Raw genomic sequence first — 144,179 nt, 5'->3', positions numbered from 1 at the left:
GTTGCTAAGCTTGATATGTTGAAGTAAAATTAGTAAATAAACTACCATGTCTGCCTGGGGTGTTGTTGGTTGTTCAGCCTGGAGAACAGAAGGCTCTGGGGAGACCTTAGAGTAGCCTTCCAGTACTTAAAGGAGGCTTACAGGAGAGATGGGGAGGGACTCTTTGTCAGGGACTGTAGTGATAAGAGGAGGGGTAATGGTTTTAAACTGAAAGAGGGTAGGTTTAGATTAGGTATTGGGAAGAAATTCTTTCCTGTGAGGGTGGTGAGACACTGGAACAGGTTGCCCAGGGAAGCTGTGGATGCCCCATTCCTGGAAGTGTTCAAGGCCAGGCTGGATGGGGCTTTGAGCAGCCTGCTCTAGTGGGAGGTGTCCCTGCCCATGGCAGGGGGCTTGGAACTCGATGATCTTTAAGGTCCCTTCCAACCTAAAACATTCTGTGTTTCAAAGAGGTTAATAAAATAAAGCCACCTAACACACGTTGTTTTGGCTTGTCTGCTGCCAGCCCACAAGAGCCTCCACCTCGCTGGTCCCATGGAAGGAAACGTGGCGCAGATGGAAAGCGGAGAAAACAGAATGAATCCAATTCATCTGTCTTTGATGAAAACAAGTACAGACCATCTGACAACAGGCTGGACAGGTAGGCAGCACTTGCAATAGGGACAACTCTCTGCTCTTTTGTTCATCAGGAGCTGTTGAATTGACTATTGTACTCATTTTTTCAAGCCCTGCCTATTTTATAAATCACTTGTCTACCATAAATGCTGATCTTAAAGGAGGGAAAGGAATTTAGTGCAGTGTTCTTATCTTGGAGTCACTTCTTAAGAATAACGATTTTTCGTTCTTATGTCTTTAGTTACATTCTTCATCATTTTCTGTCCTATTTTATGCTTGCTTACTGCCATTTATCATGAAGCAATAACTGCACCAAGGCAGCTATGTTTATTTGTGGGTATAGGCTGTATATACATTGTGGTGAAACTAAACAGGATGACAAATTAAAAATTCAAGTCTTAAAAGTCATCTGGCTTCATATTTTTGAAGGCAGTACAGGCAGTCTTGAAAAGTTGTATCTAAACACGTCAGCACATGTGTGGTGGGGTCTGCTTCTGGGGTCACTCACTCTGTTCATACTGCTGCTCGCTGCCTTCCTTACCATTGCCCAGCATAGGTAAACTTCAATGTAGTCAAAGTATCTTATTTGATATCCCTGCCTACAGCTGAGCTATTCATGCCACGGTCCCTTTTATCAGCGTATGGGAGTTGTCGCCTGTAACCCAGTTGATTGAATCTAGATTTCTAATCTAGAAGGAGGTGGGTTGTGCCTGTAACTACCCATTTTTCTTTGCTGATAATAATCAGGGAAGACATTGGTCAGTGGCTCAAATTAACTTCATTTACTCTGGATATTGTAATTTCAGGAAGCATGTTTGAATAGGAGTACAAAGATGAAACTTTACAGCTTGCTTCATCAGTTCCATCCCAAATAAGCAATGCTTTTGTGTGTCTTCCGGTATTGAATTGAACAGGTGTTCTTTCTGATTTAGTTTGGATTCAGCTCTGAACTTGTTCTTTTCCTGCACTAAATGTGCTCTTTGTTTATGCCAATTCAACATTGTCAAAATAAAACTTTACAATGTGAAAAGGATCAGGGTGGAAGCTGGATCATGCAACAGATTCAGTCATAGAGCTGGGAGCAGTCATAGCCTTGCTTTTCTGCACCTCTGGCAGAGTTTGAGCGCCATTTGCAGTCCTAGCACAGCACCAGATCTTCTCGCCAACTGTGAAATGGCACATGGGGATGAATGAAGAGACGGCTAAGGTTATTATGCCTGGCACCAGTACTGTCACAGAGCAAATTAATCAAGAGAAAAAGCTGTAGGCTGTTCCATGTTGTCCCTAATTCTCTGTATATAAAGCACAGGTACAGAATCAAACAAGTACAAAAAGGTATGACGCAGTGTTGAGGAAAAAGCTCAGATGGTGAGACTAACCAGCTGGAATTGAGCTGTTCTCTACCATGGGAGAGCAATAATTGAATGCAGCCTGCATTTTCAGCAAAGCTAAAAATGAATATAAGCAAATGCTAAAAATCCTTGGAGGCTGAAAAGATACTTGCAGAGCAACCTGTACTGTTTGCTATGGGTCTTTAAATTTTCTGAGTTGGTGACTGGGTTTCATCTAAAAAGAACTTTTAGTTTGCACTACTTCAAAGTTTTTGTTAAATTCAAACTAGTTTCTGAGCTAGGAGCAGGGAGGGAGTTGGAACTGATTTTAGCGCAGATGGATCTAATTCTGTGACTTCAAGGGACTTATTTGCGCAGAATCCTGGTAAGTCTCCAGAGCGTTTCCAGTTCTATTGAGAAAGCTCTGGTCCGTAGGATACGGCTTTGAGTTTGTACTTTAGGAAAATTGGTCATCAGGAGGACAGAAACTGGAAAACTTATTCAGTAATCTGAATGTAGGCAACTATTGTTGGCTGGGAAGGGATATGAGCTTATTCGTCTGCAACAGTCTAAATCTGTTAAATACCAGTTTGCAAAGTCATAGCAAATCTCAGTTTACCGCCTAAAACTTCACTGCTTTTTGTGCCTTTGCCTTCTCTACTAGGTATATTTTCACATGGAGAAACTCCTGGTGCTATTGTGCAATTTTAATTAATTAGCTGCATAATTTAATTCCGTGTTCTAACTTTTGTCTCTTATATAGCTAATGAGTCTACAATCATGAAAAAAATAAATATTTGTTAACTCACTTAGTGGAGTGAAAATAAGTAAGTAAATGAGTAAAGTTGGTATTTCATATATCTTTTTCTGAAGGATACTAGCTTAAAGTTACTGAAAGTGTAGCCTAGGCTACATGCTGCCGTGGTATGTTTCTATAGATATCTACATAAAGTTTTCAAGAAAACAAAAACAATTCCCAAACCACACAACCTCAAGCTGGAACTCTCAACTGATGCTTAATTTACAATTCTGACACTTTATTAGAACAATGCAAGATTTTCACAGCCATTGTGAGTACTCTAAATTAATATATTAAGTAGCTATCAAGCTGTGAATGGAGAAATGCTAGGGATGGGAAATACAATAAAATAAATTTTTAATGTAGAGTATTTTTATTTCTTTTTTTTTTTTTTTTTCCCCTCTTTCCAGTTTTACAACACCAAAAGGCCCAGGACCCCTTTCCCGGTGTTCAGACTGGGGAACCGCAGTGGAAGAAGATGAAATGAGGACCAGCGTTAACAAAGAAATTGCAAGGTACCCATGGGTGTTTAAGATGAAGTGGGAAAAGGAGGGGAAACGGTAGCTGTCTTGTAAAATCTGTATTGACTTTTAACTTCACCATTGTAGTAAAATCTGACTGGCCTTAGCTGCTTGTCTGCTGCTTTTAGGTCAGTTTTTAGCTTAAGTCCTACAGGAGTGATGTAGCATGCTCTCTGTAGAGTTGATGTGTATCCCTAAATATCTCCCTTTTGGAAGAATCCTTTCCTGAATCTCTTAGATTGAGTTCCTTTGAATGTCCTTTCATTAATTACTGGTTTTGCATATCATTGCTATAAAAAGATTTTAGGGAAAAGACTTGGGAAAAGAAAGTCCTCAGATTTTTATTTTTGTTTCCCCAGGGGAAAACTGAAACATCTGTTCCGTAGTGGAAGGGTGTTTATGGTGTGTGGGTTGACTTCTTCAAGACTGCTTCTTAGCTGAGAAGTAAAATCAACTCTGAGCTGTGACAGTGCAGCCTTACATGTTTGTATATTATTAATACTGATTTGAACTCCAACAGATACAGAAGAAGACTCCTGATCAATGAATTTACAAGAGAAAGGAAGTCATCCTCTGGAAGGTAGGTTAAATTTCTAGCTTAGCTGCGTAAAATCCTAACAATAGGTCTGAGTTTTTACATGTACCATGTTGCTTCTGGAAATGCTCATTTTGAAATAGTTCATCTTAAGTCTGCTCCAACTTCATAGTCCAGTAACATCCCAAGCATTCATTTGGAAAGTTTTAACATGTTTCTTTATAATCTTTTACACGTGGATTTGTTTTTGAGTATTGCTTGCTTTCTAGCAGTCCTAAATCTGCAATATTTTTTCTTTAGTTCTGATTCAAAGGAGTCCACTGTGACAGTAGAACTTGAAACAGATGAAGTGGTTTTGATGAGAAGACAAAAACAGATAAACTACGGAAAAAACACAATTGCATATGATAGGTACATTAAAGAAGTTCCTAGGTAAGCTGCTTTTGCTTCTGGAAAACTAAATGTTCAGTTGTAAGTCATATCTGTTCTTTATAAGCATAATAACATACTAAACTTGGTACCTGAGGTGTTCAAATAGAAGGTATATACAAACTTTCTAAGACCTTTTTTTTTTTTAACAGATAAGTGATACAACAATCAGATGTGGATTATTTTTTTTTACTAGTTGGTACATGAGGAATAGCCCTTCAAATTTTCGTGCTGCAGAAATGAAAGTGAAAGTTCTTTTGGTTATGCTTCTTTCCTAGAAGAAATGAAACTCCTTTTTGCAGTCAATTTTCTCATTAGTAAATGAAAAGACAAAACGGACTGTAGTTGCTTTTAGGTTTGAAATATGTTATATGCAGAAATTTCATGCTGAAGTTTTCAGACCTAAGACTGATAATCCTTTTTTTGTTTCATTTGACTTCAAGACAGAAAAACTAAAATGTTCATACGGAGATGACAGCTTTTCACTTGAGTGCTGGAATTGTGCAGTAGTCTTTTCTCATAAATAATATAATCACTTAGGCTCATTACAACCCAGCAAATTCTGCATAGCAGGCAATCAGTCTTAACAAAGCTATATGATATGTCTGTGTGAAAAGTATTAATGAATTTTTAATGTCTGAACAGATGCCATCGTGTACCAGGAGTTCATCCCAGAACTCCAAATAAATTTAAGAAGTACAGCCGTAGGTCATGGGACCAGCAAATTAAACTATGGAAAGTTGCATTGCACTCCTGGGATCCACCCGCTGAAGAAGGATGTGAACTGCAAGAAATGTATGTATGCAGTACTCAAGATACCTTTATAGAAATTAATATATAAAATCTCATGGTAAAATAACCAACAAACAATCAACCAACCAACCAACCAAAAAAAAAAAGCAAAACACAAAGCCCCCACCCAAACCAGCATATCCCTTTTTGAGACGAGTCGGTGATTGCTGAATGTTGTCATTAGTTACTTGTGCACACTTAGTGCTATTAAGTTCCTTCTCGGTCAAAATACGTAATAGCTCTCTGGACCTTGTTGGGATGACTAGACTTACCCGCTGTCCTTGCAAGGGCATGCATAGATATCCCTCACTTCTTTAATGTATGTCCACTGGGTGAAATCAGAGCTCATTCTGCAGCGCTCTGTAAAAGAAAATATCACACCATCGAGGCAAGCTGACTGTTTCAGAGCAGTCTGCAGATTAATCTGTGGTATCAGTAGTGCTGGAGAGTTCTCACTAATTGACAGATCTCATGAATGTTGAGCTTGGACCAATACAATGTACAAGAAGCTGCCTTACAGCCTTCTCACTTGCTAGTTCAAGAGCAGTGGTAAACATTCTTGTTTCTTGAGCAGAGAGGAGGACAGAAGTATTTGTAAAGTCATCTAAAGGTGCCATTAAATTAAAAACATGGTCACAAGCGTTCACAGTCCAAACTACTGTGGTATTCTGCTCTAGAAGATGTAGAATACTATAACTAGTTACTTTCCTCTATAGAAAGCAATAAAGCTAATCAGGGAACATCCAAACTGAAGCTGTGGGACTACAGAATGAAAGGTACATGGATGTAACTAACTCCTCAGGAAAGTTTTGTGGTAATAAACTACTGTTTTTCCCTAACAGTGGTGCTGATTTTAAAACCAGAATGAAGCAATGGGATCTAAAAATCAAGGTTTACTTTTAGCTTCCTTTTACTTGTAATCATGAGAGGAGTTGGTATTTCAGCCTGAAGCCTACTGTGTACGTTGGTGTTGAAATACTAGTCTAGCTTCAAATGCTGGACTCTAGTTCTATGTATAATGGATATTAAATCTTACCTTGCAAAGCAAATTGATGAAATCTTTTTCTGGGGAAAAAAACTTAATTCCTTGCTCTTCCATAACACTTGTCCTCATTTGTATAGAGGTGTTGTTTGACTGTTGGGTATTTGACTTTGACAAGCTGCCATATTCAGTCTCAAGACCTCAATTTTGTCCTTGGCCAGTTGACCTGCTCTTCTGTTTGGTCTCTGCAGTTTGCTACCACAGTCCCTATAATCTCCGTAGGTCTCTTTGCTCTTGATCATTTTCAGAACGACGCCTACCTACAAAATGCAACTTGCTACTAAAAAACTGCATTTGTTTTAAACTGTACACTTGTTAATTATTTTACAGTAGCCCTGTTGACCTTGGTGAGATGGAAACAGAATCTGTTGGAAGTAATTCTACTGAATCTCAAACGAGCTGTCAAGATAACGATGTAAGCGTCTCTCTCACTTGCATAAATGTTTGTTAATAATTAGTCTGTTACTTGGAATTAGATCCAGAGCAGCTTGAATACACGAGAAATTCCATAATCTGCTGTGTTTAGGGACTGTTTATAGAACTGAGCAATCTTTAAATTCAGACATTTTCCCAGCTATAGCCAATATTTGTTTCTAGTCTGAGTTCAGAGAGTTAGAACTTAAGTGACCATCTCTTTTCATAGCCTGCAAAAGAAAATTTATCTGTTCAAAGCATGTCAGTTATAAACTGTGTGGTACAGTGGAAATACTACTTTAGAATGCAATATCTAATGTTAAAATAGGATGTAATTTTCTTGGCTCACTCAGATTTTTTTCAAGTAGGCTCTTTTTATATCCAGAAAGTTTTTAGTACAGCTGAGCAGTAACCTTTGCTAAAGATCTAGTAATGTTTTTCTTACTGGATTTGTTTCTCTGATTAATATTGAATCTGTATAATGTTTTAATGTATGCATATATAGATCCTTAAAACATTTGCAAGAAATCTTAGAATGTAGTTGAATGGGCAGAAGCCTTCCTTTAAATCTCTTCAATTTTAAGACTAACCTTAGGATTTTGTATGGCCTTTAAAGTGTTCGTAAGCCTCTGTTATAGGGTTGTATAAATGAATTACAGAAGTGAAATGAATTATTGCATAAACAAACCTGTATTTAACTACTAATTATTAACTGACTTTGAATTCCAGGATACCTGTTCTGGCACTCCCACCAAAGTTAGACATGTTGACTATCAAGCAGAAGGTGAATTCAACTTGGAAGTGTGTTTGAGTGAACCACTTAAAGATTTCGATACTGTGAGTTAAATAGTTTAGTGCAAACTGTTTTAGAGGAAGTTTCTTTTAAATTTGAGAGTTTAACTTGATTCATAAACTGTTAACAGTAAGAAAGCTTGAGCAAAGTTGAAGACTGTTCTCTAAGTTGTGGTTGGTCTATATATTCTCTGGACCAAAACTGTGTAAAAATACAATTAAGTTGTGTGACTTCTTTTAACTTTTAATTTATGTATATCAGATTTTTTTTATAAAACCTTTCAATAGAAAACAGTAGCTAAAGGCAATGCTATCCTTAAGTAATTATAAATTGTTCAGCAAGATCTTACTGATTCTGGGCCCTCCCTCCCCCCCATAATTTCAGGTAACCACCCACAGATCAAGAGCAAAGTAGGGACATGTTTTGGAGCCTTTGTATATTACCTTGCTTTTCCATCTGGCTTTACTACAAGGATCTGACTTGAAGTAATATAGTTGGTAGTACAACCATACTGCTGATTAATACTAGTAAACTCATCTACTGCAGTTCTTTACTGTAAAATTAAATTGCCTTACCTTTTGGTTTTAGAAAAAAAAAAAAAAGGCAAATTGGTTTTTTTATTTGCAAAAGTGTTTCTGAAACAATTGGAAATTAAATATTCTCAAGAAATTGGAGGTCAGTATGGTAAGTCCAAGGCAATAATGCTTTAAGAAGCAATAGCCTGAATCTGAAATTTGTGAATAGTAATGAGTCATTTGTTAATAAAGTCAAGAAAACAATGTGTAGGTAAAGTGCTGCTTTTTTTTTTAATTTGTTGATTTTAAATATAAAAATGTTGTAAATGATAACACTGTACAGACTTTCTGCTGAAAGCAGTTAATGTTTCTATTGCTTTTGTATGGGATGTTGCTGGAAAATAAATGGAATTGCATTTACTTATGACTCTTCAATTTCATTTCCTACTAGTGATGTTCCGTGGATAACAAAATGCAGGAAAATACTGAAAGCTATGTATCTGAGACTGGTATTGATACCAGGCCAGGATATGTGTGTGTTAGCATAATCCTCTGAATTTGAGGGAGACCTTAAAAACTATTTTTATGTGTGCAGGCCACTGGAGTGAATTTAAGACTTTGTTATAATGGGTAAGCTTGTTGTTGACCTTTTGCAGACTCCTTAGAAGCAGTTCAGATTAATAGATATCCACCAGCTGTTAACCAAGTTCTGTTCTCTAGAACAACTGCTAGAAGAGCTAGGTGGACACTTAAATCTTGTTTATTGTAGAGGACCTTTTGTTTAGTCATCTCACCTGGTTTTATCTGTAAAACACTGTCAGGTTCAGTGGAGACACTTAAACTTTTCAACTCTCAAGTGAGCATCCCAGCTGTAAGCAATATTTCTAACTATCTCATTTGTTAGGCACTCTTAAAATCCAGTACCTTGATCTGATGGGGAAACTTCCATGAGGAAGCTGTGGCATGGGGTTAAGAATGGAGCTATGTTCTGGTGTTGAGATACTCTCCCTAGAATGTCTTTTTCCAGAAGAGGCATCAAAGTGATAGTTCTTCTTGCTTACTACCTGGAGTAAGCCCTCTCTGCCCTCCGCAAATTATTTTCCGTATGGCACATTTTCTGGCCACATTGGCCCTGGTTGTTCTTACGCATTTTTGTTGTCAAATACTGAATTGTAGCTTGAGCCACAATTTTCTTTGGAACTGTTTTCCTATATCCCCTTCAATAAAAGTGGTCTTAAGGTCAAGCCACACTCTTTCATGTCTAACTAGAATCATTGGATACCTTTACTTAAGGCTTCTACATAATGCCTAAAGGGGGTTTAAACTAGACTTCTCAGGCAGCACAGTAACTGTTCTGAGTATCTCAGTTTTTAACTTGGATGATAGGCCCGACAGACAATTGCATATATAGCTACTTGGGAACGCTATTTCAAGTTCTGGCTACTTACTATTAGGTTTTGTAATGGTTAATGCATCTAATTTGAGTCAGCCACTTAAAGCTGAGTGCAGTTCTGTCTCTGTGATGCTTTACCCTTAGCAACTGATGGTACTGAACTATTTTCATAAAAGTGGGGTTTTTTGAGAATACGTGTGTTACTTCTGAATGTTTTAAAAGTTAGCAATGAGTAACATGAAAGCAAGAACAAAACCATTCGTGTCTTAGATAACCTACAAATAGTTCACACAGCTGAACATCAGTGTAGAATAAAGTATTAATGTTAAACAATGTGGTGTTTTTACCCAGTGTGAAATGAGTAAGCCAAGATTTCTGTAGAAAACTAGGTATTGCAGACCTGGAAACCAGTATTCTGTGTGAGCTTGATGCTGTCTTCATAACCTTGAAGTGCAGGTTAGTAGCTGACATTTAGATGCGTCACAGTTTGCATGTCGCAGTGCTTGTGCTGCTTATGTACTTGCTGCAGCCAGTAGTAATACTCAAGCTGCCTAGTTTGGTGTTGTATTGGAATGGCTATGCAGTGAATTAGCTGGTCAATGAATTGGCTTCTGTTCATGCTGTTCTTAACCTCAGGATGTATCTACATTTTGCACAAATAAAGTGGCAGAACTCTACAAGGGTACACCCAGGCTGTTCAGGATATCTTAAATGAACTTAAGTTTTGAGGTACTAACAGATACATGTCATCTGATCTCCTGAGTAACACGGGCCATAAAGTACTGCTTTAACTAATCCTGGAGAGAATCACTAACTTTAATACTTTATGTGGAGAACCAGAATGAGGCAATATTGGAGTCCCTGTGCTAGAAGAGAAACGATTAGGTGAGATTTTTAGGGCAGGCAGGGAGTGGTGGTTTGTTAATCTGTACCTAAGTATCAGAACAGGCAGTAGAATGATTTTTTTTCCTGCTTTCTGAGCATTGCACTTGCACACACAACTGCTTGCCCCGCTGAGTGTTGCTTTTCACTGTGCTGCACTCCGCCAGTTCCATCCTTCTGCTTTTCAGAGATTATGTCACTGTTCTTTTTCTGTGCTAATTTATCCCTTGTTTTCCTCTAACGTGCTTCAGCTAACTTACAGATAACTTAATTCTGCTGGCGTCATTAAAAGCAAACCTTAGGTGCTGTTCAGCCTGCATGCTCGCCCAGGAACGAGGTACATGTTGGTAAAACATTTCAGCCTAGAAATGTAGCTCGTCCATGATCAGTAGCTGTTTGTGGAAGAGCTTAATTTAAAGAGCTTAGTTTTATGGATTTCATTTAAAGAGAGCTCTCGTGTTTCCTGAGTTTGGATGTTTCTTCAAAGCTCCTGAACACTGAATTGGAAGCAACATTATTTTTTTTTTGCAATAGAATAAAGCCCTCCAGTGGTTAAATGTGGGATAACATCATGCATTTAGGTTAATGTCTGGTAATGTCATGGAAAAATAACATCCATATGTTCGGTTGTGCATAGCTGCCTACAGTGGAGTTTGCTTCTGATGGAGAATTGGCAAGTACCGCTGTCAAACTGTAGACTTATTAGGTTAAATTCCTTTAAAAATAAAAATGAACAGGTTGTTATGTAGGCAGCAGAACCTGTCAACCCTTCTTTTTATAGATGTGTGCCTTCTGTTTTATGTTTCCTCTTACTCTCTTCACACCAAGTCTTGTCCTCTTTCAGCATCCTTCATACCATGCCTGACTAACTGACACTAGCCTTAGCTATGGCTAATTTAAAGCTCCATCTGTTTTGACTGGGTAGTAGTTGGTATACATGTTCTGATAGTGTGGCAAGCAGAATGTTTAAGAGCTAAGCTTTCCCAACTTTTCCTTCAGTCAGGCATTAACTGGTCTTCCTTCGTTACTTAGCTGTTGTCACTTAAAGTTTAAATGACCATATGTACCTTTTTGCTAAATACCTGGAAAGCTAGCTCAAAAATTGGAGGGGGCAGGACAGATGTTTTGAAAAAGACTTGACAGTACAACGATTTAAGCCTCTTTAAGGAAGCCAAGCTACAACCATCTTTGTTTCATCAATCCGTTTTTCAGTCAAAAATACCATTCAAACAACATTTTCTTTATGCATATATTTATTAAAGTTACTTTCAGGATTATCTCCTTTGTCGTGTTGCTAATGCAGATAAACCCCCTGGTATAGAGGGAAGGTATACGAAAGGCAGCTACATATGCTTGAGTATGGATCTGCTGGGGGTTCAAGCATTTCTTTATCAAAACTGGTAAAAGAGCCCTTTTGAAATTATTTTGAACTTACTGGAAGTTCTTACTCTTCTGTATTTTCTTGTTTATGGTTTCTCAAAATGTGTTTAAGAATAACCTTTTTAGTGCTTCCTGACAAATAGGGATAATTTTGGCAAAATAATAGATATAAATAGTTAAGAGATTGAAGTTACTTTGGGAACTGTCAAAAATCCATTTTATTTTCAAAGAAAACAGTGTAGTTAGGATGTAATCTACATACTTAAATTAGTTAGGAGTGCAAGCAGTATTGCCGAGCAGAATTTATCCCATACATGTAGTATTTAATTTTGTGGCATCTGGGTAGTACCTAAATACAAAACATGTAAGGAATCCCAATCTAGCATCTCTGACTTCTGGGCCCCACTGTATTTTTGGATTACTGGTGCTATTTGTTCTTTGAGCTTGCCACTTACTTCTCTTGGATTGTGTTTAAGCAAACAAATTTATCCAAATAGTGCTGATTCATACACTTGCAAGATAACTTAGTTTTAACTGGAAGGTTGGAACTTACTTTGTGGGTTAAACTGGGGTTCAGCTGTCTATGCTGGGAGCTTTCTATCCAAGTTTCTATTGAGAAAGTTCCTGGGAGGTACTGGAATGGCTCTAATTATTAGCAAAAACAACGTTTTCTTCTGTGTTTCTTTAGAAAGGGGCTGTCCCATTTCTTCTGAAAAACACGTCGTTTTCAGAAATATGAGTGCAATATAGAGAGGAAGATTTGCACCCGGTCTTTCAATCAGCTTTCATGTGCTAGAATCAAAGTCACTTTGCAATACTGCAGAGGGCAGTAAAAGTGCATGTTTAATTACATGCACACAAAAGAGATCTCAGAGCTGCTTTACATTTGTTGTAAATGCCAGGAATCTAATTATACTTACTGATTCTGACCTTAGGAGCAACCCATAGTTCCAATAAAACCCCTTCAAGTCTGCCATCTTTCACTGTTCTTTCCATTTCCAGTTTCACTTGATCTTAAGCCCATTATTACAGGGAATAGAAGATAATAGTAACTTAACAGCAGACAGAGAAAAAATGGACTTCGGGGGGAAAGAAGTTCTCCTGACAGATAGTACTAGCCTACTTGCAGTTAAAATCCTTAGCGCTACACAGTGGAAGTATCTGAAAGTGCTTATTTAAATTGCTTAATGAAGACACCTTTTTTTTTACTTTTGCAAGGAATAGAGAGAACTAATTTTTTTTTTCCTGAGAGTTTGAGATTTCCAAGGGAAAACTGATTTCAGGATTTTATCCACAGTTAACTATTTTCAGAATACTCTTGAGCACTGAATCCATATTCTTTGACGTTTGCTAGAATGTGTTTGTCTCTTATACCTACTAAATCGTCAGTGCTCTAAAAGCACTGTCATCTGAATTAAAATTATATGTTGTAGTTAAGAGCGTTGGATGTGAAATCGAAGCAGGGAATTAGCAGCAGCTGAAAAGAGTGTGTTGGTAAGGGGATCACATACGATGCACAGAGGAAAGAACCCTGGAAAAAGTAACTGAGAGTCAGTCCGATCTAGAGACTGCTTGTAGTCCAGGGAGATGAATATTGTAGGCAAGGACATGGCAAAGCTAGAATTAATAGATGTATAAGGAATAAAATGGCATTCTGGTGGTACTGGGCACTTGAGCACTTATCTGGAGTGAAAAAAGAAGACATTTTAAGCCATCCAGGCTTATCTGGAAGCAGACTTTATGTCTCAATACGCTGCTAGAATTTCTGGAACAGCATACTCCAAAGATAAGACTAGTAAGAAAATGTACAGTACTGACTAATAAAGAATGGTCTCAAGATGCTTAAAAGCATTTGATATTAAGTCTAGCAAACTGTCAATTTACCAAAATAATCAACTACAATTTTTCTGACATTTGACCATAAAACTCCTTAGGCTAGACCAAGTATGGCATGACGTGTAAAGCACAGAGGTGAGGCTTTACCTGACTTCTCATCTATTTTTAATGACATGTTGACCGTTCTTTAAAATATATAATATTTTAAAAATCTACTGAAATGATGGCATAAGTGCTTGCCATATTAGTGGATGCCATTATTTCTCTGAATAATAATTATACCACAGATTAAGCGAGACCTAATGCAGTTTTATTATTGGGAACTAAATAAAGGATGGCTGGATGGAATTACAGGTTTTGCAAATCATAATCTGGGCTGGTTGAAGTAGTTGTATTCAAGCTGGTGTATTCAAGTATTATTCATACAATTCAAGTATTGGTGAGCTCTTCAGAAAGTGTCTAGAACTGGGTGGGGACAAGCTTCTAATGATGTGAAAAATTTCTATATATCAAACTTTTGTTTTTATTGAAAAAAGCAAAGATGTGACTCTGGGGAACTCGGCTTCAGAGCCTTGCTATGCCTGCTGTGGAGAAGGCAGTTAGACCAAGAGCTTGCATCCCTGCAGGCTCTTAACTGCTCTTCAGTGAGGGACCAGGCAATCTTTGTGGTCAGAAAACAGACCCAAAGAACTTCCCTGTAAAAATGTCAGCAAAGTCAATGCTTTTACATGAGGAAATAAATTAATTTTGGATCATTCTAAGATATTCCCTCCAAAAACTCCCAAACAAATCTAACGTGAATTTTCAAGCTACAGTTCTTAGGGGTGAAGTGGATTTGGGTAGCATGGAGTAAGATATACTTTGCCTTCCAGTACTGATCTGGTTTCACTAGAACCACAAGTAGAATTTAGGCACTTTGCTGGAATTTAGCATAAAGATATTTTATTTTTTTTTTACATTAGTGCAGTATTTTAAAAAGTTATGAAAACCCAATGTATGTGTCAACACAGAGTCCTGAAAATGTGACTTCTTTCACTGAAGAATGCAGTTATTCTTGCTTTCATTGCCTCTCTTGGTTTGGTTTTGATGCATTCATAAAGAAAAACAAACAAACTTTGTAAAGATGTGTTCTACAAATTAAAATGGGTATTGATGGGGGCGAAAAACCACATTCTTGCGGGTTGAATAAGTATGTCCAACTATTAACAGCAAAGTAGACCCCCTGTGTGAACTTTGTTGTAAATCAACTAATGCTATCTTAAAGCATAGTTTGCTTTCAGAGTCTCATTGCCGCAAGTTCTACTCCTCACAAGGATGCAAATGAAAAAGGGATGATCCCTTTAAGAGCTCAATAGGTTAAGTTGGGAAATTCATATCTCGCACACCAGGCAAAAATATGCTAGCAACTGCTGGGAAAATGACAACTGCAGTGTCTGATCGCTTGTCAAATCAATGAGGCTTTTCTCTCCTTTTGGTGAGAATTTATTTGCAGGGGTTGGTGAGCTGAGAAAATAAGATTCCTGACCTAATGGTCACCCCCATTGGTATCTCATTGTGGAAAATACTCTCTGCTGCAGTCCATTCAAGTGATTGGCAATGACAGCTTGGATGGATATTGTCAGTTGACAGGGCTTTGCACTCTCTCTGTTTTAAAAATGATGCGAAAGATCCCTTCCCCAGTGTGTGGTGCCACAAGTTGAGTTTATGAATGAATGGATGAATGCATACTTCTCTCCTGTCATGCGCAACAAAAAAAAAATATATTCCAATCCTATCCCCCAAATGATATGCTAAGTAAATTCACATACATGCATTTAACACTCAAACGGTGCCTGAAGGCAAGCTGAGCAAGTCCTTCCAAACACTGTGGCTGTATTTTTTTTGTAGTCATTAGGAATTTCATGGAAAATGTAAAACTGCCCATTTGATATGGAAAATCTCCATGAAAAATGTGAAATTCCAGTGTTTCCAGCAAGGTTTTGCTGACAGCTCATGCATGGAGAATAGCCTGAAAGACATGCATGCAATTAAGGGATCCATATAGCCGAGCTGGGGAGAACAACGCAGGCAGTGGGGGATGTGGCCTTTGCTGGGGCCAGCTGGTGTCTGCTCCTGGACTCTCTGAGGGCACTAGACCATTGAGAGAAGTGGGGCGAAAGGGGAGGAAGAAAAAAAAGAAAACACAGAAGCTTCAGAGAAAATGAGCCAAGTCTATCGGAGAAAATCCTGAAGCTCCTAGGTAACACTTTCCCTCCCCTCGCCTCCCCCCTTTCTGGATGCTATTAGATGTAGTTCCCAGTGTGACAGAAGTTTCTTGTTTTCGCAGACCTGAGAGCAACGATGCAAATGCACGCGTGCAGAGGTGCCGGGGAGCCAGGTGCGGGGCTAAGAAGATGAGAAAGAATGCTTTGGGAGGGAGGGCATTTAAATTTTACTCTGTAATCACATCGGGCACGTCACACCACCGCTTGTTAGAGGCGCTAGTTGTTGAGGAGATACTTTTGCGCTGCCTCCTTATTTCCGTGCTATATTTCAGAATGGTTTAGCCCCATCAGGAAAGGCTCAACTGGCGTATTTCTTCTAGAAGAGTAATTTCTGCACATCAGCTTGAAAAGCCTTCAGGGGTAAAACTGAAAAGAGAACTGAAAAACCTCCCCTGCCTCCCCCCACCCTCCGTTTCCCTTGCAATAAACCAGCGTAATGCTGCAGGTAGCCCATTCCTTGCCTCACCTGTGGTCTTTGATCTGAGAAACGGCAGTCCACTGGCACCAGCCTGGCCCTGTAGCACTCTCGTGTTTGTCACCTTGGCTACTGATTCGACCAACCTTAGAGAGAAAGGGTTGAATAGTTTGTGAGCCAGGGGTTGCAGGTTCATGGAAGTGAAAACCGAAGCAAAGATGTGTTGCAGACATGTTGAAGTTAGCAGTGATCTGTACTCATGGGCGAGTGGTTCAGCGTAGCGCCAGGCACAGAACCGCTTGGATCTGAAGCGATACCCGGCTGTACTGCCACAATTCCTCGTCTGCTGCATCGCCCTTGGCTGGGGCATCTCTTTCTGCTGCAGAAACCACGATTAAGTATCAGGCGCAATGTAAGGGAGCCTACAGGCACGTAAAGGAATGAACCAGGTCGCAGGTTGCCCAATTCCCAGGCATAACGCTCTGATTCATCTTTCTCATTTAGGGGCTATTGCGGCGTTTTCTCACAAAGCAGGTAGGGCTCATTCATACATAGGGCTCATACATTTGCACTGTTTAGGAAATACATCTTGTATGCAAAGTTTGGGAGAGAAGGTGGGAAACAGATGGGGTCACAGGAAAGGGGGAAAATGAAGCATCGGTTGGTGTAGTGTATGAATGTAGAACAGAGATCCGCTCCGCAGACGGGAGAGATGGCTTGAGGAGAGGCTGGCTGTGCAAATATGATTTCTATGCTGCTTCTGAACCATAGTTAATAAAGGACAGTAAAACCATGCAGCCTCTGAAATATCATAGCAAAATAGTCTCAGTTGCCCTCTCACAGCTGCACCATCAAAGGAATTACATTTAAATGTTTTGTTTGGACTCTTCCCCCTTCCCCCCTCCCTTCCCAAATCCCTGAGCACTCGCTCCCACGCACAGGGAATATATAAACCATGCAGCAAGAGTGTAAGGGTCCTGTCGCATGAGCTTTGCAATTGCCAAGAAAGAAGGTAAGAAGCTTTCGTTGTGCTCCAAGTCACTTTCATTGCAGTGCGAACAAAACTGTTTACTCATTGACTTGACTTAACCAGCTTTTTCCCGGAAAGTCTTGGGCATCCAGTGAAGCAGCGGTGCTTTGTTTGCAGAGGGCTGTTTGCTTTACCGGGCTGCCGGCAGCACAGGGGGAATGGAACCAGAGGGGACCCCTTGTTAGACCCCACTGGCTAAGGTTGCAATACAACATATATCCTTGTCCGTTTTTCGCGGAGACATTGACTTCCGCCTCTTCCGGTTTTTGGCTCCGTTGCTGTTTGTGTTCTTTTAAAGAGAGTATCTTCTGTGGCCTGAGCGTGACAACCAGTGATGTGAGAACGCAGAGTGCAGAAAGGGAGAGCACTTTAAAACATTAGGACGGAAATTACAAGAGCTACCAGGTATTTCACGGGTATTTAAGGTGAAGATGCTGGTTGCTGGAGAGGTCCTTGGGACAGAAAGTAAATTCAGACTTCTCCTTTGCACAGCAGTATCTCAATTAATGTGCTTGCCCTCTGTTGCTGCTCGTTTGCAAGTGATATGATGTGGCATGTCTGCTAAGTTAGTATATCGTCTAGTATATTAGTATATTGCCTAGCAGGGTATAGCGTGCCTGTGCTAACATCAAATTCCTCACATTTTGAAAGGTGATCATTTTTCGATCGCCGTGGATGTGTAAGACTGTGGTTAACTGTGGAACTGGCTCAAACGTAGGTAGGTATTGTCAAGGATTTGAATGCATTCACATATAAAGCCCGTGGAGTAAGGTGGTGGCTTATACATGAATCAGCCGGGCCGTTATCGGGGTTTGGCTGTGGATTAGTGCATCTCACCAGCTGAATGTTTTCTATTGATAAACAACCCGGTGCTACTTTGTATTTTTTCTCATTTTGCTTGCAGAAGACAAACCAGCTTCAAAAGGCAAAAGTCACTTATGCCTAAAGAAAACCACGTAGTTCTGTAATACTAATATTTCTTAAGTACCTGATTTCGGGAAAAGGCTGGGCCAAATAACGAGAGCAGGCCTGCTTCCCTTCATCATTTTAACGTACATGACTGGAGTAGCTCCACACAGGGCTAGTCTGGAGTAAAGGTTCTTTCTCTCTATAGACAAAAATAATTGTTCTCAGAATAAGTCACTTATATTCTGGGACAGAGCCTAGATTCTTCTACCAAAAAAAAGGCTTTTTTTTTTTTTTTTTGCTGTTACTGCAATAGCAGCAGCCACAAATAGATCTATCCAGAACCAGTTGCACCAGCCAAGCCTTCTTGCCTTAATTAGTGGGCAGAATGTGGGTGAAATGATAAGGAGCGCGTGGTAAATTGAAAATAAAAATGACGCATTGTTCTATAATTCAGAGGCTTCACTTTCTGTGTATGTGCCCTTCATGCTGTTGTCTTTTCAGGGGAAAAATATTCTCACTCTCTTAAAATGCTGGTGGTCACTCAACCATGGTGAATTTACTTGAATCTTAAGATTTATGATCACAATCCTGTTATCTGCAGTGTCAGGATGATTATCCCAGCAGTCCTATGGGATCAACCTAAAAATTGTTGGACAGGAAAATTATTTGTCAGGAATTACAGCAAGAAGATGATTTGTTCTGAATTTGAAACAGACATAGTTATTTGCAGCTGCTCTGGCTGTTCCTCCCATCTTTCCCATGCTGTCCAAACAAGATGAGATACAGGTTCTTGTTTCTTCTGTCAGCACGTGTAGGCTGACTGGAAGAAACTGTTTATATTCTCACTGATTTTCTTTCTTTATTTTACAGCTGTCAGTATGCAATAACTGCACCATATGTTAAATACAATCAAAACATATTTTATCTTCTGTGTCCAAAGATTTAATCTCTTGTATTGGGGCGGGTATATTTAATGGAGCAGACATAAAATACCGAGAGGTCTCTTGTGTGTAGAAATCTGAAGAAAAGTGTCTCTTCACCATCAAAAGCTTAACCACTGCCTGAGTTCTAATCTCTTTAACCAAACAAAAGACAAGCCCAGTGACAACTGTGCTACCCATTTCAGAATAATTTCCTAAAGCCTCTGTCAACTTTCTGCAACACTTTCTGAGCAAATAGAAACTGGCCTTCAGACCAATGGAGTATGAAAAATCATGATGTTTCCCTGGCAAGAGAAGGATCGCTTTTATACTTTTAAAAATAATTTCATTAAGATTCCTTCTCTAAGCACCTTCACCCCTCAACTATGCCTAGATCTCATACTAGAAAATAACTTCAGCACTTGTACCAGTTTGATGAGGTAGCTAGTTCAATGGACTTTGAGGGCTGAAAGCTACTCATATAGAAATGCTTTATAGATAATTTGTCTAATACAAGATCTGCTGCAGAAAAAGTAAACCTCCCAGTGACTTCAAATGCCGCCCAGATTAGGTGTTTGGGAAAACCACAAACACCACCTGTGATAGAGAAGTAACTCAAGTTGTATTGTATCAGGTTTTCTGCCTCCATCTGATTTCTTATTCTAGGCGACAGCAGTGTGTTAATTGTGCTGGCCTTCTTTTCTTGTGCACTTGCTGAATATGGTTTCTGAACGCAGGGCCTTCACCAGGCACCCAGCTGGCCCACCTGGGTGGTCAGATTTGAATTCTTGCATCTACAGTTGTAATTGGATTGTCTTTAGCTTCTTCCATGAACAGCCAGGGGCAAGATTAGGGTGTCTGTGAGGCATCTCAAAAGACTTTTGGGAAGCTCTGTGAGATCCCTGGGAACTTGCTCCTCCATCCTTTGCAGTTTTATTGCATTGTCAAAGAAATGCAGCAGAGCAGAATCATTTTCTGTTGATGGTGCACAACCACTTGGGACTGTTGTGCTGAAGGTCACAGCCACCTGAAAATTGTTTACATAAATCATAACCCAACAGAGTTTAAAATCTGTTAGTTGTTCTTGCATTCTTACACTCTTTACTGACCCTTCTAATCTGGCTATCATTTATAACCACATCTGTTTTGTGGAGTGGGGTGGAAGAGGTGGGTCAAATTCAACAGCTGAAACAAGGTCTAGGAAATGCCCTACATCATTTAAGATTGGAAGAGACCTCAAGACGATGCCCTTGCCCAAGGTAGGATCAGCTTCACCCATCACGTTGCCAGAACTCTTCCTAACCCCAGAAGCATCGCTGAGGTTCTGAAACCCCTCCAGGGAATCATTTCCTGTGCTTCAGTGTCTTTACTATTAAGAAAACTCTTCGTAAAGATGCTCTTCTTTCTTGTGGCACTTTAAACCAATTACTTCTTCAGTCCACCATGGGCATGGAACACTGGGAAACACTGTAAGCTCCTTACTGCGTGGGAGTTGTACCGAGACCAAAAACTCATCTAACAGATGTACCAAACAGAAGATTTTGCACCTTAAGTCTGCAAACTATTTATTAATAACCTATTTCTGCCATTTTGCCCCTTGGAATCTCTGTGCAATAAATATTATACAAGGAAATGTTTTTCTTTTCTTGCCAGAGCAATGGTTTAAGTTCTTGCAAGTGTAGCAGTTCCAAAGTACTAAGATTGGCAATGCTGCTATGATTTAATGTCCTTTTGTGATGCACCAGCCTCTCCCTGGTGCATCTCATCTCTTTTGTGGGACAGCTTCCCCCATCCTGACCAAACGGGAAAGTGTTAAATGGTACTCAAACCAGCCTCGTGCCTGGAGGAAGCACATGTGGCCTCTCATCTCCAGCTTGTATGAGAAATTTTCAAGCCTAGATCTGATGCAGTTTTGTGGTGAAGACTGGTGCTGGTTTGTTAATGGCAAGTGATTTTGGGGCTGTCATGCTAAGGTCCTGGCCCTTGTAAGAGGAAAATACTCAAAAAACAGACGGAGATGAAGTCATGTATGAGCAGTGTAACAATTCGCTGCTGCTGGGAGGACCTTGTTTTCTCCTACTCTTCCCCCTCTCCTTTTATCTCCAGCCAACCACATGGTCCTGCTACTTATTTTGTACCATCTCTTGTAGTTGTCCAGCTCCTTTATAAGCCAAATAATTGGTAGGTCAGTCAGTTCATTTAGTTCACTGAAGGTCACAAAAAGAGCCACAGCCAGTGCAAACATTTAGAAGGACCAGGAAGCTTAGAGAGCAGACTGGAGATGCACCAAAGATCTCCAGGTTGGGCGGAGCTGTGCCCGAAGGCAGAAGTTCTGTTATGGCAAAAGCAAATTTAACAGCTTGTCACGGTGAGGGAAAATCTTGCTCTTCTTCTGCTTCCAGCTGTGCTTTCCCTTCCTCCCCCTTGGGCCAGCTCTGGCACACGTTGAATCAACTTGTTAAGCAGGCAGAAAACCACACGGGGAGTAAAAAAGAGTTTGCATCTCGAAGGGATCTGAATCAATGCAGCAGAGGGTCAGCATTGGGGTGGGGGAAAGAAAGGGGGAGGTTGTACCCTCAGTCTGTGCGAGTTGAAGGTTCTGCAGCATGGACAAACTGCAAGAGTCAATCCCTAGGGGGAGGGGAAGAGTGAAATCGAGGGTAGCCATCGTCGCTTCCCTCTGACCAAAGATGTAAGGAGCTGGTTCAGAACATGATGATAGCAAGTAGTCAGTATCCTGTCTCTGTTGGATGCTTGAAAAGAAGGTAGGGACAGGAATATGTTCTGAGATTTCTCTGGTATGCTCTCCTGGCTTCCAGCTCTCTGTGGCTTAAAGGCTTCCTGAGCTAGAGATAATGCTTTTGTGTTTCATGGCCCTGGGCATATTTTCCTCCTGCAAATGTATTTAATCGTCTCTTTGAATCCATGAAAACTTTGGCATAATAACTTCAGATCCTTGGATGAAAAGAACCATAGTAATATAAAAACAGATCTAGCAGAAAACACTGGTAATTCTCCAGTATGCTGAAAATCTTGTGTAAACAACAGTTTCAAGTGTTTTTCCTGAAATATGTACCTATATCTCGAAACAAAACCAAAAAAGGTAAAAAGATTCAAATATTGGTAACATCTGTATATCTTTTGCAAAACCATTCCTTCTTTTATCTCTTCTTCCCCTTAAATAATGAGAATCTTGTTATATTTACACCGCCCCTACCTATGCGTGCCCTTATTAACAGTGACTCCATTTCTCTTCCTGCCTTGAATGCTCGCAGTGATGGGAATTTAGGAGTCGTGGCTGCTGCTAGAGGTCTATGCACCCTGGTGTGGCGCTGCTCAGAGCATGTCTCGCTGACGTAGCTTTGAAGTGCCAGAACCAGCCAGAGGCCACCTACACCCAGACTCCCAGTGCCTACCAACGCAAGGGAAAGCCAGCTGATACTATCAGCAAACATTTTAGCAACTTCCCTGGCCCAGATGGGGGCCCTGGAGCCATGATATCTCCGTGTGGCCCACTCAGCAGGTAGGTAGCTGCTGAGGAGCTTTTCACTGTAGGCTTCCACTTTCCCATTTGCACCTTGATGGAAAATCTTCTGTGTTACTCTGTGGAATTGCACTGCAGGGACTGGCACCAGTTTGCAGACGCTTGGCTCTCTTAATTTTCTTTTTGCCTTTTGTCTTCGGGAAGAGTAAACACCTGGGTAACAGCCAGGTGAATTTACCAGCTGTGTGACAGCCCCGGTCTTTGGAACACGGGGGAAGCTGGCTCTAGATATGCAATTTCTGCCTGATTTTCCTTGAATAAAACAGAATAAATTAAGTCAGCAGGGACATAAGAAAACTATCAGGTCAAACTTCCTTCTCACTCAAAAGTCAGATAGCTTCAACATTAGATCAGGCTGCTCAGGGACTTGTCTGGTTTAGTTTTGAGTATCTCCATGGATGGAGATACCACCATCTCTCTGGTTTTGTGTTTAGCCACTCTTGTCATTAAGGTTTTTTTTTTCTTACTATCCATTGGAATTTAATTGATGCAGCTTGGATCTGTTGCCTGTCATCCTCTCAGTAGGCACCTGTGAGAGCACTCTGGCTTCATGCTTTCTATAATCCTCATTAGATATTGACGACAGGTGATTTAGTCCTTTCCAACCACTGAGAAGAGGGCAGAGCTGTAGAGCAGAAATGCTCCAGTCCCATCCCTCCTCTCTTTCCTTTTTGGGATTGTTTTCATTGAGTAGTGACTTTGCTTGGGATTTTGACGTGCTGTTCCTTGCACTTTTTCCTTTCTTTGACTCCCACTGCCATCACTATTTTTTCAGGTGAGCTATACTCTACCCGGCTTCTTATTTAGCCGCCATTACCATGGTATGGAAACACTGTTAGGACTTTATTACTATCTGCAGGGACACTGGCCATGGAGTGTCCTGAAGACCTGAAACAGAGCCCCTGGGTTGAGTAAGAGGTATGATCCACAATGCGCTCCAGTGCAAGAGAGAGGCTTATGGCAGCTGGGTGTATATTGAAGGCTCCCAGCCATTTTTTTCGATTGTTCCAGATCTCCATCGAATAGCTGAGCTTGAGGCCAGGATCGAGGACACGGATAGATCATAGAATCATAGAATGGTTAGAGTTGGAAGGGACCTTAAAGATCATCGAGTTCCAACCCCCCTGCCATGGGCAGGGACACCTCCACTAGAGCAGGTTGCTCAAAGCCCCATCCAGTCTAGCCTTAAACACTTCCAGGGATGGGTCATCCACAGTTCCTCTGGGCAACTTTGCTGGAGTGGCACAAGAAGCTTCTGCTCCCTGCTTGTCTGCCTGTTGTGTGGAAGGTCATAGCACTTCCAGCAAAGTCTGTGTGCTGACTTTCCAACCAGCCTCCTGCACAACCTGCTCCCTCAGTTCCCACCCCATCCTTGGCAGGTTGTGTGAAGGCTCTGGGCTGTGACCTGAGCAGCCCGGGATGCATTTTCCCCCCTGCCTGCTCTCTGGCAGCTGTGCTGCCTGCCAGGAGCTGCTGGGGCGGGCAGCGGGGAGCAGCAGCACTTCTCAGATCTTCTGGAGCTTGTCCGCTGAAGCGGGTTTATCCCAATGCCTCGAAGAATCCTCTCCAAAGCACCGAGATGGAGACAGATCGCTCCCCTTCTGCAAGAGTGGAAGGCATTCGTTTCAAGTCATGACTTGGTCCCTGCAGGTGAACGAACAGCAGAGCTGTGCTGAACGAGAACTCCCTGGTGTGATTTGCATTGCTCTTTTCTATATGTTCCGTAAAACCAGAGCAAACCTGTCCACGGGTGCTCCTTACTTGGGTTTAGTTTCTCACCAGATTAAAGCAAACCGATAGGAGTCTGGTTTTAATATGGTGCAGGAGCGTCCATCCCTCCGCTTGCTCTGGGGTTTGTGTTAGTTTAATGAATTGGTTAAATTAACATCTAGTTGAATGGGCGCAGCTCTTTCATGTAGATGAGGCCTGGGGCTAGTAGATAAACAAGAGGTGAGAGGACCTTTAAATTCTTCACAGCCCAACAGAAACCTGTATGAATGAACTGAGATCTATTTTTGTCTTTATTCTCCTACCTTTTAAAAGAAACCATAAAATGGCTGGAAAAACTCTTAGCAGAAAGACAGGGCCAGGGAGTGGGTGGAGAAGAACGCCAGGAGGTTACGGGGGCAACTTTTGGAGCTCGTACCTGGGAGTGGCTCCTCCTGAAGCCGGGGGAGCTGCCAGGAAGATGCACATGTGCAGCACATGAATGGGTGAAAAGAGGAAACACAGGGGAAAGCTGCAGGGCTAAATCCCAATCCCATTTAAAGTCCGTGGCAAAGCTCCACCACCTGAGGTTGGCCCTTGGCCCTGAATTCATTTGTTCCGAGGGCTTGCTTGTGCAATTGTTAATCTGTGCTGATGAGCAATAATTGCTACAGGAAGGGAAAAGTGAAGAGGAGGCAGCGGCGGCAGCACAGGAGCCGTGGAATCTGTCCTGACCCTGCCTGGACTTGGCATTTCACTGCCTGCTTTCACCCTCTGCGTTGCTGGAGGGGAGCATCCTCCTTGTGCCAATGCCACATCAAAGTGCAGTGTGTGGTGCAGGATTTCAGCATCCCAGGGTAGCAGACAGCAAGAGCCTGAGCTGCCTGTGAAATGAACTGGGATGTGGGACTGCAGCTGGACAAAGGCTCACGTTTCTTTTGAAGGTGTTCGGAGAAACGTAAAATGTAATCAGTCATACGGAGTGATTCAGGAAAGGCTTACTGTACAGAGAAAATGCACGTGACAGTCATACATGGGTTTTACATACCGGTGCTTCCCCCAGGAGGTGGTTAACATCAGCCCCAATTACAGATGGGGAAGCTGAAGCACAGAGGAGAGAGGACTTGCCCGATGTCACGCAGGGGGTTAGAGGCATGGCAGGGACTGCTTCCCTTGCTGCACTTCAGCCTTGTACTTTATCCTTAAGACAAAAATGACCACCTGCTTTAGGCAGCAAATATTTAATTCATAGAGATGCTTTTTTTTAATACCACAATTAATTCTGAAAAAGAATTTTAACTTGCACCTTAGACGAAGGGTGTTTTTCTCTGCCAGGTGTAATCAACGTGGCTCTGGTGTGGCTGGAGCACTGTTTTTTTCCCCTTGCTGTTCATATTGCAATGGGGCATCTCTAATGACTCTTCCTAACACATCTGTTTTCATGAATCCAATCATCTGGGAAACATTTCAGATAACATTTCTTTTAAAGATAGTTGAAGAAACTGAAGATGAAGCATCAGGTGTCCATAACCCTGTTAAATAATATCAGGATATAAGGGTTTTTTTTAGAGCTCTCTTGAGGTCTAGCCAGTACTGCAATTGAAACTCTTCTTAAGAAAAGGAAATCAAGCAAGGCTTGAATACTCTGGGGAGGTTAATACTGTCTCATTTTGCTGCTCTCAGTGGCTTGTATCCTTAATTTAAGGGAGATATAAATCTCATGTTTGTAAATGAACAAACATCTGTGGTTGTATTACGCTCATCCTCCTTGGTTTCTCGCCTGTTGATCGGAAGCACCTAACACTTGCAGCTATTAGGGGACAATCCACGAGACAAATTCAGCCTGGCTCTTCAGTTTGCAAGTCACCATCCATGCCAAGGCATGGTGACGTCCGTGGCAGCTGAGCCGACTATCTGGTGGGTCCACAGACAGGAGATGCTGTCTCACACACTTACCTTCTCCAGCCTTGTGAGCTCCTCTCCTTTCACGCAATCCCTATATAAATTATTCCTATCAATAAATAATCATTCAGTATTAAAACAGGGCTTGAAAGACAGGCGTTTTGCTCTTCAGTGAGTATTTTCCCAATTTTATTGTCGAATGCCAGCAATTTTTTGTCAGTGGAGTCAAAATATTCAAAGCCTCTCAATGTCTCCATTGTTTGACATAAGACTATCCTTCCTTTCCTGTTACATCTCCTGAGCTCTTAGTCAGCCATCCAAGAAAGTGTTGAATCTGTTGGTCTTCTGGCTGACGTATCCAAACTACAAACAACTTTTTTTTCAGTTTTCCCTCTTTCTTGTGTCACGTGAATTATAACTGAAATAGGATACAAGCAAGGCATTTAAAAAAATGATACCAAAGACCAGTGGCTGCAGAAATGCCCCTTTCCCTGTTCAGTCCACAGATCCCGTGACTTAACTGTAGGTTGCCTTTCTGCAGCACCTCCTTCCCATGATCCACAATGCCCTGTAGAAATGTTTATTTCAGAGCTTCCCCAACCACATGTAGTCCCTATGGCTGGGCGATATGAAGCCTGAATTAGCTAATTAAAGTTAAGGCACAGACTGGTGGCAGTGGTGGCTACCCCTGACAGTAGCTTACCAAGATACGTGCTAAATCCCTCGGAGTCTATAAATGAAAATAAAGTGTCTTTCTCTTGGGCTTGTGTGACAATGGCTATGTGAAACCCTGTGTTCTGTGTCACTCAGGAGGTGAAGCTGGGTGATTTTGGTAGCCCCAGGTCTCTGAAAGGCAGTGGAAGTCTTAAATGCACAGTCCTATTTCTCCCATCCTAGCATTTCATCCCCATAGGTATAAATTATGCCACTGATTTCCACCCCACGTTTCTTCCCTTTCCCATAGTAACATTTATATTACATAAATTGCAAGGGAAAATGTGGAAGCTTTGCTCAAGGACCTGAAAATTTAGTGTTAATGATTATTTCTCCCTCCAGCTAGCCAGACGGAACATCTGGAATTGGGTTGGGAACATTACCAAAATGCAAAGGCAAGTAAGCAGGCTGTCCCTTACTGGTCCTTCCCCTTTTGTCTGAAAAATATCCCATCCAGTGTTTGCTGCAAGTAGGAGGTAGTTACTTTTGGTCTCTAATGTGATTCCTCATTCAGCTTTTATTTCCAAACTGGAACAAAAATATCAGCATTGCTTCAGTTTGCACCAATAGAGAGCAGCAAAAAGACTGGGCAGATCTGCAATTGTTTTTTCAAAGTGTGTTTTCAAACTTCTGGTTCTTCAGAGTAAACACCCAGAAAAAGTTTTTTCTCACATTCTCTCTCCCTCTCATTTCAAGCACTGAAAACATAATTAATATATAACTAATAACATTAAAAAAATATAATTAAACACTAACTCCTTATTAAACCTACAACCTTCTGGTCGCCCACTAAAGCAAATGTACCTTCATAGAATGCATCACACAGATTGGCAATTAATACTAAACGGCTATCCAGAAGTGTACCAGAGTTTAAAAATGTAAGTTTTTACTTATGAATTACTTAAAATCTTTACAGTCTTTTATTTACTTTTTTTTTGCTTCTTGCAGGCTTATACACAGAATAAACATTTGCTAGATCAGGAGATTAGCAGGAACATTGAGTGAGGGTTCAGCACTTCACCAGTGAGTCTCCAGGTTAAGTCCAGCCCAGGTGATTGAAGTCCTACTGGCCACTTTAAAGTACCGAATACCCTCACCACTCATTATTTGCAGTAGGGATCACATGTCACCTCACAGAGCTGGGATCTGTCATTTTTGCCTGCTTCTGATAAAGCTTAGTGATTTCAGTCTGTTATGTGAGGAGGCAAAACCCCAGCTACTTAGTGCCAGTTCGACCCTTAGGGCTGGCTGCCTTGGGAAAGGGCACGAGAAGATGGAAACCAAGTTAGATTCCTACCACCTTAATAACGAACAACTGTGTGGGGTATCTGCTCTACTCTGATGTGGGGTAACTGTCCTGTAACACTTCAGACTCTCAGGCTTGTTTTTTTATAGCTTCCATCAGTGAGGATGCTGTAGTTGGTTTATTTGGCAATATTATTAAGGATTTAGAGAAGCGGAGAGAAGATCTGTTTATGATATTTCTGGGTAAAACAAAAGGATAGGGCAGTAGGGATATTTGTGGGGGTAGAAAAATGAGGCTGAATGGGCTCCCAACAGCCATGGACTGTGTGGCAAGGAAGAAGGTGACAGTTGTTTGGAAAACTGCCTGCTGGAGAAACAGTGTGGTGCTGGGTGCAGCTGCTGGGCATCCTTGCAGGGGCTGCCAGCCTTTAAAAAATGGGAAAATGGTGGCAGTTCCCCTTTTACCAAATGCTTCATCTTCTCTGGAAAGAGAATTGTGATTTATGAGTATCCAGGAAAAGACCAAGGAGCCCTGTCACTGCTGTCCATCCTGGTGACTCCAATGGAGGACAGCCACGCCATCTCTATCTGAGCAGCACACAGTGTCTTCCAAACATCCCTTCCCTCTGGCACTATCAGACCCGCTAGAGCAAAACTCCCACTCAACATCCTCGCTGCTCCCCTCTCATCCTGGTTCCTGCAGGTCAGCTTTCACTGAATTTCACTGAATTTTTAGAGTTGGAAGGGACCATAAAGATCATCTAGTCCAACTCCCCTGCCGAAGCAGGATTGCCCAGAGCTTCTCAGGGCAACATCTTTTTTGTTTTCCTGCATGAATCTAGCAGTATTAAGGATGCAGCCAAAGGTGGTTGCAGAGAAATGCTAATTAATGAACGCTTCCTTGCAATACTGTTTCCTCACTGTTTGACTGCCTTTCACTCCCACCTCCTCCTGCTTTTGTGCAGCAGGAACTGTTTTTCACTGAAGGCACTGACCAAAAATAAGCACTTTTCTCAGGCACCTTGTTTTAAAACTTGTTCTCCCAGCATGACTCGGGTTCTTGCTCTTAAGAGTACGTAACCTAGCAGGGTAGGGTTGACCCACTCAGTTGTTGAGGTATTCCTTCTATTATATTGAACAGAACAATCCTGCAGCAGTTTCGTCAATTCTGCAGCAATTTCAATAATTCCTAGTTATAAGCAAAAATAAAAACCAAACAAAGCAAAAAACCCTAACCCTAGAGCTCAGGATGCCAAGGTGTGCTTAGCTTCCATTTGTTCTCCAATATGTTGTTTCCTTCTTTGTGCACCTCTTTCAAACCTCATCAAAGGGCCGACTGCCTCTCTGTGCAGTCAAATATTTCAGTGGACAGCGTTGTCTTCGGTCAGATGGTGGCTCCTCTTTGAGGTCCTCTGCAATAGTTGGAAAATGCAAATCGAAATGTGAGGACCTGTGGTATCTTGCTTTGCATTGAAGTCTGGGTGGTTTTGCAACTTTTATTTCTTTGCACACTTTATCTTTCCTTACTTAGTTACAGCTGAGGGGCAAAAACCATGCAATGCCCAGCTACATGCAAAGGAAGCTCCTGTGACTAGAGACAGATAAAGATTATGACTCGTCTCTAGATGGATCCATCTCTGGATGGATGAAGATCCTCCCTCACACAGGATGAGATGCGTTAGTGTACTACTGTCTCTCTGTCATTTAGTAACTCCATTATAAAATAAGTTTTCTTTACTTTTCCATTCATCCCAGACTATTTTTCTGGTATCGGTCATTCCCTGTGGTCTTCTAACTTCCCTGTCCTCACTGCCTAAACAAACAAAAGAGATGCAGTCTTCTAGTGTTTTTCTGTGTTTCAGAGCCAGGTTTAAACTCGTAACAGAGTTTATAGTATAAGTCTTTGACCCCTGGTAAGTCCAAAGAGGTGGAAATGTTCCTTTCCTTGGTGACATCTATGTTGTTAAATAAAACAGGAGCAGGTGTTGTTTTCTGGCCCAAAGAAAAGTGGCACAGCCCAGCTACATATACACTACACGGGGCTGTGGTCTTTGCTGGGCCCGTGTGGTGGACTCGTAGGCCTAAGACGTCGTTCTTTGAGGTTCAAAGTGTCGAAAGCAACACAACAGCTGTTCTGCATCCTACCAAGATGGTGTCTTCATAGTATGAACGTGAGGGTGTGTGTGTTTGGTGAGCCCTGGCATGCAGCATGAGGAGAGGCCAGACATCCTTGAGGATGCAAAGCCTGCTGAGATAATGCTGGAGGACCATGGAGGGAGCCAGAGCTGGCTCTGTACTGTCCATACTGCCTTTTAGGAATGCCTGCTGTTCCCCAAGACATGACAGGCATTCCCTGGGAAGGTACTTAGGGACACAGGACACAGCTATATGAGGAAAGGTACTGATAATTTAGGAGGGTGCACAATTAATAGTCCAGAGCCTGAGTTTCATTCAGCTCTGGAATTAAGCAGACACGATGTATCTTCAGAATATATATCTTTACATCAGTCAGGCAGACTGTATCCCTTCACATGTTCATGTGGGCTGATGCACCCGTTATTTTCTGTGTTGTGGCTCTGGGTTGTTTTCATCACATGCAACATTGTGATGTTGTGCCATTTTTGTTAATGGCACAGAATGACCCGGAGCACGCAGCAAAACCGCTCCCCTCAGGTACTGTGAATTTCTGTGGTCAGCTTGTGTTGAAAGAAAGGTTAGATGGCGGGGGGGAGGGCATTTTTGCAGGGTTGCTAAATATCTCCAGCTGCTCTAAAAATCGCTGGAGTTGGGTCTGAAGAAATTATTGTTAAGCATTCTGCTGTGCAAGGGAAGAAAAAGGGAGGGGATGGGAAAAGTGAGATAAGGTTTGTCATTTAAACCTAAACACAGAATAGCCTCACCTTATATCTTTAAATCTGCATCAATTATAATGCCTTGTTCACTTGCAAATTTCACTTTAAGATAAAGAATCGTGCCTGGTTTGTTTGCCATTCCTGCAGCCAAAGACAAGCTTCACTTACTCCTCTTTTATTTTCAATGACTAAGACTGAAAGAGCTAAATTACATTTCCTCCCCCCTATGGAAACCTGATGAACCAGTGTGAACCTGCACCTGAGAACCCCCGGGAACGCCGAGGATTTGGCCACACAGATCGGACAGTTGGATGCTTAATTGCGTTCTGGGCACAAAGCCTGCTTGAATGTGCGTCTTTTATTAAGTGCGTGGGAGGCCAGCACAAAAATTAGACCCCATTAAGGTGCCAGAAGAAGGAGAGCGGTGCAAAGGCTTTGCAGTGCCTGACTCCACTGCGCTGGAGAGTGTCAAGCTGCCCATGTCAGAAGCCCTCTGAAAAATGTACCCTGAGCGTCAGCCTGGAACCCATAAGCGACACAAAGATCTGCTGGGGGTGCTAGTAGAGACTTGAATGAATAGTTATTTAAAGAGCTGATGAATAAGGTCAGCGCCGGGAGCAAAAGCAGAACCAGAGCTAAGGGAAAGAGAACCTGAGAGGACGCAAAGGGACCAGCGGAGCTTGGGCAGAGCTTGGGCAGAGCTGAGGTGTGCTGGGAGCACGCAAGCCCTGCAAGGGAGATACTCTTGATAAAAGGGTTCAGATAGAGATGGGGGGTGAAAACAGGATTTCGGTCAAGACGGGAAAGTGGTGTAATGGGATGAGTCCGGGAAGTGAGAATTTTGCTAGATAAAAAGGTAATGATTTTTCATTTTGTTAAAAGATTAAATTAGCGGTGTGGCATTCACTCCAGATCTGTGACTGAGCTTTCCCAGGCTTTGCAAAGTAGATGATTTGGAGCCTTTTTCTGGATGGGGGCCTCCTTACTATTCTATGCATCTTTGCATGAATTGCTATGGATGATGAAATCACCCTTACAGCAGGAGTAAGATCTAGGCCTGCCTTGGAAGTACAGCAGCTGCCTATGTTTTCCCCTCTTCTGTCATCCTGGTCACCTACTGAAGACGCATTGTAGTCCTGGCACACAAATGCTTGCAGCTTGCCTCAGTGTGTTATAAACACGACATTTTAATATTTTGAGTATCAAGACCTTTTCAATCATCTCCTCATTAAATTTTGTAGTTGCAACCCAACGGAAGCACAATAAGCCGGTATAGTTAGTGTCCAACATATCTTATGGTGTTCACTTAGGATTTGTAACTTGGGTCTGTCCTTGGACTCTAAATCAGAACGTGAGTGAAATGCCTTGAATGATCCCATTAATATAAATAGCACTAAAGTTAAAAGCAAGGCTCCGTGAAAGGACTTTTGATACACTGGCTACTGTCGCCCTCGAGTCAGCAGGTGGCATTATAGAACAATCAGAAATCACCAAACCTTCGCCGCCTCCCGCTCGCAGCCCTAGACCTGAGCCTACAGGGGAATGAGCATGAAACCCGCCTGTTCAAAACACATGAAAACGCACAATGAGCAGTTGCCAATTAGGGCCGGGGCTATTGTCTGCTAAAGGTCAAGTGTTGGCCCTGCTAAAATCTTTCAACACCGGCTCCAGCGAGATTGGAATTTAATATATTTTATACAGCTGAAAAGTTGCTTGGCCCTACGCAGGGCAGAGCCAGCCTTTCCTCTCCCCTTCCCCCGTATCCCCCAGGCCGGCAATACGTGCTGGGAAACCTCGGGGAGGGAGGAACCCGGCTTTTTAATCTGCTACCACCTCCCTCCCTGTAGGTATTGTGGAAGAATTGAGTTGTTGGCAGGGCTGTAGACAAGGAGGTGGTTTGGCAACATGGGCAAGGGGAGGGTGTTGGGACTGGGTTTGTTTTACCGTCTCCCAAGAGATTTTCTTTATAAGTCTGGTGGTACATGTTTTTACAGCTTACTACTTTTAGTATCTGTCACTTGAAAAGAATAGATGGTCTAGATACAGAGGAAAAAAACATGTGCAAGCAGCAACACGTAACCAACAAAAAGCAAACTTTCCCATGAAATACTCTAGTGATACAGATGTGGCAGGGTGCTTAACGAATTGCAGGTTAGGGAAATACTCAAGACCTTCTGGCTAGCTTCTGGATCCAGAGGCTGCAGATGAGAGCCATCAAGCTTCCTCGGGTCTGATGCCAAATGATCCATCAGTCTAATGACCATGCCAAGACACTGTACCTTCCAGCAGCTGCAGCTGGCAAGGATCTCTTCCCAGACTCTGAACCAGAAATTAGAAGTCCATGTTTGTCTATAGCTCCCATGCTGTAATTGCTGCTGCACAGCAGAGTATTGCCTGGTGGGGCTCTCGGTGATGCAAGGGGTCTGACTTGCACAAAGGCAGAGGTGAATCCCCTCCCTCAGTTCCCAGTGTACAATGAGCTTCTGATGTTGCCCCTTTTTCCCCTCCATTTGGGGGCTGTTGTTTATTAAATCGCACGGTGGCTTTGCTTTCCAGGCCACAGTGATTAGTGACTGTGGTGTCCCTAAGGGCTCTGGGCTCCAGTGTCCCCTTGGGAGTGCAGGTTTGACTTCTAAACCCCTGCACAAGGGCTGACCTTTGTTTCCACCAGCGGCACAATTAGGATGATCTCAGGGTGGTCCTGAAGAGGACCTCAATCTCCCTTTAATTGCTGGTGACAACAACCACGGGCTGGCACTGGGCATTGCCCACATACTTGTGTAGTCACCGGTGCGCTGCCTGACTTTGCGAGGATGTTTTCCCATGGGCATTGGCATGGAGCTGGGCCACAGCCCAAGTCACTGGTTAAACCCACTTTTTTAAGGTGCTAATCTCCGAGTTTGAACTATCTGTACTCCGTGTGTGTGTGTGTGGTCCTGAAAACTTACCAGCCTACTTGCAAAAAAAAAAAAAATTTATAATATTTGCCCATTTGTTGCCATGGTGACGAAGGAGTGTGGGACAAAAGAAAGATATTCCGGTTGCCCCGGGCCTGTGAACAAGCAGAATCAGAGAGAGTTGGTGAGAATGTGCTGTTAATTGTAACCAGAAACACAGTAGTCAGCCACCATCACTGCAAAGTGTTCTTCAAACCCCCTTTCATGTCCTGCCATTGCAAAATGACATCTTCTAAAGATGACAAAGAACACCGACAGCTGGACCTCCATTGTACCAGGCTGGACTTGGCCCATAAATTAAGCAAACTGAAAATCTAGCCTTGCTCCCTCAAGGTATTCGTTTTCCTAACTTTATCGATAACTTGGCATGAGCAGATCTTGAATGAAATGTTATCTCGGGGCTGCCAGGACTTGCAGGGAGGCTGGAGGGGGAAGGCAGTGCTGCTGACTCCCAGAGATAACAGGTGGAATGCAACAGTCACCGCTTTTGTCTGTGGTAACTTTTAGTTAAAGCTCTCAAACGCTGCCGGACCCTTTGCCATCCCAGCCTGCAGACCTTCTTGCCAGCCTGGACAAATGCAGGCAAAAGAAATCCAAGGCATTTCACAACTTCCCGGTTCTGAGAGCACTGAAAAAAAAATGGATAAAACCCTTATAAAAACCCTTTCCCTGTGCATTTGTGGTGATAAGGAGGCACGTTGCTGCTTCCTGGGTACAGAGCATGGGCTCAGAAATTAATTGTAATTGTTGGTTCTCATTCTGTACATGCACAACATTTGGCATGAAAAGCGTCTGCATCTTCTGTAAATCCCTCTTCAATTATGTGGAAGTGACGGGTTTAATTTAAACCATGGCCGCTCCTAGCTAGCTTAAAAATAAAATAACATAAAAATAGAACCACCCAAATCAGTCATAGTATCTTGGCCCTCTTTATGTTACGTACACATTTTTAAATTTGCTGCTATATGGATGGAAATGTGAAGCCTGCTGTCGCCTGTAAGGTTCCAAGAGGCTGTTGGATCCATGTACCCGGCTCTTCTGAACAAATATTTTCCGTGTCTCAACCTATATTCTTCTATTTGCAAGAACCCAGAAGACGATGCAACCTTCAGATCACATCCATAACCACAAAGAAGCTAAGCACACTCGGTTCATGGCCATAAGGATGCCTAAGCACAGGGGTTTTTTTGAGGCAGTATTATATAGCTCTTGCTCGGTAAAATGGATTTTTTTCAAGAAGTGAAGGGGCAGTGGGATAAAAATGTGCCCAAATTAAATGTGGTCTGATTGATGTAGTCTTAAACACAAATCTGGTCAATATAAAGATCACAGGATCTGGCTTATAGTCGTCAGAGATGGAAAAATACTTATCAGATAAAGCTCTGCCAGGGCAGAATATAGTCCCTCCTAACAGAGAACTGGCTCTCGTCTTTCATTGCTCTTTCTTCCATTAACTTGATCTTTGATCTCAGTTCCTGTTAGAAATAACTGTAAACAATGATGATGTTCTAGGCCATTAACCAGATGTACAACATAGCAAGAACCCTGCCACTAACAGACCATCTGAAAAAAAAAAGACACATACAAGAATAATGCTAAAGAATAATAATAATACTTTTTCAGGAAAGAAGGCATGGCATTTTCATTTCCTGCAGGATCTGTCTGTCACATCTGAAGCAAATGTGGTTCACAACAACCCTTTCAGACTCATCAGGCCCAAGCATCCAAAGCCAAGTGAACATTTTAGTTTATCAAATACAGGTGTTCAGTTCACCTATATTAGTAATTTGGTACCCATTCCACCAGCAAGTTCTTGACAGGAAAAGACTTGAATAACAGATATTACAGAAATTGACCTTATAACAGGGTGTTGTCACGATTTTAGTTTAGCCTCAGTCTATGCAAAGTTTGAATCCTTAAAGCTTTCAGCCCCACGCAAGTGACAAGCTGGGTAGGTCCTGGACCATGGCTAGCGCTGTGGAAGGAAGGACAATGTTCTCAGACAGGACTGCCCTGGAAATCCTTCCCAGAAAAGATCAGGCTGAGCCCAGGCTGATGGTGTTCAGATAAAACTGCAAAGTGCATCTTTTAATTCATAAAGTCTTCCGCTGATCTAACTGATAAATAAACCCACAGAGGTAGTATTCTTCACTGAGGAAGAAACATCAAGGAAAAAGCCAACAGATTTACTTTAAGCTTTTATAGCCCAGTAGTTTTGTACAGCATGATAGGCAATATACAAGGGAAAGATGCGTGGAACAATCAGGTTAGGGACTTAAACTGTATGTATTATGTATCCATTATTTATAGGCTTTTCCTAAAGCATTATTTAGTCCCATTCACAATCCCGGGTATTTAAAAGTTGAATGTAAAGCCTATCACTGGAAAAAATTATGCAGAGAAGGAGATCTGCTTTAAATTGTACTCCTAAGTACTGCTAGAGAGCTTTTATGAAGAACAGACTGTAGCACTTCCTATTGTTTTATATTTTGTCCTTTTTTAGAGACTTAAGAGTGATGTCATAACAGAGGGAAACTTGTCATGGACACACATTAAAACCTGAACACAAGGAGAAGACCTTTGATAACAGATTTGGATGGATAGATGGGTAATTCAATAAGGGGAGAAAATGCTGAATTAAAGACATTTTTAGAGTCACTTATATGCATGTCTCAGAAATTCTACCTCTGTTCAGAGGCACACGCTGAACTGCAATCAAATTACTATGTCCAGCTCTGCAATTTCAATCATTCATCCCATTTATAGGGGTCTTTTTGTCTTGAATTAGGCAAAATGTGAGCCCAACAGGAAATTAAGCAACCAAGCAAAATCAGGAAATTCACTCAAGTGGCTTAGCCAGTGGAATGCCACTGCTATCTTCAAGCTAAAACTCCAAAGAGAAGAGGTTGAACTGCAGTCAGATTTGTTTTCAAAGTGGCTAATGTGCTTTTAATTTGTACAAGGTTGGTAACCAGGAAAAAAAAAACCAGGCAAAGCCTTACATTGCTGTTGTGAAGTTCGCTTTTAATTTTTTTTCACAGAAGGCTTTAGCATACAGACGTACATATATATAATGTTTAAAAATGCACCACTTGTAAAAAAATCGGAACAGCTATCTTGATGACAAAGTTAGAGATGCTCGCTATAAATTAAGTACCCGCTGGCTTTAGAACATTAAAAATGAACTGAAACAGGAAACATACGCTCAAAGATCGCACTTCTTCCTCAAAAAACATATTTGATGCTAGCTCTTGGGGCAGGGGGGAGGGAAATTCATTTAGCTGTTTACAGTGGCCTCTCTGCATTTGTCATCTGCAGATCTGTATGCGCAATATTTTAACTGATTATTTGGGGGGCAAGCTGCAATTTTTGGTTCACAGAAAACACCACCCTCCCCCCAAAAAAAACACTCAAAGCAATTTCTTGCTTGCAGATTACCATTATTATTTATCTACTCAAAGTACCTAGGAACTCTAGTGATGGTCCAGGTCCCTGCTATGCTGGGCACTGCACCAACACCGAATAAATATACAAGTCCTTGCCTGAAGAATTGCCAAAGGAAGGATAAGGCAAGAGGAGAGCAGCAGGGAGCCACCAGAGTTACAGGAAAAGAGTGTGCATGGTGATCCACCTGGTTAGCAGCACCTTCAGCACACCACTGGCAGGCTTTGTCAAGGTTCTGTAGATCTCGGAGCAAAGTCAGAGCTTGCGAGGGGATATGAGAAGAGAGAACGATATAACCTTGCAGATACCTAGAGGGAGTTTCTCCAAAGCCTGAAGACTGGCACAGGAGAAAGCCAAGAGGTGTCCATTGGTAGTTTATAAGAAGACAGAGGTTCAATGGCTGATCTCTATTATCGATTCTGGTGGCCCTCATTGTGTTAGATATACTGCAGTCGGAAATTGCTTAAATTTTTTCAATTGTGATTGTAAATATGCATTGCTGCTTACTTAGCAATGCACTGCTCTTGCCATTGACTGAAACTAAACCACAAGAGCTTCGAGAAGAAACCATGGAGCCTCTGTGGGTGCTAAATTTGGGGCTGGAAGGTCTCACTGGTTCCTCCTGAACCCAGTACCTGTATCATAGTCTTCCTGCTCAGTTCCTTCTTTCTGGGAGTAAGGCTTTGTGCACAGCCTTCGACATACTTGTTATAATCCTGGTTCAGTATTAAAATAATGGCTATAAGCAAATCTCCTGTCTTAATCCAATAGTATCAGAGATGAGGGAGAAATTATTGCTCCCCCACTTTCCTTTTCCCAACATATAGCCAGCAGTGCGTGTCATCTGTGCTTGTCCACGCATACCTGTATACAATGTAATACATCTAAAACCAGTTAGGCAACTTCAACTTAATTTGGTAAAGGTTTAGAAGCCTTTTGGAAGTTGCACACAATTTATGCAAGCAGCTAACTGAAAGAAGACACCCTAGAAGTGTGTCTGAAGACGAAGCCACTCAATCATCTCCTGCAGTCTTAGACAACAGAGAGCTGAGGAAAAAAACCCAAACTTGTGAGGCTTTCACCTACCCCAACTACAGAAAAACATTCAGTCAGGACTCGCATCTTAGTCACTCAGCCTTGAAACACATCCAAAAGACACCAGCTTTCATTAAAACAGATGTTTTAAATTTATTAGCTTCAATATTATCTCTGCCCTTCTTCAGAGACATCCTAGATGTCTCATAGCTCAAAACACAGAACAGTTTAAGTGGGTGCTTTGTCGTGATGAGGGAACCTCTCTTCCTACGGGACTGATGGACGTCTCTTTCTCCCTTGCACAGGGTTGACTGGGGGTCAGGAAGACATTTCCCTCCCAGTCAGGGGAGCAGGGACATGAAGGTTCATTTGTCTTTTTTTATCCCCTACTTCTACAGCCAACAGTCTGGTTGACCTCCTGAATCATTCGGGCCATCGTAAAAGCCTCAGGCCATGGTGATCACTCTTGTTTTCTGCTTGTGAAACACAGGTTAGTCTCCTGAGAACTAAAATGCTTTAGTTTAATTGAAACCATTGGGTTTAATATACGAGTATCTTTGCTAAATGTAAAGGCCTGAGGTAAGCAGAGGTCACACTACATGATCTTATCACAGAATCACAGAATGATATGGGGTTGGAAGGGACCTCTGGAGATCATCTAGTCCAACCCCCCTGCCAAAGCAGGTCCACCTAGAGCAGGTTGCACAGGAATGTGTCCAGGCGGATTTTGAATGTCTCCAGTGATGGAGACTCCACCACCTCTCTGGGCAGCCTGTTGCTGCCTATAAGTATATGCACCTATCTTATGGTGCAGTTCATAGTGACTGAGGGGCTCAAGAGGCAGAAGCTTTAGTGAAAGGTAGATAGAGGTGGAATAGGCTATGAAGGGCTTTGAATGGAAAGACAGGGAGAGTTTGGTTAATACAACAAAAATAAAGCCAGCGGAGAGGTAGAAGGAGAAGGCTAGTGTGGCTAAAGGACAGGGCTAGAGAATCATTGCAGCAGCAGTTTGCATGGATATGAATGAGATGAGAGAAAATTGAAAGTTCTATTTGAGTCACAATGGGCTCGATCTGTCAGTTACGTCTCTGGGATGGGACTTCTCAGAGACAGGCTGCAATTTTAGTTTGAGCAGAGGAGGCAGGTCTGGGAGCATGAGTAGAAACTCATGGCATTTGAATTGCCTTCTGCAGGGGAAATTATCTAGAAATATAAGATGTAAAAGAGAATCCTTCAATACATGAATATACCTGATGATTAGTAGGCACAAATGTATGTGAAGACTTCATGTTTAAAATCGTGGGTATGTATCATTCTGCTCGGCTGAAATGCAAATGAAAATTCATCCTTAAATCCTTGTTTTGATTTGATGATTAAAATAGTTCATTCTTTATCTAACCACAGTCAATTTAGGAATGAGATGAAGTGAAATATCGATATTACTGGTTTGGAACTACTTTGTTTTCCAATAAAGTTTCATGTTTGGAAGATCTTTGTTTCCTGGAAACTGGTAAAAGATACTACGGTCTGACACAATGCCACTGCCCGCTGCACAACTTCTGCCACTTCTCAGCAGATTTTGAGGTAGAATAAAAGAAAATAGTATCTATGCAGGTATAAACAATTCTTACACGAAGAAATTATCCAGTGTGTTTTCACAGGAAAATTATTTTTTTTCTTGTTCCCTCAGATTTCTGGATAAGTAATAACAGACAAGTACAGAACAGTGGTAACTACTATCTCCTTAAAACAAAAAAAAAAAAACCACAAAAAAACCTGAAATGAAACAAAACTCAACCAAAAACAAATAAACAAACAACCCCCCAACTCATAAAAAATAAGAAGCAGATGAAATGGCTCATAGAGAAATTCTGTATTAAGGATGGTGAAACATAACAAGTATGAGATGTTGTGCAGAGCATGCTTTAAGTGCTTATGAATCAAATTTATTTGTTAGTGACCTGTCTTCCCTATGCCTCGTATTAGAAATCACTAGAGGAATTTGCAAAAGTTCTATAAGCCCTATCCTGACAGAAAAAAATGGGAACTTGAAAACTCAATCATCCCTTCTGGCTGCACCAGGATGCAGGTAACTGATGCATCTTTGCTATCCCTGGCTTTTTTCAAGGAGAGACAAGTTGGGGAAGGGTTCTGGGCTGAGAAAAGGCTCACTCAGAAGGCAAATAAGCCGTTTTGTAAAGCAGGCAAGCGTAGGGAAGGTCTAGGAAGGAAGTGCTATATACTGCAAAAAGAACAAGGCACTTGGAAACATATGTAGGAAGGACTAGAAACTTGAGTAGGCAGAAGATGCTTTGGCTGAACTCTTAGCAATTTAGAGTTCTCATGAGTGGGACTGTTCCTAGGGGACCACAGTGAAAAGCAGAACAATGCTGCGTTGGCTCAGCACTTGGAGCTTGGTTTGCCCTTTTTGAAATCCTGTGGCTAATTCATACCCTGAAAAATCAAGTATACCCTGGCCAGATGGCTCAATTTAAGAAGAAGCAGGCAACTGTGTAGCTGGAATAGCAGGCAATGGAGGGGAAAGGCTGGGTGTAGGAAAAGTCAGCTGTGTACAGGGGGCACGGGACGGAGTCACCCTTCCATGAAATCCAATAAAACCTGATCTGGTCATGATTAACTCAACATTTTCAAAATCCTTTTAAGAGTTCACAAAGAACATAATGTCTAGCCAACTTGTAGTGGTATACGAGAGACCCCTGACTCTAATATCCCGGGATGTCAGCCCTCTGCTTGTTTCAGATTTTGATGCTGAACATGTCTTTGCTTCTCAATTCCAGCTTATTTATTTAGCATTCTTACTGCTTTATCTCATTTATAACAAGCCCTTGAATGTAAGTAAGGAAAAATACCTTATACAGAAAACTCATCTGTATAAGGTACACAAAACAGCCTGAGCAAGGTTTACATTAAAACCATCAACTGATACATATAATTAGTGGCAGAACTTCCTCTTGTGCCCAGAACCCGAAACTGCTAAACAGAGAGAATGGAGAAGTGTGAAAAGCATCTCTGATGAGGCTCAGCCATGCTCAAACATCCCCCCAAAACGCAGGATATCGCAGGACCCCTCAATACCTAAGCAGTGTCTCCTGTACCTGCTCTGTCGGACTCCAAAGCCAGTTCAGTTTCTTTCTTCACTCCCTTGCGTGGGGACTCCCTGGGCCCAGAGATGGAATCCACATTGCCCCCTTGCTCCTCAGGGCGAGCGCAAAGTGACCCTGAGGGAAACAGGATCAGTGAAGGATTTTATTGGATGCAGAATCTTTCTGACAGGCCTTCATAAATTTGTCTTTTAAAACAGAGGCCCCTTTTCCATTATATGTATTTTATGGGGAAACAGATGAATGACTAACAGTGATTGCTATGAGAAGAGAAATACCATGATTTGGGGTAAATTTACCAGAGACTATCAATATCCCTACTCGCTTATTTGCCTTGCTTCTCTAATTCATTCTAAGAGGACCACAGTATGTAGTAAATACACTAACTTTTGGCTTACTAATGCTGTGCTAAGTAAAAAGTGATCAGTGTACACAGCAAAATACCTTTCAACCTATTTGAAATACTGTTGGAAATGCTCATCTGAACCTTACGAGCAGCTGTGCACACTACAGAGTGTCTGAACTATTTTTGCACTTGATTTCTTTAACTACATCAAATAGCTGCTGGGTTCCTTATCTATGAGCAGTACGAAAATAATAACAAAAAAAAAAGAACTGAGTTGCATAGTCTCCTCTGTTTCCCTTCTTGATCTTAGGTGGTAATTTGCCTAAATTGGCAACAGCTTAGTAGTAACATACACGCAGCGTTAGGGTCTATGAGTTAGTTTTGCGTGAGAGGCAAAGCCAGCGTGTCACTCACGCCCATCCACCTTGTTCTGACTAAGGAGGGGGAAACATTCCCTTTCTTGAATAACTGGATCTAGGAGCTAGGTGTTGGGATGGGATGCAAGAGGAACTGCCATTCTTTTATGGAAAACAGGTGTCAAGATGGACCAAACTGAACATACATCCGTCTACGTAGTGAAGTATTCTAGATGCTTACTCCAGTAGTTTAGGTGCATAACATAACCCCCATGAGGGTATCTTAGGGCAATCACACCATGCATCAGTTCCTCTAGGTGAAAACTTTCTCCTGAGGTTCATTCTGACTGCACCTATTTCTGCCTACGCTTTATTGTAAAAACAGATTTGTGTCTCTCTGGAGGTTTTTTTTTTGTTTTTAATTTAGAAACCTGTCTACATTCATGTTTCACTGTTTCGTTGGAAACAGATGGCCCTTCCTGGAGACACACAGTTGAGTGAACAGACACCGACCACTTTAACATGTGGTAGCATGTTTGTAATTAGATATTTAAAGTGCTAGACAATTACTATCGAACCTTGTCATGAGGGAAATTTAGGTCTGTGTTTACCAAGATCTGAATTATAAACTGGATCCCTGCCAGAGCTTTTCTCTTGGGTATAAAATAAAAGAAGACGATGGTTGAATACTGAATGACATTGATTAAAGCTGCCACCTGCCCCATCTCAGATATGATCGCTCACTTCTCTCTCCCACCCCAAGCCCTTAGTTTTTGTTGACCATTGTATGTGATTTGCCCAGGTGATAAGTTTTGGGATGCAACCAGCTGATCACAGGAGGTACCACCTCTGTAACATCACTAGTTTGGAGCTCAGCTTCCTGCCTGGTTTTGGACTACAGACAGTTGAAGGCAGCTTCACCCCAAAAGAAGACAGTATCATCAGCCACTGTTGCGATGGAAGAAACACTGATGAAGTTGGAGAAAAGAATGGAAAGTGATAATAGAAATCAGGGGAGGAATCACAGGGGAGCATTACAGAAGAAGAGAGAGAAGATTTAAGAGTTATCTAATCCACAAGATAATTTAATTACTGTGAAGTTTCTACCCTAGTCGGAAATATCTAGCCCGTGGAAGTTGAGAGCAGAAGCACTGACTGCTGTGGGAGTGCGGCTGTAGCTCCTTTCATGTGCCTCCCCCATCGCTGCAGCTATGGCTGGAAGTAATCGAGAGGCAGTTCAGCTTCAGAAACACAAAGTTCCCCCTGGTTTTACCTTTACTTGCAGCACAAATAGTGCAAGAAGCAGGAGGAAAGTATTGTAGCTTAACTGAGAACATTCGTGTTTCAAAACTATGAAAACGGTTGAACTTGTAGGTGAGGGAAAACCAGTTTTACATCAAAATCTTACACCTGAGCTACTAAACTGCAGTGGAATACGTAGATATAATGGTTGTGAAAAATCAAATTATATTATGACTTCATGTTTTTAAAACCTAAATTGTTAATTTAAAGTTTGGATAAGGATTTAGCAATGAAATGCTTCAGGGATAACTTGTTTTCAATGGAGAATTCTGTGTACAAAACTGATTACAGGATGGAGGCAAGTCCCTGCCAAAGATATGGGTAGGATCATGAAAGCAGATGAACTACAGTTTCCCATGCACTAGAATTCACAATAAGGCCAGGAGCAAAATGAGCACAACCAGAAAGTATTTCAAGAGCCAGGACTGAACTATGGGAGAAAGTTGTGTACTCTTCTCTGTGCATCTTTAATCGCTTGCAAGATCTTTCTAAAGAGAGGTAGGTGTTGATCTTACAGAGAACTAGTACGTTAATTTAAATATTCATTGTATAATTTGGGAAAAGTATCTTAGAAAACTATTTGAAAATATTTCAGCCTGAGGTTTATCAAAATGAAACAAAAATGCAAACTTTTTCAAAGAACTGGATACTGCAGGGTGTAAAATCTGAGAGGACAGCGATGAAGAACAAGCAGCAAAACCTGGTAATGCTGCTTGAAATAAAATTGATTTTAAGTTATCAGTCTGTTAAGGTTAAAATTTGAAAGCCTGGAAAAGAAGTAAGCTGCAGGAAGGATGCCCCAGGAACACACTTTTGATTTGGACTCTGCATTCCAACGTTAACTCAGGTATCTATTGCAGCATTTTCTGGCAATTCAGAAAAAAATCTTACAGGATAACAAGGCAAAGTCAGCTGAAAAACTTCTGGGTCAAAGGAAATGTGAGGGAGCGAAATACAATTCCATGCACAAACACTGAAGAACAAGTTGCAGAAGGCTGAAATAACAGATGGTTGTTAAAGGGCTAAGAACAGCTTGCTAATAGTTACCATTAATAAAAAATACCTGTACCTCAGTAATGTTAAGCCTGTAGGCAACAGCAAATCAGGGTTTGGTTTTTCATGATGTTAAGGATTATGCATCCACATAAAGCAGTCTCTGCCCTGACAAGTGTACAATGTAATTGTTGTCCAAACACATCCCACTTCCTCACTATGGTTGACTCATAACTGCTTTTGAAAAACTCCCATAGGAACATTTCTTGCAGATTAAGAAGCAGATCTTCGCTTTTGTTTTGTTTTTTCCCTGGGCCTCCATTTTGAGAAAGAGAAGATGGCACCAGTTCAGGTCCACGAGGGACCACTGTGAGGGATGAAGCTGAGGTATTTCCAGCAGGTTGGTGTGGAAGCTGCCAGCTGAGGGAGGCAGGGAGCAGGCAAGCAGAGGGCAGTGTAACCACACCGTTACACAGCGCAGAGCAGCACGTCTGCGGAGGCTGGGAAGAACCAGCTAACAGGGGAGCTAACTTAAGCAGCAAGATCTAGCCAGGGCAAGGCATGGCGATGGCTTCTGCAGGGAGCCCCGGGTGCCATTCCTGCTCTGGGACTGCCACAGGCTCGTCTGCCCGCACCTCAGCTGCTCTGCAGAGAGGCCTTGCCAACACTGCCAGGCTGGGTGCAACCAGCTGGGCTAGGCCGGGCCAGGCCAAGTCTTGGCGGAGGTCACCCACAGACTGACAAGGCCCAGACCCAGAAAGGCAGCCTTCACTGGTGTGCTCAGGCCCCACTGCGGCCGAGGGGCAGCCCCCACACCCTCCCCACCCTGCCAGGCACCGGCACCACCGCCCCGAGGAGAACCAGAACCGCCACCCCCTGTTGCCGCCCTCCTGAGGTGCCCGTGGCCGCGCCCAGCCCCCCCCCCGGTTCGCCAGTGCGCATGCGCGATGGCCCGCCGCGTGCGCAGCCCGGCCGCCGCCGCACCCGCTCGCTGCGCCACGCGCGCGCCCGCGTCCTTCTTGCGGCTCCATCCGGGGACGCGATGATGTAATCGCCCCTTCAGGCGAAGAAGCGCAGCTTCCGCGCCTCTCCGCACGTTTCCCGGCCGGCCAATGGGAGAGGGGCACCGCCCCCTCCGCAGTGCCTCCTGGGGGCTGTAGTCCGGCGCGTCACCTCCGCCCCGCCTGGCACCACGGCGGCGCGTCCCTGGCGGCAACGGGCCCGCCCCCCGCCCCTTGTGAGGCGGGGCCAGCGCCCCCCACAGCCCTATGGCCGAGCGGGTCAAAGTTCGGCGGGCGGGCAGGCCGACCAATGGGAGCGGGCTGGTGCTTGGAGGGGGCGGAGCCGTCTGTGTTTTGTTCAATTGCCGTTGGGGAGCCCGGTCCACAGGCAGAGGGAGGCGGCCCGGGCGGGTGCAGGTACCGATGCTGCGGTGATGGGGGTCGGGGCAGGCCGCGGGGGCAGTGCCCGCCGGCGGAGGGCAAGTGCAGCCGGCCAGGAGCAGCTGTTGAGGCGGCTGGAGGCAGGGCCGGGTGGAGCGCGGTGTGGGGGCGGCTGGGCCCGGAGCCTTGGCGGCTGTGGGGACCGGACAGCGCTCGGAGGGCTCGGGGTGGGGACAGCCTGCGGGACCGGGATGTCATCCCGGAGCTGCCCTTCCCCGCGGCATTAGCCTCCTGCTGCCCCAAAGCTGCGGGCTGCTCGTCTCTTCAGTTATATAGACAGGTAGATAAATAGGTACAGATATTATATTTATTGTCATGGGTGCGCAGATGGAGGGCCGCGCTCCTTCATCCCAGCTGGAGGTAAAGGTTAGCTCCCCGTCGCGCCGCCGTTGACTGGAGGCTTCGCGTGGGAGCGAAACGGCGGCTGCCCGCAGCCCCGCCAGGCGGAAAACAAACAAACAAAAAAATCCCCAAACACCCGAACCCCAACTTATTAGCATTAATAATTGCCGCTCGAGACGGGGGTTGGGTTGGCGGCGCGGCCGTGCTGTGTCTCCCTGCTCCGGGCGAGGGACCCGGCCCTGCCAGGGGTGCGGGGGGAAGGTGCCGGGCCCCGCGGTGCCGCCTTTGTGCCGCACATCCATCCCCCGGGGCTTCCCGGCGAGTCCCCCCTCGGGTGCCCAAGGGTAGAGTTACGTCAGGGGAGGTGCGTGGTTTTTTTCCACAATAACTGCCTCCCACAGCGATTCCTGGGGGAGCACCGTGATTATTTTCTCTCCCCTCCCCCGGCAATAAGAAACTCGATTTCTCATTCATGGTTTGTAAGTGTAACGACCAGTTGGGTTAAAAAGTCTGGGATGGACGAGTGAGTAGGCTCTTTGTGTTATTCTGGCTTTTCTAAGGGCAGTAACATGGCTTTGTTCCGATTATTTGGCTTATTAAACATGTTGCCTGCAAGAAGGCTAAATAGACATGTGTTGTTGAAATTTGGGGTGCTATTTAAGGAGGTTGCTGTGGGTCTGGTGAGAGAGCATGGCCGTTGCAGATGATCCTCTGGTTTAGTGTCAGTTAGCGGTACTCTTCTGGTACAGATCTGAAAGTTAAGGCGTTTTCTCTTTAGGTAAACGACATATATCCATCGTAACCGTCCAGCAAACAGCCGTTACAGAAATGGTGCTGTGTAGTGGCACTCTAACTTTCAGGTTGAGAATGGTTTGGTGAGTCAGACCAGATAAGACACGGGCTTTTAATGTGCATGCCGAGTTCTAGGCCTCGGGATGAGTTGAGCCAGCTGGTCAAATCTATTTTCTGGTTCACTGTGCTTACATTAAAATTAGCTCCTGAGAACAGTTATTACAGCCTTTGCCGTTACATTGCCTCCCATTCATGTGCCTGAGTGCTAGAAAATATTTTCATCAAAGCCATTTTTTGGCAAGAACCAGTAAGTTTGTGTATCTTGTGGAAGCTGCAATGTTTCTGGATGTGTTCTAATTGTGAATAGTCTGTTAGCTTCGAGTTGGGCTTATGAAATTCAGAGTGCGATGTTTGCCGAAGAGCAAGAACTTTGCTAGTGAAGCATGTGACTTGATCTGGTTTTATTTGAGATGCAGTGTACAAGATTGAATCCAAAGAGCTTGTATCTTTACAATTACTGTGCTTCTGAAAACGTCTGGAAGAATTGTACTCAGGCAGGACATCAGTATGTGTAGGAAGCTAAAACGTATATTCCAAGTAGTTCTTCATAAGCTGGTGGAACTCCTAATGAGAAAATGGGTTTACTGCTCATTTATTTTGAATTTCTGGGAAATATTGTTCATTTAATATGTTATTTTTAATAATCCCTATTTTTTTGTCAGTAATAAGAGTCTGATCTTCATCATATGGAAGTACATACTGCCTGTTAGACATAAACTTAAAATACTGATCTGCTGCCTAATAGATAAGATCTATTAATAAGATCATCTGCCTAATAATATCCTTTCAGGATGTTCCATGCTGTGGTAATCTGGCTGTCCTCTAGCGGCCTTTACCTGCCAGCGTGTAACACGTAGTTATTGTCTCTTTAACTGGAGATTTAAAGTTGATTAAATAACTGTGAAGGGATGGTTTGAATTTGGTGTAGTTAAACTTCTCTACTTCCTCTTTAGAAGCTGTTTTTCTGCAGGGTACTATGATTCAGAAGAATGAGGAGTCTGAAAGAAGAAATGTTGTTTGTGTTTGCAACCATTGTCTGGAGCTTTGGAAGTTTAGTATATGGCATAAAACTATATTTATGAAAATATGGTGGGCAGATAAACTGAAATGTTTAGATGATTGAGATGACTGCAATTTATTGCATGGATTGCTTTATTTTAAGATGGTATGAAGTATTTATTCTTTCCTATAGGAATTCGTTGAGAATCTGGTAGCCATTACTGTAGCTCCCTTTTTTAGCTCCTTCTCCTTTTCCCTTGCCTGTTCTTTCTCCCCCTTCCTCTGTTGCCTCCCCCCAATCTACATTCCTTTGTGTTAGCAGTGATGATGGCAGTTCTAGGCACCTCCTGTGGTTTGATAGATTATTCCCTTTAGAAACATGGTGTACTTAAAACTTTCCAAACATGATTCTTTCCTTGCTCCTACACTTTTTTTGATGCTGGTTTTGAGTTTTATTCTAAGAATTTTTTCTTTCTGGTTGTGCTTTGAGTTTTCTTAAACAGTAATAAGAAGTCTCGTTAAACCTTTAGTGCAAAATATTAATGTTTATATTGTGATTTGTGTTTCTTTTAGTGTATTTTTAAAATCATAAAATAAATAAAAATTATTCCTTTTTGGCAACAGTGAATTTCTTTCTCCCCTGTAAAACCACAAGTTTTGTGCTGCTTCTTAGCTTGTTTTAAACTTCCATTTTTATTTCTATAAACTAAACTTGTTGGGCTATATTTAGATTACTACATTCTTGAGATCTGATAGTAATGTAAGAATGATCTTGCAGGTAAATGCTCATAGGACCTTGTTTTCAGTCTTACACATCTACATATAAACTTAAATTTTGAAATATATTACGGTAAAACATGTAAGAGATTCCTGTCCATTGCGGAAGTAGCTGTAACTCTTCTTCTAGATCTTGTAAGTAACATAAGCTTGCTGGGGGAGTGAAACTGCACACAGAAACCTGTGAAAGGCTCTGTGAGCACTGCTGAAGGAAGGCTTAATGAGCATTAATTCTAGGGAAGAAATTAATGGTTAGGAAAACAGCTGCTTGAATTCAGCATAGTGGTTGATACTTTTCTTGGTAGATAAGTTATTTTAATGTATTGGCTGTGTGTAACTGAGAGGTAGCCATTTATGTTGACAACATGTTTTTTGATGTCATGAAGTTTATGTGGTTAATAAGATCTTAGCTGACAGTGAAACGTTGCAATCCAGTGATGAAAGAGTCTGTATATAAAAAAAACCACTGTGCTTTGTTGGTGTCTCTTAACTGTAAACATTCTGCGAGGGGGATAGAGACAGTCATATTTTCAGAAACTGGTTTTCTTCAAGGATTTTCTTTTCCCCTCAAAAGGAGGCCCATTAAAAAAAAAAGGCATATTTTAAACTCCTTTCTAGGCTGTTTTACAAACTTTTCTGTGACCCAACTGGATATCGCAGTACTGTTGAGTATAGAAAAACCTGAAGTCAAGGTAATTGTCTGCTCTTCAATATCGCCGTTTCTATGGTTTGTGCTGTTTTGGCTTCTCTGCTTGGTCAGTTTGGGAAATAATGTCATCAACAAGCTGGCAAGAAACTCCTCAACTAACTTTGAATGTTTTGTAGTGGGCACAAATAACTTCTGAAGGCTGTGTTTCAGCTAATTTTTAGGTTGAGGTGAGGAAGTAGGCAGGGTTGTTAATAAATACATTATCTGGGTTATGGCTCTCAGTTTACTGACAGCACTTTTTTTTTTTTTTAAGCAAGCAGTTGAATATTATGCTTTAGGAAAATACAAAATGTTTAAATTAGGAAACTTTCCAAGTTACAAACACAAAACTATTATAATTGGCTTTTACTGTTTGAACTTGCTTACATTAGTGGAATGCAGCTATCACTTATGTTTTGCTTGTTGGGTGTTAACAGTAAGATCAAGGGTTCTGATTACCTGATGTTAGCATCACTTCTCTGAATTTGGCATGACAACATTGGTTTAAGTTGCTGTGAAAATTAAACTCTAGTAAAGTGGAGGGAAGCATACTATCAATGATAGATCAAACTGCAGGCCTAGAGCTTTGGACCTGCAGTGCCGGTGATGGCAATTGCTCTTCAATGTGTGTAAGCCTGTCTGTGTAGATAGAGCCAAGAGTGTGAAATCAAACAATATTTTGCCTAGAGTTGTCATTAGAAGTGTCATTTGCGAAACTGACTCCGTGTACCAAGACCTATGTGTCATTGGGGGAAAGGCTTTCGAGATGGAAGCAAGCTGTTTCTGCATTTGCTGAGCTTTAAAATTGGAACCCAGCTGGTACAGGAAATAGTTGAAGAAATAACTGCAGCACCACTGTCTATACCTTTACTTTTGTGCTTTAGACTGAGATCTGTGATGCTGGAAGACAGGATCTGAATTCCTTTATTCTGAAGAATACTTCTTCCTCCTTAACACCCCCCTCAGCCAGCCAGCCTCGGCAGCTGGCTTGTTGTTTGTTAATGCACTTAAGTTTTCTTGGCTTATGAAAGACCACACTTATAATTTGGTGACTTCTACACTGAAGTTAAGGTGCGTCCACTTTAAAAATTGAGAAAATTTTTTCCTGTCCTTGTAAGACCTCATACACCGAGGCTGTGGCTTCTCTTCTACTGTCGCCTCCCCTTGAGCCATGAATAGGAATAATAGGAACTTCTGTTGGTGTTATATTAACTTTAGGTCTCTAATTTGCATCTCAAATAACATTGTGAACAGCTTTAATGCCTTTGAGGGGTTTGGGAGGTTTTTTAATTTGTAGGGTAAATGTATTTTTTAACCTAATTGGGCAGTCCAAATTATTATTGCAGCATGTTTAATTTTTGCTCTGTGCAGTTTAGTGACACTAAATCACTTCTTCAGTGCTTTTCACATGTATTGTGTTTCACCTTCTGAATTGTGGCTTCAGATTTTGTCATAGTAAAATATTTCTCCATTTCATACAGGTGCTACTAGATACTGTGTGATCTTTGTGTTCTTTATCTTACCCTCAAAGTTTGTTCCCAGGGAAATATTATTTTTTTTAAAGGTGCTGCTTCCTTTAACTCCCTCTGCTTTGCCAATGAGAAATGCACTTTTTTTTTAGTCTTCTTTCAAGGTTTCTGTTGATTTGATCTGTTTTAGAGGGATGAAGATTTATCATATTTAAGGAAGCATGCAAGTGAAAAAAGCTGTCTGTCGTTTGGATCTATCAAACTCTGTTGCTTTATCAACTTCCACAGCCCAAAAGTAGTGTGCAGAATATGAAATAGGTTAAAGTTTGGATCCTCAGGTGTGACAGATTATGAATCAACAGAGTTGTGGAAACATGCTTGAGGCTGGATGGGTCTGGATCTGCTGGGTTCTCTCTCTTGCAGCTCAGCATTTCTTAATCAAACATGTAGATGGCACTGAGGTCGCAGGTGGTTTTTGTATCAAGGTGTGAACCACCTTTGTTTTTGTAACATAGGAGACTTCTGTTCCCTGGACTGTTTAAAAGTGATGGTCTTTATGACCATAGGTATAGATACCTATGACCTATTTGTATGGCTGTATAGTTTTTGATGAACTGACAGGATTACAACCCTATTTTAGAAAAAAACAACAACTTTTTTGCTCAGTTATCACAGTTGAATAGTAGTGGCAAATAATTATTCATTATGTCCTATTTGGAATGGAGTGGTGTGTAAGCATGCCTCAGGACAACTGCTGTGCTCCAGAGTGTAGTTTGATGCAGTATGTAGTAAGTGAGGAGGAGAGAGGAGTAATGAAAACAGCGTTCAATAACTACTTACCCGAATTGACTAAAATATGGTATATATTTATTCCAGTGGGAAAGGAGTGGGCACCTAGGACTTCATCTTTTCATTTTTTTGAGTGATGAAACGGAACAGCAGAGTTGAAACTTGATGAATTTGAGAAGCGGGAGTAACTTGGAGGCTGAATTGAAGTGCTGTTGCTTGCCATAAGGTGTTACCAAGGGTTAAGATACAATAGCAGAGTTGCTTGTTAGAAGAAGATCCTGCTGGCACTGGAACGTGTGTGAAATTTAGACTGTTCACTTCTCAGTACGTGTGGTAGTCCACTTGAGCTCTACATGTGTGCTTGCATACCTCATCTTCTTCCATTAGCACTCCATCCTGACCAGACCTGTCTGGTTCAATATTTGGATAAGAAATTGCTGAACTCTTGGAGGGTAAGATGGGCTGTTGTTGCTCTCTTATTTTCATGTTTCACAAATCAGAAGGATGGCACTTAAACAAAGCGGACTAGTACCTGGATAAATACTTCCAGTACTAAAACTATTACAGAGGATGAGAAAGGATAGTATTTTGTCTTTCTTGAATGCTTGTTAGGTGTCCTGTTTGTGCTTGAGCTCTTCCAAGTTAATTCTTCCCCAGTTTAGTGTCTTTAGATTTTGCAGTTTAACTGTGAACGTGTAACTTACCTCAAGCACAGACTTCCCCTGACTGGCTGTTAACTAATGCTGTCTGCTTCAACTCCCCATCTGTAAAATCCTGCTTATCTTAGTTTTTATTTTGGAGTATTTGGTTTGTGTGCAGCATTTTCCATCCTCAGGAAGTCCTTGGCAGGCCTAAGGCTATCCTTGTAGTGAAAGGTGCATGCAGATGTTTGTGTGATGGTGCTTTGTGACACAGGCATCAATGAAATGTATTACATCACTCTTCTAGGTTGTTGGAAGGCTGAGCACGTACATCTTTCTGAGGTAACTGGCTTCTGGTTTCTGTTGGTTGGAGGAGAAAGATACAGCAGGGTACTGCAATATTGATGAAACTTGCCTAGTGCCATGGGAGATGGAGTCGATTTATTTCTTTGTGAAGAAAGTATGGGGCAGGTGTGACTTTTCTTTTTTGTATAGTAAAATAACCTCAACATGCAAATCCTGACGTTTTAACTTTAAGACTCAGAAACTTCTGGCTTATTGAAACTGAACATAACTGTAGGAGGATAAGCAAAGACATTAGTGGCTTGAAATTGAGGTAGTCGCTTAAAAAAAAGAGTAGGGCTGAAAAACATGTAGGCTGGTTGTGAGACTCCCCTGCCCCATACCAGTATTGCACATCTGATGTGATTCATAAAAGAAGCTTGAGCAGTTCTACTTTCTCCTCAGTCCAGTGCTTTGCTGTCCTCAGCATTATAACTTGTTCTGAATATGGAAGTAGATATCTTCCTTACTGCAGGTCAAGTTTATGGCCTAATTCCCTGGGCATGAGGGACAGCTGTTCTTTATGCCGTTGTAAGTAATCTTTTAAAAACATTTGAACTGCTCTTTGTCATGTTCCTGTTTCCTTGTGTCTTGCCCTCCACCCTACAGCCTTGTGATACTTTTGGCCTAAATAAAACTAGTGTATTCAGTTCTTCCTGAGAGGTCGTGTTTTTTCATTCTTGTTCTTCCCTCTAGTTCACATTGGTCTTGTGTGGTGCTTAAAGCCCAACTTTGTACTTCAGCTGAGGCTTTCCTGTGCTGAGTGGAGTAAAAAAACTGTTTCATGTGCCCTGGAGCTGATTCCTGTTTATGCATCCCCATACATTTGACTTTCTTACAACAGCTTAACACTTGTTTCAAGGTCAGCTTGTTGATCCAACCTAGCCCACAGCTTGCTTCTGAAGAACTCTCCTTCCTGTTTGCTCAGTTAATCCTGCTAGAGCGTACCTTTCAGAACTGAATTGCATCCTACCTCTTGCAGAACAGTTTTCCGATTTGTCAGTTATGTAGAATTTCAATGCTGTCTTGCAGTTCTTCCTGCCTTTCTCCTACTTGTAACAAGCCTACTCTGCCAGCAGCAGATGATGGGAAACAGAAATTGGTGAATTGAGCTGGGTTCCTGTTTGGTGTCTTTGGCCATGCACCACTGGTAACTGCTCTCTGGGTATGGTTATCCAACAGCTATTGCATTCACTATTCAGCCTTTGTTTGCCTTCCAGCAGCAGAAGTATTTAAACCTAGGTGTATGACCTCAATAGGTGTTTTCCTGCCCCTGAAACCTGTTACTCTGATGTGAATGTGGTGGATGCTACTTACCTCCTTGTTGCCTTTTAGTATTCACAGAAGATTTCCCCCCGTCCCCTGGGATTCTACTGGAATGTGTGGAATTGGAGACCAGTCACATGAATTTTGACCTTTTTCTGAAGGCAGACCTGGCTTCAGAAACTGATGTCCAAAAAAAGTATGGTCGGTACATGTCTGTACTCAAATATAACACATAACAGTCTTAATCTGGTACCTTGCAAATAATTCCAGGTGTTGTAGAGTGACAGAAGGACTGACATCATCTGTACTTAGGGTTGTTTTAAGCTCGCAATTCTTCAGAAAAAATTTCTCTTGCATTGGAAGCTAGGCATTGAAAAATAAACCCCACTACTTTGGGAGCCCTGTCTCTGTTGGGGTTATTTGACACAGTTCTGTAAATATTTCTCTTTGTTGCTTCTCCATCATCTCTCCCTGTAAACTTTCGAACTACTTTCACTGAATTTTTAGAGTTGGAAGGGACCATAAAGATCATCTAGTCCAACTCCCCTGCTGAAACAGGATTGCCCAGAGCATGTCAGAGCATGTTACTCAGGATTGCATCCAGGCGGGTCTTGAAAATCTTCAAAGAAGGGGACTCCACACCCTCCCTGGGCAGCCTGTTCCAGTGCTCTGTCACCCGCACTGTGAAGAAGTTTCTTCTCAGAAAGAAGATACTTTGCATCTCTACCTTCCAGTAACTTCCTTACTCTTGCTCTAATCATTGCTCTGTTTTATAGTCCCTGCATACATGGTAGTTTATTCTTGTAATCCAGGTGTATTTGAGTGTGGTTAAAGTTTTGATGCATTTGCCTACAAGCTGGAATAATTTGTCTTCTAACCATTCTTTCTATTGTGTGCTTGAAGGAAACTGGTGTCTATCCTTTGAAATCATGCTGCAATCTTAAATTGAGCAGAGGTTCAAAAAGTCTGATAATCCTTTTCTAATGATGTTGAATGTTTGTTAGCTGAGGTTACTTCAGTCATCGCTTTTAATCCACAATATGTTGCTAAAAAAGTAAAGCTCCATCTCCTGGTGTTCAGAAGTTAAAGGCAGTGTGGATGGTGAAATGTGTATTGAGCGGACCTTAGGATGCTAATACTTGTTTGTTTTTTGATAAGCAAGATGAAGTATGGTTGCTTATTTTTAATGTGAAAAAATAAAAGGCCTTTTTAACTTCTATTTGCATAATGCCATAAAATCACTACGTTTCTTCGTCTAACTGTTAAGATATAAATAGCTTCACGAGGGGCAACAGGCACAAGCTGGAACATAGGAAGTTCCATTCAAATATGAGGAAAAACTTCTTTATGGTGTGGGTGACAGAGCACCGGAACAGGCTGCCCGGGGGGGTCATGGAGTCCCTTTCTCTGGAGGCTTTCAAGATCTGCCTTGATGCAGTCCTGAGTAATGTGCTATAGGAAATCCTGCTTTAGCAGGGGAGTTGGACTAGATGGTCTTTAGAGGTCCCTTTCAACTCTGACAATTCCATGATTCATGCTGTTATCCCAAGACTTTGATTTATTTTTTCTTCTGTGGAATAGTGGGATTGAGAAGTATCCCCCCCATATTATCCTTAAAGTTTAAGTGGTAGCTGGTGTGGATTGAGGGGAGTGGGTAAAGTGGGGAATAGTGCTGTGCTGCTTGTGTGCTCACTTGTACACCAAGGCATATCCCAGTTCCTGCCCTCAGGCTACATATTTAGGGTGGGATTTATTTACTTGCTTAGCTTCTAATGCTTTCATCTGAATTAAGTGTTCCAAGCTCCTTAATAGTCAACTGAAATGGGGATTTTGTTGTTAGAATGCTTTTTTTTCAGGCTTGTTTAGCTGGATGCATCCTGCTGTCAGTGATGCTGCTGGGCGGGCTTGGCTGGGGAAACTGCAGCTGAGGGTGGTACAGAGGGAACTGTGTTCAGAAAGGCTCTTTCAAGGAGGGTTAATGCTTGGTTGTGGGAATTTTTTCTGTATTAAGTGTAGTGCTCAAATTTTAGTAATACAATCAGTTGCAAAATACCATGTATCCTTGAGACTAAACTTTATGGTCCTGTTAAATACACAGTCTTAAACCTTGGAACTGGTTCAAGGGGACCTTCCCTACCCCCTCACCCGCTTCTCAGCTGAGCATAAGATCTGAGAGGATAGAATAAAACCAAACCTATTTCTAAATTCTGAACCAGTTATTGAACTAATTGTTAAACTGAAATGAAGTAAATGCCTCTTGCACCTGCAGAGAAGCCTGCAGCTGTCAAAAGCTTGTTTATCACTTCAGTACTTCTCAGGTCCAGGTGCTCAGCCAGTGACTTCCCTTAACGCAGTGGTTTAATGTTTTAGATCTTCAACAGAAAAGATGTTACTGCTTTATGTAGACTATAGTATGCTTAACCTTTGTGTGAGCGAAGATGCCAGAAACTCAGATGTAATTTCAGAGGCTTATTTTAAAGTGTGTTCGGTTAAAGCACACTTTTTATCAGTATTGAAAGATCATTTGAAAGATTGAGAGCTTTCAGGTGAAGAGCTGAAAGGACACACTTGCATCTTTGTCTTTATCTGATAAAACTTTACTGTTTTGTCCTTCAGTTTGGTTACCAGAAGCTGATCTTGTCAGAACGAAGTCATCTGTAAACATAATTGCCCAACTGGGAGGACACAGATTTCCCTTCTAAACACACATAGTCCTGTCCTCTCGTGCACTGTTGTTGTGTGCAGATGTTATATGCTCAACTTGCTAGACAAGTGACTTACCTGCCACCACTTAAAGCTGCTAAATTTCTGTCCTAATCAGTGAAGATTAAAACTAAAGACTCTTCGCCTTCCCAAACTTTCACTTCCTGCCTGGCATTTTTGGGCTCAAATAAAATTGAATTATTCTGCCTTGTACTAAATGAAGTGTAGTCCATAAGACTTGTGTACTGATCAGCACCTTGTGTCCACCTGCTTCCCATACAGGAGCATGGGTTTGCATTAAGGCTTCCTAGTGTGCACTGTGTGAGTAAACTTCGTGATTTGGAGTCCTAGTGAGTTCTATGAGTCCACTTTGGCAAATTAATTGCTCCACAGAACTTGCTTTTAGAATGAATGACTCATTAAACATCTGATAGTGTTGAAGGTAGTACACAGTGAGTATACAGAGCTTTTCCATGAAGCAGAAGCTTGTCTTTCAGTATTTAAAGAAAAATAAAATCACACTGATGTATAGAGTTCACTGTGTTTTTTCTATCTTAACATAGTTGTCTTCTCTTACATGGTGTAGCTTTGTTTGTCTTGTGTGATTTCTTTTACTTCATGTAATTGTTACAAATGCTTTCTCTAAATACCTACTGCAATTGTGTACCCTTTGTCTTGTGTCTTGACCTATAGCATAGTGTTTCCTGAATCCAGCTGTTCTGTGTGGTGTTGAAGGCTGAATGTGTAGACAAAGAAAGTAGTCACTTGCTTTTGGAATGGTCTAGTGACCTAGGAAAACCTAAGTTGCATAGCTCAACTGAACTAATTTTTATTGAAGTACCTTAAGGCTGGCAAGAGGGATGACCCTGGTAACACTTGAAGTAATATCTGAATCGAATGCTGAAAGCACACCCAATATTGACATGTGTGCTGCTTTTGTCTCTGTATTTTATTCCATTATTTTAATGGACTTTAATTTGTGGTCTGCTCAGACTTAGAGGATTTGTGGACTGCTACTGAGGATTCATGTGTAGCAGAGCAGTACTATTTGTAGTGCAGATCTCTCCACAGATTTCATCACTCAAAAACTCATGGGATGTGCAAAGCAGAAGTTGGAAAACAAGTAATTAAGTTGATACAAACTGTAGTTTAGTGAAGTAAGGAGCAACAACAACAAATTCTTCAAACTAACATTTAATTTTGGTATTTCTAGTGTAATATCTGCAACCTCTGTTGAAGAGAATTATTGTTACTTGAAAGCTGTCTGAATTCTAATGAATCACATACCTAGATGGGTGTTGTAAAACTTGAGGTCTTTCAGCATGCTGCCTCTTGAGGTGGTGTCTCCTGGCAGAGGAATTCAAGTTTCATGAGAAACAAATTACAGATGGTCAGCCATGATTGAGAACAAGTTTGGGCTGCAAGAGGGAACATGGCTGTCTGTTATGTGCAGTATCTCGTATCTGTTTAATGCATTGCCATGCTCTTTCAAGATAGATAATACAGCAGAAAGCTTTAGCTACTGTATGCGAGCCTGCATAGAACTTTACTCTTGCGTAGCACTTCCTGTAACTTGCTTTCTGTTTTAGACTTTGGAGTTTTATATGAAAATATGTAAACTGTGTATTTGTCATAAACTGCTAAAATAAGGATGTGTACATACATATGCTCATTCAGTGCAGTTACACAATGATCTTCTGGAGAGTTACAATTTTGAGACAAAGACTGAAGCTTTTCTTACCCCACTAAATCAGGCACAGTACTTTGTCATGAGAGGGAAATTACTCATAGTATGAAGAATTAAGACAGTAAGGCTCGGAGAGAAGTGTATTTCACATTACTGTAAGCATTGAGATGTATGGATATTTACAGAACATTGTGAAGCACTTGAGTTCTAAATTTAGCAGTATCTGCAGTTCACCAGCTGTACTATTTACTGAAAAATAATTGGACTACCATAGGTTCCTTGTTTTTAATTTCCATAGTTGTATGCAAGCTAATGTTAGGGAGACTTCCCAGTGTGCAGATTATATAGCTCATTAGATCCCTGAAATGCCATGAAGTAGCATCTTAACACAAGTGTTTTTCACCTGGCCTGAGGCCTCCCGCAAGAACATTTCACACTTGGGATCATAAAAACAAACCTACTAGCTGGGCTTTTTATTTTAAGCAAGCCAAGCAGATGTCTGAAACTCTTCAGAATGAACCTGAAGGCAAATAGGAGGAGGTTTATTAGCTGTGTGTGTTTTGGGAGCAGGATGTATGGAAGAGATTTGTATAATCCCTCTGCTCCAAGCCCATAGGGTTTGGTAATAGAACAGTGCTGATATTATTTCAGTCTGTCATGGGGGAGCAGGATGTATGTGGAGTAATCATTGTCACTGCCATACAAGTTAAGGGTCAGTGCTGTGTGTTTTTCAGGCCTGAGTATTTTTAAAGCATGTATTTGTGCCTGCTTGACTCTTCTTATTTTTAAGGGCAAACACTAAGAGGAAGTAGGTAATGCTACTGCTTATCTTTGTGGTTTTTTTTTCCTCTGTCTTCCCTAACTGATGGAGTGAAGCAAATATCTCAGTAGTAATGCCGGTTAGTCTTCATCTATGTGGTTTTGTTTGGATCTTATTTTTTTCCACAAACCTTAGAGCAAAATAAAATTTTGTGGGTCTTGTATAATCTGAATCACTTAAGTGGGAGTATGGTAGTCTTAGCCTGTTGGTATGTATATTTCTTCAAACACTAATATTCTCAGCATAAATTATTATTTATAACGACTCTGAATTTTGTATTGTATTGGAGGCTTTGTATACTAAAATACTTCCATTGGTTTTAAATAGAATATTTATAAACAGTATGTGGAGGTGGAAATAATTTGTGTAGGACCTGAGCTCCAAGCTTTCAGTAGTATAGACTGAAAGTTACAGTAGTACTCTTAAGTGGTGATTGCCCACTAGATTTTGTTCTGAGCTACTTAAACAGGCAATAATTCTTAGTTTGAGCTAGCATATTCTTGAAATAATGACTGCTAGCACATTTAGTTCATAATTATGGCAAAAGCAAAGGGTTTCGTGTACGTGTATAAAAGCCTCAGTAGACCAGACTTCCTGTTCCTCAGCACTCTACAACATAGTCCTGTGCTCTCTGCAGTAATGCCCAGAAGAGGGAGGAAAAAGGGTCCAAATCGCACATTGCAAGGAGATGAATGGCCACAGGCCAATACTGATGGCTAATTCAAATGGAACTTGAAACGTAGTAGATGTAAATATCTTTCAGCAAAATTAATTAAATCCTTGCCTGTCATTTGAATAGTGGTAGGAAAGAGAATGTAAGTAGCAGAGGCATCTTGGAAAAGCATCTTTGTACAGGAGGCACAACCCATCTGTTGTCCTGTCTGACAAAGATACGTGAAAAGATGCAGGATGACTTGTCTGTGATGTGAATGTTAGGTCTTCCTCAAGTCTGGAAGAAAGGTTTAAACCTGGGAGACTGATGAGACTTCTTACTGGTAGGAGCTGGCAACAATAAATGCTTTGACCTCTGGCTGGGTTGAGTTCTTAGTCCTAGTTTTCTGTGGTGATACATTCCCTGCTTTAATTAGGTATGACCTGAAAAAGTCTCTTGAGCTTACTTCTGCACCTCTTCTCTTGCCTTGGGAAATATACTTTATAAACTGTGACAAAGGCTTAACATCCCCTATCTCCACCCTTCCTTCACCTTTCTGGAAGGAGACTTTTCTCCTGGTTTAAAAACAAACCCAAACCACCTGATACATTACTCTGTATTTCTCGAGTTACTGTTTATTACAGACAACAGTTCATCGTGTAAGAGTAAAATTTTCTAATTCAAATTTTGTTAAACAATTTTAGGTCTTTATTTTTTTGTGTTTCTCAGCCAAGCTGAATTCTGCATCTGAAGAATGAGAAATCTGTACACCAGAGTACTACCTTTAACCTCTTTTCAGCACATCATCTGGCTGTGAATTTTGCAAACTGGAAACTACCATCTTAAGCCAGGATGTTCTCTTTAGTTTACTTCTGGTCCTTCTGCTTGCAGGTTTTCCCCATCTCATGTGGGAGGCTTCAAACAAGGTCTGTTTTTTCAATCAGAAAACTCCGAGTACTACTTGTTCCCTTTGAGTTCAGGGGATTTGCCAAAATGTGTTGCATTTTAAGTAAAACTGAGTTCAAAGGCATGTGATTGAGGCTTTGCTTCCTTCTCATAGGAGCTCTCACATCTGAAGTGTGGGAGGTGGAGTAGAAATGAGTGTGTTAGGACACAACCTTATTTTAGGAACGTTTATATTTTGTCACAGCTGTCTTGGTGACCAGTTGGTGTTAAAATGATGATGCTTTACGGTCAAAACAGTGAAATTCTGGGCTCCATAGTGATTTTGTGTATTTGAGGCAAGTGGACCTAGTGTTTATTCTTGTCTGTCTTGGGAAGTAATAACCCAAATCCTAGTTTTTCAACCTTAGAATGGTGAAGTATAGTCCTGTCTTGCGCATTAAGCGAGGTATGTTCTTCAGCAGACAGTTTTGAGCTCCTGATATTGGTTGTGCTTCCGGACCCTATGGAATATCTGAGAAACTTGACTCCAGTGGCCATCAGTTATTATAAAGGATGCCTTCTAGCATATTTTTCTGGTCCCTTTTTGCAGTTTTGTGCTGAAATTGTGGCAACCTTAATCCAGGTCTGAACACCTCATAATATTGAGGCTTCCTTCTAATAAAAACTGGCTTATGAAAGCACTACATGGAGAAAGCGAAGAGATTCTGCAGCTCAAGAAATAACTCTTCAGTCTTTTAAAAGAAACTCTGAATTGCTAATGTTGAAACTAACTGCTTTGGCTTCATTGTGAGCTGTAGTGTGTGTAGAGTGTCATTGAGCCTTACCTTATTTTGTCACATCTGAACTTTTCAGGGAGAGGAACTACTATTTAAACAGGATTTGCTAAATGGCTGTGAAACAATTTCTACAGAATATGAATTAGGGTTATAAATTCTATTCTTCTGTGTCCCTTTTGGTCAGAAACCGTTCTAATACACCGTCTTTAAACTTTCTGTAGAGAACCTCAGAAAATAAAGGGATGCTAGTTAACTGTGCATTAAGAGAGGATCCTTAAAGTATAAGATAGGTACTAGAGAAGGGACATCTCAGTTTACACTATCCTCCAAAACACTGATGGATAATTCTATAGCTGTAGGAAACGTTTTCTAATTAAAACTCTGATTTATTTTTAGACTTGATGTGGAATTTTGGAAGGTTACAGGATAACCACTCTGCAGATTAGTGGGGAAGAGGATAGGGTCCAAATAAGTCTCTCTAAATGCGTGCTATCGAGAACCTTTCTGGGCTAAAAGTTATTAATAATAGACTTATGTTACAAGGAATGCTTAGCCTCCCTGTGAACTTCTTAGCACTGTGGTAAATAATGTGTAGTTTTAGGAGTAGAACGTTCTCTTTCCATTTGGAAGCTGGAGTCTTGTATTGCAAGAAACTAGACATTATGTAGCTTTTTTCAGATGGCATAAAGTATTAGTTTAGCAGTTTCTAAAAAGATGGTCTTCCTACTTAATCTGGCTTCAGGCATAACTAGAATGGGACAGACAATGCTCTGTTAAAACTTGATCAGTTTTGTGTGATGTTGGAATTTTGAAATGCTTCTTGGATGCTGCAGAAAGTGCCAGGAGGCAAAAAAATTACAGCATCTTTCATCTAGAGTTTGGTAGCAAAACCATCTAGATCTGGAGTTAGTACTGCTAGGGTGATTAGCTGCTTTGGCTTGCTGAAGCAGAGATAATATTTTAAAGGACCTACTTATCCGAATTGGAATTTTGACTCTAGCTAATCCTTTTCTTCTGCTGGGAGCTGGCTAAGTACCTCTTTATGGGATTGTGGGTAATAAGGGTTCCATGTAGCTTTTGGAGTGAAGAGTAGGAAATAATGTGAAGGAGCTGAAAAGAGGGACTGACCTTCTGTGTTCTCACTGGGTAATTTTAGTCCCATAGGCAGAAAAAAAGGAATTGCAGTCATCAAGAAACACCTACATTTGTGTTATGGGGAAATAATCTAAAATCTTGTGATCTTTTCTTTATCCAAGATGGAACTTCCAGAGACAGAGGAGAAATTGTTAAAGTGTTTCAAACAAATGTAAATTTTCCCAGTGAGATGAGCTGTTGCTGGAACATTTTGTCCTGCAGGATGCAGAGGAGGAGGAGTGGGTTGGAAATGAGTCTGGATGCCTTACTTTCTTAGAGCCAAGAAGAGATTTTTGAATTGGCTTTATGTTCTTCATCAGGACTCTTCATCTCTTTGAAAGTAGGTTGTCAAATTGGATGAGCCTCTGACATCCTTTAATTGACTGGGGGGTTGGGTAATCCATATTTTTAGTAGTCTTCCCAAAAAAAGACCACAGTGATGTCACTGAGAAGATACAGAATTCGTGACACAAGCACTTTTTTTTTCTATCTCCACCCTTAATTTTGGCAGAGATTTTATAAGTCATTACTGCTTGTGGCTAAACTTTCAAAGAAATAAAACCTTGCTTCTTAAGTAGTACTATAGAGATAGAGTAATAAATCTTTACTTTTCTCAGTCTTCAGAATGTGTCACAGAACTTTAAATCAGACACAATGATGATACTGGTTCCATCAGAGCTCATTCTCCAACTGGGAGGAACGTTAGCTTTGGCTTGCGTTTGGAGTTTGATTTTTATATTCCATTTATTTTATTCCTTTTCCTTAGTCTACCTTTCAGCTTCTCTTCCCCTCACCTTTATCCCAAGTTTAAGGAGATCCTGGTAAGATTAAGTCTCTCCCAGGATAGAGACTGACTAATATCTTTTTGTTACGTGTATTTACCTTGGATGGCTCAACTTTCTCACTCTTCTCCCTAATCAGGCTCCATAAAGGATGGTGTGCTAAGGGAAAGATGGCCATAATTTTGTAGGACTTCATTCAGTTTGGAGCTCTATGGGCTATTATTATTGCCTCAAGGCTTGGAGGATCTTAGTGGTTGAACTTGCATGCCTGGCTCAGCTGCTACCTGTAGAGACTTGGTGATAGCAGAGGTGTGTATCTTTGGGGTAGGCTCACAGGTTGTGTAGAAAGCAGGGCATGTACTTGCAACGGTAGGCAGAACTTGGTTGTGGTAAGATCTATTGCCATGAGGCAGCTGAAGAAATGCAAATTCAGCAGGATCCACGTTGCCCTAGCAAGGATGGTCAAATGGTTCCTATTACTGAAAATTCAGTATAGTTTGAAGTGCCAAGCAGTTTGAGAGGGGTTCAGCTTGAAAAGCGTAAAGGGCATGATAAGGAGAGGCTGAAAAAGGAAGTTAGCTGCTTTTAACCAGCTCTGGAAAGAGAGCTTGGTGGAAAAAGTATGTTAAGTAAACAGCTTACTATCCCTGTGGGTACATTAAATACATACCACAGCAGAGGATCTTGAAACAAACAAAAAGAAAAACCCAAAATACAAGAACACCATGAGGAGCTTTCTGTAGTATAAGGAACTTCCTTCTAGGAGGTATTGAGAACCAAAAGCTTCTAAGGCTTGAAAATACATATTGATGAAGTTTTAAAATGACAACAGCATAGTGAAGCTAGAGTGACTCTTAAGAATCTCTTGTCTCTTAACAGCAAGTATTAATGGGCAAAGATTAGGGAAGCAATTCCTGGTAGAGCATAAATAACTCATCGACAGTGAACCAGGACTTTGGTCACTTTGAGTTAAGGTGCTGGGGCTGCAGGGGCAATTTCAGATCACTTTGAGCTGGTTGGGTTGACTAATCAAAGGTGTATGAATTGGAAAAGAAAAATAGGAACAAAACATGTTCAAACCATGCTTTGGAAGGGGACATCTAATTCCTAATTATAGGAGAATATGCCTGGCTCAGTGTGGGAAATCCTAATGTCCACTGGCTTTCTTGTGTGGCTTTATTTTCTTTTTTTTTCCTGATGCTGTAGCTGGACAGGTATCTCAATAAGCAGCATCAGCATCCCACACTGTGCCCACACAGGCATTTGTGTCCAGTTCATGGCAAACCAGATCGGAGAACTGATCCAGCTGGAAAACAAACTTGCCCAGAAACGAAAGAAAGTGTTTTGGTTTTGTCCACTACAAAAATTGCTTGATCTAGTTCTCTCTGTAGTAGCAAAACCCCCTGTGCTGGCATACTGCTGTAGGCAACAAATAGCCAGAGAAGTGTGGTGGCAGCTGCAGTATATCAAATGGCAATCTAGAATGCCTTTCCTTGGTAGGAGCATGATGATGGTAACATTTTTTCCATGTAAACATTCATTATGTCATCATTAGCAAGAAGGACTGCCCAGTAGGAATAGATTTGTAGTGTAAACCAGTACTGATGCTCACAGCATATGCCTAGTGTGGTGGCTTGCTTTGGACAAGCATTAATGTAGTGCAGCTGCTGAACACCTAAAGGTAGCTGTAGTGCACCTTCTGGCTTTGTTTCAGAGTGGATTCCTTCTGGGTGAGACTGGTCCATAATATGAGATAAAGCATGTTGAAGGAGGATGAGAAGGGAATTCACTTCTAAAGCATGCTTCTGATCTGAACTAAGACCTCCTGCTCTTAGGGTTTGTGCTTGAGAAATGGAATTTGCTGATGGAAGGGAGCGTTAGAAACTGGGAGCTGGTAAGTGAAGGCTTGTCTGACTAACGCCACTCTTTCACCCCTGTCCTCTGTAACCCTTAAATACATACTTAAAAAAAAAAAGTCTTTCTAAATCTTTCTCAGTGGAGCATGTCTCATTTAAAAAAGTACTGTTGGGAAGTTGAGTTGCTAAAATGAGAATCTCTTTGATTTCTGATTTGCTTGTGTTTCAGAACTGATTGGGTTGCACGCTGTCAGGGCATGAATGGTTGCAATTGTCAAGTATTACTTTCAGTATCTGGTAGGATTTACGAATGCGGATAACTACAATTCAGCCTGATTCTGAAAGTGCCATGCTTCTGTGATTTCATTTGCCTCCCCTTTATTCTTTCATATAACTGAATGTATTGGCTCATTAACTAAAGACTAATATCCTTCTGTGTATTCTCTCCTTATTCTAGTCGGTATTATGTTGACTTAAAAATTCAGTGAAACATTTGAAGATTAAAAGAACTAAATAAAATATAACTACATTATAGTTAACTGATCACAGATCAAAACCTTGTTCCTCCCTTGTCTTTGATAGTTTTATTGGATTTTCTTTTTTCCTTGAGAAAAAAACCACACAAATTCCTATATGGGCTTTCCAAACAGAAAAGTAATTAAATTAAATTAAAGCTGAACTTTTCAGCTGGTTCTTAGTGGTACCCTCTTAGTTGTGGAAATCTTAATCCTTAAAATGAGGCTGAAAGTCTTTCTGCCACTCACTAGGGTTTTCAGCTTAAGTATGTGTTCAGTCTCTACATGGACAATTTCTGACCCCTAGTCAGCCTTTCTTTTGACTCCTGTTCTGGATTTCTAGATTGAGTTTAAACTTCACCAGGTTTAAAAGGGACATTAGTGTTTGATTGTGCTACTCTAAATATTGTTCTGTTCACATACTTGCCCTTAAACTTGCATAGCATTTCATGAACCACACTTTGCCTTGGCAGATGCTTATGTTGAAAAGGGTATATGCAATTTTTACCAGTGAGTGTATGAACTTGAGTGGTTTTGATATTTGACTTGGTGTAATTTCAGAACAAGATGTGGTAAATATTTCAAGTTGTAGGGGGCCTTCCTGGAAGATAGGACACATTCAGTAAAAACAGTCCAGTGGAATCTCCGGATATCTGGGTAGCACTAATTGTGATTGAGGAGCACTTGTAAGCGTCCTACCTTATAGCAAATAAAAATAGATATGAGAATGAGGCCAAAAGATGGGCAGAAATTATGATTGTGGGACAGCTCTTAGGCTAAGGGAGGCTATTATGTAGCAAACTTCTGTGAAGGTTAAATAGTGTATGGTTAGCATATGAAAATCATGTTTAAGGATGTACTGAAAGGCAACAGATTTAAAAGATAATCTAACATAACCATTAATACTATTAATATCTTAGTTTGAAATGGGTTTAACTTGGGTCATGGACTCAAGTGGCTTTTTTTTTTCTTGCTACTACTGGTTATTAAAACAGATAAGTAGCAGCATGGAAAAGAGGCAGTATTTTATGGAAATGTCACTAAAGGATCATCAGCATGAGTTGAGGAAAGATGTGTTTGTTAACACAGTAAGGCAAAGTTACGGAGGGAGGAGATTGCTGAAGGTAGTGTGAACATATTACAATTAATACTAATGCAGACTTGGTTTTGAAAACTGGAAATGAATTTGAGAACTGTGGTGAACCTGAAAGGCTTGATGATAGAAGGAGGAAAATGGAGAAGCTGAAGTCCTGTGGCTTTGTTCTGGTTCTTGAGAATTGGAAGAATGAGGTGGAATTGAAGAAAGCGTAGAGACCATTTGCTATGGTAAAAATAACCAGCTAATAAAGACTTCTGGAAGGCAGTGAGAAATGATGTTGCAGCAGTGAAGGGTTACTGATGCTGAGGGAAGAGAGAGGGGAAGAAATTACATAGAGGTTGCTTAGGATAGAAAGAGGCAGCCAGTGAACCTAGTGCTTTTGATTTAGATGACTGCTTACAGAATAAGGGTATCTAAGCTTTTATCAGTGATGCTTTTACATGTATGGTAATCTGTCCTGCTTACAAGCTTAAGATCTGGTGTTTGCTGACAGGTAGCAATTACATAACCTTTTTAAAAAAAAGAAAAAACACAGGGAATATATTAAAAATAGCTGAGGGTTTGGAAAGTGGATATAGCATTTGAGCTGCCTACTGCTCCACTCTTCTTTTAAGAAGGGTTTAGCAATGAAACTATATGGTAGAATATCTTAAAATGGCAAATAGTGTTGAGCATACAGGACAGCATGGTAAGTATCTGCATGTTTCATGTGCTGTTCTAGTATAGCTAGCTAAGATTTCAGTAGTAGTTTAAATGACGGAAAGCTTAAGTCTTTCCTTCTGCCTTAGATAAAAATCTTAGGTAGAATCAGTTTAGTAGTAGAAAATGGCCAAATAATGTCCTAGTCTTCACTATATACGAGTCTTATCTCCCTTCTGAAGTTTTAATCAATGAAATCTCAATAGGAGATCTCATGATTAGAGACATATAATCCGAAAAGGCAGGCAATAGCATTGGTCACAGTGGTATACTTGCACAAATGAATGGTCCAAGCACAAGTCCTGTTATTACAATACTAATTATGATGTACATGAGAATTTTTCTGACTTTCCTTTTTCTGCCCCAATTTTACAGAAAATCAGACATGATACACTGACAGCATTTGGAAATAAACTTTGGCAGTAAGATGGAAGCATAAATCTCAAGTCTTTAAAACAGAAATGGCTCATTAGTATTGAAACAAGAGACTGAAGAGCCTCCAACACTTCTGTGTGAGCCGTGGAAAAGGAGCAACTACCATGGTAACACTAATAACAGAAAAGCTGCAGAACCAGAGCTTGGATGATCTGACGTGTAAAACGTACAATATTAATCTGGTAAGTATCTACCAAAATATCATGTAAACGTGAAATGCAAAGTAGATTAAAAGTAACTTAAAGCTACATAACAAATTCAAGAATGTAGATCGGCCAGAATTCAGCCACTGAAGTTAAGACTGGTTTGCAAGGTGGATGAGAGTTGTAAGGGGGGAGAAAATGAAACTTCAGCGATGGTCCTCCTTGAAGTGATGCTTTCTTATTTTAATGATCTCTTTAACCTTACAGCTTCATTTTAAATAATTAGCAAAAAGCCTGTTCTCATCACATAATAAAATGTTCTAATGACTGAAAAGAATTATCAAAACTTCTCAGGATTCCTTTTTCCCTAACAAAAAACACAAGTACTGGTATGTGTTGAAGTTTTCTTCACTTCATATAGCCAAGTGCTTGATGTCTGACAACAGTATTTAGTTACAAAAATCAATGACCACCATGTAGGTGACTATCGGCTCTGGGCAGAAGGAGAACAGGTCTTCAGGTAAATTCAGTTGAAAGTGAAGTTATTGACTACCAGACTGCTGTTGATGCTAGTAGATCCTTGCTTTATGAGTATGTCAGATGCCTGGTGCTCTGAAAAGTTTTTTTAATACTTAATTGGGTTATTTTCTGTTGGTTTAATCTGTGGGTCTGTCATGTGGTTCAAGCACAAGGAATCTATTCTCTTCACATTTCACTTGTGAAATGAAATATTATCTCTACTCTGGAGTAATGCAAAATAGTCTCAAGTCAATTTTGGGTGCCCACCTGAGAACCCTGATTCATGTAATCCACTGGCCTTGTTTCACTGACTTTAATTGCAATGGCACCTTCCTGTAGATCGAACTTTAGGGTACCAAGGGGACATCAAAAAATTAATTTGACTAAATGTCAAAGTATTGTTCAATTCTAGTTCTGTCATTTTTTTAAAATAGTAAATAATGCAAGCATTGATCCTGAAGTATGTTTGGTTACTTTAACAGTATGATTCTGACACTGTTGTAACTTGTACTTAATAAGGAAGCAGTTCAGCTACTTTACTCCACAAGTCCAAACCAGGTGAAGGGTATCCTGAACGCAGTGGACTTTGTGCACAAGCACCTGCAATTCTCAAGTGTGAAGTGCATGGCCCTTTGTCCAATACTTTGTCCAGTAAGGATGTCTATTGGTAGACATTAATCAAATGGTTGTGTTTTTTTTTTAAATTGTAACAGGTCCATTTAGAGTTCTTCTAATAACTTGTTTTTACTATCTTCACCTTAAATATGTGCTATTCTTGAAAGACACGTATCAGGTCTTGGAATTGTTAACTCTCTTAAAATAGAAGTGCTTGCTCAGCTTGAACTTACTTCAGAATCAGAATCAGAATCGTAGTGGTTGGAAGGGACCTCAGAGATCATCGAGTCCAACCAACAGTAAAAAAAAAAAAAAAAAAAAAACCACACAAAACACCACCACAAACAAAACCACCACCCACCACCTGAACACACAACACAACAACCAAACCAAAAACCATCACCCACCCACACAGCACCCCACCACAAACCAGTAATCTTGGACACTAGAGCATGCCCTGAAGAACCATGTCTACACGTTTCTTAAATACCTCCAGGGATGGTGACTCCACCACCTCCCTGGGCAGCCCATTCCAATGCCTGATAACCCTTTCAGTAAAGAAATGTTTCCTAATATCCAACCTGAACTTCCCCTGGCGCAACTTGAAGCCATTACCCCTTGTCCTATCATCTGTGACTTGGGAGAAGAGACCAACCCCCGTCTCTCTACAGCCTCCTTTCAGGTATTTGTACAGAACAATAAGGTCTCACCAGCTTCGTTGCCCTTCTCTGGACCCGCTCCAGCACCTCAATGTCCCTCTTGTGGTAGGGGGCCCAAAACTGGACACAGTACTCGAGGTGGGGTCTCACCAGTGCCGAGTACAGGGGGACGATCACCTCTCGGTCCCTACTTGCCACACTGTTCTTGATACAGGCCAGGATGCTGTTGGCCTTCTTAGCCACCTGGGCACACTGCCGGCTCATGTTCAGCCGACAGTCGACCAACACCCCCAGGTCCTTTTCTGCCAGGCAGCTCTCCAGCCACTCTGCCCCCTTCAGCTAGCTTGATGAAGCACTCGGGATAATGCAGTTTGTAGGGGAATCTGCTGTGTTCTTGAACTGTCAAACTCATCATGTGTGATTAAAATCTGAGCCTAGCTGTGAGCCAATGATGACCTGTAACCAGTAGCAGTGCTTGCCTCTAAACTTGTAGTGGCAGCTTGTAATTTCTAGTTTGAGGCACTAAAGTTTGCATAAAGTTGGAAATTGAGCTGTCCTTTACTGATAGTCACAGTAGGTTTTTGGACCAGAGACTTGTAAGAGCATAGATTTTTTTTTTTTTACTACTTTTACACTGTGTGGAGTCTATACAGGAGTGTGTTGGTTTTTTTTTTTTTATTCCTGTCCTTATCTGTACTTACAGTAAAGCATGAAAAAGAATAAGGGGAGTGGAAAATGGCAGATGATGTCTCATCAGCGGTCTTGTTTTCCCCCTTCTGCTTCTCTCCTTGTTTAATCTGCCAAGAAACTGGTTTTGTAAATGCTTTAGTTCTTGTAAAAAATGGGTTCTGAAAACAGGGACAGGTTCCGTTTGTACGCAATGGCAGCTTGAAAAAATGTGGAAACCATGAAGTGAGGTGTGGAAATGCAGAAGCAAGTGTGAATAAAAGTGTGCAACTGGGTTACTCTCTGCTTAAAAGGATTCGTGGGAGCAAAAGATGGCTTGACTAAAGCACGAATCTAAGATGATAAAAAGTACACTTTTTCCACAAGTGAAAATAACTGCTAAATTTTAGTGATAGAAAAAGACTGCTAGTGGGGGTCTTGAATCTGCTCAAGAACACAGAGTTTTTGGCAAGAAGTTCAGGTTAATGCTGTAGTTTCTTCTAATAGCAACAGCAATTTAGAGCAATTCCAAAATGGTCTTGCCTTCACCTTTCATTACTTGTCCTGGCACAAAGTTCTGTGGGACCATGTGGTGAATCATCTTGTGAGCTGACCAAGGATTAAGACTAACTTTTCTTGCCCAGGTTAAGGTTAACCCTTATCAGTTCCATGATCCCTTTCACAGTGCATCTGCACAAGTGCTTGTTTTGGCACAAGTAGATGAAATAACTGTGGCAAAGCTGTTCTATAATACAGCTCATAAATGAGGGTTATCAAAGAAAGAAAGAATTGCTTTCAAAGCTATTTACCTTCCAGCCAGCTGAGCTGGGCATAAAGGTGACATGTATAGGACATAGTATGCTTTTTCATTTGTGTAACCTGTATGATGACCAAGTACCTTTCTTTACCTGTTGCCTGAGTATGTTGCAAAATACTGGTGGTGGCTTCTCTTACTACTCTGTTAAATAACATGCTAATTTTCCAAGCAGATGTAGTTCCATTTGGCCAGTGCATGCTCAGTTACGTTGTACAGTCTTGTGCTGCACCTGCCCTCAGGGGGGAGAAGAAACAAAACCCACAAATGATTTAGTTTCCTTCTGTAGAAGCAGGAAGGTTGTCCCAAGCTTTTATATCAAGTGGGCAGTGTAGCTCTGAAGGTAGAATGGTATCCCTGGTTGGTTGACTCTACCTCACAGGAGTGAGATGCTCTGCGAGCATATTACGGCTTCTGTGAGTTGACAGCATCATTAATCAAATAGTTGGTCTCTCTTTCCTTATAGATCTCTTGAATCTTAAGAGTCTCGAGGATTTTTCTCTATGTTCTGGTTTAGTTTGTACGTTGGTAATTATGTAGAATATTGTATTGGTTTGTGAAGTAACACAGTGTGAGATGTAAGATTTCAGGGTGTGGTATTAAGAAGTGAATGTAAGCATCTCCAGACAAGCATTTGTGGAAGGAAGAAGCTCTACTATAAGCCCCTTCTATGCTTGTGGGTTTTCATTATTTCTAATTTTTATGAACCTGACTTGCATTAAAAAACTTCAAAATTGGGATCACTTCCTTGGATGGAAAGCCACTAGCTGGAAGATTTGAGGGCTAAGATGTGATGTGACTTGACCTTTTCTCAGAACTTGAAGAAAAATTAAATGTTTCTCCTTGGTACTACCTATCTAGTCATATTTGGGGGATATTTAGTAGAGAGATAGAAGTCTGGCATGGCCTATTCAAACAACGAAAGTCCCATCTGTATGGTGGTAGTTAAATTAGTACTTGAACAGTAAACTCTGGCTTTCAAACTCTAGCTTTCCCAAGGCTTGGGAAGAATGCTGTTAAATTGGAAGAGTTTCAAATACACTTGGACACTGGAGAAAATTACTTGAAATGACAGAAGTTAATTTCAAAATTATGAAGATCAAAAAGACATCCTGAAAATGAGGAGGATACCACAGGCTGTGAAGTTTTTAATGTAGTAGATTGGGTGCATGTGGAAAATAGCCAGGATTATTTTTGTTACAGTTGCTTTCTGCTAGCAAAGAACATGTTTTAAATTAGTGATGTAAATTGTAATTCATTGTCGGTCTCACTTTCATGCCTCTTCCATTTACTTAGTTTCAGACTAGGTGCCTTTTTAAGTGAATATATTAACAAAAGAAAGCTGCTAAGGCTCAGTAGACCAAGTGAAACTTGCAGCACTGTTGTAAAAGTCATACCATGCAATCCCACCCATTTTTGAGTGTAGTCTCTCCAAATGCACAAAAAGTTCTGCTCTTGAACAAGTATTTCAAAATAGACTCACCTTCTTGCATGAAGCAAACAATTTCAACCTGAGGTGAAACTGTGATTTCATTGTTCTATGTCTCTGAAACTATCTTAAAATGTCCTTTTTTTTCTGGAAAGTTTTCCAAGAGGCATCAAATCCTGGCAGTTTTTAACATCCATTCAAAAAGCAGTAGTTGGATGATGGACGTGCATGACATCTTGAGTCTCCTCTTTAGGAAAAAGACTTAGTTGAATAACTCTGCCTTATTCTGAGGAAGATTTCCTTCACACAGCAGGTAGCATGCTTCCCTGTCAAGATTCTTTGCAATTGCAATCTCTTCTTGAGTATAGTCATAAAAAAAATAGCTCTTCATTCAGGAAGCTTCAGGTAGATCATAGCACAAAGGGAATGAATGGGGGAGGGTAGAGCGTAGCCAACCCAGGAGAGCTGATAAACTGGTTCAGTGCTCTTTTACAGTAATATCTAGTGGGACTTCTGCCATGTGCTGTATAGATAAAAAGATCCTCCCTCCTATAAACAATTTACAGCCTTACAGAGTCTACTCAAGTTTGGACTTTAAGACATTGTTAAAATACTTGGAAATGCTCTCTGCTAGTATATTTTTAGTTTCAGTTATAGAACACAAGTAGGTATATAAAGGGAGATTCTTTACTTACCCTCCCCCTTGTCACTCCTTATTTCAGTGCCTTGAATGCTTACTGGAAATGATGCAGTTTACTGTCCCTTTTCTGCATATGTCAGGTGTGACGTTCTTAGTGAGGATTTTTGATCTCAATCTCCAAAGAATTACCACTTTTTTTGTAACTTAACAGGATTCTGTATAAACAGTCACTTAAGAGAACAAGTTTAGTTGTGATATGTCTGCTTTCTCATAGAACTGAGCATTGACTTCACTAGAAGCTGAGCAAAAGTAGCTGCAAAAATGGGGTTGGTGTCTGTGCTAGAAAACACTGCTGTCATTCTCAGTAGTACAGGTAGTCTGTGTATTTGATCCTACTTCTTCCGTGCCCCCTTTGAAAAATGCTTTCAGTGCTTTGCAGCTGTGAAAGATGCAGTAGTGTAGTCTCTGTGATGAACAAGGCTTTTTAAGGTGGTTGGATTGCAGGTAATTAACTCAGGCATTCATGAAGAGGACCTTGCTAAAAATGCATTTGACTGAAAACTATTTCTGTAAAAAAAAAAAAAACAAAACAACCAAAACCAAACAAACCCAAAACCTAAATATCAATCTAATAATTGCCACATGAGATTGTCCTTGGCATCCAAGATCTTAGCCTGTGTGAATAGTCTTCTAAACATCCCTAATTATTAGAAGTCATTCTTATTGCCCTTTTCCATGTAGTTCAAGATACGTTAGCTTTAAAACTTTTTGACATGGAATTCTCTTTCAAAAGTGAATTTTCCTTAGCTATTTTCTAATAGCTGAGTAGGTTGCCATTGACTTTCATTTGAGGAGAAACGGAGAGGGAGGAATTTGCTGAAAAACCTTATCTCCAAGTCTCTTTAATTTGTTTGTGTCTCCTTCAGAGGCAGCTGAAATGTAACTATTACTGTTATCTTAATGTGCTTTTGTGTTCTATATGATATCTTAGTAGTTGCATAGAATAAACTGTTGATACTAACTTTTTAAATGTGTATACCATATAACTGGCATTTGTGGTTATGAATACTGCTGGTCCTGCTGTCAAGTTGCAGACTTCAGATGGTTTGAATAGGTCTAATTAACAGTAAATCCGATGGAGATTTAGAATTGAGGTTCTGCTGTTTACTTAAAGTAGCCTTCTTAGATGCATTTATAACTTCCTTTCTAGAGATGCAAATGTAAAGTAAAAATCAAATGGCTTGTCTCATGCAGACATTGATTAAAAAATAAGATTAAAAATCTGATTACCGCCCTATCCTTTCATCAGTTCCACTATTTCCTACATCTAAAACAATAGCACCAAGAGAACGTTACTGTAGCTTAGCATTTGTATCCTGTACGCAGGGCTCAAAGATATAAAGTTGTCACTAGACTGTATTTTGCTACACAGCAAGAAAGAATAGCTTTGTGGCCCAAGGATGTTTGTTTAAAAATTGACTTTGTATCTAGAAAGGAAATGTATGTACAATGTTATCTTCTTTGGCTATACACAAAAAACAATGTTCACATAAAGCGTGTTGCTCTTTTTAAAGCAATCTTCTTCTCCATCCTGAGGTGGTGATGGGCAAATAAGTAATGACCCCTGGGCTCTGATGGAGCCTTAAGTCATTTATTTGTAACTCCTTTATAGGAGGCTGGATAGCAAGCTCTACTCTTTGTCTGAGAAACATGCCTTTGTAGTAATATTTTCGAGGTAAAATTAGTAAAAAAGATGGAAAACATTCTGCATACAAAGTTGTTTTACTGTGCAGATGCTACTGACAAGGTTTAATCATAAAATCTGAAGCCCTTTAGACAGAAATCTTGTTTTAAGCGTGGCTCTTAGTTTGCTACTCAGAAAAAACATATCACTAATACACTGATTTCAAAAGCTGTTAGTCTGCAAAAGGTGATTTTTGGATAGGAAAGATTTTTGAATGGCTTTTGTACCTTAATAAATGAGAAAACATTTTGCTACACTGATTCTAAGAAAATAGAAAATACTAGTAAAGCCTGATTTGGGCACTGTTCATTCTGGGGACCCTTAAGAGTTTGTATATTTAATTTAGATAAAGTTACTTCTGTCTCTCAGGTCAGGCTTTTTACCCTTAAGATAGAAAATAACAGTCTGACAATAGGGTTACCATTTTCACTCTACTGAAATGAGAATTGGATCAAAGCTTTTTCGTTAAGTATGAATTATTGCTCTTAATTTTGCAGTTTATTTACATAGGGTAATGTTTCAACTCTTGAAGCAGTTTGATACTTAGCAATACATCAGAAAATATTTCAAATAGTTAGATGCAGAGGTTTTATTTAGAAGGATCAGCTGCTCAGGAATTTCTTCAAGATACCCAGCAAAACCCCATCCTTTTAGAGATGTTAAGTGCACATATAGGGGAAACTGAAAACTGCATGCAGTTTCCTTGAGGTGTATGCTCTTTCACACAGTTAAAACTCTTTTTCTGATTAATTTCAGTACTCATCTGAGAAGCTGAACAAAAGTGGCAGCTTGTTCCCTTTCGAAATCAACGGTAAGTTCTTCAGAAACCTTAGTTGTGTTTTACTGAGGTAATTGGTATAGCAAGCAGCCTTTCTTTTGTAAATAAGGTGAGGGGGATGGAGCATGCTGTTGTAGAGCCTGCTGGTTTAAGCTGGTCTTCGAACAATACTGGGAATAGCTGGTTGTTAGTTTTGTACTTGTGATCTGCTTTGCATAGTAAAAGCCCTTGTAACACATTTTTTTTTTTGGTTCAATATCTGCTATGGTGTACAGCAGCACAGCAATGCTGTTTTTCATGCTAAACATCTCTTCAGGTTCCTCAGCTAGCAGAAGGCTCTCACATCTTTACACACCTTCTTACATGCTTTGCCATGTAGAATATCCAGCTTGATGCAAACCATAAGGTGAATTCCAGTGCCTTCATACACATGTTATTTGGTTTTCACCCCCCCGCCCCGGTCCTATTAGAATAAGAGTAAATTGTATATAGCAGAAAATAAAAAATGCTAGTTATTGATATGTAAACTTTGTACTGCTTTATTAAGGGATGGACTTGAAACTTTGCATGTTCTGTCGTGTCTTTAAGCATGGAGGATTTTTATTTCCTCAGTGGGATTTCCCATAAAATGTGAATCTTGGTTTGTGCGAGGCTTCAAAGGGAAATGGTACTTTAAATACCACTACCATGTAAGCAATTAATACATGTGCAACTCCTGACTCTTTTTTTACGGTGAAGTTTAAACCAACCTCCCAGCCTGGGAGAAAGCTTCCTAAGGATTTTTAAAATAAGCCCAGTTCAAGCTAGCAAATTGTCCTACAGTAGATGCTCAGAGTTTCAAACATTATCTGGATCCCATTGTGTTGGCTATTTTACTTGCATTGAATTATGGATGGTCCCTGCCTTGAAGAGCTTACATGCTTAAGGCAAAGCACAGTATGTGGTTGTACCCATCTGAAAGAATGGAGGAGGAAGGACAGAGGAATTCTAATAAAACATGTTGTTTGAATAGGCCAGCTGTCTGCACAGTTAAATGATTTTGAGACAATAGGCTGTTCTTTAAATAAGATCCAAATAAACAGGATAATCCATGACATACTTTGGGCATGGAACATGTACAACTATTTGGGTTTGCAACTTTTAAAGCTACTCAGCAAATCTTTTATCTGTTGATTACTCTAAAACTTAGTTTAGACATTTAGTAAGAATATACAAGTATTTAATGTTTAGGCTATATCTAGGTCCTTAAAATAGATGTAGGAGAGACACTTGATATTTTAAATATTTTTTTCTTTAAAGCTGGGATAAGTGAAACTTACTTGCCTAATTGGGTTAAATTAGCAAATTTTCTAACCAAGCATGAAGCACTGTTAACTGGCCAACAGTTTTGCTGCTTTTCAATTTGCAAATCCAAAGTCTGCTGTAGTTCTTCTTACACTTCATTGTATAATGTGGAGGAACAGCTGTAAAATGTGCAGAATGTTCTCAAAGAAATGCTTTACAAAAGAACGAGAGGCTTCGCTGGCAGACTGCTTTTAACCCAGCGTTGCCACTTCAGATGAGAAGTTGTGCACTATGGGTTATGTCTGTATTCACAGTAAAACTTGCAGGAGGTTCTTAAGGGGGACTCACTTTATTATATGCATTGAATTAAGGCAATTTTTTTCCTACACTTTGCTTATATTCAAAAAAGGAAACAATCTGCAGTCTGATTTAACTTTATACTGTTTCTAATTTAAAGTAAAGCTTTTCACACCACAGAATGTGAACACCCATCTCTTTGAGACTCTTCTTTAGTAAGGTATTCTTAACAGAAGTGCATAACAGCCAAATGAAGGACAGCAGTCTAGAAGAGATTATCCTGCTCTTCTATTTAAAATAATTAAAAATTCCCTGGTGGGTTCTCACATTACTTGTTAATCCATTTTCATTGTACCGTAGACTGTTCACTGTTACAGGTTTTAATTGTGGTATATGCTATGCACTAGGAAGCAGGTAAGGAAGCCGTCTCTGCTCACTAAAAAAAATACAGTGCTGTAGTTTTCAGCATATAGGAAGAGGCATTAACAAGGTACATATGTATTGGAATGACTGGATTGGCTCCTGAAATACTTTGGTGGTCTTGTTTTTCAGAATTTTCTACCTTTTTTAAAATGAATCCATAACTAGGGTGTGAAATTTTGATTAAGAGCTGGATATTTGTGGCTCATCTTTCTAAGCTTGAGTTTGATTCATGGTTTTACATTAAAGTAGGTTTAAAACAAGTTGTCTTTTCCTTTGCATCTTACACCCATATCTTTCTTTTGTTTTCAGAAGAGAGTCCTTGGAAAGCTTTAAATGGGGGTTGTCCAATCCAGACTGATACAACAAGGAGTTCAGCATACCCTTTCCCAGTGTGCCCATTCAGCACCGGTACTGCCAGTAATGGTAGTCTGCAGTGGCAGCAGGAATCTTCCAGTACGTCTATGGTGTCAGGATGGATAAGTGAATTAAACCTTAACGAAAACTCGGGTCAACCCTTGGCCCCACCAACGAAGCGCCATTGTAGGTCCCTCTCTGAGCCAGATGAGCTGGCCCGTTGCCGGTCACCGTGGAAGCCCGGCAATTCAAAGGTTTGGACTCCTGTGTCAAAGAGACGGTGTAATAGTGGCGGGAGCGCGACCTTGCAGCGCTGCAACAGTCATGGAAGTGCAACCTTACAGAGAAGCACAAGTATCAGTCTGCCACAAAACGTACTGTCGCTAAATAACGTCTTCACTGTCACCAGCTTCAACACATCACCAGTACCCAGACCTTCCTCTGCCAGCAGCGGGTTTGTGGACAGTAGCGAGGGAAGCACAAGCTCGAGTACCCGCTGGAATTCTGGAGGCCCTTGTGACTTTAACCCAAGGCGTCGCCTCTCCCTCTCCCAGGAGCACATCACCGAGACAGGAAATCTCTTGCCTTCAGCCAACAGCACTCCCACCTCCACACCTGAGCTCAGCCGGCGTCAGGGCTTGTTGAGATGCCGCTCTCAGCCTTGTGTTCTGAACGAAAAGAAAAGCCGGCTAAAGCGCAGACGGGAGGAGGACGTACGATGGAACAGACCATCGTTAGACTTTTTTAAAATGACACGGGTGAGATTTTACTTTCTTCAGTGTGTGAGGGGAACTATGGCAGAAGGGCTATTTCTAGATAAACTGCACTAATTTGTAGTTGTTATGGATTTGTTTGTGTTTTAGTACTGACTTACTAACTTCAGTAGTACAGCAGGCTTTTTACACTTGCCAGTGCTATACCCTATAGCAACTTAATCTGCTCCCAGCCTGGTTCCTCAAGTCCAGTCTACTTGATATAAAGTAGAAGAAGCTATGAAAAGATGCTTAAAACAGGTCAAAGAAAAATGGCTTGTTTTTTAAAACACCAGGAAGCCATGGGGAAGGGAGGTAGACAGGGTAGCAAAAAAGTTATGCCACACTATTCCCTGAGAACAGCGTGCAATGATTTCTAAGTTGTCTTGCTGCAAATCTTCTTGGTTGAGCCTCCCCTTACAGTTTGAGTGATTCTATAAAGCTAAGTAAGAGCAAGCAAGCCCCTGTATAAATCATATAACTAAAGAAACTGCTAATAAGCAGTCAGAAGTAGAAAAAGTGTTCTAATATGGCAATTGCAGATGCTCCAGCTCAATGGAGAGGTGTTTACTCTTATGTGAGGAGGTAAGAGTTCTGAATAACTAGAGTAAAAGGTGCTGATCTTAAAAACTAGTAACCTCAGTTCTTGCCCATACCTTGCATGTAATACAAATGCATGCACACAGCTCAGATTTCAAAGCTGCTGTGTGCACAGAGGCAACTGCTACAGTTTAAAACTGAAGATGCTAATTTAGTTTCTGTAGATATAAAATTGAGTCTTACATTATGGTCAGAGAACACTTTATGCTTGTGAGACTATAACCCTACTGCCTTGAGTAGATACCAGACTCAGGAGGTTTGTGTGAGTAGATCTATTAAGAGTAGTGGGGAGGAGGCAGTTTGCGTAAGTAGCAATAAAAATGTAAGGAAAGGAAATAGCTCTGCACCAGTGCCCCTGCATTTGATGTACTGTGCAAAAGAAAAGCCGAATAGGATGGGATCCTGGCTAAAATGTCCCAGGAATTAGTAGGCTTTACATAGAAATGCATGGGGCAAAATGCTAGTAAGATAATAGAACTGAACTGTCTACTGTGGGATATTCACTGAGTTAACTAGTTTATGTCCACTTAGGTAACCTGTGTCTGTATGATGGCATCTGTCTTTCTCTTATACCTTTGTAGGGCAACTTATTTATAGCTTGAAGGATTTTCTTCTTTGAAAATATGGCTTTTTTGATGTGGGGTAGATCACAGGGTGGCAATCATACAGAGTGACTTGCTTCCTGACAAGGATGGTAACCAGTTCTGTTCTAGATAGGGCTAGACACTATTGAGTTTTGGTTAAGATGCAAGTTTACTAGTTAGCTAATCAGATCTTCCCTGTTTCTCTTTGTTAATCACTGCTGAGATTAGCAAACTAATCTGCTCCAGAAATATTAGTGGATTTGCCTTTCAACTGCCTGTGTGGTCTAATGCAGGTTTCTTTCTTTAAACAGAATGTAAAATTTAAAACCTGCTCTTTTCTTGGCTAGATTTGCTGCTTGCATTCTTCAGGCTCTAGAGGTGTGCTGCAGTACTTGAGATTGGCAGAATTATTTCTGTTGATCAGATGTTATACCTTCTAAATAATCCATATTGTGTGTATGGAGCAGACCTGATACAGCCTATGTCTACAGATTTGCTGCTGAATTGAAGAGTACATGAGACTATATTCAGCCAGTCACTTTTTCCTGTAAGACCTATTTTGAAATGTTGTTCTCTCGATAAGCTGAGTAGTTTATGCAACAAAGTTCATTCTACAGTGTCAAGGCCTGATGGTTTTTTCCAGCTGTTTCAGTAGAATCTTCCTATAAAGATACTGCTGTGTATTTAATCAAAGGCACAAAGTATAGTTTGGAAGTATATCAGCTTTTGAAAGTGCTAAACTTCAATGAAAACATCTGTTTAAAAACTAGGCAAGTATTGAAAACACCGGAAGTAAAAATTGAATTAAGTTTTCAAGAAATGTTGAGGATTTTTAGAATGGCAGCTTGCCTACCCATTGCTTTGTTAGAAGTCTTCTATTTCTTTGTAGCCTACTACCTCCCTGTGCCCCAAAGCTTGGCAGATGTATATTCTTTGAAACTTATATTGTGGTCTTAAACACTTCTCTGTAGACTTATAATATTTTGCACAGCAGTAATTTTGTTTAAGATAATACTACAGAAGATTTGTTTTGAAGTGTCATGCAAGGAGATGTGGATGTGTCCTATATCTGCATATAGCTCAGTGAAGATCAGGACTACGATAAGGGGAAGTTCAGTAAGACCTCTCATGTGTTTTGATGGGTCCTTATTGTTTCCAGAAATACTTTCTCTCACTTGAAAGTGATTTCAAATTCTCTTCTAAGTCAGTTTATGAAAGACCTGTGTTGAAAACAAGTGCTTTTAAGGATTTTTATTCTAAGCTTTATTGCAAATGTTTTGATGTCCAATCTTCCTAAAAAGCTAAACTTACCAAATAGTTGCTCAAAACCAGGTCAGTAATTAGATAATTAGTATTGCTTGGGGAGAACTTATGTTTTAGTTCACCCATGTTGTGATAGATTTGAAGATGCTGGGAAGGGAGAGTTCTGACTTTGTGTTGTGGTGGTATATTGGAGACACAACTGCAGCCCTTTCTGCCAATGCTCTGGAGTCCTGAGAGGTCAGCATTGAAACACATGCCAGACTTGCTCAAAATTTCTCAGCTTCAAATTCTCTCAAATCAATATTTATCAGAACTAAATGATTTATTTACCTTAACCTGAAGCAAGTGCTGTTTTATCTTGAATAGCTGTGGTTGGTAGGGTGAAGCTTTAGAGGGAGAAGGGGATGAAAGGCATCTTGGTTTGGTTTTTGCTTTTTGGGTTTGTTGGGGTGTTTTTGCATTAGTAAACTGGTTTTTTTGCTAGCTGAGTTCTGGAAAGTGTACTTGATGGTTTCTGCTTCAGTCCCAATTAATTTGCTAAATATAAGTGCTATAAAATCAGAAATCTAATTTTGAAAGAAAGTTCCCATTGTCTTTGCTTTTTAATCTGAGAGGTTGTAGGTGAGTAAATTGAGATTATTAATCTACCTTTATAATCTGTCACTAGTTTCTGTACTTCATGACTTGCTCCTTCCACTGTTGCCTCTTCAGTGTTCTAATTTGTGCCTCTATTTAAAAGAAGGAAAGAAATTGGGCAACTCTTAACACCATAAGACTTTAACACCGTAAAACTGTTGCTTTTTATATCTTGATTTTCATTTCTTCCACACACCTTCACACTTTACTTCACTGTATTCCCCCTGTTTTAGATTTTATGCCCTCTGGGAAAACAATATGCTGCGTCTTAAATTTGCATGGAAAACACTGCATTAATTTTCAGTAAAATGAGTAATTCACATATGTAGAAATAGATTGAAATGATCAGGCAGACTGCTATACAGCACAGTTTAGCTCTTTCATAGTGCTAAATTCTGAAGGGATCTTTTTCTGGACATGAAGCTGAAAATACAAACTTGTGAAACTTCAGACCTTCTAGAATATGAAGACAGCTGTAAAAACAAGTGGAAAAGACTGTAGTGAATTATAACAAAATATGATAGCGGTTTTCAGCCCCAAAGGACTCACAATTACTTTCTCTGTTTGGTTATATATGCAAGAATAGCTGTATAAGTTGTAGAACAGCAGAACACTACTTCAGCATTTGTTCACAATTACCCAAATAAGAAGGTAGCTCCAGTGAGGAGTTCTGGTCTTCCTTCCCTGCAGCAGGAATCTGCACCCTGGCATTTCAAGATCCTGTGTATGGCAAAGAGCCTCTTTGGATTTGTGCTCATCTGCAGCTAATAAGCTCTATCACAGAGACTCTCACAGAGTGAGCAAAGGTGGTGTTTAGATAGGTAACTGCAGTAGGAGGTTAGAAATGTTTCTTTACCAAAGAGTTCTTCCAGCCCAGGAAACCGCTGAGCTCTTTCGAATGTTCTGCTTCATGAATTACGTCAGTCGATTCTGAGGTGTGACAAGTGAAGAACAGCCGAGAGGTTGCACATGTTTTTCAGTGTGTAAGCAAGTTTTATTGTGACAGTAAGATTTAATTCTGTTTCAGATCAAACAACACACTGTAGTTTGAAGTCTTTCTGGTGTTTAACATTCTTGTGCTACTCCACCCCCAATGCTGTGGCACAGAGTTGCCAAAAAATGAAAATACCTTTGTATAATGCTTAAAAAACAAACAAAAAACCCCCAAGCTTCTCAAACAGACTAAACCTCACTTCAGAGAACATGTTAAAATAATAAAAAATAGCTGGCTTTATCCAAGTAAGGAGCATTTTCAACTCTTCACTGCTATGGCATCTCATGCATTAACTTGAGACTAGATAAGACAACCCAAAGGGAAATTTTAAGGGTCTCTAAACAGTGAAGGAGCTCAGGGAGTGAAATTGTGATTTCTTAGCACAGGGTGCTTCTGCCTTCTTAGAAAGGCTTTAAAGCCATCTGGGCTTTATATGAGTTGATTTTCTTGGTACTGAGAGAGATCCGAAGTGCCACACCAGGTCAGGCCTCTGTGGCCTGGCACCCTGCCTGACAGAACGGCTGCTTTGAGGCACGTGGGAACAACGAACGTGCAAGGTGAGACTTCCTCCAGCATGATGGCCTGGCTTCTGCCACTGTGTGTCTCAGGGGCTTCAGAGTGTGCATCGGTGGCTCAAACTCTGGTAACTACTGGTAGATCTGTTTCCTGTTCATAAAGGGTTAAAAAGAGATTATCTTGGACCTCCAAAGTATTCTACAGCAGTTTAATTTTGTAAACTCTTCATCATCACCTTCTCCAAACACCTGAATGTTTGATTCATTTTCTTTCTTAGAGTTGAATGTCTTGAATCAGCAAAACACTTGGTTAACTTTCATCCTTAAGTAAATTGAGCTGAAGTGGCTCTGCTTTATGATTACTGACTTTATACTCCAGGTCACAGTGACGTAGTGGCTTTGTGGATCCATATAGCAAGAAGGGGTTATCACAGAAGATAGCATCTGAGTTGTAAGGGCTTGTCAACTCTGGACAAAACAGCAAGACTAGTATCAGTTTGGTATGAGGGTAAGCAGAGGGACTAGTTGATAGTGACTTTCCACAGCAGTTCAAAAACACACACGAAGTAGGGATGATTGGTGGGGGTGGATATTTTTCCCTGAAAGGTGTGATGAGTAGGCAGTATTTGAAGGGCAGAAGACATCAGGAGCGCTGCAACTAAACTTAGATCAGATGACTGCTACTTTTCCTGCAGAGACTTTTAGTAACTCCTGATCTCTCTTGTGGGATCTCTGAATCCATTTACTTGAATTCTACTTTGTGTGGACCAGTTCGCAGAAGCCAATGTGAATAGATGCAAGGGTGAGATGTGATACTAATTATTTTACTTAAGTATCTAAACCAAGGTAGCAAAACCTGTGGTTGCTGTCTGAGAACTATTAAGCGTTGATTTTGTTTTGCTGCTCTTTGAGGTCACTGTAATGGTCAGTATGTGGCCAGGTAAATTTAATTAGCCATAACGTGGCCTCACTAAGTTTAAGCAAAATAAGCTCTGAAGCATTCTCCTTGATTCTTTGAATTCTTCTTGTCTAAAAAATTTCCAAGTATGCCCTGTTAGGCATAATTACAGTAGGTTTGTTCACTTTGATTATGCTACAACAAAGAGGATTAATGTTCGCAAGCCGCACAAGCAGCGTCATTGCCATAAGCAGAACTCAGGTGTGGACATAGCAAAGACAGTATCATACACATGGGTAGTGTAAATAAGTAGCTGCTCACTTGTGATAGGCTTTCTCCCAGGCTCCTGTTTTAGGATGTGCAAGATAAAGAAGTGATATCAAGAGTCCCTGACAATGCTAGCAGGGTAACCTGTGAGTCAAGCCTGGACTGGCTAAAAGTAGGTTAAGTACTGGCTTGTGAAGTTCATTCAGATTGTGTTCTCTAAATAGTAAGCATGTTGCTTTAAATAGTTCGAGATGCTTATGTAAAGCTTGTCTCTTATAGCCTCCTGTCAAAATGGGAACAAACAGGTTATTTGAGGTAGATGTATTTTCTGCTTGTGGATACAGTTAAGTCAGCAAAGGCCGTTCTCTGCCTAGCACACTGCGCCTGTGTAGTGTGTTTTGGGGAAGACATTTAATACAATTTCAAGTCTTAATATCACTTAAGCTCTTGTGGTACTCTTGCAAGAGGATGTAGTACAGCAGCTCTTGGACAGAATATAGGTCTAACTATTTTTTTTTCTACCTGTGGATGGTACTTTGCAAGTCAGTGATGCATCGATATGCACCACTGGTGCATATCTGCTTCTCAGATAAAATAGATGGTAGATGTCCTTGCACTGTATGGGGGTATCTTCTGCTTCAGGGCACCCTTGATGCCCTTGGCTTTTAGAATATGGTTTGTGGAAAATGCAATACAGATGAGCTATATGTAGTAAAGGATTGGACTGGGGTTGATTTGGATCAATAAAATAGTAGCAAATGTAAATAAGCAACGTATTTAATTAACTAGTAGTTTCCCTTTGTATAACATTAAGAACCAAAAAAAAAAACCAGCTGTGAATGAAGCATTTGAGCCAGGGACAGAATTTTTTGTTCTTGTTTGAAAAATTTAACACCTGTTCCTAGGGGAGCCTTTAACTGCACATTTGAAAAATAGAGCTAATCCTGGCCCACCTTTGCTTTGGAAAACATTTCTGGGGCCTTTCTTTTTATTTTTTTTTGCTTCTCAGAGTAGTAGTTTCTGTAAGTGATTATAAACCAAGAAAGCAAAAGATAAGATGATTTGTATTTCAAAAGGCATGAAGTAATTTAAGCTCAGTGGCCTTTCTTCAGCAGGAGAGAGCTGCATATCAAAGTTGTCCAGCTAAGTAAATCAGTGGTTTAAATCCACTTTGTGTAATTCTAGACATAAGCTTAATTTATAGCTGAAAAGAAATAGTCAGCAGTGAACTTCAAGAAAAATGTTTCTACTCTTTGCCTGTGTACCCCTGTGTGCAAGAGGTCAAGGACTTCATTCCCAAAGTCTAAGTGTTTTCTCTTTAGGAGCAACCTTACGAGTTGGAGGACAAATATCTGAATGGAAATAGATTCAGTAAGGTACTTGCAGGTTTTCTAAGCTCCAGCAGAGTAAAAACAAATTATGCCAAGCAGGATTTTCAATAATGAAATGGAAGTCAAATGGAAGGCTGCTAGAAGTTGATCTAGCTAATGTAGTTATTCATTGCAAATGAGTTCAGAAGCTAGAGAATTGCCAAGATTGGGAAGACCCTCTCTTTGAGAGGAAAAGGGATGTGGGAGTTTGGAACAATTTCCTTAGATGCCTACTCTTCTGTGGCATTTATGAAAGGGAGAGGCTTTTTGAGCAAACCTTCAGTGATGACCAGTGACAGTCCCAGCACCACTGTCATGGGTGAAACTGCACAGATACTCTTGAACTCTTTGCACCTGTCGCTGGATAACAGATGCCTGGTAAACTTCCAAGTATTTTGGCTTGGATTGTAGGTTAAATTGACTTCTTCAAAGTTGAGCAATATGCATCTACTATGTAGTGATTATGCCTCCCATATCCTCAAATTAACAAAAAATAATGTACAGTAATTTGAGTTGAAATTTGTGTGGGTGACTATTTACGTTTGGCTTACTATAAATCTGTAAAAACCAATTGTGGAAATTATGGGTGAGGAAAGATGTTTTAAATCATCCTGTCTCATTCTTTGTTGATGCATGATTACTTCCCACAATATATATTTTTCTAGTATTCGATCCACTGTAGCCTTTTAAATGCCTCCAGGGATGTGGTTTCCTTAGCAGATAAAGAGCCTTTTGTGGGAAGCAGAGTAAATTTTGCTTAAGCTATAAAACTTAGTCAAACTCAAGATAGTGACATGCATTTTGGATCTCTTTCCTACTGTCATGGTAACAGATAATATTTTATGGAAATAAAACTTTAAGCTTCCTGGTCCTCTGGTTAATGAAAACCTGTGAGCTCTCTTACTCTGTGTTTGAAAGCAACTTCTGTAGGAGTGGGAGGAGGGACAGCAGATACTTAGTGTGGTGTCTAGAGACTAGGAGTCTGTGTCCAATTATTAATTTCTAATTTGTGAAAATGCTGGGAATGATTGTGCTGCTTACCTGAGAGATTTTTTCATGAGAGTTAGAGGAATTACATGTGAGCAGTAGTTCTTGACTATTATTTCTTACAGTGAAGACCTACAGCTTCTTGCAGAGCTTTCTGAGGACTTGAGTAGGACCAGCTAGAGCATTCAGCAGGATCTCCGTTTCCAGTCAAACATTTAGATTATTCCTTTCACTAATAATTATGTCTCTTAATAATTTAAAGCTCTTCAAAGTATTCCAGTAAAAATAGGTTAATCAAAATGAGTATCTTGTAGAAAGTGATGAACCTTCTCAGTCATCTTAGGTTACTCTTCTTTGCGAAGTATTATACAGATGCTGCTTCCTATGTTGAAGTTCTTACCTTAAAAAAAACAAATGCTGCTGTTCTCAAATTTTCAAAAAGCAAAAAAAAAAAATTCCTTAACTGTATTGGATCAGAACAAAAAGCCTGTATTCCTGTGATCTGCAGTGAAGATGTGTATAACTAGTAAGGGTACTTAAACTCCAAACATACTTCAAAAAAACTCAAACCACCCAACAAACCCCAAACCAAAATCAAAACACAAATCAACACAACTTTATTCTATGCTGTTATAAATCAATAGGGGGGAGGTTATATGGGGAGCTGTCTAGTTTGAGAAGGAAAACACCACTTGAACAAGACTTCCTGAGGGTTTTGAGCAGTAACTTGACACAGAAAAGCCAATGCTGATTTCTGACTTGAAAACAAGCCATTGCCTCTGCTACCTCAGTGCTTCCACTTGGGGTGTGATATGTTGGGTCTGTTGAACTAGGAGTTCGTTCCTGAAATTGAATTCATATAACTTAAATACACCTGTACTTGTTAGCGTTCTTCTAAACTTCTTAATCATGTGTAGCATCTAATGCTTGTCTCTTGCCATGTCCATTGTATGAGCAGGAATTTGCTTAAATAGCAATAGTATTTTCAGGGAGGCATTAAACTAGTTTTTATAGAGTATGCATTTGTGGCATATAGTAGTCCACTTAAGTTTAAAGATGGCTTTCAACCTTGTTATAAATCTGTATTTTCCACTGGGCTTTATGTTACTATTTGGCAATCGGTTGTGAGTCTGGATTTTGTCATTCTGGGCGTAGTTGTATGGCTCTTTCATCCTTCTAAACCTCATTTGATGAACTGCACATCTGTTGTGTGAAAGTAACATAGGAAATCTCTAAATTTTTCTATTTCAGGAGTGACTTTGTTAACATCAGTTAAAAGGCTTATCTATAATTACATAGTCCTTATCACTGTGGTGTTTGAAAACTGTTGTTCACTTTCTATAAGCAAGGTTAGCCTCATCCCTTCCTTCCCAGATGTTTTTTAATGTGAAATGCTTGAATATCTTTAGTTATTAAGCATAATACCCAGATTAAAAAAAACAACAACAAACATCCCAAAACAAAAACCAAAGCAATGTAACAATACTAAGTTTTAACCTCTTTTAAGAAGCTTAAATAGTGTACCAGGTGAAATCAGAAATAGTGTCATACAAAGCGGAGTCTGTCACCAAAATGTGTATAGCAGCATTGCCTAAAGACAACCTTTGTGCCATGACTAACTTTAAAGGACAGGTTGGGGAGCAAACATTGGGACCTTTCACTGTTGATGGGGCAGAGCGGAAACTTGAGTGTGGTTTTCAGTTCTTTAGTGTGCTGTGGTGAATTCTTGTGGAAGTGAGAAGAGCCTAGGTTCCTAAAATTATGATTCTAGACTATACCATTCTTTCAGGGGGACGTAAGCATTGTGTAAACTTTTCCAAAATTTGGCTGTAAGGTAGACAAATCAGGATTAAACTTAATTTGACAATGAATGTCATAAGGCTTAGAGTACCAGATAGTGCTATACTGTGTAGCTACTGAACTGAGTTCTCAAAGCTCTTCATGTAAAACTTGTGAGCTTTATCCAAGTGCATATAAGTAACATGTAACTTAGCTCAAAATGGGGGAAAAAATGCTGTGGATTTAATTGTCACAGACACTGCCCTGTGGAATTAAGTTTCCTTTTGAACAGTCCATGTAAACCTTTATGCTTGCGATACATGCAGCTGATTGTGTAAGCTGTAAGAGTTTCCTGGCAGAACAATGATAGCTTGAAAGTGCAATTATTACAAAAGCAAGAAGTAGGAAAGTGTTTAGTTGCAGACTGGGTTGATGAGTTCAGATAGTCTTTGCTTGATGATACATACTGAGTCCAACAAAGTAAACTGGGAAGGATGCCTGGTTTTCGAGGCTTTCAGTATTTCTTCTTTTCCTTTCAAAAAAAAAAAAGTGATTTTTCATAAAGTAAAAGCATCTCTGATAGCAAATAAAGTTTGCTGTATCAGTTTCTGGGAATGTACAGTTCAGATAGTTAATACAGTTGAATACAGCTGGAAAAAAAGGCCGTCCGTAATCAAATACAAATGAGATGTTGAAACTACTTCTTGTCAACTTCCTCCAAATTCTTCTTGAATGCGGGATATAGTTGAGACTCCCCCCTGTCCTGTTCTTATTGGGAACTTGAACTAATATTTTTTTTCAGAAAGTTCTATAGGAGAAGAAAAGTTAAACTGTATCTTTCCTTGTTCTGAATTACAGGTCCTTCTCCATCACTTGCTTTGGTTTTCTTCTGTTTATTTTGTTACATAGATTAAGATGCACTAGCTGTAAAACTTCATTCTTCTCACATCCACTCTTGTAACTTAAAGTTTGGGTTCTGGAGATACTTGAGTTCTTATGTTGGTATTTTAATGATGTTCATAAGCAAATGCAAGTGTGTGAGGCATTATTTTCTCTGAAGCTGTGCTTTCCTGTGATCATCCTGTAGCATGTTAGTGTTGTGCAGTCATTTAGTCATTTCTGCTTTGAAACTATGGAGTTTTTGGTGATAGAAACCACTTCAATATTTGTTTTTCCCTTTCCTTACTTGCTTCCCCTTGCCACCCCTGTGGTTTGAGTTTTGTATGAGGAGGACTCAGAGGAAGGGAAGCTGAATTCCTTTTCCTTGTTTTCCTCTTTCAAATACAATGGTGATTATAATGTCTGTATGAAACAGGCACTATATTTTGGTAACAATGTTTTGTCTCAAAGTGGGTGAGTCATCTTCTGACTGCCAAGCTTCAGAATATGGCAGTCCTTATGAACTTTCCGTATGAGGAAGCAATAACAGATTTGTGGGATGGCTAATGAGTAACAGATAATTAGTGTCCTGTTCCTGCTAAGCTGTAGTATCTGACAGGTTCCTGCTAAGCTGTAGTATCTGACAGGTTCCTAAACCATCTTAGTGGGATGGTTTAGAGAAACATTTTCTGCCCAGTTTATAATTCGATCTGATATATGAAGCCTTTAAATGCCCACTTCCTATGTTGTGGTACAAAAGCAATGTGAATAGCTCTCACAGTGTTACCTGTTGTGTCTTTTTTTCACTTAGTTATTTTGTGTTTATTCTAGGGCAGCAGATATTAAAAGTTAATCTATTAAAAAATAATTGTTATCGTTTGGGAGACAATGATATACTTTGCCTATATTGGTGTGTACATAACACTAGATTCATACATGATTTAGATGAGGCGGATAAGGATCCTTAATATATTAAAGATTATTTTAAACTTGAAGTAGAGTTAGGGTCACCTAATTATTTTTGAGATAATTAACTTTAACTTTACCTCAGTTTAAAAGTATTACAAATAATTACTTCAGCAAACTAGATGTTTCTAGTTGACAGTATTGGGCCTGAGTAGCCTGGGGTGCTTAATCATCAGAGCTCACCCTTTCTATTAAATGGGAGTGTTTCCCATAGCACTTAATGGCTCTATTCAACTTAAGTGGTCTTCTGAATCCATGCTATTTCAGTGCATCTTACGTTGTTCATGTATAGCTCTGATGTTCAGATAAAACTGGTAAAATTCCTTGATAGTCTTCCATTACTGATAAAGATGTTTTGACACCAAAGCTGTTAATTTTGGTAACTTATCGAAGGAACAGCCATTTTGAGAAGGAAGGCCTTTCAAAACAGGTGTCTAGGTGTCTTAGAGCAGGAAAGCTTTTCCGAAGAGCTCAAGGGTACATCTGAGGCTTGTTGTGTAGTCTCAGACTTGTGGGAACAAGTGTTGGTATCAGTGACAGATCCTTCAGGCAGGACCAGCAGGTGTTGTCCCAATACCTTCAGCTTCTATCAAGCTTGAATTTGAATTTGGTCGTAATTTTTCTAATCCTATTTTAATAAACAAGCCTAGTTAACCGAGACCTGTTTTACTGTGGTGCCAGTACAAATATCTGAGGATGAATCTGCAGTTTGCCAAGTTGTTGGAGATAATGCAAGTCTTAAATGTGATGCTTTTACCTCTTCCTGCCATGAACAAGATTTACCTAGATAGCTTAAAAAAAAAAAGAGGGGGAAGGAATTGCTGTGCGTCTAGGGCTCCATTTCAGATGTATCAGAGCTTGAATAATCCAGTTCTTTTGTAATTCCTCTCTTCATTATGAGGAAAGAGCTCCTTTACTTATAGCTCTAATTGCTAATTAATGAAGTCTTAGTTTGTTAGAAATAGCTTTTTAGGTTGAGCAATACTGGAGGGGAGCATTTTTTCAATCTTGTACCTTAAATGATCTTGCTGTCAAGAACAGATTTTTCTGTACTGAAACATAACTGATAACTATGTGCCAAACCAGAGTCGTAGAGGTTATAAAGTTTGTAAAGAAGTGGCCTTGTGGTTTTCTTCTAACCATGGCAGAGCATTTCCTTGATCTAGTTATTTTTCAAAGACAGATTACTGTTTTTCTTACCTTGAACATTGTTGCCTGAAGGGGTTAGCCTGATGGTTTGACATGTGGTTTGGAGAGCCTGTAGTCTTTGCCTCTCTTACTGTTGAATTTGGATGCTATTCTGCCCAGCTGTGTTCTAAAAAAAAAAAAAATCAAAAAAATGTAGGTACTTGAACTTGAAATGCTCCTTAAGTAACAGGCCTTGAGAAAGCAAACCTATCTGTAGGCATGTAAAGCTTTTGAAGATTAATCTTACATGGCACAAACCTAAAGAATGGGACTGTTCTAGTGGGAATCAACATTTTTGTCAAATGGCAGTTAAGCATCCTTACAAAATACATGTCTGTATTTATTGGAAATTGGAAAGCCAGCATGATGTCTCCTGACTAATTCCACATGGTCTAAAAACTTTTTTCCTCCAAACTGTTGCCAGCTTCTTTCCCCATTTACTGGATCTGTGTGTGTGCCTGCATGTGCTTATGTTTTATAAGGAAGTTATGGACTATTATTTGCTGCTGTAAGCTCTCTTTCCTTTGGAGGGAGGACAAGAGAACTAAATGTTGGAAGCAGGAGTAATTCTTCTTTTATTACTGTGTGAGACCAGGGCATATGCTGAATTAAGTAGTTTATACAGCTTGCCGCTCTTCAGGTTCTGCTTCTTGTATATTACTGTCCTGCAAGTCCCTTTTGGCTTTGCTCTGAGTTATCTTTGCTGCTCTGCCTTGCTCTGCTGCTTTCTGTTTAGGCATTTTTCAAGTTCTTTGGTCTGGTGTCAAAATCCTGTTTAGATTCCCTCATAGAGAATAGCTGTCCAGAAAACCAGCTGTGCCTCCTGGTGTTGAGCAAAGCTAAATCCTGCTCCGTTTTCATCATGGCAGTAAGAGATATCCTATACTTTTCACCAGAAAGATCCAGCAGAATTGAGTTCTTTGATCCTCTTTGGTATGGTGGTGTGACCAACAGATGGTATTATCTGCAGTTCCTATATAAATACACGGAGCTGATCCTGTGTCTCTGTAGAAGCTGCTTTATGCAAGTTACTGAAATGTTCTGTGACTCACTTGGCTTGGCATCTAGTGACCCTGATGTTTGCCGGATGGCTCAAGTGTGACCATAGCATGTTTGAGGGCCAGGTGTGAGAATATCAAGCATCTGTGAGGCCATGTGAAATCCTTTAACATCCCCAACCACTATTTTTTTTTTTTGTTTAAACTTGGTTTAAATTCCTCCCACCTGGATACTACTGTTGTAACAAAAGGGTCATCCTTCCAGTGTCAAAATTGGTTGAAATGTGATCATCTCTATTGAAAAGTGATCATCATTTATTGAAACAGCACTTGTTAGGGCTTGTACTTGTATTTTTCAGTAAACCTATTTCCACAATACATTGGTTCCGAATCTTTAATACTACCATATTAAATTGTAATCAGTTAGCATGGTTCTGGCTTTTTCTGTCTTAGTGCATATTCAAAAAATATGAAGACCTCTGGGGAGCCATAATACAAGTATCATGAGTAGGATGTATAGCACAGTCAGCAACTAGATCATGGTGGCAAAGGGGTGAAAACTTCCCATAAGTTCTGTTCCCAAACAGAATTTGGGGATATCTTTTATTTTTTCTTTACCACTGTCAGCAGTTTGACAGTCTGGAAGTTAATGCCTTAAAGCTATGGTTTAAAAAAGCATACTTTTGTACTTCAGAAGGGATTGCTGGCATTTCAGGGGGCAAGGAAGGAATCTGTCCTCTGCAGACTTTTTAGTTTACACTCTAGGTTGAAGAATAGCTCTCAATGCCTGTCTCTTCCAATTATTATTTCCCGAAGCAGCACTATTTGTAAAGCTGATGTTCTTGAGACAGCCTTTGTTTTTCATATGTCTTTTTAAGTGTAAATAGTATTTCTTCTTCGAGTCTACTGATACATGCTCGATCTTCCACCTTGGGAGTTCCTCATGCACCTGTGAAACAACTTCAGTTCAGACTCTTGTTCTCCTGAGTAGTGGCAAAAGCACCTGCCAGTCATACAAAGCAAAAATCAATGAACGTTCACTCCAACTCATAGTGGCAATTTGAGGTGTTTCTCTGTCCCAGTCACAGAGCACCACAGGAACTTATGGGAGTAGCAGGAACTGTGACCTAAATAGGAAAGAGGCTCAAACTAGTGCTACAATACACTGTCTGCAGTTCATAATAAGTGACAGGTTTGGGGCACTTTGAATTTCTCCTCTATTTATTTTTTTAAAAAAAAAAAGAAACCAACCCTTTTTGCTTTGATATCTTACAGGAAGTATTGCAAACAGTGCTGCTTAGGCTGCTGTCATACTCGGTAATTTATTTTTTTTTCCTCTGTTGTGGTAAAGTCCTTCCCTTATTACGAAATAGACTTAATATTGTGCTTTCCATGGGGGATCATTTGATCTATATCCATTAAGGGTGGGGGTCAAGCCCAGTTTTGTGACGATAATATAATTTGTAATGCACATTAATAGTTTTACCTTTAAGTTACAGCAGAAATAACTTGATCCTTGAAGTTCATGCTGGGAAACTTGTAAAACCAAGGATTACAGAGAAGGAAATGAAGAGGAATGGCAGGATGTTGAAATGCATTTTTAGTGAACCAGTCATATTTGTAATAACCTCTAATCTGTAAGAGCAAACCTCAGTGGAACTGTTAGCAAACTATGAATGCTGCTGTTAACTCCCTCTGAATTAAAGTTCCTTCCCCTTCTACACATCAGTTCTAGAGCAGTCATATTTAAATTCTTTAGTATGATTCATACCTGTTTGGTTTTATTTCCCTCCCCCCCTCTGTCTAAAAAGGCTTTGTGTACCTAGAGTAAGGCATAGGATGATACCCATTTCCCTAACAAGAAAGGTAAAGGACCTGAGTATCACTAATTCATGTAAGTGGTGGATAATTTTAAAAAATATACTGTAGTGTCTTGGCTTTTTACTTCTCCAATTTAAATTTTAGGTGTTAGAAGCCTGAAAAACAATAAACAAGATATTCTGGACTGTTTATCAGAGATGAGTACGCATACATGACTGTTAGTGATGCCTTTTCTCCACTGGTATATTCTGGTTTTAATGTGCATTTTCTTTAAGAAGATTGTTGATCAACTAAACAATAGTTCTAGTTATTTCATTTATTAGTTTTTTCCTCTTGCTGTACACCATACAGTTGAATAGGACTTGGGATATGTCCCTCTTAAGTGCTTCCATTCTTTTTTTTTTCAAAAGAAATCTTGCCTAGGAGTGCTAGTCTGTCACAAAGGCTGTTTAAATGTTGGTTCCTTGTTATTTTACTGTATTTAAGATACGACTCTCAGAATATTTTATTTTGTACTGGCTGCTTTCACCCTTCACTAACCAACTTGTGTTCAAAATATTTTTTGTGATCTGTTTAAATATATTCTGAGCTTTATGATAAGCTTGTTCTTGTGTAACAGTCCCCACCCTGCTAGTTTCTCTTCCGCAGCCGCCTTGGTTAGGCTTAAATACTGTAGAAACATCAATCTCCAAAAAGTAATAGCTGTCAGATGTATAGCCAACCTTAAATCTCGTGTTGAAAGAGATTACAGAGGTTTCTGGGCTTCAGCTTACTGCAAAAGGCAAGTGAATAAAGCAGTACTTGATGTGTTTTGTTTTTCTTTAAGGTTAGCATGTGAGCACCAGCTAACATGGGTTTTAACTGAAACGAGATTTTGTTCTTCATTCCCAATATTATGGGAATATTATGGCTTCTATTAGAAAATTGGCATGAAGAATAAGGTTGTGAGAGTGATTCCTTAAACTTTTTAATGGCTGGTTTTGTCTTTATGTGTGTTCCCTGGTGCTGGTTCTTTAGTTCTTCCTTTCCAATTCATCCCTGTACAGGATGCCTGTTTAGAGCAGTTATTCCTGATCGTCTTTTTCCCCATGCGAAATAAACGGGGCTCTTCCGCAATCGCCTTTCTGTGAACCTTTCTTAATTCCATCTCCTTTCTTGAAACACTGCAGTATTTTTCTGCCTTGTGTCTGCTTTTGCTTTATTCTGTCTCCTTTTACGGCTGTATTGTGTTAGTGACTGTAGTCACTTGTTTTTCTTGTCCTTCTCTGACCCTTCCAACTGATTAATTCCTCATGATGCAGTTAGATAGTGTGACTGTGCTTTTCTATAAATGTGCCCATGATATCATTGCAGTCAAGTTGTTGAATATTCCAGCCTTATGTGGCTGATGCCACTCAACTTTAACTGCTGAAGAGCATTAGTATAATGTACTCTTTTGGGCATTTTTCCCTTTTAGCCAGTCTTCAGATGCATAGTCTATAGATGGCCACCTCCACCTCTGTGCAGGGGCCTTGTATGTTGATTAGGTCTCATTTCTACATGAGGTTCCTGGTATTGCTGTACTATGTCTGGCAAAACGTGTATGATGTTTTAGCTGGTCAGTAGATAGCAGAAGACTTGAGAGCGGGTTTTTGTGCCAGACTTGAGGTAAACATGCCAGGGCTGTTAAGTACATAAAACTAGAAGAGCTATAGTTCTTATAAATCTATCTGATCATGATGATCAATGAATGGATGTTGAGGAGAATATTTAAAAAACAATTATTCCCTGGTCTTGTTTTTCTAAAAACTTTTGTGGAGTTAGTAATTGAGGTTTAATGCTTAGTTTGTTTTTTGCAGGCAGCTCAAGTTTGTTGCTACTAGATTTTTTAATACAGACTATATCTTGACTTCTTATGCCAAGTGCTATGTCATAGTGTGGTTTTGAAGAACTAACCCTTTTCCTTTTGGGATAAGGCATGACTTCAAGACTAGTGTCATGCCGTTATTATAGGCCCCCTCGGATTGAAGTCTGGTCATTTAGCTGCCTTGCCTATCTTGCTTATGGAAAAGTGTTTTAATCTGCTTCGATTATGTCAACAAGGGTAAGTAGGATATGTTAGGAGTTGCAATTAATTGCTGTGCTGACTGGCGTGTGTGATCTCTGTAGCTCTAAGGGGCTGAAGATGTGCCAGGGCTGAGGTTTTTCTCTGGAACAGTGTTCTGGTTTAGGTCTGTTTCTTTGGACAGCAGAAATGGGCATGCTCTAGAAAACTGAACTAGTACTGATAATTCAGATACAGTTCAGAGGCTTTTTAAAACTTTCAAGTCTCTACCCACAAGACTTCCCATGAGATCAGTACGCACAGAAAGAAGATAAGGTGGTCCTAGATTTTTAGCTGGATTAGTGCAGAAAACTCATCTTCTGTGGAGATTTTGGTGTTTGGAAAGACTTCTTGAATTCAGCATGGTATATAACATCTTAAATAAAATAATGTGCTTCAAACTTTTATCTGTAAGACTAGTTGAGTATAAATGACTGCTGTGGATTTCTGGTGAAAGAATAAAATTGACAACAAATGCAGCTGCAGACCTGATGAAATGAGTTTTTGTTGTTAAAATTATGACTTGTATGTGTATATGTGTGGAGGGGAATTTCCATCTTTTAAATAAGAAGGGTTTAAGTTTGCAAAAAGTGAGGGGGGATCTCTTCAGTGTTTTGGAAGAATTATCTGGGAGTTGACAATATCAAGAAGGCCTCTCATGTTTTGAGGCTTTTTTTTGGTGTGGTGGAAGGGAGAGAGTGGCAGGAAGGACACCCAATGCTAGTGTGCAGTCCATTGGTTAGGATTTTGAGTGTTTCTTGAATCTATGTGGGGATTTCCCAGTAATCAAGTGGTTGGGTGATTGAGGTTCTTCCTGTGTGTTTTGAAGCAAAGAATGAAATAACTTTTGTGAAACAAGTTCTCTATGGCAGAAATCACTGTGGTCATTTCCAAGCAAGTCTGTATAAAGGAAAATGAGGGAGTAAATGAGACTAAAGTTCTTTCAGATCTTGCTAGCTGCTTCCTATCTAGATGTTGGGAATTGTCTACCTTTCTGTGCAGGCAGAGACCAAAAAATGAGTTATTTTAACATGCTTTTCTTTAGGTCCTGGAGTCTTTGGTTCTCTTAGTTCTTGAATAATTTTCTAATCTGATTCCTTTTTATGTATGTATAGCAGAAGGAGCTGGTTTAAAATTTGCTCATAAGAGAGATGAAGATTAAAGGTATTGGTTTGGGGCAAAAAAAAAATACTACTTGTATTTGAGCAACAGAGGGTGAAGTTAGGACTCGTGTGGTGTTCTGGTACCAGGAGGTGTTGCAGCTTTTTTCTAGGTGACTAGCTGTTGTCATGGTTATAGTTTCTCTGTGCTGTTCCCGGTATTGGAGATCATACCATAGGTTTTGAGGTTGCTTTGCCACGTGAATGCATCTGCTATGTTGTGTATTTGACTTTCAGGAAAATACTTTGATCAGGCATCACCTGTCTAGTTTAAATATGCAATTAAATAGTTCAAGTAAATATTTGCATTCACTAGCAAATAGGATGGTACCTTGGAGATTAGGTCTGTTTTAATAATGAAGTGATGGAGAACAAAATGCAGCTCCTGAACAGGAGTTCTTAACACTAAAGTGTAGTAGAAGGTAGTCCGATATGAAATACAATTTCTAGTATAAGTCATCAACAGGGTAAGTAGTGGATATGTCTTTCTGTATTGAACTTATTTTTGCAAGGTCAAAGGATGTGTCTTGCTGACAGTGTTTTTGTTGGTTTTTTTTATAAACCTGTAATGACTAAACTGGTACTCTGATTTTTAACAGTAACACAGCTAAAATGTGAAGAGCTTGTTTTAACCTAAGTTTTTTGGAGTCTCAAGTGCAGTACCCTGTATGAAACATAAGCCCAGGTAACTTTCCATTAGGGTTTTTAAGTTGCAATACTGGTATGACCCACTTCATCTACCTTCTATAAGAATCTTGGACTTGCAGTAATTAAAAAATTAACTTTGCTCATGCAGTGCTCTTTGAAATTACTGGTCCATCAATCTGGACACTTGCTTAGTAGTACTTCTGGATTTTTAACTGCCTTCACATAGCTTTGAGAAAAAAATCAAAGGCATCCTCAGTTGTTAAGATGGAGCTGGTTCTGCTTGCTCCAACTGCATACTAAGCAGCCAGCACTGGGGTTCTGTGTGCTAACAACTTGTTTATTAATGTGGCAAGCTTGTAAACTTCAACCAAATGTCTAAGTACTAAAGTGCTCAAATTATATATAAAAACCTGATAAACTGATCTAAACTATAACATAATTTCAATGAATATTTTAAGTGCAACTAAGATGTTTTAGAGCTAATCTTCTCACCAGATCATTTTGTTTTTTTGATCCGAAATCCTTTCTTCTGGGCATCACGAAGAAGGATGATAGGGGAAGCAAAAATGCAGACTACTTCAGAAACTGGGAAAGAGGATCAAATTTATTTCATTTTTTGCAGCTTCTTGAACAACCTTGTCTTCCTCTGACCTAGGACCATTGCTTCCAGCTGCATGAAAGCCAACAAACTCACCTGAACTGATGAGTTTAATTGAATTGTGCTTAATTAATGCAAGGTATACAGGACAATTTGACAAAGGATGTGTTTAGACTGTCAGACATCTTTCTCCTGTAGTAGGGAAACACCCTCTGGTTTTAATTTGAAAACAGCACTGACGTTCTTTCACGCGAATGATTTTGCAGTATCACCAAAGGAAACTTGGTCTTTAAAAACAGTTTTTCCCCTAATCATACCATCAGCATGAAAAAGCTATTATTTTAAGTGGACAAGTTGTAGCGAGGCCCCACATATATGCGAATGAGTTGAGGCTTGCCCGTGTAGCACAGTTACCAAGTGGGGAAAGGTGTGAGTTTTGAAGGCCAATGACTATTGTAGAATAGCTGAATACAAACACCATTCTTTTAGTGCCTTTTCCCAGTTTGACCATTTTGATTGGTTCTTCCTCTGTAGGTGCAAACTCTTAGTAATGTCCACTTTCCTCTAAAAATGGAGGAGGAGTGTGGGGGGAGCAAAAAAAGGGCCTTTTCCTCACATCAGTAGAATGTTTGAAAGTAGCTGTAGCACAAAGGTGGGTCTGTTTGTTTTCATGATGCAATGGGATAAAGTTGAGTTATATTTTAGAGGCCTGTTGAAAATTTTTAACTTATTTCAGTATTTGCTGTACCCCAGTGCTCCAGTATCATTACATTTATTACATTGTTTGCCTTGATGAGAAATATCAAAGTATTGAAATTTTACATGTAGAATTACTGTGTACAATTGCCTTTTTGTGTAACTGCCTTTATCAGTAAAAAGGATTAGATTTTATTTTATTTCCAAAAGGAAATGCTTCTTGCTTAGGATTCAGTGCAGTAGGAAAAGAACCCTGCCGTACATCTCAGTGGTAAGAGGAAGAAGGAATAGTAGATACTCAGGTCTGCATCAGTACTGGGGCCTGGGTCAGTGTCCCCTCTTCTGGATGCTCTGTCACTGAAGTCACTGGTACCTGCTGTGGATTGTGGGTATGAGTCTCTTCTCCTTCCACCTTGTCCTTACCCAGAAAGGAAGGATATATGTAGCAGGAGGCTGCAATACCACACTCAGTATTTGTTTCTAGCTTCTGACCTGCTAAGGAAACGGCCTTGCTTCAGCCTAGCCTGAGCAGTAAAACTAGAAGGCATGCAGCTTACCGGTCCCTTTTCTCATGCTAGAAGTAGACTGGTTTGTCACAATTCAAAAACTCCTTATGTGATTGCTTGGGCCACCAAATTCATTTACACATTTCATGAACATGGAATTTAATAAAGAGCCTTTACAACCTGGGTTGAGCAAGTCAAGCCCTGCAAAGGTACTGCCTTTCTGGGAAAGGGTTTTGCAGATTCCAGGTATTCTTCAGGCAAGGTTGTTGATACTGTATGAAGCTGCTTTTTTTTTTTCTTCGTCTAGTTATATTTTAACTATCTCAGCTTTCAGTTCTGTTTTAATCTGATCAGTATGCACTTTGGCTGCCTTCTAGACCCAAGCACGTTAATAGTAAGAAGCAGAACTTTGTGATCTTTGCAGTATTCAGACAAAAATTCTGTAACACAAATTCTAGCAGGAGTAAGATTTTTCTAAACTTCAGCTAATGCTGGGCAACTCCAGCTAGTATGTTAAAACTTGTCCTTTTAAAAAGATGCACATTTTAAGGGTATTTAGATTGAAATAGTAGGTTAACACTACTTTATATAATTTAGTTATTTTTATGATGTACTCGTATGAAAGATTTTAAATAAGATCTCGTAACACATATGACAGGTGCCTTGTGGCTTAACTGTCATGTCCTATTTTGCAGAGTTTCAAGGTTACTTGTAACTGCTATAATGTGTGCTTTATGGTGGCAAAAATGGGATGTGCTTGAAGCATACGCAGCATAGAGCCTCAGTGGAAATTCTTCATTAGTGCACAATAATGAAATTAATCCAGAGGCTGAGACTCCTGATGTGCTCTAAATCTTTAAAATGCAAACTTAGTGTGTGGCTTTCTTTTCCTTCCTTTCAACTTTTAATTAGAGTTTACTTTTGCATAATAGCTTGCCTAAGCAGTTTTTTTTATAATATTCACTGTACTTGTTTTAAGGATACTTATCTGAATCAAAATATGGACCTCAAGATTTCAAAGTGATAGTATACTGCTGTAATTGCTCAATGCATGGTGTTCATTGAGTCAATTTTAAAACATTGTTTGGGTAGGGTAGCCCTTGTAACTTGGGCCTGTGTTACTATAGAACTAGACATTATTTTAAGTTGAATTTCCAAGGCTTGTTAAATTAGCATGTCCCATAGCAAAAAACCCCTTGTTTTTTAATCTTGTAAAACTCATGTTGTTGGCACAGGAAGGTGTGTTTTCAGGGCATGCAAGCGTGCATTTGGGTTGGTAAATGGCTCTTAAGCTTGTTAAATTTAAGTACTTTGTACTTGTGTACTAAGTCAGGTGAGTAGGAATGGTTTAATGGGATTTAATATGATACAGAAATACTTAACTTCACAGTGTTTAACTTACAGGCTCACCTCAAATTTATAGCTTAGATACATACACCCTGTTGAAAAATACTATCTTCAGTTATTTTAGAATATAAATAATAGAATTCCTTCTGCTGTGCCCTGTCCTAAGGAGAGGATAAACCTTCTGGAGAGTTGAAATAACCCTGTGAAGAAGTAAGAATTTTCTGTCCTCTCTGTTACTGAGCTCAAGCTACTTTAATGGCAGAAAGCACAGACCTGGGTAGTTCAGTGGTGATTAATGCTCTTAAGTACCTTGAGTATACTGGGAAAAACTTAATTGATCCTGATCTTTAGAGGAGCCATTAAATTCCTCATTGAGATCCAAACTATTTGGTTGCTATCTGATCCCTGGGAAAAAAAAATGTTCTGAATTCAGGATAGCTTAGTTCTTCACTGTGATTTCTGAGCTCTGCAGGAGGTGTCTTCTCCCTGGAAGAGTGGACAGTGGAAAGAATTCAGTTGTTTTAAGATAAACAAACTCCTCAAGCTGTCAGGGTACCTGGATGTAGTGTGTAATGTTTTTGTTGCATCTTGTAGCGATGCAGTCTGATTAGAAAACAATTTGGTTAAACTTTAGAATATGTTTAGCTTAAGTAAGAATATCATACTCTTGACTGTTTAAGGGGGGGTAGGAGGAACCCTTACGTAAATGTGTACTTGCAATACCTGAAGTATGCATCCACTTCTTAACAACTAAAGACTTTGAATCCCACTTTCAGCTTAAGTACGATACAAACTTGTTCGAATGGCCTCCAAACATTTGTAGTGGTCATAAGCCAGCACAATTGTAGAAAATAGTGAACTATTGGAAATGGTCAAGGAAATTTGTGTACGTGTCATGCTCCTTGCAGAAACATTTTATCAAGGGTGATACCACTCCAAATTGGAAGGAGTTAACACTGAACAAGTTAAGTGACCTTGTAGGCTAGTATTGATGTGTTTATTTTAACTAGCTTCAAGAGACAGTCATTTGTTTGTGGCCATTTAAAGAGTGTGTATATATATTTATATATATAAAGATAAATAGGCTTTTCTGTACCTTTTCCCTGGTGCTCTGCTTCTGGAGGCCTTGACATAGAAGCATGTTACTGGATGGTGATCATCATGAGGACTGAAGTGATACTGTTCAAAATGCTGAGTAGTGGTACCAAGCTTATTAAGATGAAAAACCACTTCTATTGTATGACCCTTTTTTTTTAATCACACTTAGTTAAGACTACCTCGATGCTTTTTGAGCATAATTTTTAAAATCAGGGGTTGAAGATAAATTCAGACTTCGCTTACAGGTAGTTAGATAATGTTGTTTACTATTATCTTATTGTTAACTACGAGAAACTGCAAATCTCCTAACAGTTTCTGATTTTTGCCAATATGTGATTTGATAACAGCTATAACAAGATGTAGATCACTCTAATATAGGCTTGTTATGTAAGAATATTGGCTGAAAAAGGGTTTCAGGGTTGGAGTTGTGGATCACAATTGCTTAGACCTCTTCCAGGCACTGGGGTGGAGGGGGGAGATCACTGTATGGATTAGGATATAAATGGAGTTTGTGCAGACTCTTCTGACTTGCAGTGGTTCCCTTTGCTGGCATCTAGCCATCTCTCAAAAGGGTATGGGCTTAAGAGTTAATCACAAAGTCCGTCCTTTGTGATCACTGATTTTTAAGGACAGATAACTGTCGTCTTTCCGTTGCCATCTGGTGTGCAAGGCAAGGGTGGATGGGCAGATCCTAGCAAGCTTTATTTTGGCTCTTTTTGCCATCATCTTTTCCAGTTGTTTCTGAGACTGTAATTCATGAGTCCCTATAGTCCTCTGTCAATGTAGAATCATACTTAATAAGCTTATGTGCTAGCTAATAAGGTGTAAACTTTGTATAAGGAGTAAGGTAGGTTACATCTTCTAGATCTGTGTAAAAAGTGCATGGTCATATTAAAGACTGATACTGAGCACGCACAAGTGAGCATCCTTGCCCACACGAAGGTTAGATGCGTTGGTGCAATGCTTGCAATGAGCTGCAATTTGAAGACTTCCAGATACTCCAATTACATTCCTGGTTAATCACCAGTATTAATTTGTTCTTATGTTGTAATGTATTTGCAGGTTATGCAACAGCCTTAGGGAACTGAACTACAAGTTGCAAGCTTAGTTTTTACTCTTAAACATACTTGGCCATAGCTCTTAAATTTACTGCAACAGTTACTGTATATGTTGGCTTTTGTCCATGTGCTTTATATGGCTGCTGAAAGTACTGCAGACTTTGATTCTCTCCTTTGAACGGTTTTTATTGAACTCCTCTCAGTTGAGGCAGACTGTACTTTGAAATGTGTCCTGTCAAAGCAGCACAGATTTGGAGCTTTTTCCCCTTGAGAGGGACAGACCCCTTGGTGCATCAGTTGGTAGCAGCCACTGAGCTTTGTCTGGCAGATGGGGCACAGCGGTTGCTGCTGGGGTGTATGGAGATGGTTCTCACCATGACCAGACTTCAGCATCCTGGCTCTGATCCTGGGAATGGCCTGACTCTGTATCACACAGCCAAGGAGCTCTTCCATCTACCTGGCAGTTCATGGCACTTGCTGTGCCCTGGTTTTTTTCCACTGAAAAAAGCAGTAGAGTGGAAGGAAGCATCCGAAAGGCTGCTAGTTCCTTGAGACTCTAAAATTGTCACATAATGCCAGTGCCAAACAAATGTTATGTTAATCAATAATGCTGATTGCTTGAAAATTTCAAAGTCCTTGGGACTCTGTATTAGAATTCACTATAATGGCTGTATGTTTGTCTGTTACGCATTTGTAGAATTCAATTTTGACCTATTTGCTATATGCTGGGATTTATTCCTGGTTTTTGCTGCATGTCTTCTACATCCTGGCGGTGCTCAACTTGTGCTGCAAGCCCTTACTTAGCAAGCCAGCTTGCAACCCCCACTGCTACTGCCCTTTGCAAAGGGCAAGAACTCCATCAGCTCATACTTTAGATAAGTTTTCTGCCTCGCTGTAAAGCAAAATGTCCTAATCTGACACAATTAACAGTAATACTTTCAAATATTTGTGCTACTATTTTGGGTAGAAAGGAAACTTTTGTGAGTCAGGAGGTTACAGTGAATGTCTTCATGTTATCAAGTGTGTTTCTGAGAACTTAATCAAGTGTGCAAGTACCCAAAGCCTTGCTTCACTCAGAATTCAAGGAACTGGCAACCCCTTTACTCTGTCCCTCTTGTCATGCTGCAGAGGCCACCGGTGTCATGTCGCATACTAAAAACAGAATATAAATGTAAGCTTGAAGAGGTAATTTGAGGTTTTGGGGAGCTTTTGACTGGGTGGCAGCTGCTGCTTGAAACACCTCATCTCATAGAGGCAAGGTGCCTGCAGCAGCTGCTTATGCTTCATGTCTCCCCCTCTTAACAGCAGCCTGGCCTGGCAGAATGTACTTGTGACAAAATATCTATGGGTTTAATGAGGGTGAAACTTGGCAAATATTGCCCAGAAAAGCACTGCCAGGAGTGTGAACACTTTTCAGATGGCTTATTCCAGTTAATGATCAGTTGTTTCTTTCCAGATAGTAACCTTCTTTGTGAGAAACATGTTGCCCCTTGCATTAAAAAAATCTGCTCAGTTTTGGAACTGAAGACAACATCTACTGTTGCATCAGCCCAAGACTGTCCTTAGTCAGCAATTTTGATTTCCAAAACATGATCAGGAGGATTGCTGTACAATAAATAGTCAACATGATCCATACTTGTGCTTTGTTTTAGGCTCTGTGGATTCTTTTAAATGGGCAAAAAAGAGGGAACTGAGTAAAAGTATGCTCTTGCATAAGCAAGGGAACAAACTAGAAAAACAGATGGTGCTAAAAATAGTTTATTACCGAGGTCTAAATATGGCTCTGATTTTTTTTCCCTTATAAATAATGCAGCTATAAATTGTGCTAGATATCAATAAGTATTGAATTAACTCCAAACTGCTGAGTGTTACAGAACCTTTTGGCTGCTTTCCAAGCTTGGTGTTATCCTCCATTCATGGGATCAACACTTAATTCCTTAAGGGGGGGAAACCTGAAGAATTCATCCTCTTTGAATGGAAACATAGACGCAGGGAGTTTGAATGAGTAGCCACAGGCTAAGGCATCCTATTGCAATGGAAGGGGAGCCGTGCTTGATGAGTTCCTGCTAGGTCGCAGCCAGGATGAATCTCCTCCTTTCTTTTCCGAAATGCATGAACAATCAAAGGCTCCTTTTTTATCTATTGTTGCCATGGAGGGCGTCCATTTAAAGTTCAAATTCCAGCAGGCTTGGGAAGAAGGAAAGGAGATAGGAGTAGGCTGGGCTGGGAGATGATAGGCAAGCATCAAAAGTGAGCTGAACACAAGCCAGCACTTTGTCCTGTGACAGGACAGACCGGGCTGGGCATACTTGGTTTTGAATGGATGCCTGCAAGTTGTTTTTTTTTTTTTTTTGGAGTAGTGAATGAAACACTACTGAGGTAGCAGGCACAGAGAACATCTGGCGTTTTGCTTTCTTTGCATCAGCAGAGTGGGTCACAATGTGAAATTAGGCCCAAAATGGCATGTAATGAAGTGAGCCCTTGTGCTGGAGGTTCCCTGTGCTCTGACAGCAAGGGAGCATAAGCCTGGAGGATAGTGAAGGAAATATCATTAAAGATAGACCTTTTTCCCCTCTCTTGTAAATGGCGTTCAGTAACAAATGTCTCGCAAATAGCTGGAGCTTCTCAGAGCTGGTCAGCACTGTGTTGTTTTATCGGACCTGAAACTAGCTTTGTGTGTTTATGGTACTTTTCTGTAAGCAATGTGCTAATAAGAGGAGGAGGCAGCTTAATATCTGCTGCAGATTTGCTTTTCCTTTCTGGCAAGTTCCTGTATGTACAAGTAAGTATTTGTTGTTGAAAGAGCTAATGAGTACCAGACCAGCTGCATTTGACATTATGAGGAAAGGGGCTGTCTATTAATTCACAAGCCAGGTTTCAGCCAGCTGTGGATATTTGCTTTTTTAATTATTACTTAGCCTGTCATAAAATTGGATTATGCTAAAATTATTGGTGATGTTGTCTGGAATACAATACAATATTGAGTTAAGAGCTATGGTTCGGTGTTATAAATAGGGTACTTAAAGTTAATGTGCAGTTAAGCTGCACCAGAGGGTTTAAAGAGAGGTGACAGCACTCTTCTCAGGTTTTACCCATCTGGGTTTTGGCAGGTGGCAGGGGATTAGGTTTTTTCCTTGCTCTAAGTTGCAAGAGATGGTGTCTTGCAGAAGAGTTGAGTCGTATTTAGTCGTTGATAGGAAACTTTTTTCCAGATGTCTTGGCAAAAAATGAAATCCCAATTTATTTTTTTAAAAATTTACTAGAAAATGAGTTATACCTCTTTAGCTTAGGGTAGTTGTGAGAGAGGAGGTTCTCTTTAGTGTTGACTATTCTTTTAATAACATGGTAATCAAATTAATAGATCAGTGCCTCTTTATAGTACCAGATTGGAAGAACACTTTTCCTTCTGAGCTGAATATAACCTTTTGTGAAACTTCCCTTGCTTTTTGACAGTCACTTTTGAACTTGATACATTGTCTTCTGAAAGAGACCTAAACCAGGTTGATTCACCGAAGGTTTTTCTCTATAGAGAGGTTTATTAAAACCACTTTGGCAAGTCTTAAGTTTAACTGTCACTTTGTCTTTTGTTAGTCTTATACTGCATAGATCAGTTCCTGCTGCATGTGTATATACTACTACATAGGTGTGATAAAAGCAAAACAGATGTCTCAAGCATGTGAAAATGAACTGATTTGAATTTATCTACATCAATTAGTGATGTCAATTTGTTCTTCCATTAGGGTGGTAAATATTGTCTTGTTTACATGCTCTTTTTCAAGTATATGCAAACTGAAGAGAGGTTTGTGTGTGTTTTTAGTCACTGTTAGATGCAGCTTTTAATAGAGTGCAGTTCTAAGCAGGTGTTTTCTGCATAAGTGATCTGGGAGGTGATGCTTTGGTGCTAAGGTTAGCCTGCAGATAATCAAATAGCTGATCTGTTCATATACTTGAAAGTACTCAGTTCTTTATATGCTGATGATGACACATACTTCTGCAATAAAACTTAAGTATTACCAGAAACTGAATTTTAAATAAATGAGACTTCTGATGAGTTTCCTGATTTCAGTTTCCATTATTGTAGTAACCATGTGACTAAAACTCAAAAGGTGTTTATGGTATGCTAGGAAGCTTGCAAGTTGTGGTAGTGTAAACAAATTCGAGTCTTTAAAACAAAGCGTGTGTAATACTTGAATGTATACCTTTTAGAATATGACAGCCTTTTCATGCAAACTCTGATTTTTAGGAGGAAAACTGAACTTGACCATACAGTGAGAAGTTGAGCTCAGTTTTAGTGGATTTTGAATGTTGACTGTCTCACACAGAAGTTGCTTATAGTTTGCTTCTTTTCTGACTTGGTATGATATATTTTTAAGCATATATAGTTGTTTTTCAGTGTAGCTGAAGGATAAAGGACCATATATGTGGTTTCCTGATTTAACCTTTTTAAAAAAACATATTGAGTATCAACTGCTGAAGTGTTGTCAGCTTTGGTATTTGAACCAATAAACAAATTTGTCCAAATCCTATCTACTAAACATAAGTTTTAGCACAAGTTGACTCAGTATTACAAAATCTGTAGCAGGCTTGCTTGATGTCGAGAGCACTTCCTAAGCCATGAAGTTTCAGAAATGTTCAAAACAGTCCAAAATCAGATACTAAGCTAGAAAAATGCAGTACATGTAGTAGAGATTGAAGGTGAACAGTGCTAATTCTGTTCTTTCTAAACAAATGTGTTGTGTTCAACTTGTCTCTGGAAATAATTAGTGGCGAGAGTCCACCTACAGTTTGAATTAATGCTCCTACAAGAATTTATTGTTAAATTGTGGTTTTTGCATTTTGTTGAGCAAAAGATTTGTAACAGGGCTTATACTTAGTCTGCCTGTGCATATACCCATGCGTGCCTGTGTGCACTTGTATAACAAGATCTTAAGGCTCTGTTTTGGACAAGTATTTCTGTAGTGGAAAATTGGTCAGAAGAAGGGGGAACTGTTCCCAAGCTGAGGTCGTGTTTCCCTTTCTCTCCCATCCCCCCTCCCTGGCAGAAGTGAACTTTATGGCCCAATTATAGAATCCCTTAAAATGCTAGTTATGATGGAGTGCCAGCATAACCCAATAATATAGGTGAGGCTGATGTCTGTCAGTAACTAATGAGAGCAGCCTTAGAATCAGGATTTGGAGGTTACTTCTCTAACTTCTTATAAATTTGACCCATCTTACCAACTTAATATTTGACCTGAGGATAAAAAAAAAACATGCTAGAATTTTAAGAGAAGTTTGTACATGTGTGTACTCTTCAAAAATCAGTGCATATGTTATTCAGTTGTGAAAATAATTGTTTGCAGCTCATAGCAAAGTCATGAAGGAATAAGACCTTGGCTAAACTGCTCAGGAATAGAAGTTCTCTATAAAAATAGATGACACATAAATGGCAGGAAATGAAGCCAATATGGTCATGTTTTGAAACCACAAGGGTCAAATCCTGTCCTGTGTTACACTGGTGCATAATCAGTCAACTTAAACCCTGTTACTTGAGAACAGTTTGGTGTGGTAAAGTGAACTTCAAAATGTGACTATTATGAGTTTTGTGGAAGCACAGATACAACTTTTTCTGTTACCGTTTGAATGCATCTAGTTAGAAATCTAGTTTGGAGGTAGCTTTTTTATGTTGTCTGAGCTGATTGTAGTATTTAAGTCTGTTAATTCATTTGTCAGAGGAATAATACATTAGACTTTGGCCACCCAGGGCAGTCTTTGTTTTTGGATCCTGAATCCCCAAATACTGACAGATGATACTTGATTCTTGTTAACAATAATCTTTTTAAGCATTTTTCTTGTACTGTTCAGGGATATCAATGTTTTGAGCAACTGTGAAGTAGTTAGTGTATGTCTGTGTGATGGGATGCGTGTGTAGCTCATCTTACTGATGTGAGTGGGCTTCCTTATTTCCCACTTTAAAATGCAGAAAACTAGATGCATCTTTCTAAAATGTGTATCAATTAGACATTATTTAAACTAAGTCTCTATAAAATAATTTTTTCATACTATTAAGCAAGCTGGTAATATGCACTTTATGCTGTTTCTTGTTTCCAGAGCCTGTGTTTCTTTTCCAAAAGGAAAGGTAAAAGCTCTTGAATCGGAAAAGATGGAACAACTCTGGCAAAACATGAATCATTTCTGTTGGGAGAGAGCACGTGTTCACGCTGTTTCCCTTTGTGCCCTTCCACTACAAAACCAGATGTGTTCATCATCCCTGCATGAACACAAATGGTGCAGCTGTTTGTTCATCACACCATCACTCACTAATGCAGTTGGGTGATGTGAATTTGCCAGATTGAAGCCTCTTGAGCTTGAGCTCAAGCAGAATAGAAGCCCAATTCCATATTGTCCCGTGCAGTTTATCAATAAGGTGGGTAAATCTGCTGTCTGTATTAGAGATGTGCTTAGGATCGAGCAGGGAGCAGAAAAATAACTGGATAGTGTGCGAAGACAGTTGTTTCCCTTAAGGCAGAGCAAATGCTTTCCTCCTGCAAGAGACTCCAGACTGCAGCTGCAGCCTAAGCAAGAAAAGAGCTAGAACCCATCTTACCGGCCACTATTCCTGCTATTTCGATGCCTTTTTGAGTCTTTTCCCTGTGGTGCTGCTTTCCCTTTGAGGAAACCTCTCTTCTTCATCAGTGTATTTCAGATGAACGCTGCTGCTGTACCTAGTAGTCGTCTTGTTCGGTTTAATCTTCTTTCTCCCTGGCCAAAGTCTTGTACCGTATTATTCTGCTGAACAAAGCAAACGTCATTGTGTTCCACTTTGTTTGACACTATATTGACTATCAGCCAGTTCAGAACAGTTAGATCTACTGTGTGAGCTTCTTCTGTTTTAGTTAATGGAATAATTCATAGCATCTAGTACTAAGAATAGTTGAAACTTTTTTCCTTGATTATATGCAGGTGAAATAGGTAGGCCTGATGTTTGTAGAATGTAATTCCACATGCAATCTTTTATTATGAGAGTATGATTTACACTTATTGAAACAGGAAAGGTAAAAGGTTGCAGTTCACAAATTCACCAAATTAGAAAATGTAAGATGCCAACTGAATTAAAATTCCATACTATAAAAATATTTAAAATGCAGTTTAATGTTGGCCTGGGTTTTATATAAGGGGAAAATTGCCATATATGTTCACCCCCTTCATGTTAGTATTGCTGTGGAATCATATTCTTGACTGCATTCCATTAAATACTGCATTAACTCACTTAGCTTCCAATTTGTCTTTTTAAAAACAAACAAACAAGCCCTGTGATGAATGGTCCTGGGCTTGTAGAAACTGCTAAACCCCAGCACCTGAGTTTCCTGCACTAAACTACCCCAATCCAACCAAAAATTAATTTTAGAGGGGAATGAATAAAAAGCAGCAGTAGTGTTTTGCCTGCTTAGGTTTAGTTTAGAGGTGAATACCTTTAGACTGAACACTGATTCTGTAATCTGCTTAAATTCCTTAGTTTATGCCACTTGATGTTGAACTTAATTGAGCACATGTGCAACACTAAGCATGTGGGGGGGGTGAGCTAATAGCTCTGAGGGGGCCTCTGGATTTTCTCCTCAGTTGTTTAGATGATCTTTGCAAACCACCACAAGGAAAAGATGTGAAGAGGATATTTAGTTTGAATGTGAAATTTGATTTCATATGTGGAGTGCCTGTTGTGAATACTTTTCATGTCTGACTTTGGGGCAAGGGGGAAGCAGGTGTTCAGGTTCAACTTAACTTGCAGTAGTTGTAATCCCTCCTGTATTTGGGATCTGTCGTGCCTGAGACTTCACACATGGCTATTTGGAATTTGGTCTAATAGCAGTGATTTTAATTGGGTCTTAGAAAGTTTCCTAGCTAAACAAGTAGGCTGCTGTACAGGTCTGAAGACTGCAGTGCATGAGTGTTCCTAAAATCTCCCCACCAGTATGGGTGACAATGTGTGTGGACTGCAGCAGTGCTCAGGTAGAGAACTGGCCCCCAAATACCATGCAGTTTTTCTGCATTCTGGTTTTCTCACTTGTAGACCTTTAACTATTCCAGTGGTTTCTGTCAGTCATCTTGCTTGATGAACAGCCTTGTATTCTTGCATATGTGAGTATAATTAGACAAACTTAGTATTTCACTTAGATATTTCTATTTCATTAAGCCATAGTATTTCTTTCAACTAATAGCAGTAAATAAAAAGCCAAATTAAATCACAAGTTCTTAAAGCACATAAACAAAACTTAGAAGGATACTGTGGCACAATTTAGAACATAAGCATAAAAATCTAGGCCAATAAATAGATCAACTTTCATGGTAGACTACACCAGAAAGCTGTGTGCTTAAATCTAGAACAGTCTGGGTAGTGGAAGATGAAAGCCTGTTACTTCATGATGCTGTTTAGCATCTGATGCAAAATGAGTTGATGTCAGTTTACTTCTCTTCCTGGGCACCTACATCTAAAAAATTAAAATAACCTTTGAAGATACAGCAGAGACAAAGTACTGAACAACTTTCATTTCAAGTCATAGCCGTATTACTGCATGTCAGCTCGTATTGATTTTTAACTAGGTCTTTGGCTTTGCAAATAGGATTTACCTTATTTGACTACAAGAACTGCAGCAGTAATTTTATCTCTGATGTAAAGAATGGTTATTATAGGTTGTGTCCTATTACATGGCAAAATGGTAGAGGTTGTTTGTTCTTTCTCATTCATACCCAGTACTCCGTGCTTTTTCTGCTTCCTAGTTATAGATGATGAGCATTGCATCTTTTAATATAAACATACATGCCAAATTTCCAGGAAAATGAGGGATAACTATAGAGCTACAAAGAGTGAACAGCATGTTTGGTTCTCAAAGTGAATTTGATCGGAGATTAGATTTTGCCTGTGAAGCTGTCGGAGAATTTTCTAGGGACTTGATTCTGTTTCCACGAAATACATAAATAGAAATGTTTTTGTTAACTACTTGTTTTGTAGCTCAATGCAAGAAAAAAAAAAAGACTTCTCTTTTGCTTTGTTTCAAAGGCATAGTTCAAAAATCTCTAATGGTTTTTGACCTGCAATATTTCATTTAGACACTTGAATTAAAAAAAAAAAAATGTATTTCTGCAGCTTTGATTTCTCATTTAAGCAGAAAATTTCTTTCCCACTTAACTTTGTTCTTTAGCTTTTAGAGTGTATTAGCAAGCTTCAAGTATATAACATCATGGAGAATACTATATTGTTTTCCTCCTGTCAGCACTACTTCATACCGATGAAGCAGTATTTCTTCTCAGCTGGGAGCTTCTTAAAGCTAAGGTTATCTGTGAACACTGAAGTGTTAGCAAAATGCTCAGTGCTAGTCAAGACAGAAAAGTCAGGGTCAAATGTCAAGAGCTTTACTCTGCAGAAAGGTTAATAGTTTGTTATATAAGAACAGCATTTTTCTTACTATTTTTCACTTTATGTGTAGTAAAAATGCAGGGATTAGGACTCGGATATTTTTTTAATCTGTACAACCATTTGAGATTTCTAATGAGTTACAATAAACACTGTACATGTGAATTGTCGCAGGTAGTAATATTAATGCAAGTACCTAGATACATGAACTGAAAATTCAGTTTACAGGGAGGGACACTGTTCACATCTATTTGTGGTGGATGTGATGTCAGGTGGGTGATGGTATGTGCAGAAGGCAGTTTTCAACGTGATTCAATGAGCTGTTTAGGACTAGTCTCTTGTGACAGTTTGTTCTTACAATTTAAGGTTCTTCCTTAAGTCTCCCTCTTAGCTTTGTTAAATGAAGTCTCTTTCAGTGCTATGAATTTATACCATGGTTGGACTTAATTATTGCTGAGTCTAAACTGTAACCTGTAACCTCTTAGGGATAGGTTAGTGTCTTAGATATGAACACATCATGCTGTATGTGGTGCTTCTGATCTAAAACTTCACTGTGGCATATGTTATCTACAGTAAAGGCATTTGGTTTTGAGCCAGTCTGACTAATCTATAGGAAACATAAGCCCAGGAAGTGAAACAAGGACCTGTGAAGTCCTCAAAGGGAAATGCTGTCCATCTCACTTGCTCCTTCTCCATCAACTGGCTAGATACAGGGAAGCAACAGAAAAATCCTTGTGTTGCTCCGTGCTCTGGCTGCTTCTTCAGTGTTTTACACTTGGATTGATTGCTGATATTTCAGGATCTCCTCATTATGAGGACCACTGCATCACCCACATCTTTCATATCCCTGGTAGAGACCTTAACAGTCAAGAAACCCTATGTGCTGGTATTTCTTAAAGCAGCATCTCTTGTGTTGTGCAGTCATAGGCAAAAGTCTCAGGATGGGGCAGAAAGCAAGCCAGATAACTTGTCTAATTAGTCTGAGTCCCCTGTCTTCCTAAGCCTATGGCTTCAGGGAACAGCTCATCCTGTGGTGATGACTGGTGCTGAGAAGCAGTAGGATGGGCTTAGGGCTTCTGGTGGTTTCAGGCTTCCTCTGCTCCTTGCTTTGTGCCAGCTGCTGCAGCTGCATCTCTTCAGAGCAGCTGTATCTTCCACCCCCATTCAAAACTGAGGGGGGGAAAAAACGGGTGGACTCAGTGTGTGATGAGGGCACAGGGAAGAAGCATGAGAACTGCTGCTCCCATTAGACACTAGGTTTTCATGCATATAAGTGACTTATTTTTTTCCCTTGACTACTGTAGCAAATGCTCTAGTTTTGTTAGTAAAACAAAAACAACCTTCTTATTGCTTTTTATATTCGGAAAGTGATGTATTATGGGTTTCTGAACTGGAGGTTTAGTAAAGAGTACAGACATTAGTTTCCTTTCAAGCTACTCTGGGCCTTTCTTGTTTGCTTTGCATGGCAAGGGTCTAGAGAGATTTCTTTTATTTCCTTCCCCGCCATTGTTTTCGGTACAAAGTGTTTTTTTTTTCTTAATATTCAGACATTTTATCGCCTCACTTCTTTTAAAACTGAGTTTTTTTCTTTTTTTTTTTCCATCACACAAAAGAATACTTTTAGCTGATTGAGTTCTATCCATTGCCAACTGTGGACTCTTTTGTCTTGTTAGTCCGGCATCCTTTATAAAATGAGGACCATTGAGCAAGTACTCGCAGGCTCCCCACTGAGCACAATTGTGCTTGAAAGGTGTGGTACTGTACCAGTGTAACATGTAAAGCTGCAGTTTAGAGGGCTTGAATGCATTGCAATTTCTACCTTTTGCTTTGTGAAAGAAGTGGGATTGTGCTGTGAGATAATAAATCCACCTATTTTTAGTTTGGTTGGGTTGTGACAAGTGGGTGAACAAAGAACCAGTTGAATGCACTTGCTGTTGTGTTGAAACGGGCTAAAAGTTCCCATTCAAGTGGTTTCAGCACAGTACAGCTAACAGGCAATTTTCCATTTATGTACACAAACCTTCGAGAAAGACAGCTGTGTGGTTGGATTAATTTCTAGCAGTAAATTGAATAAAAGATATTTTGAAGGAGGACTTGGGAATTCCTTTCTAAAACATTGAAAGCAGAACTTTCAAAGCTTTCCTTTATTTGATCCCTTTCCTTCCCAGTGCCTGCTATAAGATTTAAAGAACTGAAAATATTGTCCCCTATATGGACATACACAAGAAGAAATGTGTGCTATTTCAAAGCAATGAGATAGAATTAGGATTAAAATATCCTATAACACTTTCTACTTCAAAAATACACTGGTTTACTTTTAAGTAATATGAGAGAAATTCACACCTCTTAGTCATAAAAAGGAGCTCAGATGTTTGTACTTGAATAAACTGTAAGTGAGCTATATAGAAATGTTTTGAAAACAGGAATGCATTTCATACCAAAATTGTTTTCATAGGGGAGTGAAATTTGGAAATAGAAAGCTTTTTGATCATGCAAGTTATCAATTTTGTTGATGCTAGTCACATGCGAAATTGGAATTGGGTTTTAACCATGGCTAACAGACTTTGGTGAATTACTCCTGACAGAACTATGTTCAGCAGTCTTTTTTTTTTTTTTTTTTCTGAAAGTTGATCTTTGGATGCAGATCTTGGAGTTGCATAAATCAACTCCTAAATGAAGTCTTGTTTGTGTCTGTCCCAGGAAACTATATTATCCCTTCCAGATCCTTCTGGCCCAAAACCTATGATTTGATATGATCTAATGTATAATATAACATCAAAGTTGTCTGAGCAAGAGAAGAGGGCAATACAGGCATAACAAATCTCTGATCAATGGTGAAGAACATCCTACTGATGTTTTCATGTGGCGCAGGCTTGGGAAATAGTGCTGCAGTGTCTTACCTATGGAGAGATACCAGCATCCTATACCAGTACTGCTGTTTGCTCCTCTGCCTAGTTGTGCTGTGATTGAACTCCAAAACTCAAGTGTTTTGCTTTTTTTGTTTGCCCGAGCTTTCCATCAATAAACTTTCTATGTAGATCTGATATAGGGGTGTCCAAAGAACTGTATGAACTTGCAGAGTGACAGTGGGCTTGTCTGCAAGGTATTCCATGTGTAACATCGGCCCTAAGGGGTCAGGCTAATCAGTTCACCTCAGTGAGATTTCCTCATTCTCCTCTCCTTCATCCAGTTGTATACAGGCAAGGTTGACTAATTTGTATTTCTTCTGAATTTGTGAAGTTTTGTTTAAAAAAAAAACACCCAAAGATATTGGTAAGCTGCTTGTGTGACTGCTGATGTGTGGTGGTGAAGTCAAAAGATTATCCAGTGCTCTAGAAAAGCATCTGGAATATAGCATATTGGAAGTGTTGGAATGTTCCTATTTCATCTAAATATATCAGCAAATCTAAACTAAAGAAATGACAAATTGGGCTAAGGAGCTGAAAATGGGCATGAAAGCTGGTCTTGTTCTATTACAAGTAGATCCACAGGGAACAATCGTGTATGTGAGACTGGAGTCACTTAACCAGTAAGACATAGCCTCAACTTTATTCTCCTGGCTCTTACCACCTCAGAGAGGAGCCCTATTTCACCCTCTTCTCACTGTGAGCTTGTATGAGACAGAATTTAGAAGTTTCTCACGTATTAAAATCTTAAGTTCTGCTGTCTGTATAGTTCTGTGTTTTTTCTTAAACGTTGCTTTTGGATGCAGTCAATGGTCCCTTGCAGTTACATGATGAGCTTAGGCATTTTATTCCTTTGTCTGAGGGACAGAGGTAACATACTTACTGAGGTGTTTTTTTTTCCTTCGTCTAAATAAAGGTGAGTGCTTCTCTGCTTTTAATATATTTTTCTTTCAAACAGAATTGCTGAAATTCCTGAGCTCTTGTTCAAATGGTACCCAAATGTAAGATAAAACTAAGCTGACTCTGGAGCAAGATGCCTCCAGTTGAAGCTTGGTTTTTCTTCTGTTTTGAGGTTACCCAAACATGCCAGTTGCCTTGCAGACTCTCACTGTCTCTGAGGTGAGGCCAGAGGGTTTGTTGTCTGTGTACTTGGGAACTTTGAGAAATTAATTGTTGACCAGGCTGCAGTGCAGCATTTAGGTCACTAAATGTGGATGTTACCAAATGCTATGCTCTGCATTCACCAGAGAGCTAATATATCAAACTGGGTGTCTATAGTTCCTCATTTAGTTGACTAAAGTTAGGTTTTGGGATCTTTCTGCATAAAAAAGGTGCCTGGTAGTTTTTCTCACTAGTGGAAATCTACACAGGCAAAATATCTGCGCAAAACCAGATTGCCTAGCAAGTAAAGACTGTTCTTCATGCCCCTTCTTGTTTCCAGGATTACTTTAAACATATGTGGCACTCTAATTTCAAGTACATACTCTTGATCCATTCAAGAATTTAAGGAATTTAATCTGCTCCTCCTTGTACAGTCATGATTAATATATTAATGTATTTTTTTAATTGCAGACTTTAAAAAATTCCAAAAGTCTTTGCTCCCTTGACTATGAAGATGATGATGACGACACACAAATGAAGACAATTGTTTCATCCCCATGTGACTCAAATGATCTTATGAACATCATCACCCCCGGTTCCAGTCCGATGAAAGAACAGCTGGATGAAGTAAGGCATCATGGGTCATGCCAAGGTAGCTTCAAAACAAGGGATTATAAGAAAGCAGCTGCAGTTTGTGAAAGCGATGAGGACACGAGTGATTGTGAGAGCACCGAAGAAGGCATCTTTCCTCTAGACTGTGGGGACTTGGACCTAGAGCAGATTGAAAACAACTGAGACTCGAAGTTGTGTGCTAGAATCTAAATTAAAATGATAGAGGATTACCTTTGCCATGCATAATCCAAGTCCCTGAATCTCTGTATTGCCTATCTTGGGCCTGTGTTAGAAGAAATGTTTCAGGTGGGGGAAAAACGTGAACCATTGTTACCTGTTTAGTCTATTGATCAATATGTGGATGACGACAAAAAAGTAGGAGGTTAAATGTTATTTTGAACATTAAGGAATAATTTTGATTAAAAATTTCCTAACAGATATTTTGCATTTTTATGGCTTTTACAGTTCTGGAGAAAAAGCATCTCTATTTTGAAATGAATTTTCAGAAGGGCATTCTATAAATCTAAATCTGTCTACAGTGATTCTGGTGCGGGTATATGTTGCTTTTGTTAAAGAGCTTAATGTGAAAAGTGAATTGCATAACAAAATTGGTAATAAACCTTCAGATAGAACTCTTAAATACCTGGTTGACAACTGGTCCAAAATACTTAACTGCCATCTTTGACGGTGTCTGGTTAAAAAAAACTTGATAACATGTACAAATGTTCTTTTCATACATTCAGGACTTTTTGATCAAAATATGGTAGTGACCTTAAAGGTTAACATTTTCCATGATTTTACTACTTGAATTGTTTTCTAGCCTGAAGCAATGCTAATTTAGGTGGGATAAAACTGCAAGTAGCTGCCCACCTACTTGGTCATTATGTTTTCTGTGGTTCAAAAGAATGTACAACAAGAGCACTTGAACTTTTAGACAGGGACTTTGTAATGATCAATTCCCCAGGAGGTGATCCCTTCAGCAATACTAGAAGGAAAATAGTCCTTGACTTAAATAAAATGACATTTTGCTTTGCACTTGTGTCTGCTTATGAATTTTTTACTGGTGGAATATGTGTAGTCTGTGGCAGATTCTGTAATATGGTACTTAGGTGTAGAATTGGGTGGTGGGGGAGGGCGCATTTCTGGTCATCTGAAAAGAAAGTGACATCAATTAGTCTGGGGAATAACTCATGCTGGATCCCAAAAGCAATTACATATTACATTTGAGACAATTACAGCATATTTTATTCATTGCAGACTATTGCAACACATACTTGTTTTGTTAGTTCAGCTACAATAAGGACTTTCCTGAACAAGGGGGAAATTCATCTCGAAATGGTTTTAAATTGGATAGAAAGGGGGAAGCTTAGGTTATGACACTTCAGTGCATCACATTAGTCTGTTCAAATCATCTGACTCTACTGTAACTTGTGCCATTAAACCAAAATCCAGCAACATATTTAAGTCTGCTAGTGGAATGTGGTTAGAAAGTAGTACATATCTTGAAATAAAATAAATATCAGAAAGAAGTAAATATCTTAAGGCATATGACAAAGGCTGGGGCAAGGTATGACACAGGCTCCAGCCTTGTGATTAGGGTCAGCCTTTCATCATAAAGAGAACTGGCCTTTAATTACTGAACCAACTTACATAACTCAGTATCTATACAAAATTTTAAAAGTTTGGGTAGCCAGTAAGAAGCTCTAAGCTTTTTTTCTTGCTTTTATGACTCCAACTGAATACAACTACAAGTGGCAATGATCTGTGATATTGATACTGGTGTAGGTGCATAGTAAGATGCAAGAACACTGCAAAGGCTTACTGGCTGCTTGATATGTTAACATATATTGTGAGGGAGAGAGTGAAGCTGCTTGCTGTTGACAAAAAAACATTCTCCTTTTTCTAGATGAGTAAATAGAGGAGTTGCTCTTGGAGCAAAGACTTTGGTTGCTTCAGAAGCTGCTGTTCACCGTGTGTGTCTCACACCACAGATTTTCTCTGGTGTAGCACAGGGCATACAAATAGTGGTATACACGTGCACAAAGCTACTTAAAATAATCCTATGCAACAGGATCACTGTTCTTGCTGCTACTTCAAGAAGTAGCAAGTGAGGTGCAGCCAGTTCCCCTCGTGGGTAGGTGGGAAACGTGCTATAGTGCGGTGGTCGGTCATTGTGGGTAATGGAACAACCCAGCTCCCCCCTGGACTGCAATTACTAGTTGCAGAACTGCGTTTCTCTTTGTGTATCCTTCTTAATTGAGCAATAGAGGTAAGTAAAACTGAATCAACTTTAGTGCGGGATTGTAGCAAAGGCCAATAGTGCCACTGGGATCACTTAAAAGCTAATTTACCTATTTGAAAGCACTCTAGTTAAAAGTGTAATTGCATGGAATGAGAATGCTAATGTGACAATCCATTTGGCTCTTCCTCCCCAAAGGAAGACAAGCTCCTGGAAGAAGTAAAAGAAGGAAATACCTCAGAGGGCATGAATAAAAGGAGGTAAGATGTGCTTTGCCAAGAAAAAAACAAGGGCTGAAGCTATTAATAAGATGGTGATAGAGCAAAGGCAAAAGTAGAAGACCAGATAATATTTATTCTAGCTCTGAAATATGGTCTGGCTGTGATAGCTGTGAATTGACTTCTCTGGCCTCAAAGGCAAGGTTCTGCACTTACCTTCTGTAGGTGCCCTGTTTTCAGTCCACACAAAGGCACATTCCTACCCACGTGCTCAGGGTGGGAAGGGGTTTCCCAAGTGAAGGTACAGATACATGTGCTTTTGGTAACATGGGACTTGGTCTTCTGGTAAGCTAGCTGTTAAAACTTTTAATAGCCCTTCTGTGGAAACAAACAGAAAGGAGTGGTTTTAGATACTGAAGAACAAGGTTCATGAAAATGGGAAGTAGTAATTATCTAGTTTAGGCTCTTATTAGTGGGTGACATGAAAATAAGTAGTTGAACAGCTGTGCAGTAACACTGGTAAATGAAGAAATCTGCTGAAAGGAATCTCTGCACTTTGTCTACAGATGCTAATGTAATCCCCCCTGAGAACCAAGAGTGAAAGGAATTGCTGGTTAAAGCTTACTTCAGATGGGGCAGGCTTTGGCTTTGCATCCCCCACAAGGTCTGAAGTCCTACTCCAAAAGAAATTCACAGATGATGAATTTGTTGCACTCAGTTGTAGGATAAAATCTGTAATGGCTGTTGGGCAAATACAGAATCACAGAATATTTTTGGTTGGATGGGACCAGAAGGTGGTTTGCAAAAAGGGAAAGCGTGGTTTCAGAGATTGAATTGTATTTGGAAGTGGGCTGAGCGAGGCTGTAAGCAGCTCTGCGCTGGGAGTGGTTTCCTTCCGTCTTGCACCCAGTGGCAGAACGGAAGACCGTGTTGCACTGGGTTGTGGGAGTTGCTCTGGGTCACTTATCTTTCATTTTTATTAGCAATCTGGATAACAAAGTAGTACGCACGTTAGATTTGCAGTCAACAGGAAGCTGGACAGATGTGAAAGATAAGATAGCATTAGAATTCAAAATAGTCTTGGCAACTTGTAGAAATGGTTACGCCAGGGAAGAGATGGTGGGGAAAGACAAGATCCTTTTCAGCAACGCACTAAATTTAGATAGGGTTAAACAACTGCACAAATTCAGAGTCAACATCAACTATTTGGCATTAGTTCAGATAAGGGATCTGGCAGTTTGTCCTGCTGGTGGTAGAAAAGCAAGCTTCAGGCTAAGGTTCACAAATGGTGATATATTTGGTGAGACTCAAGATAATCCCGTGCCTCACAGGAGCACCTGTAAGTGTGCAACTTGAGACCCTGCACTTAGGACTAGAGGGTGCAGTGGAGAGCGGCATGACTGATAGCTTGAAAATGTGGGAAAAGGCACTTGTGAGGATGCAGTGAAAGATCTGAGCTTGAAATCATATGGTAGACCGGGCTTAAATTGCAGCTAGGATGAGTGATAGTTTCTTCTAAGGCCAAATATAAAAAAAATGAGGATAAGGAATCGCTGAACAGATGTGTGGGGAAGTGGTAGTAGCTCTTCCACAAATGGAGATCTGTTAAGAGCAAGCGTCTGTCAGGAGCAGTAGCTACATCTCAGCTTGCTTTGGGGCAGGGGAAAAGGGCTGGCTGACTTCCCACAGTCTTTTCATGTCCCATTTTCCTTTGGATCTGTGTGACTTGCATCTCTAAGCAAGCCTAAAAGTAACAACATAAATAATTGCTGGAGGATGAGGAGTTGAGAATAAAGTGGCAAGGAAAGCCCTCTGGAGCAGAGGTGGGAGCTCCCAGCGCATGGTTCAACTGTAATCTGTAGATCCTATTGAGAGTTGACATTTGCTAGAATATAGGCCCCTATGCTGTAAGCTTGGGCTAAATCATCTCTCTGACAAACATAAATATCTATTTGTCTGTACCCAAGTCCATTCTGGTGGGGTGATGCCTTGAGAATTTACATTTACTTTCAAATTTCATTTACTTTCAAAGGTAAAGGTGCTGATTATCTGTTGGTATGAAGTTAGCCTCTGCAGAACCTCTGAAAACACACAGGGTTGTTGGAAAGTCCTCACTGGTGGTTGGCAGGCGCCAGAATAATTTTTCTCCATCTGTTCACTGTGGTTATTTTGCAAACTATATGATGTTTGTTTTTAAAAGTACTGGAGTATGGATCAGTGTGCTTGCATGCTGGGCTTTCGCAGCAGGGCTCATCCTCTCATTAGAAATCACCTAGTGCAGCTCAGCACATCACCTGGGATGTTTCTTTCAAGGCCTTGTCCTTAAAAGAGGTGAGCTGGCTGAGTGGGTGGCACGTGTCACCTGTGTTTACCCTGCAAAGGACCTGGTCCAGTAGCTGCAGGCTGCCACTTCCACCACATCCCTGTACCTTTTCCTCAGCGTTGTAAAGGGACAAGCATCAAATAGTTAGGAGCTGGGACCCTGCTGCTGTGGCTGCTTATCCTTGGACCCCTTGGTGGACCTTGTTAGTTGTTTAACACACACAAAATAAAGTTTTAGAGGAGCGTTGCTGCCATATGCTTAGCAGCCCATTCTGGTGTGTTTTCAAAGTGAGTTTTGACATCAGTTGTTTTGGAGTTTGTGTGTAATTAACATCATCCAAGTTACTGCTCCCACCACCATCTGGCCAGCACAGTAGTCACTGGTATGCCGAAAGCTGGTATTTACTAGGGCAAAATGAGGGTGCTTTCACTTTCTGCAGCTTCTTGGACCCATCCAGCAGTACTGCTTTTTTTTGCTACTGCAAAGTGACTTAGAGATCTATGCTGTGAGTGATTTCAAACCGGGAAATATTGCATGAACTCTATTGAGACAAGTTTAAAACTTCCTTAGAGTAGCATTTCACTACTTAAACTCTTTAAGACCGAAACCATAAGATTAAATGTTTTATGATGTCTCAGTTTGGACAAAGACTTACGGTGTCCTGATTCAGGTAAGCTCAGCCGAGGAGAGTGAATGATGGGAATTTAAAGTGAGGGCTATTCTGTTGAGTACTCAAAACTTGTGTCCCACTTGCCAAAACAGACTTGGCTGAACTCCTTCCCGCAGCAGCGTGGAGTGAGAGCGTTATTCCCAGAGCGCTCAGCTATGGACTGGGGCAACGTTCAACTGCCCCAGCTGCCTTTTTTTTTTTTTTCCTTTACTCTTCCTTGCTTCATCTTACAGCTACTGTACATCAGGTGGGGGTTTGAGACCCTGTCTCAATGGGTTTCTGGAAGTGTCAGAGCTGTGGCTCATGGCTAGGTAGCTACAGCAAGGGAAAGGTCGGTGCTGTGGCCCTTACTTGTGCGGTAGCAGTGGGAACGCTCATCAAAATACAGAGCTGCTCGTACCTCAGGAAAACAGATATTCCTCAAAATCCATTCTCATGTAATTCTCAGGCAGAAGAGGAGGTAGATCTTGGAAAAAGAGAGATAGAGGATGGCCCTGTACTGGCTGCAGCTTTTGCTTTTTTGCAGCTAATGAGGCTTCGGTCCAGCATACAACGACCTGATTTTGCTGCGTGACCCTGCTTCATCCTCCCAGTGGCCCCTTCCACCCACGGAATGAGACGTGTTCCTGTGGAAGACGGAGCACATCGTTATGTGAATGGAGGATCTTGCATAATGCAGAAAGGTGCATGAGGGCGAATTACGAGTCTGTAGGCAGCCCTGCATCTGCTATTTGCTGATTCTGACAGACTTAGCAATTTTCATCTCCCTCTAACACAAAGTTTTAAAAACATTGTGATGCAACTCCTCCACTGAAAAAAGGTAGGAAAATATACTAATCTTCAGATTTGGTCATCAGCATTGTCATGATATTAAGACCCACAACAAAGTTACTCACTATGCAAGCTAGCAGCTTACAACTTTGTTTATTGCCTGATAATATGGGTCCACCAGAGGGGAACTAAGATGCATGTTTTGCAGATGTTTTCATAGCTTTTTACTTACCAAGAAAGCAATGTCCATGCCTAGGGAGCATAGGTTTCACTCTGGAATTTTTAAGTCTGGCTATTGCAAGGTGACCTAATTCTGGTTTTCCCCTCTGACTCATTAGCATTCCTAATGCCTCCCCATCCCCATCAAGCTTTTCTGCCCTCTGTGCTGCTCAGTGACATCCATCATCCTCTCTCAGTTTGAAAAATCATGTTCAGAGCTGGTTTGTCAGGAGGGTTTGGGTGGTATGTGGGTTATCCGGGCAGCAACAGGGAGCTGGGATGGCAGGTGCCTGCCCAGCACGTGTGAAATGTTTAGAGAGTTGAGATGCTGAAGTCTCAAACCTTAAATAAGAGTTTACAAACCAGTGTGTTTTCCAGCCCTTAAAGTAAGGTGAAAATGGGATGAAATTTTACAGGAATCACAAATGCTGATTTGTGACACTAGCTTTGTGATGATCATAGGAACCCTGACAAAGTCCTTATAGATGCTAAGGCTTCTTAGCTAGATGACTGGTGGTTTGGTTTTTTGAGTAAAGCAAAGCATAGTATTTTTTCCCTTTATCTTTGAATGAAAAGTGTTGAACCAATTTAGCTTTTTTTTTAAGGCATTGGAAACAAGTCTAAAATCAGGACCTTGTAATGGAATATGTTGGGTGACCTGATCTTGGAGCTCTTCTCCATGCTGTAGGGCAGGGTGAGTGTGTCTGACTTTTCTGTCCACTGTGAATGTTCTGCTTTCAAATGTCATTATATTGGAATCTGTCTAGGGCAAATGAGAAAATGGGGACAGACACAAAGAGTGAAAAAACACAGAAATCAGCAGTACAAGTAAATCTGAATAGAAAAAAAAAATCTAATACAGGAGATCCTTATTTAAAGGCATTTCTATCAGTCTATCTTAGTAAGAGCTAGTGGGAACGGCTGGAAGAGTCCTTAGGCACCAGGCTCTTTAAGTTCTCACTAAGAAGCTTCCTAAAACCATTGCTCTTCAGGTAAAAAATGTGATTTTAGCCCATAAGCAGGAAAGGACTGGGCTGTAAGTCTTGTTTGTGCATATATAAAGCTATCTGGACCTTGAACTCCTGAAGACGTGTGCATCTTGCCTAGTAAGAGCTGTTCAGAATGGTAGCAGTGACCCTAGAGGCTCTCAGACAGGAAAGGCGCACCTCGTAAATGGTTTTGTTGGTTTGTTTGTTTTTTCCCCTAGCTAATTTGTCTAAGGCTGCATTTTCACACACTCCGGTATTCGGTGTTACACCTGTTCCTAAATCCACTTTCAAAGGGTACCATCCAACGTCATTTCCTGACATTTCTTTAAACTTCCCTATCACTAAGGGCTCTGCCCCAACTGATCTATTTTCATGTTCTTTTCCCAGGATCTTGTATACCTGAGCAAACCGAACTGCGGGAGAGGGGCTGAACTGGGAGCACCTCAAGTGCCGCTGTGGCTCCCCAGCACAGGAGATGCCCGGGTTGGGGGAAAAGCTTGAATATGCAAGCGGAGGGAGCCAGACGTGGGGACAAAAGAGTGATATAATCCATTTTGCCAATGGCCAGCTGTTCGGCTGCAGGGCTGCCCTGCTCCCCCCATGGATAGTTATGCAAATGGAGCAGGGGGCACAAGAAGGCAGCTGGGCCACCGGCCGAAGCAGTAAGCTGGCCTTTGTAATGTGGGGTTGCTCGTTAGTTGGCCGTTGCATGTACCCATGATGGGGCTTCAGGATGGGGCTTGCCGTTTGCCAGCTGAAACCTTACCTTTGGTCCCACAATGCACAAAAGCTCCAAGATGTTTAAGGCTTGGGGGGGGGCAATGCTGGATCCCCAAAGTCAGTGCAAATGTGATGCAGTCTGGGTAGCTCCCATGGCCCAGCTCCTCTTCCCTCCCACCCTCATCTCTTTAGTACAATGAGGAAAGTTTTGTCTGAAACTGAGCATGGAGGTATAAAAAGAGATTGTGATGTTTCAGCAAGCATCCAGGCTCTGCCACAGCAGGCTGGCTGGTCCTGTGTTGTTGCCCCCATTTTAATCCCTCTGACAATGTGCCGGGGTTTGTGGGGTGGTGTACCCAGCTCTCCTTATTGCCCTGCTGTCAGGTTTGTTCTGCAATGGGGTAGAAAGCTCCAGGTTTGCACCTTGTCTGGGAGAGAACTGGGTGGGTTGTGATGCAGCCGATGCCGGCTGGCTTCAGCCTAGCTCCCACGGGAGATATAGGGGTTTCCAGCATGGGGCAGCTACATCCCACTGCTGGGCTACGAAATGGGATCTCAGGTTTGGGGGTGCATGCTGGGGAGCAAGGGCTGAGTGCAGCCCCTGGGCATTGGGCATGTCTGTAGGGATGAGATGGGACATCAGGCTCCACGTCTGTCCTGGCTCCATGGCACCCATGGTGGGGAGGGCTGTGGCAGAGCTGTGGTCTGGCATCCTACGGTATCCCTGGGGCAGGGACTATGGCCCCAGGCTGGGCTGAAACAGAGTTTAGATGCCCTATAGACATTGTACAAAAGGCATCTGCCCCTTCCCTCCTTCCTGCCTGTCACCAGAGCTTTCTCAGCAACGCAGGGCTGAGAGGCAGGAGGGCAGCAGGAGTGACCCCTATGAAATGAGGAGGAACACCAGGTGCTGCAGTAGGAGACTGGGCAAGAGCGATGTGGGGCTTTGTTCTGACACAGGCACCTACAAGAGCGGTGCTTGTAACCCAGCGATCGTGCTGGTCTCTCTTTAAACCCATCCGCTGGGCTCTGGCCCTGCTGTGGCTTGCTGGCTCCCTGCCAGTTGTTGTGGAGATGTCGGTTGAGTTTCCCATCCTTTGCCAAACATGCATCGGTGCCTGGGAGTGCTCCCCTTTGAAGCTGATGGCAAAAGTTCCCCGGAGCTGCACCCTGTGGGTGGATGCACTGCACCAGCACCTCTCACCTTGACATTGCACCTGCCTGGTTGCGAAATGCATGGTTCCTGTAAAAGCTGTTTGTGGAAAGCACACTGTGTGTCTCCACTGCCATCGAAACCCCAATGCATGGTGCTATGGATGGCCCAAGGGCGGGACGCAGGGATGCTCTGCCCTCGCTGCAGCTGGGGCACCGGTCACATGGATTCCCTGCATCCTTCTTTTGGACAGAGGTGGGAGCAGGACTGGAAAAATATGAATGGCAATTCATCTGGCTGAAGGCTGAGCACCATTTCAGGGGCTGGGACTTCAGGGAGTGTTGAAATCCACCCCTGCAAACTTTGAACTGCAATTAGTCATGTAAATTGTCGGGCTCTTGAATGTTTAACTGCATTGTTTGTAGGGGGGGAGTCAGGATGGACCGACAGGCCCCCAAAAGGACATTCATGGGGGCTTAAGGGGATGCTGCTCCTCATGGTGAGATGTTTGTGGAGGAGGAAGGTTGTTTTGGACAGGCAGGTTGGTAGACGAGTTTCCAAAGCCAAAGGAAAACAGTGGATCATGGATAAAATGAATGGAAGAGAGCTGCCCTTTAAGATGTTGAACCAGGTTTGAGCGGTGTAATCCACAGAGGAATTTACTGCACTTGGCAGCAGTATCGGCTGTGTACAGCAACACTGTTAAGTGTGCAGCAGACATTATTTCCCATATTCTTGCCATCCTAAATGCTTGAGTAACTTACCAGAACCTCTCACCCCTCTCCTGTCTATACCCTGAAGCTGCTGCTGGGGAGAAACCCCATCATCATCTGCAGGGAGGAGGTCTTTTCCCCAGAAAGACCCCTTTTCAATTTGTCAGGTGTTTGAAACCAGACTTATTCTCCATTCCTCACTCTCTCACCAGAAAATCAGTTGTTCTCTTGATGTTAATTCTCGAAAATAGCCTTTACTGTCTAATTTTAATGTCTCTTGCAAGTACCCATCTAAATATTTAACTGACTCCTATGGAGATAGTTCAGGCTATTGGGAAAATAATGCGCCTTCCTAGAATGTCTTTACTGTCTGGTAGAAGTTGTTCAATGTTTTCAGTAAAATGTGTTTAGAATCACAATTAGTTCCCCCTTTCCCCCTCCCCCCCCTTCCTTTGTAAGTGGTTAAGTGATTAGATGAAGGAAGTTCATGATCATAATATGTCCTGGCTCTAGACACTCCACGCTGCAGTCTGTGCTTTCCAGACTGGGAGCAATTCAGCCTCCTGGCCATCATTTTTTTGCAGCAGGGATAGAAATTCCCTTATTTTACCGACGACACAACTACCAAGAAGATTCTGGACTGTGGATGGCAAGGGAAGGCTTCCTCCAAGAAGCTGTGCTTTCCTGATTACACCTGCTCAGACACTACAATGCCAATGCACACAATTTCCACTACTTTCTTGTATGCTCTGGGGTCTGTGCTCAGGTCCTGTGCTCTGTCTAATCGTTGGGGCTATACCTTAAAACCAACGAGGGAGCCTGTGTGGAGCTGGGGATGGACCCAAGTGTTCTCCAATCTCCCTCCACCTTGCTGCTCTGCTGCATGGTCCTGGACAAGCTGATCCTTGGGGTTTTTAACATCAGACATGTCCTCTCACATGGTTTTCCCAGCAGGACTTGTGATCAAACACCCTTTGGACCTTGGCTGCAGCTCCTTTCTATAACTGTAACGCAGTGCACCCCCAAATGGATTTTCCGCACGGGTTTGTAGCCTGGTTAATTCTTTTTTTTTAAAATTTTCCCTCTGACAGGGTCTGTCCCCTTTATGCCTGCTCAGCCTCATCCAGGCACGGGTTTCAGTTGGAGCAGTTTAACGAACTCAACGCTGGCCTCATTGTGCTGCATTGTTTTTGTGGGTGTCTACACCTTTCAAGCGAACTCCAATTAGAAGAGGGCGGGAGGGGGGAGAGAAGGGAGGGAAAGAAAAGGAAGTAAATAGAGGCAAAATGATTCAGCTTTCAGCAAATCTGCAGCCTGTTTACCAGACAGATGGAGCCACGTAGTGGATGGCTTTGCTGCAGCCTGGCCCCCGAGCAGGTGGGTATTTTGGAAACGATGAGCAGTTTGCCCCTCTAATTCGCGGCCACGCAGCTTACACCGGACATATGTTGATTACAACTTGACTCGGCTCCTGCTGTTGCAGGAATCGCAACGTGTCTGCCTTTCCCCACTGGCTTTAAAAAGAAATTGCTGGAATAAAAACAAAGAGAAAAAGTTACAGACACTTGTTGCATTGGAGTGGGAAGGACAAATGAGGGTTCAGAACCACCCGGGCACGATTTCACTTAAGTCCTAATTGCTGAGTGCCTTTCATTAAGAGACCATCGTGGTTGTCCCAGCAGCATTTGAATGTTTATGCAGATGGGCAGATGGCCCTTTGCTGTAGTACAGGCAGACGCATCTAGTGTTACAGATGGATTATTACGTTGATTCATTGCTAAAAGAAAAACTTGTCTCACAATAGGGCATTCGTTTGAGCACGGCTCCTTCTCGAACTTATGTTTCTCCTCAGTATTGCCAGCTTTCACTCCATGAAACAAAGTTTTCAATCAGCAAGTCTAGTGTTTCCCCTTCTGTGCTGCAAAAAGAGAAAGGAAAAAAGTTAAAGAGCCTGTCTAAGAGTAAAATGGTCCTTTTAGGAACCTAGAAGATGCTTTATAACTTCAACTGCCACTGGGCAAGGAGGGCACCTTTGGTTTAAGTGGTGCTTACTCTTCATCTTTCTAACCTGTGCTAAACTGTAATTGTTCCTAGGTCAAGTCCTCCAACATCACTGGGTTAGGAGCAAGATCTGGGACAGACACATCATGTTGTCCGCATGGAAGAGGAATCAGTTTGAAGCTCACGGTAACTTGCCCAGAAGATGTTTTAGCCTCAGGCACCAGCATAGCTATTGGATTGGTAGATATGGGTCAAAATCCGTGTTCGACCCCTACGGTGGTAGGATGAATAAGATACTTCCACAGTGAATACTGAGAAGATGTGTTTGTAAAGACTGCGTGGTATCTTGCCTAGTTATTTAAAAGAATACCTTGTGCAGTGTGGAGCAGATGCAACGTGAGGCCTGCCCTGTCCCAGGTCCAAGAGGAATAAAACAAAGAAGCAAGTGGATGATTGGATTGTGGCAGACCATGGCTCTCCTTGGGCTGGTGCCAAAACCAGCTTCTGGCTACTCCCACGGTAATCTTCCTGGGCTGCACGTTTTGTCACAGTCTTGTTAAAGGTGATTCTTTTCCGTGGGACATCCTCCATGGGACACTGGAGCAGTGAGGGGAGGAGAGCCAAGTAATAGCCTCTAGAATCACTTTTCACCAGCTATGTTGCAGTTGTGACAAGAGTAGCACTCTTGGTTTACTCCGTTTCCAATAAAAAAGAAGGGATTGGGAAAAGAAATCTCATCTTCCCCTTGACCCTGATATCTTGATGCTGAATTTGTACCCATTAGAGAAACTCATCTCCTGCTCCTTATCTACCTAGCCTTTGTAACTTGGTGTTGTCAGCCTGAGCAGAGCTCTACCAGAGGCCATCAAGAGAAAAGTAAACAGAAGATGAACTTGCAGATATGAAATCTGGAGCTAGATCTCCTGCAAACAAGGTTATTCTAAAGCTGGCTGGCATTGCCCGCTTTGATAATGAAGCAGCAGCAGAAGGTCCCAAGAATAAGAGCAGAAATTGCCCCACAGCTGAGATACATCCCACTGCGGTTGTGTCACTCTTCAATAGCACTCTGTCCTGAGATCACACTTTTCTCTCCCTCTTCATGAGGTGTGGTTTAAGACACTCACAGCCCCAGGGAGTTGTGGAGAGTTAAAAATCCTCTGATCAGTGGCGTTTCTCCAAATAAAGGGGGGAGTTGTGTGCCCAACACTGAAAATGAACCTCAAGTGATGGCTTAGGTTTGCCAGTTGTTACCTGGGCAGATGTGCCTTCCACCCAGGCTTGATGCAGGATTTTTAGGTTTCAGGTGTGTCTGGACAGTCATTAAACATCCAAGTGTCTGGTTCACAGCTTGCCCCAGTGACATTTGCTCAAGGTTTGGGTCCTAACAGTCTCTTCCAGTACTGGTGCATGAGGCTTGGTGGTGCTCTGCATGGATGGGAGCTTCTGGTGACTCCAACATGTGATGAAAGCCTGCAGATAAGGGAGATCTCCAATAAATAAGCAGAACACTTATCTGCGGTTGCAGAACAGACAACCGTGGAAGCCAGCAGAATTTAGGATAAACACATATAAAATACTGGGAAAAAATGGTTACATAACATGAAGTAATGTTACACAACACAGAGAATGGGATACAGTCCTTAAAACAGAAAATGACCTTTTGGTTTTAGTTTCTGAATGACATCGGCTGACGTTATGCAACAGTTGACCTGTCTGTAAAACAGGGGAGTTGATATTTACCTACCTCCTCAGGATGTGAGTCGTCAATTAATATTTACGAGGCAGTTGGAGGACTTTGGAAGAGTGGCTTTGCAGGTACAAAGATATGTGTTACAGTCTCCTCACCGTCAGAAAATGCAGCAGCGAGCGCCTCCATGGGTCTGCGCACAAACACATGCCCAACAAACAGCTTTCCTAAAAGAATGGTGGACAAGTAACACAATTCACTGTTAATTAATTAGCCTTACCCTAAAATGCCTTATGCCTAGGAGACTCTGTGGGCGTGCTACGGATGCATTTGTCATATTCAAAGTAGTAAATGGTTTCTGTACTGAAGAATATGAGGCCAGGCTGGATGACCGCTGTGGATCTTCTTGGCCTCAGTTTCAGTGAATCTGTGTATCCTATCAGAGCATGAAAAGGTATTTGCTTAAATATGCCAGCTCTGTCTAACGACACTTAACTCTGTCTGTCCCCACCTCCTCCAGCTGTCTGATGCTACCGGTGTGACGTTATTTCCCAAGTTCTGTGGGAGGCTGTAAAGAGGAGGGATTCTGTAGACAAGGGAACCTGTTTGGGGCAAGGTTTGGTAGAAGGTCTCTGCCTTCAGCAGCTCCCGCTGTGGCTTTTATGACCTGATTTTTCAAAGAGCCTCTAAGTTCTGGGGAGAAAACAGACCATTTATTTGCCATGTCTAAATGGGATTTGAACTAATCTTTGAAAATCTGGCCCAAATGTTTCTTCTATAATTGAAAAAAGGAAAAATTCTAGTTCTTAGAGTTATAATTGTCAAGGAAATTCTAGTGCCTTTGTTATCTGAGGCATAGCTCTTGAGACTTCTCACGTCTATATTTTGCTGAGAGGCAGTATCTTCCCATATGGCTCAGGAAAACAAGGCAGTCAAAGCAAAGACTGAGGGAATCGTAGGATATTAGTGGTAACATCTTCTGCAAAGTTTATAGTGACCTCACTGCTTTGCGCTGTGATTTAGTTGACTGTTTTTTGAAAAAGATAAAGTGAATAAATCAGGATTTGAGGGGGGAAACAAGCAGCCCATCAGTTTGAGAAAAAAGGCAGGAAAAGCAGTTGTTGCTAGAATCTTGTTCAGTGTTTTCTCTGTAGGAAGGAGACCCCCAGCTCTCTGCAAAGGATGGGCTTGAGCTGGCAAAAAGCTGGGACATTCCTGTGAAGGTGGGAGAGAACATGAGCATTGGGGCTCTGCTGCCTTTGAAACCACCTTTGTGTGAACAAGAACTGGAGCTTTCCTGTAAAAAAAAAAAGGTAGGTCGGTTTTTCACAGAGACAGCTGATGAGAGCAAGTGGTTTGCAGCTAAACTAGGAGATGAGTAAGTAGGTGTCTAAATTGCCTTATACGTATCCAGGTCAGGGTGTGAAAAGGGGAGATATTTTCTCCTCTGCTGCCTGTAAGGTCCAGAAGCAGCACCTGCAAAGCAGCGGTTATATTCATGTTTGGTAGGGTCCCATCCACACTGGCTGAGGTCTCTTTTTCTCTAGGTGATTCATATCATCTATAGCCTTTGTCCTGCTTTCCTCCTTGCAGAATCCCAGTTTCCAAGCTGTCGGCCCCACTGCATAAAGGAAGACGCTGGCTCAGTGCGTTAAGACCATGCTGAACATTTATAACATAGAATAAAAAAAAAAATAAAGGTGAAATGTGCAGCCCAGGGCTCCTGGTTCTTTCTTGTGTGTTCCTGGGAATGGAATTTTTGTCCATTGGACTCGAGCTGCTCTAAAAAGCACAGAACAAAAGCTGATCTTAAAAGTGATCCGCAAAGGAATAAATGGCAGGCTCACTCTTTGTTATTCATGTATGGTGCTCAAAGAGCACTTGAAATGGTTGGGATTTTCTGCTGAACATTTTCTTGTTTTAATTCTGCTTGGGTCTGGGGGGGGTTGGCTATTTGTTTTAGAAGTGGCTCAGGCATATGTCCCTCCTGAAAAACATTATGGCTGGGCTGGGAAACCCATACATTAGTGACGTCAGGGGACACATGAGAGTGAAATGGGCATAAATGGGAAAAGCTGGGTGGCTGGGGGGTGTGTGTGTGTGATATTCTCCAAGAGGCAGCCTGGCCTTTGTCTCTTACTTCATTTTATTCCTGCCTGCCCCGTGCTCTGTGCCATGCGATTTATGCACTGAATCATGCTCAGCAGCCGTATTCACAAGCTGGCATAAATTTATTTTCATCTGCTGGCCAATTACACCAACTGCCTCAACTGTTGTTTATTTTCCTCTGTTGCATCCTCTTGAGTTACTGTTAACAGTGTCCCTTTTGAGAAGAGATGAGCTTTTTGGCAGGGGGGCCTGTCGGCCTGCCAAACTAATGGACCATATCTGTTATCTAACTAGTTGTAAAGGCTCCAGTTTCAGGACAGCTTGCAGTTGCTGTGGCCACCTGTAGTGCATTGGCAGGGGTGGAGACCACTGCCTGTGTGGGACATGTCACCCCATCTCAGGAGTGTCCTTTGGCACTGACCTGCAGTTAGGGGGACACTTACGAGTCCTGCCTTGGAGAACAACTGCCCTTCTGTGGCTGAGAGTCTCACCTCCCTGGGGCTGAGCGGCACGATCGCGGCTGTGCCAGGGGAGCCTTGCTGCCCACACAGTTGCTCTGGAGGCTGCTCCTCTGGCTAGAGAGGGACCTGATTACAGGGAAGTTCTGAGAGGAAAAAGCCCTGCAAGACAACAGCTCCTGCACTCCCAGGGCTGGGGAAGAGTTTAAATTAAATGAGGAATTAAACAGCCTAAAAACCAGATTAAGGTAAGGACGTCTTTCATGCAGTGCAGTGATGACTCTGTCCCATTTTGAATAGCACCTTTATGTACCAGTGGTGCCAGCAAGGGTGGGGTCCCACCTTTGAAGGATGCTTTGGGTGTGCAGCACTGCACCCTGCACCATCTCCTGCGATTCCTTCTCTTAGCTTTGTAGGTGATGCTGGATTTTGGCCAACAAAGGCTATTTGTGCCTTGCTTACTTGCAAACCTGGGGCCAACCCCACTCAAATCACTCCAGCCCTCTGAAAATGGCTGTCACTTTACTGTCTCTTGTCCCATTTGCTCTGTTTGCTGCGGGTTGTTTACTGCCTGCCTTGGAAACTCATTTGGGAATTGGAAAGCTGAGCTGTCTCCTTTCTTTCCCGACAGCCAGTGTGTCCCTGTGCCAGTAGATGTTGCAGGGTGCTGAAGGACTACAGCCTCCCTGAGCCATAGCTACAGCCAAAGGGACACAGAACTGAGACCACATGCTGGTGCTGGACCTGGGAGGGGGCTTCAGACCACAACCTGCATTTGTAGGGCTGGAATTTGGGAGGAAAACTTTGTCTTGCTGGTCAACAGAGCATCTTGGAACTGTGCTTGCTCACCCATGTGCTCTTTGTTGTACCACAGGGATGGTTTGTGTGTTCACCTTTTACACTGGGGGCGTCAGAAGGGCTTTTCCCGGGCATGGCAATGAGCATGTTTCAGCCAGTCATTTTGAACAGAAGGGTCCTGGGCAAGGTAAGAGTCCCTCAGCTCCACCTGGTGAAAAGCTTTGGCTTCCCTCATGGGCAATAGTTGTTGCTGAAGCTGTGGGAACAAGGCTAGGGCTGGTCCTCAGGTTTTCAACTGTCCAGGTTCACGCAGCAGCAGCTTTGCTGGTAAGCAGGGAGATGGGGTCTGTGCCATGGCCTGTTTTCATTTCCTTTGGGCAAAAGATTTTTTCTTTTTTACCTTTTTCTCCTCACCCAAGCTATTTGACCTTTTGTTCATCACCCTGAGGTCCCTGTTGAGACCACTGGTGCACAGGTGCAAGTTGTCTGTGCATCAACCTTTGCAGCTTCATTGGTGGATCAAATCCTGACCTGCCCCGGTAGAGAAGGAGCAGCTTTGCACTTTCTCCCAGATTTCATCCCAGACCTCGAGAGAGAGGGAGGAAAGACATAAGGCGTGGTGGCCAGGTCCTCTCCTCCCCAGAGGCTCTTGGCTTTTCCCTCACAGGTGAGCAGCCCAGATAGGTCCTACCTAAGGCACTGATGACAGTCATGGCTGTTTCCCCACCAGCTCTGCCCAGTTTCTGGGATTACAATGATAGGAGACAGCAGAGCTGCCCCAACATGGGTTCCTTGCTGGAAGATGGTGCTGCAGCCCCCTTACTCCATGGGTGGACACAGTCCAGCCTGAGGAGGGAAACGTTACTCAAGCCCTATGTCTTGCATGGGGCAGTGCTGCTGGCAGGGTGAGGATGTGGATCTTGGTGGCCAATTGGGCTGGTATCCTCTGTGCTGAATGAGGGGGGACCATGTTCTCCAAAGAACTTAATTATGCCAGGCCTGGAGGGGTGAGTGGGGAGACGCCATGGGTGAGAGATTTGGTTAACATGTGGATTTCCTCACAGAACCTCCAGATCCCTGCACGTGCTCCAAAGTCTGTGCTTGTGCTTGTAAGCCAAGTCATCATGGGCAGATTTACCTATTTTGAGGGCAGAGTGGTTCTTGTGTTTGGAATCCAAGATTTGGTTCCTATTAAAAGATCTAAACCCGGAACTCAACAGGTATGCCTTTACTGCAGGAAGAAGGGCTCTGCAAGTGCTGTAGCAAATGCTACCACCTTGGAAATGCAAATGGGGCAGGGGAAAGTCTTCCCATAACTACTTGGCAGCACGCCTGAGGTTTATAGGCTAAAAGAGTTCACATGTGAACACGACAAGCAAACATGACAGCCTTGAGGTGTGAGATCTTCGTTCCCTTTGAGTCACTTTCACGAGAAACGCCATGTGATCCCACGGCAAAATAGCCATATTTCTAAATGTGCTGTTGGCTCAACAATATCCATGACTCCACCAGACCAGTGAGTTCCCTGTGTCCTTTTAAGTGCCATGTTTTCAGTGTGCTCTTGCCTTCCCTTCGAGGGCTGTGACAAAAGGCAGCTTTCTGCGCGCCTCCTCTGAGAGGTTTTGCTATCTGCTCTCCAGCAAGTGGCAGGACGTGCAGGCAAAGATGGGCCTCGCGTTGCCAAGTCTGGAGTCATTTCCTCCTCCCAAGTGCTGGAGGCTGTCTGGAGCAGAGGTTGTACTCGAGGCTCATCTGTAGCCCTCAGCAAACTTTTCATAAACAGGAAAGAGCCCTGGGGAGGACGACAAGACAGAAATCAGTCCTGCTCTGATCTTTTGTTCTTCCCCTCCCCTTTTGTCTTAAAACTAACAATGTGTCGCTTGATTTGCTGCCCTGAGAGCTGCCAGATGGAAGTAAAGTGCCTTCCTCCAAGAGCGCGTGGCGGTCCTCAGCAAGGCCTGCGGCACTTGGCTCGCTGCGGGGCCATGGCCAGACCCTGGCTGCAGCTGAGGACATGCCACCTACCGGACCTGCTCCCGGATTGCAGCAGACATGCTTGCAAAAAGACTCCGTGTTAAGAGAGGAAAGTATATGCAACCACAGCCCCTGCCTGGGAGAGGGCTCCTCCAGCCGTCCCAGGGTACAAGGGTGGTGCCATGACTCTCAAAACCTTACCACAGCAAGTTCAGCAGAAATTAATTAGGGGGAACCTAAAGCTGCTAGCAAGTGGCAAGGACCTTGGGCTCTGCAGCTGGGACATATTGTCTTTCCCAGGTTTTCCAGCCTGGAAGAGCAGAGGGAATCCTACCAGAGGGTTAGGCAGCCACCATGGTGTTATCTCAGCCCTCTGTCACTTTTTGTTTTGCTTCCTTCCGTAATGTCACTGCTGTGAAGGGGAGGGAAACCTTTTGTTTATCAAATGTTCTCTCGAGCTTTTCACTGCAGCCCCCACCACAGCTTGATGGCAGCCTCCCTGAGTGCCAGAAGGCAGTCGGGAAATCCTCCCAAGCTAACGAGGTTTGTCTTGCTCTGAGGGGGCAATGGACTGGGAGGCTCCGCAGCAGAAAGCAGCTCTCTCAAAGTAGAACCCTTCAAAATCAAAGAAAAGGGCTGGTCCCCTTCTGCATGATCTGTTCCTGGCCCATCAAGGCCACTGAAAATATGGACAGATGAGGAAATGAGTGATGCGATGCAGTTTGACCTGGGGACAGGAGGCATAGTCTAATGATAAGGATACCCAACGGAAGCAAGAAGTAGGAGCCAGCTCTCTACTGAATGCCTGAATTACCGTGTCTCATTTCTCTCCACCTGGTGTCTTTCTAGCCCCATGAGTCTTTCCTGTGTGGCTACTTGCTGGGCCAATTTCAACAGGACATGCCTTGATCCAGTAGTGCCAGTACCCCTGTGTTCAACGCACCTTCCTGTTACACAAGGATTTGAGTCTTTTCCAGGTAGAGGAGGAACTCTGATTTCTCACATCCCAGGTGAGCTCCTGCCAGTGAATGGTACCGCAAAATGCAGCTTGTAATGCCTCAGTTGACTTTCTGTAACTCACCTTTGTCACTTAAGGCTGCACTCACAGAGGATCCTGACTCCTCTTTGGCAGCTAGAGTACCATTGAAACCATCATGGGAGTTTCTTTCCAAGACTCCTTCCTTCCACTCCTCCCCAAGACCCCATAGAGATTTGTGAGGGTTTGGATCCATTACATGTCTGCAAAGCACTTGGCTGTAGAGAGCCACATCATGAGGTTATTATACGCTGTCTGTGCCTCAGTGGGGGTGAAGTGGTTAATGACTAATTTGTAAAACTGCTCAGTGCATGGGTGAACTGAGTAGGTGTTTTCAGAAACAGCTGTGCCAGTTTCCCATGTCAGGATGGGCTTGGGTGCTGGCCAACTTTCCTGTCACTCTCTCTGTTTGCAAAGCTTTGTAGGGCTGAGTTTTGGTTTCTGAAACCCATCAGGCACAACTGAAACTCAAAAGCAGCATTTCTTGGTTTTTCAGGACTCTGTATCAGTGCTTTGTTATTCTGTAAGATGCTGAGGTCATAGTACTACTGGCAAGAAGCTCCGATCTGTGACTTACATGTTGATTATACCAGGAGGAGAAGCCCAAATCCATTTGGATGATGCTCGTCACACCAAGAACTCAAGGGCCTGTATATAGTATCTGGAAAGCCGGGCTTGAGTATGGGTGGGAGCTACTAACTTAACTGTTTTGTCAGCCTAGCTTTTAATGTCCTACATCATAAATCTTCCAGTGTATTTATCACTTTGTATGAAAGTCTTTCTAGAAAGGACTGTCCACCGAATACAAATTTGTTCAGCTGTCACAAAAACGTCTGGCACTTCAGGTCCCTGCCCCTTACAGCAATGTGTGGCCGAGACCTGCAGAGAGATCTTTTACTGCTTTTCCCTCACCAGTCTATTACCTGGGAGCAGTAACAGGTGACTCAGGTTTTGTGCAACAGCCCCAGTTTGGCACATGCAATATATCCTATCCACCGCTCCTGGTGCCCAGACCTTGTCCTCCAGGCTGTTGAATGTGTCATGATCCCTGACACTGATATTTCTGGAGAGAGCAGAGACTTCTAGAATGATTTGTTCCCTTACAAAACTGGAAATAGGAGTTTCCACCCACTGATGCTATTTATAAGTAAATAGTAACAGCATTAAACTGGAACCCCTGCTGTTCCTGACACCACTCAAAGACTACGTGGTTGTTACGGTCCCATCATGGGGCCTGTGAGTGTGAAAGGTGCAGCTTGTTTTGAACCGTTTCTCATTTATTCTTGTCACACCCGAGCACCTGTGAGTGAGAGGTCTGTCTCTTGCTTTGTTTCCTTCTCTCAGTCTACCTCTGCAAACTAAAATGGGGGGTTTCTGGTAGACCTTGTCACATATGTGTAGTCTGGCCATCTCAAAATGAAATACCCGTTTGGCCTCAGGCTCCTAATAGCCCTGTCCTCAGCAGATGTTATAGGTGGCATCTGGGTGCAGCGGTATGAGTTGTGAATAGTCATGTTTTTTGCAAAAGTCAGGAGAAATTAAACCTACAAATGGAGATTCCTATTTCTGGTGCCGTTGCATTTGGGGACCCATCCCTCCATCATCTCTTTTCAGGCTGAAAAGTTAATGCAGTCGCTTGGCTGATCAGTCTCTGATCAGCATTGCCCTCCACATTACCTTTTGTAATTTTGCCATTGAGAAATATTGACCAGGGCTATCTAAAATTTCCAATGGAAATTTCCAGTGTGCAATGGACTTTTTATTTTGTTCCCTGCCCTTTTCTGATAATTTCTATCACTCTCTTTTTCAGAGCTACTGATCTGAAATTTTCCGAAAATTATTTACAATTACTTCAGTCCTTTTCCTATGTATGACTAGGATAATTTTTCTCACATACATTAATCTGTGCTTATTGACACTGTGCTTATTGACAAACTTCTAACTGTGGTTTCATTTTCTGGTTGCTCAGAGTCATGAGATCATCTCAAAATTACTCACATTCAGGCTTAGATCTGAAAATCCTGGATAACTTTTAGTACTTGATCATTGGTCATTTCATTGCTCATCCCTTTTCCAGTTCACTATGATTGCACTAAACAGCTGAAATTCCAGCACAAATTACAAGGTGTTGGGGGACTTTTCAGAAACTCTTCTGTTATATACATCAGAATGTGCATATATACAAAAATATGCACACATATGTACACACACATACGTATGTGTGCATACTTAGCATTATTTATGCCTACTTTTAACTTCCTATGTTTTAATCTGATATGAATTTATGATAATCCATGAAAATAATTTCTTTAGAGCCTTTACCAGCTGCCAATAATTTTCAAAACCCAGGTGCAGTCAATCAACCAAACTGCTCTGGCCCTCGCATCTGGCAATCCTTCAAAAATATCTAATAGATTTTTGAGGTATTACTTACCTTTACAAAAGCTATGTTGACTTCCATTGATTGATTGATCCATTGATCTACCCATTTACAGGATCACAGACACGCTGATTGAAAGGGATCTCTGGAAGTCTCTAATTCAACCTCCCATTCAAAGCAGGGCTGTTGCCAACAGTAAGACAGGCCGGTTCAGCCTTTGTCTGGCCAAGTCTTGAAAACCTCCAAGGGTGGAGTTTCTACTCTTTCTCTTCAGTTACATGTTCCAAAGCTGCATCCCGAGCTGCAACTTGGAAACCTCTTCTGCTACCCTTTATGTCCCTTGCTCTACCCTCTGCCACTGGCAAGAAGAATGTTGTTCCATTATTTATTGCTCTTCTTCCAGTACTTTGGGTTTGGGAACTCTACACCTTGAAAATACTCAAAACTGGAGCAGACAGCTCTGAAAGTGACCCTGTTTCAAGCAGGGGTTGGAGTAGGGATCTCCAGAGGTCCCTTGCAACCTAAATTATTCCATGATTTTGCAATTAGGCTGGTCTCTAATAGTAGGTTTCTCCTCAAGGGACATCAGTCCAAGGTGACGTATCGGGAGGTGTCATTTACTAAAGCACAGTTCTGACCCCCCAGGTATTGTTTGGAAAATTTCCAGGCAGGTATACTTAAGAATCCTTGGCATGTTGGAGCAATGTGAACAAATCAGCACAGGAAGTGTTTTTCAAGCATTTCCTCCATGTGTTTGGTTGGTGTTTCTGGGATGTGCCTGTCTTGAGAAAGAGGCTGTAAATTGATATTCTGCCACTCTCCTATCTTGGGTTGTCAGCCCATTTTTGGATCCAGTGCTTGTTATAATAAAATGGTGACTGGAAAACAAAGCTTATGTCAGCCTTTACCAGCAGAACATTCTCTTGAAGATAAAGAGCTGGAAGGCAGCATGGTAGGAGCGATGAATCCTATCAGAGCCAGCAGCAAAACACTTAAATGCTGAAATAATTCAGCATCTGCTCAGAGCAAGAACTATCCATATGAAAGACGCTAATCTGTCATAGACTTTAAGGCTGGAAGGGATTATGATGATCTTTCAGCCTGACCTCCTACATGATTCAGACCATAAGATATAATTTTACATCAAGCTCATAGCTTCCAAATAAGCTTGAAGAAGGCATCCACTCTTGACTGAAGGACCCCATTTTTGGGAGATCATGCTAAGGTTATCCTCACAGCTAGGAAAAATACTGTCTATTTCAGCACTTTATTTCAGCTTTCACCCACTGGGATTTATGATGGTGTGTTTTTTCTGGATTAAGCATTCTTCTGCTGTCAGGGGAAGTTTAGCTTCCAAGAACAATTTTGACCAACTTTCTTACTTTTTACAATACCTTCAGTAGGACCCAGAAGAACTATTTCTGTCTCAGTAGTAGACATTTACAGATAACCTTGACATTAGCTTGTTTCTGCTAACAGTGGTCCTCTGTAAAACAGAGATAATACTACTGCCCTCCCTCTCACAGGTGCTGGCTAGGAAAAAACCCAGGCCATTAACATTTCTCAAATGCTATAGTGGGAGGCAAATATTAAGTCAGTCAGAGATCAGAGGCTGGATATTGCATTCCAAAATATGGTTTAGTGGAGCAATCTTATCTACTGGAAACCAAGTCCTCTGATATTGCCAGAAGATATGGCCTGCATTTTCATATATGGATATTGGTGTTCTGAATCAAAAGACAACATCTGAAAACATTTGTGTACAGCAGTAATTTGATAGACATGAAAGAGAGATGGTATTTGGGGACAGTAGGGATTAATTGTTTCCCTTGTAAAGGACCTTGGGATAAGGCAACGTAGACCTTGTTAAGAGTATTTCTCATAGGAAAAAACTTATAAAGATGTAAAAGCAGAAGCTGCTTTATTTGAGTCCGTTCATCTGTTTACTCTGATGGGGTTTTTACTTGTAATGGAGCCAGTGGTCTCAGCTATCAGCCGCACCATTTACAGTCAAAGGCTAGACCAGAATAGCTTCCAGGTCCTCCTGATTTTCTATTTTTGTCAATGATCTACTTAAATGCTGACTACATCCCATTTAGGACACTCAGATCAGTCTAACTGGCTAAGCATCAGTTAGCTGCACAGTGGAGGAGGAGCGGATCGCCTCTCTATATTTAAAATGAACATACACGCGATGTCCTTGTGGTGGATGACTGGATTACTACAGGCAGACCTGGCACGACTAACTGCAGAGTCATGGCTGAGGACTGAGGAAGATGCTCCACCTCAGTATGAGACTGGTGTGTCCCACACTGTTGCTCTGTGGTGCTCGAGGCTCAAATTGCTATATAGGGATGAGTCAAGAAAATGGGTGCTCTCCCTCCATTGCCTCCCATGCTGGGGTCAGCTTGTCTGCCAAGAGGTCACCAGGGCTGGATTCAGATTTCCTGGTGATGGGGAATGACTCAGTGGTGTGGGAGCGCTCTCAGCCACGTGTCATGGAACAGGTCTCTGCTCTGCTCAGAAGGCTCAGGGAAGTTCTCCCTGTCGTTCACCATTTTCTGTTACTCATAAGTGATGTATTTGGCTTTATTTATCTAGTGCCCCAAAGACATGCGGTGCTGAGCTGGTATTTGGGCTTGAGCAACAGCCCAGAAATCCATCCATATTTTCATACACAGGGACTGAAAGGCTAACACAACTCTCTCTGCTACCCTGTGGACAACTTACCATAAACAGAGCTGTCTCCAAGTCTGTATGACAGAAATCATTTATCCATGGTGGCAAAAACAGATCTTGAAAAGAAATCTGAGCCTTCTTCCACATAATTCTGAGGTGAAGGCTTCGGTCATGGGCCTTGAGTAGCTGCTCTACATCACTTGCAGGTTCACAAAGAGTGGTCCAGCATTAACCTGCAAAGTACAAATGCAGAACAGGTTGGGTCCAGCTATCAGAGTGATTACTCTGCACGCTTGCCTGTGTAGTGCCAATGAGTCCCACCTTCTGATTTTCAAATCCTGGATACCAAGCAGGAGAAGATTTTTGAAAATCCCCTTCTCCTTGTTGTTTATGAGGCTACAAAGACTCTAAAGAAAACAAATTGAAAAAGGAAATACCCTCTCTTCTCTGTCTATTTTTCAATGTAAGCAGCTAAAACAGATGAGTCCTGGGATGGGAGTCATCAGTGGGGAAAGGATTGGGCCAGATGCTGTTTGAGAGCTGTTGGGCATATCAGGGGGGTTGTGCTCAGTGGAATTGGCTGCTCACAGCTTTGGCTTTGTTTAGAGAGCACATGTAGTCCGTACAGGGTTACTTAAAAAAACCCACCAAAACCCAACATCACAGACCCAAATACAAGAAAGCCACAGCTTCCAGGTCAGGCCATAACTGACCATGGAAAAACCAACAAATTCTTTAGTGTTGTTATGTATTACTTTAATTAATTAAACAATGGGAAACGCAAGTTATAGCCCAGGTCTCTTCTGAGGTACCAATTACAAAAGCTGCTTTGGCAGGGTTATGTGTGGCTTGAATTGGTTGTTGGTGGTTTTTTTCTTGATCTTTTTTTTTCTTTTTCCTTTTCTCTTTCCTTTTTTAACCTTTTTTCTTTTTCTTCCAGTGAGAAAGGTTTTGTAAATTATGATTTCCTTTCA

At 41.2% G+C, this 144,179-nt stretch overlaps 2 protein-coding genes across 2 annotated transcripts in view; both read left to right on the top strand.

Annotated features, from left to right (window-relative positions):
• The window catches only part of SLBP (stem-loop histone mRNA binding protein), an 8,767-nt gene extending 563 nt beyond the window's left edge, over positions 1–8,204 (top strand). The window contains exons 2-8 of the mRNA XM_074147829.1: positions 506–640; positions 3,156–3,260; positions 3,787–3,846; positions 4,102–4,233; positions 4,876–5,025; positions 6,395–6,479; positions 7,208–8,204. Of these exons, the coding sequence (XP_074003930.1) occupies positions 506–640; positions 3,156–3,260; positions 3,787–3,846; positions 4,102–4,233; positions 4,876–5,025; positions 6,395–6,479; positions 7,208–7,324 (784 nt within the window). The 3' untranslated portion in view covers positions 7,325–8,204. The remainder of the gene's footprint in view (positions 1–505; positions 641–3,155; positions 3,261–3,786; positions 3,847–4,101; positions 4,234–4,875; positions 5,026–6,394; positions 6,480–7,207) is intronic.
• A 37,514-nt stretch (positions 8,205–45,718) lies between these two features.
• FAM53A (family with sequence similarity 53 member A) lies at positions 45,719–119,102 on the top strand. The gene is made up of 5 exons (XM_074147811.1): positions 45,719–45,752; positions 67,946–68,187; positions 75,991–76,045; positions 78,326–79,128; positions 117,928–119,102. The coding sequence occupies exons 2-5, from the start codon at positions 68,110–68,112 to the stop codon at positions 118,249–118,251; spliced, it is 1,260 nt and encodes a 419-aa protein (XP_074003912.1). The 5' UTR covers positions 45,719–45,752; positions 67,946–68,109; the 3' UTR covers positions 118,252–119,102.
• The last annotated feature ends 25,077 nt before the right edge of the window (positions 119,103–144,179 follow it).

Source organism: Numenius arquata, chromosome 5 (assembly GCF_964106895.1).
Source record: "Numenius arquata chromosome 5, bNumArq3.hap1.1, whole genome shotgun sequence".
In the NCBI taxonomy this organism is placed as follows: domain Eukaryota; kingdom Metazoa; phylum Chordata; class Aves; order Charadriiformes; family Scolopacidae; genus Numenius; species Numenius arquata.
The sequence above is the reverse complement of the archived record's forward strand: the minus strand, read 5'-3'. Positions and strand labels throughout refer to the sequence as shown.

Excerpts from the sequence above, each read along its gene's own strand:
- FAM53A (XM_074147811.1), top strand. The coding sequence starts at position 68,110 with ATGGTAACACTAATAACAGAAAAGCTGCAGAACCAGAGCTTGGATGAT. Across the intron at positions 68,188-75,990 it reads AAACGTACAATATTAATCTG|TACTCATCTGAGAAGCTGAA; the intron begins GTAAGTATCTAC and ends GATTAATTTCAG. Across the intron at positions 76,046-78,325 it reads GTTCCCTTTCGAAATCAACG|AAGAGAGTCCTTGGAAAGCT; the intron begins GTAAGTTCTTCA and ends TTTTGTTTTCAG.